Below are 121896 nucleotides of genomic sequence, written 5' to 3'. Positions count from 1 at the left end.
TTTAATATGAACAAGTGCAAAGTGATGCATTTGGGAAAGAGGAATCCAACCTATAGCTATGTGATGCAGGGTGCCACATTAGGAGTCACTGCCAGGAAAAGGATCTAGGTGACATCGTTGAGGATACACTGAAACCCTCAGCTCTGTGTGTGGCGGTGGCTAAGAAAGCAAATGAAGTAGATGAACTGGTCCTTGCCCCGAGTCAGTTGAATTTTCATATTCCTAATAAATATGCATGAGACATTTGCATGTACTGCCTCCAATGGATGCATGTATATCTCATGCACATTCATAAGGGTTATTCTGACAATCCAACTGACTTGGAAGGTAGAGGGGACTAAAGACATCTTTTTTTTGAGAGCCAATAGCACAGAGAATGGGGTTGTCTATCTGTGAAATGATCAAGTCTTGTTCCCAAAGAAAATAGTCCTGCTTGAGATGCAATTCTGGGCATAAGAAAACAAGGGCCAAACAAACTTTATATGGGGGAAAAAGCAACTTGCAATGTTTTCCCAGTGAAGAGCTTAGGCTTCTTAGCTATGATTTATTATTATAAGTTATGGTGTCATTCACAGAATAAAGGAAAAGAATGCTACTAAATAGCTGTCACACAGTTGTGATACAACATCCTTAAATGTGAACATGAAGACCATCTGTTTCCAGCCTGGTCTTGTGCTTGCTTCTTAAAATACTTTACCTTGCAATAGCACCAGAATTTCCTTGAAGATGTGATTTGCTTTTTGTTGTTATGTATTGTAATACAGGCTGACTGCAGTTAAAAATACTTTTTCATCAAATGTTTCTTCTGTGATTTACTGAATAGAATTTAGAAGATACACCACCACATGATAATAAAGTTGATGTGGTGCCTAGGCAGGAAAGGCAAATAAGCACATGAAAAGTGATTTGTATTTTACTCACACTGTTTATTCATAATAGTTCAAGGCAAGTTATACTCAAATACCATAGACGACACATAACTATGTGCCTTTATAAAATTACCCCCCTGAGCTGAGGTAGGTGTGACAGTGTGCATGTACATGCTGCTAAGAATAGGCACATATATCCATATTGCATAAAATAAATGTGACAGTGCCACTCCTATACATATCCAGGACGGGGTGGGGGGATATATTTCTGGTTCATATACCATATAAAACCTAGGTGCTGTTTCTCTGTTCTTATATTTTATACACATTCTCCCAAATTTTATATATGGCCCCTAATGATTCTATACAAGGCACTCGCCATAAATAGAATTACACTTAACAGCCATAAGTGTGACTAACATTTAGGCACATCCATTTAGGCCAATGAACCAGGCCTAAATCCTGCATCTAAGTTGTGCAGAGCTAGGCATGTTCTATAACAGTGTGCCTAACTTAGGAATGCCCATGCTCTTCCCCTGGCCATGCCTCCTTTTAAGATTGGTACACTAGAATTTACATGTACCACTTTATAGAATATGCTTAGAAATTTGTACACAACTTCTAATCAGTGCCAATTACGACATATTAATTGCCACTTATTGGCACTGATTAACATTAATTAAATTGCACTTGCAAATCGGCAGTGCGCACCGATTTGTGTGCACAGCTTTGTTTGCACTATGCAGAATCTGGTCCATTGTGTAAACCTCCATGCAATTTTTTAAATTTCTATTTGTAGTCCCTTGTAAAGTGACCCCATAATAGACTGAGTATGTATGACATATATATTCATGAGATATATGTTGAGCTGTCCTCCATATGAATATTTTCAAAACTAGATTTTTCCACTGCAAATAATTTGAGCATGTCAATCTCCAAAGGATGCAGGATGCCTGTAATAACCATCGAATGTAGTGGGCCACCCATTTCTACAGTAACCATTTGCTGTAAGGTCCCAGCAGCAATCTTCTGGTTGGTGGCACCCACCCTTGCTAGGCCAACACAGATTGTGTTCTCTGATATTGCTGCAAAAGAAAAATGCAAAATAACTTTTTTTCAGTTTTCCAAATGCTTGTTCAATGCTGATGAACTTTTTTGTTGGAGGTTTATTCTTCTTGTTTATGTAAAAAGTTTTAGGAACCTTGTGAGTATGGAGAAACTGGATTTGTTGCAGGTTATGATACAGTACGTTCATTGGCTTAACACAAGGAATTATCTACAATGATGGACATGAGCATTTGAGACATAAGTCCCATGTCTTAAAGCTCATGGTTAGCATCTTTGGACGCTTCCTCTTTTATAATAAAAGCTATCCCAACCTATAAGGAATCCAGTTCTCTTTACTTAAGACATCAAATTCTTGGACTATTTACTAGATAGTGTCTTAAACAGGATCTATCTAGTTAGCAGATATCATTTGCAAGTGGAACTCAAGCATCTCATTATCATATTTCAATTTAGATGTGAAGAAACATTTAAACTCAAGTTTGTCCTAAATTTTCTGCATGAGCTATTTAAACTTCAGAAAGTAAAAAGAAGAGATTGGCACAGAGAGAATAAAAATAAAACTATAGTGAAAAATAATAATTTTGAAGTTAAAAAAAATGTTGGGATTCCCTTTCTTCCTTTCATTTTTTTATTCAGTTTCTTAACTATTCTATTCTGACACCTCCTCCTCCTTGGCCATATCTTTCATTATAAATTTTAGTGAATCAGATGCTGCTATACTGATTCTCCTGCCAACATTCTCCTGCTAAATACAAAGTATGCTAAATGGGTACGAACAATCAGAGGAAAATTTTAAACAGCACAAAAATATAAAAAGAAAACCTAATAGTACAAAAGGGGAAAGCAGGTATAAGACCAAAAACCAATACAAGGAAGCAAGACAGCCATAAACAGATAGCTGATATTTTTAAAGAGTCTACCACGTACTCCTGCTTTAAAATGCCAGTAACTTTGTCTATCAAAAGGATTTAAAATGCTCAACAATTTCCGTTTTGGTGGGCCAGTTTATGTTTACGAAAAGATGAATGCAGATATGTTAGGGAATAGCAAATTAATTAAATTGGTTTGGGGCCCGTTGACATCCTTCGTTAATTCAACATAGTTGTCTTTGTTTAAATTTTTTGTTTATTTTATACATATCCAGGATGGGGTGGGGGGATATATTTCTGGTTCATTTCTTGATCAAATTGTTGGATGGGAGGGATATTTATTATCTGCATTGTTATTGATGGAATCTAAGTGCTTATTTTGTTATTAATGTATATATAATTTGTGGCACTTTGTATTAGTTTTGAAAATTAATAAAGATTAAAAAAAAAAAAAATGCTCAACAATATTACTCAAATTCTTACATTGCTGCCCAGTCAAGGAATTAACTAATTTATCTTTATGCTGAAGAAAAGATGCTACCCTGACAGGAAATGTGTTGCAAATACATCCTGTACAGTTGCAGGGATTCCCATGAAATATTCTAATAACTGTACTCTGATCTGCTTGCAGAGGTTACACACTGAGTGCACCTAGCACACAAGACAAGAAAGCAGGAAACCCAGTTTCAGCAAACTGTTAACATTCTTCTTGTGAGGATGCACATTCTAATGGTTAGTGGAGAGGAAGGGGGAGTGGAATTGAAGAAGCCAGTTCCTTTTCACAACTGTATCCTTCCTTTGGAGGGGTGAAGGGTACATATCAGGAAACTACTGTATTAGCCTAACCTAGTCCAAGACAGTAAATAGGGCCTCAAATAAGATTAAATGGAAAGAGAAATGACACAGTTATCGTCAAATGTTTCCTTTCATTGAGTAGCTGATATTCTTCCACCAAAACCTAAAGGAATTCTAATTAAAATAAGAGAATAATCATATCTGAATATATGTCATGGGTAACAAGCAGCTGTGGAAAGAGCAAAACTGTATACCTAGTTCTTTGCCCTGATTTCTTCTGCTCTGAATAATCTCCAAAAGTTGTTCTGCAGCTCGGTTCACATCCATATAACAGGGTGGTTCATAAATCTTCTTCCCCCTGAAATCATAGATTCAAGTTGCAGAATTATTTACTTAAATGGATGCAGATCAGCTGTGCTTCATGTAGCTTATAAGAACTGGTCATTTCATCATCCACAGTACAATGCCGAGCTTGATTTTTACCACATTCTTCTTTGCCAAATATAATGACAAAAGTATTCAACCATAGGAAAAATAAAATCAGACCATTCCACCTAGATTAAATCTCAATTCTTAGGTTTTAAAAGTTCATATGGTTTTCATCAGACTTTACTGGAAGTATTCAGAAATATACCACTGCTATCTTAAAAAGCCATAAATTCTGAGCTAACATATACAGTATAAAACTTTGGTTGAGAGTTAATTTTCCAATGATACACCAGCAGCACCCTATACTTACATCTGGAAGAAAGGAATTTTCAAGAGGACAGATGTGCAAAACAAATATGGTCTCAAAAATGTTTATTAACTTATGGAACAATTCTTCTATTAAAACATGTAAAATGATTTGCTCCTTGGGGGAATTCTGTGCAATGCAGAATTTGTATAGAATTATTGTCCCGAGCAGAAATTGCACATGGATAAGGAAGTAGCAATGGCAGTGTTGGTTTGCATAGTTCCCTGCCCCCATTGATTAGCAAAAGAGAAGTACTAAGAGTAGAGCAGCTGTACATTGAGCCATATCTTCCTCTGGCATTCTGGCTCTGCCTGCTGATTTCAACTGTATACAGCTGTGTGGTTCAAATTCAGTGATCAGACTCTTGGTGGCAGAAGAGGACACAGACTGATGTAGAGCCATACTCCTTCTCTTGTAGCAATTGGGATGGGGGGACTAGGGATGTACACTGCAGGAGAGGGTATGAATTGAGAAAGACTGCTGGGGCACATGCTGGGGGGGGGGAGGGTTTGATAAAGAGTTGGGGAGTATACTTGTGGGAAGAAGTTTAAGATAGAGCTGGGGCTCAAACAGAGAACTGGGGTTTTGCAGGTAGGAGTAGAAAAAGCACAGGGGATCATAAAGAGGATAGAGCTGGGAATATTGTGGGCAGAATGGAGTAAGGGCAGAAAAGGGAGCAGAGAAAGTGGGTGAAAGAAGAGATGATGGTGGAACCTGTTCTGTCTCCACTTTCATGAATGCAGATTACTTGTGTATAGATAAGAGAGTATTTCTTTGGGAAGGCTACCAGAGTGCTTCCTGGATAGATTTAAAATGCTTTCTTTTCCGAGATGCCTTCGATCTCTAGCCCTGCTAGACAGGCCCCTTTGATTCCATTAGACTTCCCCTTTCTCTGCAGAACCACTATAACTACTATTTCTTACTTTTTCCTTTCTCCCTTTATTCCATCTCTTCATCTTTGTTCTTTTTTTGTCCTGTCTTCTTTTCTGCTAATTCCTACTCATCCTATTGCTCTTCTTTTTTGTGTTCTCTTTACTATTAAATATTGTATTTCCTGCCCTCCTTCCCTTTAGCACTGTAAGTCTTGTAGGTCTATCGTATGTCTGACATATTGTACCCATTGAATGTTGTAAATTTTATTTATGTTCATCGCTTAGAAGTTTGATTAAGTGATTTATCAAATTTTAATAAACTTGAAACTTCTGGATCCTCAGTGGGCTGGGAATCTATTTCTCCTGGTTGCTGCTCTTGTGTGTGGAGATAGCTGACTCCATTTTGGAGCTGCATGTGGCTGTGACAGAGTGCTGTTCCCCTTCTGATTTTTACCTTTGGTTTTGCTGTTTTTGCTAACCAAACTTCTTAGTGAGAGAAGTTGAAGCATAGTATTACCACTTCACAAAGTGTGTGAAAATACATTCCAGGCCTGCCCTATTTCATAGGAGGCGATGGTTGAGTGTGAATTCTGTGGAAGAAAAAATCGTTAAGATCTACTAAACTGTAAGTTTATTTTGTTGTTTTAAGTTTGTATTAAAGAAGGTTGTTTAAGGATCACAAAGTTTAAGTTGCTTGACAATCCTCAGAGTTGATAGTGAAAGGACAGTAAAAATCAGATAACAGAGCTGTGCCTATCAGACAGCTATGATCAGGGGTCATTGAACAACTTCAGGAACAAGTCAGTAAAACAGCCCGTATGTTGAATCAGATTTGTTCCCTCACAGACTGCTTGAAGCTGCATGAATAATTCATAAGGCTCATCTAGTACAGTGTTTGGGGATATGTGGCATGGCCGCCGGAGAATATTCTCTGCCCCCCCCCCCGTCCAAAGCCGCGCTGCAGCCACCGGGGATTAGAGATCTGCATGGGAAAGGGGATTGCAGGGGTACTGCAGGAATCCCCCCTAACCCATGAGGACCCCCCTCTGGCCCACGGGACTCCCACAGGGACCCCCCTCTAGCCAACGGGACTCCCACGGGGATGGAAGGCTTTGGAAGCAGGGTTTGTCCATATAATATAATGGACACGTCAGCCTTAGTAAAAGAGGGGGTTTATAAGTTAATATAATACATGGCGACCTGGTTGTCCGTGTGGATCAGCACCACTCGGTTGCAAAACAAGTGACAAAAAGCCTTCAGAGCGAGGAAAATCGCTCAAAGTTCCAGCAGATTGATGTGACAAAGGCGATCGGCACTGGACCAAAGACCCTGAGTGCGAAGATCGTCCAGATGAGCCCCCCAAGCATAGGTCGACGAGTCCGTCATGAGGACTGTTTGCGGAGGAGGAGCATGAAACAGAAAACCTCTGGAAAGATTGGAAGAGAGCATCCACTAACGGAGAGACTTCTTCAACAAAGGAGTCACAACAATGCATCGAGAGACAGGATCCCGATCTTGGTTCCATTGGGACGCTAGAGTCCATTGAGGAATATGGAGGTGAAGTCTGGCAAAAGGAGTCCTGTGAACCGTGGAGGCCATGTGACCAAGTAGGACCATCAGGAGCTGAGCCGGGGCCGAGGACAGGTGGGCCACCTGCTGGCATAACCAAACAAGGGCCTCCTGACGAGGCCAAGGCAAGAAGGAGCGGAGGCAAACTGTGTCGAGGACCACTCCGATGAACTCTAGAGACTGGGACGGGCAGAGGTGGGACTTGGGGAAGTTCACCTCGAAGCCGAGACTCTGAAGGAGCAAGATGGTCTGATTCGTCGCTCAAGAACGCTTTGATCAACCAGTCATCGAGATAGGGAAACACCTGCAGACCGCGGAGACTCATTGCCTCAGCCACCACAACCAGGCATTTCGTGAAAACCCTCGGAGAGGCCGCTAGGCCGAAGGGAAGAACACGATACTGGAGATGGAGATCCCCCACCCGGAATCTCAGAAACCGGCGAGAGGCTGGGTGTATTGGAATGTGCGTGTACACCTCCTTGAGGTCTAGCGAGAAAGGCCAGTCCCGCTTGTCCAAGAGGGGGTACAATGTCGGAAGGGTGAGTATTCTGAACCGTTCCCTGACCAGAAACTTGTTCAGAGCACGAAGGTCCAGGATCGGACGCAGATCCCCTGTCTTCTTGGGTACCAGAAAGTACTGGGAGTAGAATCCCGTATTCCACTGGTCCGGAGGAACCTCCTCGACCACCCGGAGGCGAAGAAGGGTCCGAGCTTCTCGCAGAAGGAGGGGCAGCTGAGACCAGCCCGAAGGAAACTCTCTTGGAAGAAGGTCCGGGGGTACGTGACTGAAGTGAAGGGAGTACCCCTCCCGGATAATGGAAAGCACCCAACTGTCGGTGATAAGACTTTCCCACTGGGTATAGTAATGATGGAGACGCTCCCCCCCGATTGGAAGGGGAGAAGTCTCCAGAAGGAAGGGAGCCCGAAGGCTCATACCGGAATTGTCAAAAAGACAGCCCAGGCGCTGGACCTTAGCTTGTCGCTGCTGTTGCTATTGTGGCCGCTTCGAAGGAGGCCGAGAGAACGCAGGAGTAGATTTCTGCAGATACCTCCGGAGAGGGATTTTGTACTGCCGAGCCGGAGGGGTCTTCGGCTTAAGCCTCACCAGAGAGGCGAAGGACCGTTCGTGTTCCGAGAGGCGCTTGGTGGCCGCCTCTATGGAATCATCAAATAGCTCATTACCCACGCAAGGGAGATTGGCAAGATGATCCTGGAGATTCGGATCCATATCCACAATTCTGAGCCAAGCGAGGCGACGCATGGCGATCGCAAAGGCCGTGACCCTCGAGGTCAACTCGAAGGCATCATAGGCCGCCTGAAACATATAGAGTCGGAGCTGAGAGAGAGTCTCCTCGAGGAGATGAAACTCCGGACGACGAGAATCCGGCATGTCTGCTCGGAACGAGATAGGACACAGAACCGGAGATAGGACATGAAGATAAAGTTATAGTTGAGGACACGGTTCGCCATCATTGAGTTTTGATAAAGACGGTGACCAAATTTGTCTATTGTACGGCCCTCCCGTCCCGGCTGCGTACACCTTCGAGGGGTTGGATTTCTTCAAGGAAGATTCAACCACCAAGGACTGGTGAGAAAGCTGAGAACTTTCGAACCCCTTGACCGGGATCGTCCGGTAACGGGACTCCAATTTGGAGGGAATAGCCGGGACTGCATAAGGTGTCTCCAGGTTCCGGAGAAAGGTTTGCCAGAGAACCTGGTGCAACGGTAAGCGCAGCGCCTCACGGGGAGGATGAGCCACACCCATCTCCGCCAGGAATTCCTGGGTATAATGGGACTCAGACTGGAGGTCCAGGTTTAAGGCCCTGCCCATGTCAGCAATGAAACGGGTGAAGGAAGAGTTTCGAGAAGACTCATCCTCAGGAGGGGATCCTGAACGAGATCTCGGGGCAGCAGAGAAAGAGGGAGAAATTTCCCTCGAATAGCATGCCGGAGAAAGCAATGTTACTTACCGTAACAGTTGTTATCCAGGGACAGCAGGCAGCTATTCTCACTAGTGGGTGATGTCATCCGACAGAGCCCCGATACGGACATCTTGCAAGCATGTCTTGCTTGAAGAAACTCAGAAGTTTCGAGATGCCCGCACCGCGCATGCGCCAGTGCCTTCCCGCCCGATGTACCGGGCGTGTCTCCTCAGTTCAGGTAGCTAGCCTGAGAAGCCAACCAAGGGGAGGTGGGTGGGACGTGAGAATAGCTGCCTGCTGTCCCTGGATAACAACTGTTACGGTAAGTAACATTGCTTTATCCCAGGACAAGCAGGCAGGTATTCTCACTAGTGGGTGACCTCCAAGCTAACCCCAATGGGATGGTGGGAGAGTTGGCATTTAAGATAACAAATTTTGTAACACTGTTTGGCCAAACTGTCCATCCCGTCTGGAGAAAGTATCCAGACAATAATTAGAGGTGAATGTATGAACCGAGGACCAAGTGGCAGCCTTACAAATCTCCTCAATCGGTGTCGATCTGAGGAAGGCTACAGAGGCTGCCATTGCTCTGACCTTATGGGCTGTGACCTTACAGGGAAGGGATAATCCAGCCTGGGCATAGCAGGAAGAGATACAAGCCGCCATCCAGTTAGAGATGGTGCGTTTCGATACAGGTCGTCCCAACTTGTTTGGATCAAAGGAGACGAAAAGTTGAGGAGCAGTTCTGTGTGGCTTTGTGCGATCCAAGTAGAAAGCTAAAGCACGTTTACAGTCCAAAGTGTGTAAAGCAGATTCCCCAGGGTGAGAATGAGGCTTTGGAAAGAACACTGGAAGCACGATGGATTGGTTGATGTGAAATTCAGAGACCACTTTAGGCAAGAATTTTGGATGAGTACGAAGAACCACCTTGTCATGATGGAACACAGTGAACGGTGGATCCGCCACTAGGGCCTGAAGCTCACTGACCCGGCGAGCTGACGTGAGGGCCACCAGAAAAACCACCTTCCAGGTGAGATACTTAAGTGGAGCCTTGTTGAGAGGTTCAAACGGAGGCTTCATAAGACGAGACAGGACAACATTGAGATCCCAAACCACAGGAGGAGGTTTGATAGGAAGGTTGACATGAAAAAGTCCTTTCATAAATCTGGAAACCACAGGATGAGCAGACAAAGGTTTCCCCTGTAGAGGCTGATGGAAAGCCGCAATAGCACTCAGGTGGACTCGTATAGAGGTAGACTTGAGACCAGACTGAGACAGGTGTAGAAGATAGTCCAATACAGAAGATAGGGAAGCTCGCTGAGGTTCCGTGGCATTGGAAATACACCAGGAAGAGAATCTAGTCCATTTTTGGGAATAGCATTGTCGAGTAGCAGGCTTCCTGGAAGCCTCCAAGACCTCCCTCACTGCTTGAGAAAACTGGTGAGGAGTTATGTTGAAAGGAACCAAGCTGTCAGGTGGAGGGACTGCAGGTTGGGATGAAGTAGAGAACCTTGATGTTGAGTAAGTAGTGAAGGAAACACTGGAAGGAGTACTGGCTCCCTGTTGCTCAGTTGAAGTAGAAGGGAGTACCAAGGTTGTCTGGGCCACCGAGGAGCAATCAGAATCATGGTGGCATGGTCTGATCTCAACTTGACCAGAGTCTTCTGAATGAGAGGAAATGGAGGAAACGCATATAGGAAGCGATTCCCCCAATCCAGTAGAAAAGCGTCTGCCTCGAGGCGGTGAGGAGTGTAGATCCTGGAGCAAAACTGAGGCAGTTTGAAGTTGTGGGGGGCTGCAAAGAGGTCTATCTGAGGCGTTCCCCACTGAGCAAAGATCTGATGCAGGGGTTCGGAATGGAGCGTCCATTCGTGAGGCTGGAGAAGACGACTCAATTTGTCTGCCAAGACGTTGTCTTTCCCCTGAATGTAGACAGCTTTGAGGAAGGTGTTGTGGCGAACCGCCCAATCTCAGACTCGAAGAGCTTCCTGACAAAGAGGGGCCGAGCCCGTGCCCCCTTGTTTGTTGACATAATACATGGCGACCTGATTGTCTGTGCGAATAAGGACCACCATGTCGTGGAGCAGATGCTGAAAGGCTTGGAGAGCATTGAAGATGGCTCTGAGCTCCAGAAGATTGATTTGATGGAGTCGTTCCGCACTGGTCCAGAACCCCTGAGTGCGAAGACCATCCAGATGAGCCCCCCATGCATAGTTCGATGAATCGGTCGTGAGAACTTTCTGGTGGGGAGGAGAGTGAAACAGCAAACCTCTGGATAGATTCGAAGAGGTCATCCACCAGAGTAGAGACTGCCATAGAGCAGGAGTGACTACAATGTGACGGGACAACGGGTCGGATACCTGAGTCCACTGAGATGCCAGGGTCCATTGAGGAATTCTGAGATGTAGTCTGGCAAAAGGCGTCACATGAACTGTAGATGCCATGTGGCCCAAGAGGACCATCATGTGTCTCGCCGAGATGGACAGGCGAGAAGACACCGACTGGCAGAGTAGAAGGAGAGCATCCAAGCGTTGAGGAAGGAATGCTCGAAGTTGAATGGTATCCAGAACAGCCCCGATAAAGGGGAGAGACTGGGTGGGCTGAAGATGTGACTTGGGGAAGTTGATCTCGAAGCCCAAACTCTGCAGGAAACAAATTGTAGTCAAGGTCGCCGAAATGACCCCTGGAGCCTACGGTGCCTTGATGAGCCAGTCGTCGAGGTATGGAAACACCTGAAGACCCATGTTCCGGAGTGCAGCGGCCACCACCACCAGACACTTCGTGAAGACTCTGGGAGACGAGGAAAGGCCGAATGGAAGCACTCGATACTGCAGATGTAGATGTCCCACCCGAAATCTGAGAAACTTGCGGGAGGCCGGATGAATAGGGATGTGAGTGTAGGCCTCCTTGAGGTCCAGAGAGCATAACCAATCGTTCTGCTCGAGGAGGGGATAAAGAGAAGCAAGGGTCAGCATACGGAACCGCTCCTTGACCAAAAACTTGTTGAGGACTCGAAGGTCCAAAATGGGACGCAGATCGCCCGTCTTCTTCGGAACGAGGAAGTACCGGGAGTAAAACCCCTGGTTTTGCTGATCTAATGGAACCGGCTCGACGGCCCGAAGCCGAAGCAGAGCCTAAGCCTCCTGAAGGAGAAGAGCGGTCTGTGTCAAGGTTGAAGGATACTCTCTTGGCGGGTGGTCCGGGGGGACCCGTTGGAAATGAAGAGAGTATCCTTCTCTTACGATGGTAAGGACCCAAAGATCCGTGGTGATTGTCTCCCATCGATGACAAAAATGATGGAGACGACCCCCAATGGGAAAAACGGGGGAAGACAGAACGAGGTCGGTTATGCTCCCTGGAAGAGAGTCAAAAAGGCTGAGTAGCCTTGGGTGCAGCCGGCATCTGAGGCTTCTGAGGAGGCTGTCTCTTCGCAGGCTGTCTCGCAGGAGGAGTCTGCCTCGGCTGATAACGCCGCTGGTAAATCAGAGGCGGCCTAGAGGGACGAGACTGCTGAGGCTTAGGCTTAGGCCGCAGAATAGACTGGAAGGACTTCTCATGGTCCGAAAGCTTCTTAGTAACAGTCTCGATAGACTCATCGAACAGATCCGCTCCCGCACAAGGCACATTTGCAAGTCTGTCTTGGAGGTTCGGATCCATATCAATGGTACGAAGCCATGCCAGGCGACGCATGGCGACCGAACAGGCCGCAGCACGTGCCGAGAGCTCGAAGGCATCGTAGGAGGATTGCATCAGCTGCAGGCATAACTGGGAAAGGGTCGCCACCACCTCTTCAAATTCGAATCTAGCCTGAGCATCGATAAAAGGGATGAACTTGCGGAGCACCGGCAAGAAGAAGTCCAAATATGAAGAGAAGAAGAAATTGTAATTGAGCACTCGAGTCGCCATCATCGAGTTCTGGTAGATACGTCTACCAAACTTGTCCATCGTCCTCCCTTCACGGCCCGGTGGTACTGAGGCGTAAACCTGGGAGGGATGAGAGCGTTTGAGGGAGGACTCGACCAGAAGGGACTGATGAGATAGTTGTGCCCCCTCAAACCCTTTGTGATGGACGATGCGGTATCGAGCATCCAACTTACTGGGGACAGCAGGGATGGAATACGGTGTCTCAAAACAACGCATGAAAGTCTGGTCAAGCAATTTATGCAGAGGAAGGCGAAGCGTCTCCGCCGGAGGGTGAGGCAAATGCATGGTGTCCAGATACTCCTTAGAATATCGAGAACCAGTGTCCAAAGTTACATCCAAGTCATCCGCCATTTGTCGGAGGAAGGAGGAAAAAGATAGTTGGTCCGCCAGCGCCGGCCGGCGAGACGGACTAGAAGAAGTGGAAGCCTCCGGATCCAGAGAGAGCTGGGAGCGGCAAGGAGAATAGGAGGTAGATGGTTCCTCATACTCCGGTCCCTCAGGTGGGGATAAATCCGACGAGGAGTATCCCATACGCTGGATCTTCTTTTGCGGGGACACCTCCGAATGACGTGAGGAGTGTCGAGAGGAGTGTCGAGATCGATGCCCCTCCCGGTGATGGGATGGGGAACGAGATCTTCTGTGCATCGCACGATCCCCCGAAGCCTCCAAGGAATGGATGGGACTCGATGCAGTGGATCGCAGAGGTGGCAAGGATGCGGACTCACGCAGTGCCACCCAGGTCTGGTATGGAGTGCGGAAGAACTCTTCCTGCGATGCAGTATGCCCAGGACTTCGATTATCAGGGGCTGACACAGTACTCTGCTGTCGAGGAGGCGTGATGGGCTCCAAAGGCGGCATATTACTAAATGAAGCCCGCCTGGAGGCACCCGCCGTCCTCCGCCGATCCTCCTCGTCGAGCAGAGAGATCGTACGACGAGGGGGAGGGGGAGGGGGCGGACCGCCCCCCAGGACTGAGACCGGGAGGTCACCCTGAATGGAGGCGATAAGCCGAGGTCCCATAGACTGCATAAGCTCGACAAACTGAGCTTCCAGCAGGGATCGCAGCGAAGCCGATATGGAGGGATCCGCACCGAAAGGGGGTCCTCCAGCACGGTCTTCACGCTCCTTGGTGGCCAAGTGCTTCTGCTTGCTAGCTTTGGGCACTTTGATGACCACCGGAGGGACAGTGGAAGGCGGTACCTGAGCCGAGGAGACGGGGACAGGCACTGATGTCGAACATGAGGCAGAAGTCGGAGTGAACGATGCCGGCTTCACGATGCCAGATGCAGGAGTAGTCGATGCAGGTTTCGAACGAACCGGCGAAACCTCAGCTGAAGTTGAAGCAGACGGCTCTTTGGCAGACTCCATCTTAAACATCGACTCCCAGAGCAAGCAGCGCTGTTTGAACGAGCGCGCAGTGAGCGTGGAACAAGGCCGGCACGATTTCGGAACGTGTTCTGGACCAAGACACTGAAGACAGCGTCGATGCGGGTCCGTCAACGAAATCGCACGCTGGCACTTGCTGCACTTTTTAAAACCGGTGATTGGCCGGGACATAGGCCGGAAAATCGTCGCCGCTAGGTCGAAGGCGCTCGGCCTAAGCCACGAGGCTGGCCCGGCCGAACCGCCGGAAGAAATAATTTTAACTTTTTTTTTTTAGAAAATATAAGTAAAATTGAAATAAATCAAATAAACATAAAACGCGGTAGAAAGAAGGCAAATTTACTGAAATTCAGTCAGCGCAGAATGAAGTGAAACTTCTCAGCTCCGCGGAAAGAAAAGAACTGAGGAGACACGCCCGGTACATCGGGCGGGAAGGCACTGGCGCATGCGCGGTGCGGGCATCTCGAAACTTCTGAGTTTCTTCAAGCAAGACATGCTTGCAAGATGTCCGTATCGGGGCTCTGTCGGATGACATCACCCACTAGTGAGAATACCTGCCTGCTTGTCCTGGGATAATCGGAGTTCTGCGATAGGGAAATTGAGGAGGCTTGACTAAGGCGCCTCGGGGGGCATCAAGGAACGACCTCTCATAAGGTGGGTCGGAGAGGACCCCGGAGTCTGAGTGACCTTATCGCGGAGCCCCGGAGAAGACGAGGCAAAGGAAAATTCCTCCACCGGCTTCGAAGAAGATCCCTTAGAAGCGGACAGCCGCCTTGATGGGGAATACACAGTAGAGTTCAATTCGAGGACAAGGGTGTGCCTGGAAGGTTTCGTGGTAGGAGACCTGCCCCAGAGGGGCAGGGAAGACCGCATCCGCTTAGGAGGGACAAACCTGGCAAAGTAACGGGTGAAAGGCGGGACCCCGTCACGGGTCCCCGGAAAGTCACAGGCCCTGATTCCGGGGACGAAGAATTGCTCGAGGGAATCCTGCGAGTTTTGCGGGTATGGCCCTGAGACACAAGGGAGGGACGCTCAGGCTGGTCAGACAGGGACTGGGTCAAGACCGAGGTCAGAGGCGTCGAGGCCAGGACCAGGTGGTTCACCACCGAGGAAAGCTGCGAGGTAAGGATTGCCTTCAGCATGACCTTGAACATAGGCACCGAGACCAAAGATGTTGGGCCACAGGTGCAGCAGTGCGCTCCTTCAAGGGCGACCTCGAGGAAAAGTATTCCCTATGTGAGGAGGCACGCATAGAATGAGGTCTCAAAGATGCCGACGAGGCGGCACTCACATGAGACTCAGAAGTAGGCTTCTTTGCTGGCACACCTGAGGAGGCAAGAGGAGACTTACCCAAGGCCTGAGTAGCAGGAGAAGCCGAGGCCGGAACCTTGGAGGTCGAGGGGGGACTTCGAGGCCGAAGCACCCAATACCGGTGCCGAGGCCGAGCTCGAGGCCTTTCCCTCAGGATCCACCAGGCCACAAAGTTGAAGGATCTTGGCCACTCTCCGACGAAGAGCACGCGGTTGCAAAGTAGCACAACGCGGACACGACTCAGTGCGGTGCTCCGCATCCAGGCACTCCACACACCAACGATGAGGATCGGTGATGGAGATAACCCGGTTGCACTTAGTGCAGTTCTTAAACCCGGAGGGACATAAGGAAAAATATGGCTGTGGCCCTGCGAGGCCAAGCGGCCAGAGGAAGACCGGAGACCCAGTCAAAAGGACGCGAAAGAAAATAAGAAAACACAAAGATGCAAGCAAAGCGACTCAAACAAAAGGAACAAAGAAAGCCGAGGTACAAGAGAGACAATGAGATCACATGCAGCAAGGGAGCAGTGCTTCTGGCTCCGGAAAACATTGAACTGGGCCACGCTGAGGAGACGCATGCCCTAGGTCAGGCGGGAGGGGCACACGCGCATGCGTGGGCCAATCGCAAACATAAAGGTCTTTAAGCAAATTTGTTTGCGAAAAGTCCGTTAGGGGGCTCCGTCGGTGACGTCACCCACATGTGGAGGATATGCTGCCTGCTTGTCCTGGGATAAATTGGGTTTTTACCTAATAATTTTCTTTCTTTTAGACTCTCCAGACCGGCACAGTTCACTGATGGGATGTACCAAAGCAGTACCCATCATGGGTTGGACCCCTAGAGGGCCACTACCAGAACACACTCACCGAACATTGTGTCCTGACATGCCTGAACGTCCACCCGGTAGTGTTGCACAAAAGAATGTAGAGAAGACCAAACCATAGCTTTACAAATATCCACCGGAGGCACAAGAGAAGACTCAGCCCAAGAAGCTGCTTGACCCTGAGTGGAATGAGCCTTGAGAAATTCTGGAACATGCTTCTTCTGAAGAAGGTATGCGGAAGCGAGAGTCTCCTTGATCCAGCGCACAATGGTAGCCTTGGAAGCACCATCCCCCTTACGAGGACCAGGGCAGGATTAATTTGTTGAGGGCCCCTAGGCACACAAGTCCACTAGGCCCCTGTCCCACCCCGCTCCCTCCCACCATGCCCCACCCCCTGTCCTGCCCCCATTTATTTACCCATTTTCTTATTTACATCTTTATGTCCACTTTATTTCAAACATCTCTGAACAAATCCCCCCTTCCTTCCTAGAGGAAGAGATCTTCAGCTGGCAGGGCTTTGGGAAGCCCATTAATTTATATTTTGCATTTGGGTAGGAGGCATGGCAGGAAGAAAATTTACTGCCTGTCATTTTTAATACATTTCTCAATTAGCTTTCAAAAGTTAAAACCTTTTTCTTCAGGTCAATAAACTATACTGGTTACAGTATCCCTATCCTGACTTGAGGAAAGGAGTTATGGTCTCTGAATTAGTAAAAAAAAATGTATTAAAATTAGTCCAATAAACAGGATCACCTTATTTCCATTTTCCATTAATAAACGATTATCAACACAGCTACAATAATACTTTTTCCTAAAGCAAAAATAAATCAATAAAACAAATAGAAATTTTTTTCTACCTTTGTTATCTGGTTTCTGCTTTCCTCATCTTCTCATCATTCTCTTCTTTCCATCCACTATCTGCCCTCTCTGTGCCTCTTCCATATGGCATCTGCTCTCTTTCTATGCCTCTTCCAGAAACTGTCTGCCTCTCCCTTCCCCCCATTGGTCTGGCATTCACCTATTTCTCTCTGTTCCCCTCCCCCCATGGTGTGGCATCTGTCTTCTTCCCTTCCATTTCTCCCAGCAGATTTAAGCATATCTCTCTCTCCTCAGATCTGATATCTGTCTCCTTCCTCCTCCCAGGTCTGGTATTTGTCCCCTCCCCTTCCCCCCCCTGCTCTGGCATCTCTCTACTCTCCCTTCCTCCTGTTCTTCCTTCTCAATTTATTTTCTGCTTATGTCTAAATTCTTTCTTATTCAGTACTCAATTTCTCCCTTTCATTGTCTACCTACAGCTTGCCACCTCTTTCCCTCACCCCTTCCAGTATCTTCCCCCATCCAGCATGTGCCCCTTTTTTCTTTCGCCTAACTTCCTTCCAGTGTCTGCTCCCCTTCCATTCGATTTCTGTCCCCCCTTTCCCCTACACTTCCATTCAGCGTCTGCCCCCCTCTCACCTCAACACACTTCCATTCATTTCTGTCTCCCCTCTCTCTACCCCTTCCATCTACTGTCCACCCTCTCTCTCTCTGTCCCTTCCATCCAGTGTCTGTCCTCTCTCTCTCTTCCATATGGCATCTTCCCTCTTTCTATGTCCCTTCAATAAACTGTCTGTCCTGTGCCCCTTCTCTCCTTTGTACATGATTCATTTCAGCTTCATCCCCCTTCTCCATTTTTGTCTCTACCTCTTCCCCTATACTCTGGCATCTCTCTCTTCTCCTTTTATTTTCTTCCTTCCTACTCAACCTCAAGGCCTGGCATCTCCCTCCTCTCCTTCTCTCTCTCCCCTCCCCCAAACATACACACACATGCCCAAGAAGTGGAAAGCCTCCGGGACCTCAAGAGAGTGAAGATCACTTTTTCTGAATAACCTTTCTTACCTAGATGTGCCCATTCAAGAGCCAAGCCGCAAGACAAAATGGATCCAGATCAAACATTGGAATGGGGCCCTGAGTCAGAAGGCCGGGCAAGTGGAGCAGCAGAAGAGGATCTGCCATGAGATGACAAACCAGATCCACACACCACTGGCACCTGGGCCAGTCCAGAGCCATCAGGATCACGTAGCCGGGGTGCTGAGCAACGCGAAGAAGGAATCTGCCTACCATTGGCCACTGAGGAAACACGTACAGGAGGCCTGCCGCCAGCCAAGGCTGTACCAGAGCATCCAGCCCCTCAGCCTGAATATCCCTGCGCTGACTGAAGAACCGGGGTGCTTTGGCATTGACACTCATGGCCATCAGGTCCATGACTGGCTAACCCCAGGTCTGCACAATCAACTTGTAGGCTGCGGGACCGAGACCCCACTCTCCAGGATCTAGCACGTGATGACTGAGAAGTCCGCCTGGACATTCTCCACTCCTGCTATGTGGAAAGCTGAGATGTCCAGATGAGTCTCTGCCCAGGTCATGAGATGAGCAGCCTACTGCACCACCAGATGACTCCTGGCTTCCCCCTGACGATTGATGTAAGCCACCACCGTGGCATTGTCCATGAACTTGAACAGACTTGCCTGTCAGCAACAACTGGAACGCTAGCAACGCCAGCCAGATGGCTCTGGTCTCCAGAACACTGATTGACCAAGCCGCCTCATCCGGAGACCAGCTACCCTGCGCTGAACAACCGAGACATTGAGTTCCCCAACCGAGGAGATTGACGTCCATGAGAAGCACCGTCCACTGTGACTAATCCAGACTCACTCCCTGTACCAGATTGGAAGACTGTAGCCACCAACAGAGACTACAATGAACTAACACCAGAAGAGGAATGGGAGAGTCCAAATCGTGCACCTGGGGTGACCACCGCTGAAACACAGCACACTGACGCAGGCGCATGCGAAGCCGGGCCCACCACACCACATCCAGGGAAGTCACCATCAACCCCAAGACCTGGAGAAAATCCTGCGCCAAAGGGCACCAGGAAGCCATCAGAAAGCAAATCTGCGACTGCAACTTGACCACTTGGGCCTCTGGCAGGAAAGACCTTCCCCAAGCTGGTGTCGAAGAGAACCCCAAGGTACTCCAGGTGCTGAAACAGAGCCAACCGGCTCTTGGACAGGTTGACTACCCATCCCAGTGACTGTTTGAACTCCACAATCTGAGCCATAACTCAAGAGCTCTCCTGAAAGGACTTTACTCGGATCAACCAGTTGTCCAGATAGGGGTGAACTAGAATGTCCTCTTTGCGCAAGGCCGCCACCACGACCACAATACTCTTGGTGAACGTCCGCAGAGCCATGGCCAGACCAAAAGGAAGCGCGCAAAACTGATAGTGCCATCCCAAGATCGCAAAGCGAAGGAACTTCTGTTGGGAGGCACAGATCGGAATATACAAGTAGGCCTCCATCAGATTGAGAGAGGTCAGGAATTCCCCCGGCTGAACCGTCAGAATGACAGATCTCAGGGTCTCCATGCAAAAAGAAAAAATTCTGATGGGCCGAAAGGTTCCCTCCTTCTTGGTACTGGCTGGTGCAAAACTCCTGAGGAGGCACTGGAGCTATTGCTTTGAGATCTAGCAACCTTTGAAGCATCTGGCGAAAGGCCCACTTCTTCCATGCCGCCTGACAAGGAGAAGTGAGACAGTGATCTGGCAAGGAGCGGGAAAACTTCAGAGCATAACCATTCTGAATCACCTCCAGGACCAGGACTGAACCGTTGTGATCTCGGCTCACCCCCGAAGCAGGGGATCCACCACACGTGGGGGCTCCTTCACGTCCTCCTCGAAGCGCAACACCGAGGAAACCTGAAGAATAACCTCCTGGAGCTCTTCCTGCTGAAAAATGCGCACCACAGACGCATCTTCGCCAGCTGGCGGAACCGAAAAACCTCCGTTAGCGGCATCCATCCCCCAAGAGGATCCTGGAGGTCCACAAAGGGGTCCAAGTCCTCATCAAGCGAAAACTGCTCTCCATACAAAATATCATAAGAACATAAGAATTGCCGTTGCTGGTCCATCATGCTCAGCAGTCCACTCACCCGGCAGCCCTTAGGTCAAAGACTAGTGCCCTAACTGAGACAAGCCTTACTTGTGTACGTTCTGGTTCAGCAGAACTTGTCTAACTTTGTCTTGAATCCCTGGAGGGTGTTTTCCCCTATAACAGCCTCCAGAAAAGTTTTCTACTATCCCCTTTTAACTTTAGAGAGTGACCTCTTGTTCTCTCTACCTTAGAGAGGGTGAACAACCTGTCTTTATCTACTAAGTCTATTCCCTTCATTATCTTGAATGTTTAGATCATGTCCCCTCTCAGTCTCCTCTTTTCAAGGGAGAAGAGGCCCAGTTTCTCTAATCTATCACTGTTATGGCAACTCCTCCAGCCCCTTAACCATTTTAGTCGCTCTTCTCCGGACCCTTTCGAGTAGTACTGTGTCCTTCTTCATATACGGCGACCACTGCTAGATGCAGTATTCCAGGTGAGGGTGTACCATGGCCCGGTACAGCGGCATGATAACCTTCTTAATCATTCCTAGCATTCTGTTCGCCCTTTTCGCCTCTCGACTGCTTGGATGGAAGAGGAGGGGACAGTGACAAAACTGGCTCTGAGAGGGACAAAACAGGAATGGACACGGAGGAACACCTCCCCCCCCCCCCCCCAGGTGGAAGCAGGATCTCCGGCTGCCTGAAGATAAGCTTTGCACAAAGCGAAAACAAAAATCAGGGGAAAAACCCCCGGTAGCCCAAAGGGACTCACTGCGAAAGCAGTGGACCCAGCAGAAACCTGCCCCTGTGTCTCCAATACAGGGGGAAGATCACCTGATGTTGCAGACAAAATGGAGGAGCTTCCTGCCAAAATTGGCACAAAACCTGCAGAGAAAAATTCCCCTGAGGCCTGTAGCGGCTGAGAGGCCTGAACCGCCCCAGCTGCTAAAGCAGGCATCAGCTGAACGGGAGTCCCCAGCAGCATCGGTGGTAAGAGAAACCTTTGTTCCCTGACCGTCGGCGGTTGAGGGAATCCCTGTGTGGGTGGCGAGGGAAGCACGGGCTTCTCCACCGTCAGCTGCTGGTGTGCAAGGCACTCATGAAGAGGATCCCTGAGTGCAGGAACAGGCCAGCCGCATCGACCTCGCGTCTGGAGCACTTTTTCCCTTTAAAAGTGCTCATTGCGCAATATGCGACCTAGCTAAAAGAAAGGTGCCAGTTAAGAATAAAAACACACGTACAGGAAATAGAGGGCTCCCTTCATACCGGCACTGTCTCAGAATTTTTTCAGAACAGATTCCACTGGCTCTCTAAGCCATATGATATGCCTTGCCAGTATTGGTGGCAAGGCTTACAGCTGAGGCACCTCTACAAAATTTTGGTGAGGTGGAGGAAATGGAGGGAAGGACTCAACCCTGTCGAGTACGACACCCCCCCGAAAGGGTCCTCCCAAGCTCAGCCGGCACCAGACGGAGACAAGAAGGCCACTACACAACTTCCAACAGCCCTACACTAACCAAGGGAAGACTGCAAAGCCTTACCACACCTGCTGGAGATTAAGAACAGACTGGTTATGTTAGGGGGAAACACAGCTACTTTCTACTACAGCTAAAAGTTTGTCTCAGTCTCTACCTGCTGATATGGCGAGCTATTACCCATCAGTGAACTGTGCCGGTCTGGAGAGGCGCTAAAGAAATGGAGGATTTCTGCCTCAGACAAGCAGGAAATGAGTCCAGCGGCTTGTCTCTTCAGACTACAATCACTCAGAAAGCCTGAAACCCTCAACTCTTTTTTTTTTGGTGTGGGGGGGGGGGGATGCAGCCAACCACTGCCTAGCCTTCTGATCAATTATGGGGTCTGATCAGTCTATGCTCAAGTGCCTGAACTCCGCAGGGGCGAGTACTACTCCTAAAGGACCTTCCCTGAGTTCCAAATGTTAGGGCAGACCGGCCAGACAAGTTTCCTTTCAGAAGGGTGGCCCTCCTAGCTACAGACCACAATGTCTGTATCCCCTCCCAGGCAGAGCTGCCCCAGGATTACTGGGAACCTCTGTAGCACAGGGAAACCTCACAAAGGTCAGAATAAAACATGAAAATAATAAATCTAATGCAGAGCAGAGGAAAAGACACCTTCTCAACTCCTAGCAGAAGGTAAAACTGAAGACAGAGGCTCTGCTCAGAAAGACAAGGAAGTGGAGCTGAGAAAAATGATCAATGTCTTCTGCAAGAGACTTGTGAGTTAAGGTGCATAACCCAGCCATAAGGAATCAGATGCTGTTTGCACTGGAAGGGGAATTGAAAGTCACACTGACTATGGTTCTGAGTTTTTGAATAATCATACAAATGGAATAAGAATATGTATTTAGAGAAAGACTCACTTCATCAGGTTTTCCAAAGATTGCTCTTTTACTTTTATGTCTGTGGGAAAAGAAAACAAGATGAAAATGCTGAACACTACTCTGTTTAGATATGTGAAGCAGTAAGAGATTAAGATGGATGTGTCATAATGCAGGATTTGATCAATATATTTATATCCTGAGGCAGCTTGGAAAGTGAAATGCTGGCCACCTTTGGTGTGACTGATGCATTAACATCATAACTTACCCTTGACACTAACAATATTTTGCATTACACAGGGCTGTAAAATTGAGCTTAGTAGAGGAGGTTTTTATGCCAGAAAGATCCTCTTTACCCTACTTTAACCTATCACCTGGTCTCTGTAGGGTGGAGGTGGGATTCCTCCTAATTTTTAAGCTAACATTAGCCTTTGCTGATGCTTTTCTATAGCCCACTATACTGCTTGTGAAGGGGGGGGGGAGTTCTACATACTTGAGACATTGGTTTGCACAGTAGAATTTATATGTGGTGTGTTTCTACTCTCTTAAGTTTCTGAAACTATTAGATATGCACAGGTGCCAGATTGGAAAATTGTATATCAAGTGTATATACTGTATATCTATCTATATCTATACCATTCTACTGTATAACTAACTAACTATCTATCTTTATATATGTATATATCTATCTATATATACTGTATGTCAAGTCCTAAGTACATAGGGCTGAATAGTTTTTCCAGAGGTTGTATTTATAATTTGAATGCAATTAAAATAAAGTGGCCAATATATTATTTATTAAATTTCACTTTTATCAACACAATCTTCCTATGTTTACATATATTTGATTTACACCAAATGCTCCCTGACTAGTGATTTTAAACTCAATCCTGTAGGTATATCAGAGAGAATTGCAAATCTTACCTAGTAAGCAGAGTGTGTGCATGCCATTCTGCCTGTTTCTTTTGATTTTGTCATAAAAGCTTTCTGGTTTCCATGAGTCTGTCCAAAACACGATGGAGACAGTTTCTCCAAAATTGTACAACTGAAAAGAAAACAAAATGGATGTTAATTTATCAAATAACGCTTGTTAAATTGCTACATGACTTTTTCCATACAAAATTTACCAGACTCTACATTTGAACATTTTTTAATCCACTATGTTCAGATATTCCTCAAATCTGGCTTTTGTTTAGGAACTTTTTCTATATAATGCAGTGTTGAGTCACTGATTGTGACATAATTGTTCCCTGGGTTTAAAAATTTTTTTTTTTAATTTTTATTAGTTGTTTCCCGTTTTTAAAGTAGGTTGATAGCAAGCAAATTGGTGCCTACTGAACTGCTGGCCATTAAGTGACCTACAAATAGGTTTTGTGATAACTATTTTGAGGGCCTCTAACCAGTCTTTACATCAGGGGTGTTCAACCTTAACCTTTGTCAGGTCAGGTTTTCCCAAATGAATATGCATGAGATCTATTTGCATGCAATAGAAGAAGTGCATGTAAAGATCTCAAGCAAATTCATTGGGGAAATCTTGGACAGGATTGCAGCCATCGAGGCCTGATGCTGGACCACTGTGCTTTAAATGTAACTTGAGATACTCATAATTCTGAAAGTCTCCGAATCTACTCTTACTCTATAGACCTCCAGAGGCTGCCTATGCCCTGTCTCTTCCAAGTAAAATAGGGGCTTCTGCTTTCCTAGTACCTTGGTTTCTGGACATCTTCTCCAAATAGAAGCAGCCCTCTACAAGATAACCTTTGTAAGGACTGTAGACCTTTCAAACGACTTATCCTTCCCTTTTGTTTTCCATATGAAATGTTGAGCTATGCCATTCCTGCCCCATCTGTCTGTAGTCTTACATCAACCTTATGGCTCTATAAATTTTGCAAATAAGAAGGTGCTAGATGCAACATTTGCTGCTCAACAATGGAGGCATAGGTCTCACCTTGCTACCACTGACATAGCCTTTGCCGAACAAATGCCAAGAGGGCTCCTGCTGGTTCCATCAACACCCCTTCCTCTAAACATGAATTCAGTGCAGAATCTATGCCATATATACACTGCAGACTGCAGTATGGAGAGGGAAGCTTAACTATCTGTCTGAATAATGTGTCTAGTTTCAGATCCTGGGTGTCTTTCAATGCCATCTTCCACTATGGTATCAAGGCATCTGCCTTCAGTTCATGTAGGTAAATCTCTACTTCCTCTCTAAACAAGAAATTCAGCTTGCCTATATCTTCCTAGCTGCTTTCAACTTTGCTTCGTGCATTCTCAGATCTCACATCCTATGTCTGTCTGACTGGATACCAGTGTTCCTACTACTGTGCTGTCTCCCCACCCCCAAAAACAGAAACAGCAAGATGTTTTCCTCTACAGCCTGGCTTCCTTTTTTTTCATCATTAGACTTTGGTAGGTATACCTGTGCCCAAAGAGTACCTTCGTTCTGGAAGGGAGGAAAATCCAACTGGCTTCCCCCTCCAGCCTCATTCAAAAATGGAGGAGATGAAAGACCACTCCTACTGAAGTTCCTTGCCACACCGGCACAGCTGTCTCCTTCCTGTTCAACTTCTCTGGTATAAAAGAATATGTAAGGAAGGTGAAATTTTGCTGTCTCCACTTGCTGGAAGGAGGGATAAAACTCACTTATTTGGATTGTTTTAGTAAGGAAAATGGGGAATTAAGACTTATACTTGAGGTAACAGAGAGTAAAGTAACCTGTCCAAGATTACAAAGACCAGCAGCAGCACTTAAACCTGGCTTTCTGGTTTTCAGCCCACAGCTCTAACTAAGCTACTCTTGCACAAATGGACTAAAAATGGAAAACTGTGAACCATAATAAATAAAAAGCCAAAAAAAAGGAGTATTGAAATTAGGACACAATATTATCTGCAGGCATAGCCGATAATTACCTATGACCTTAGAATTCTTAACATGTAAACAATTATTATTATTAATTTTTTTAATTCAATTTTCTATACCGTTCTCCCACGAGAGTTCAGAATTACATGAATTTATTCAGGTACTCAAACATTTTTCTATCTGTCCTGGCATGCTCACAATCTTTCTAATGTACCTAGAGCACTTAAATTTTTAAATACAGCTTCAATTCTTCAGAATCCACTATAATAAAATTCTTAGCGCGCATGCGCACTTCAATCTCTGTGCCTCCATGATGCCGTGCCACGCATACGCAGTACCTGCCTCAGCTGATTTCCTGCCTTTTGCCCCGATCTCCGACTGACTTCCTGTCTTTCGACAACGCTGCCGCTGCTGGGACGCCTCTTCTTCTCACCCCCCGGACCACAAGCGGTAGCAGCCGCAGTTTCATCAAGCAGCCGTGGGCATTTGTTAGGCCGGCCAATTTGATAATGCAAGGCGGGCTTGGCCTAGCAAAAGCCCTGAAGCTGCCAGGGCTAGCGGATGCTGGACAGGAGGAGCAGGGAAGGGGTGCTGCTGGACAGGTGGGAGGTCAAAGGAAGGGAGAAGGGCTACTGCTGGACAGGGGGAGAAGGGAAGGAGTGCTGCTGGACGGGGGGGGAGGTCAAAGGAAAGGAAAAGGGGTATTGCTGGACAGGGGGAGGTAAAAGGAAGGGAGAAGGGCTACTGCTGGACAGGGGGGAGAGACAGAAAGAAAGAGACAGACAGGGGGCAGGGAGAGAGACAGAAAGAAAGAAAGACAAACAGACAGGGGGCAGGGAGAGAGACAGAAAGAAAGAAAGACAAACAGACAGGGGGCAGGGAGAGAGACAGAAAGAATGAGAAAGAAAGAAAGAAATGCCTAAGTCTACACATCTATTCTAGCACCCGTTAATGTAACAGGCTAAAAAACTAGTTTGCTATAAAAACAAAAAAAAACCCTATAGAACAGCAGACTGAATTCTAGAGTACTATAAATTTATTGAAAACTTCTTTTCCTGTGATGTACAGAAGAAAAACAAAACAGTTAAGATGATAAGGTTTATGTTGATTGAAGTGGAGAAGCCTACTAGTTAGTGCAGAAGGCTGAGAACCAGGGGAACTGGGTTCAATTCCCACTGCAGCTCCTCTACTGCCCCAGAGATAAAACTTAGATTGTGAACCCACTAGGTATATAGGAAGTATCTGTGTGTAATATTTGAAAGGGAAAAACGGATGGGATTTACATACTATACAGAGATTCTTATTTTGTACCTGGAGCAATGGAGGATTAAGTGACTTACTCAGTTCACAAGGAGCTGCAGTGGAAATTAAACATGTACACAGCTTTGGTCTTACTACGGAAAGATGGTATATTAAATGCATTACCCTTACCCTAGTTATAATAATAAAAAACAGGTAACAGAGTCAAGAAAGAAGTAAGGTCTGAACAATCTAGCCAGTTCTGTTGCTTTAACTAGATATGGACATAAAATAGACAAGTATACAATGTATTAGTACAAACTTTCATCTGGTTTTTGTACTTTATTTCTGTGCTAGTCACATCTACTTTGTTAACTAAAGAACACAAATTATTATTTTAGTTTTGATAGTTTAGAGAAAAAGACACTAATAAAAAAAGAAGCATCCTTTTATTGGCAAACCTCATACACTCTCCTATACAGAAACACTTGAAGCTCAAGCATGCATAGCTATTCTCTGCAAATGAACATTGTTCTGCAGGATATAAAGTAAACTTGGGAGACATGGTATTATTGATGCATGACAAGTTCAATGTATTCACCCTTGTAAAGACTGGGTTCACCTTTGAGGCCCCATTCATTACTGTTTCAAGTGTCTGGACACTGGCACTTTCCCATAGCATACAATGGGAAAAATACCATGGCAATTGAAGGAATATGTAGCTAACAAGCCACTCCAATTACTTGCTAAAGTTGCTTATAAATATTTATAAGTTTTTTTTCTTTAAAAAAGAGCGTTAAAATAGGTTCAAAATCTCCTTGCCTTCAGTGAAAAATATTCCACAATAAAAAATTCTTCTGCACTTCAAAGCTAGTATTAAAACATTGCTGTTTATAGTTATTACAAACAGATTCAAATTAATAAAATTTAGGCTTCGTACGGTAAATGTTATATTTTTGCTAAGCAGACTGCTCAAATCTCATTTCAACAGTGAGGGACAATTTGTGCTATTAGCATGAATAAAGACTACTTTAAGAACTTAAAATTCTCTTTAAACGATTAAGACAGCAGATGTGAAAAGCTACAGCAATATCAAGGAAATCTTGACCTATGTAACATTAATACATATAAAATTGGCTTATATTTTATTTTGTATTTTAGCAGATTTATCTTTCTGAAACAATATTTCTTAAAATTTCTTTTACTTCATACATCAGAATTTATCCTTATCATATTATGTTTAATTCTAGTTTAAAAAAAGATTAAACTGACTTTTCAGTTCACCTGTTTGTGCTGTTTATCTGCATTTATAATCCTTTTTTTGCAACATCACAATTTATGCTTGTGCAATGATTTAATGGTGAATGAGGAAGCCTGGGTTATTTGTGCACATAGACTTTCTTGTTTTATTTATAAGCTGCTCTAGGGTCTTAAGGCAGAGTATTAAGTGAAATTTCAAATACATGCAGGCATGGGGCTAACAACATAGCTTAGGAAACTTGAACTTGGGTGGTAGAGGTGATGCATTTGAACCCAGGCAAGGCGACAGCTGTTACAATACAGATGGAACCTACTTCAAGGTCAACAACTGGAACAACAGCCCAACTCCTTGCTATACTGTCCCAACTGGCATGCAACTGAAAGACAATTCTGTTCATATATTTCGGTTCTGAATGCTAGCTTCCCAGGTTTTTACCTGTCAGTGCACACAAGAGGAAGGGGATACTAAGCAAAATGATTTTTTTTTTCTGCATAGATAAAATAAATCAATAAAACCCATGCTTATCAAGATTCCCACTGACAAAATACCAGACACATTTATGCTTCCATAATTTTACAAATTTTAATAATGAGAATTCATTGTAGAGTGAGATCACTTTGAAAACTGTTTTCTCTGTATAGGAACTGCCATATAGCTGTAATCAGGGCATCATAGAAGGTGGTATATATTGATTTCATATATTTGAACTACTATCAGAATAGAATTATTTGGTGCTTTAGGGAGAAATGGAATTTGGCAGGGCCAGTGTTAATTCACAACTACAACTTAAATAAATAGGAAACATTCAGTCCATGGGAATTCTTTAGGTGAATACATTTGAGCTTTTATTCTAAGTCTTCACAATGAAAGACAGTATGAGCAGATATCAGACTTTTTTTCTTCTTCTTTATTTAATTTTAAAGATAATCATCCGTTATACACTTGAATAAGCAAATCGGAAATGCATTTCAATTATCAAAAGGAAAAATGTTATAAAGAAAAATGTTTCTAATCCTTCTTGAACCTCAAATTTAGAGAACAAAGAAATTAAAATGACCCCCCCCCCAACAAGCAACACAGTCTAAGATGGGTTCTTTAACTAATGATCTTCTTCTTTTAATTGTTCTGGTTGATAGAACAATGCTTTTTAATTGTTCTGGTGATAGAACACATAATTTATGCCCAAGTATCTAATCAAACATTTACAAAGAGAGACTAAAAGAAAAGTCACCCCCAATGTCACTACTTCTTGCCTCAAGGCCAGGAAGGCTTTCCTGAGTCTGCCTATTTACATCTGGGATAAATCAATATAGTTTGGAATTCTTATGCTTTCAGGTAGATTTCATGGGGCACCAGGCCGCACAATGCTATAAATTAATATCTGGATTTGTGAATAAAAACCCAAAACTGGTCTTCGGGACATTTTGGAGCATTGAGATTAAGCATCAAATTAATGCGTTTCAATAGCCACGAATTTGGTCTTGGAGGATGAGATTGTACAGTGTCTGCATCTATGAGACAAACTTGGTTCTTTTTTTTTGCATAGAGCTTTTTGGACCCCTGTTCGTTTACAAAAACTAGATAGCTCTAAGTCTAATAAATGTTGGCACTGTCATCTTGAGGCTGGGACATTAGATCACCTTTTATTCTATTGTCCATTTATATTAGTATTTTTGGAAATCAATTTGGCCTCAAATCAATAGGATGTTAGAGAATCGGTAGCCTTGACATATGATACTATTTTATTTGGCATGTCAATGAGAGCGAAGAGTCAGATTTTGTCAAATAATAACAAACTTTTATTTATATTGACTGGGAGTTGCCATTCAACAGATTACATTCAATTGGAAAAATCATAGCAGATTAAATTACAGTTTCTGGTGGAATTCTGTGTGTCATATATATAAAATGGAGTGCACAATAGCAACACAAAGAGGATATTTTGGTAAATTTCAGAAGATTTGGGGACCATTAACAGATTTTTGTAATGAGTAATAACATTTTCCCAAAGTAAGATATTTGACACGGAGGGATGTGGGTGGGTAATAAATATTAAATCCTATAATGTATAAGAGTATTTAACTGTTTTTGATGTATTGGGAATGGAACTTTTGTAAGGGGAGGGAGGGGTTGGGAGGGCTTTCTAACTTGATATCAATTGTTTAGATACTAGGAATAGTTCATAATTATTCAAAATATTATAGAATATAGGGATTGGCTGAAAAGTTATATTTTAATGATATATGAAAGTTAATCAAGTGTATATTTATAAATTCAAATGATTTTTCTTATACACTTGTTGTAATATGTAAAAATGAATAAAGAATTAAAAAAAAAAAAAAAATCCATACTTTTACCACAAAATGAAACTTGAGAATTAGGAAAGTACAACTTCATAACAGCTTTCAAATCCTACTCGAAGACAAATGATACCAACAATGTTGCCCTTTCTGAATCCTCATTCAAAGATATTTCAAGTACAGCTGATACAACAAGTTCCTCAGATCTTTGATTTTGTATATTATACTGAATCACACTCTCCAACTGAGCCCCTAAGCAGTGAAAATGTTCAAAGGAGTAAAAGTGGCAGCCTCACCACTACTGATGGACTTAGACCAGATATACTACCAGATTGACAAACTTAAAAGTGACAAATCCCCTGGACCGGATGGAATTCACCCGAGAGTCTTAAAAGAACTGAAAGTTGAAATCGGAGAACTATTGCAAAAACTTGCCAACCTGTCAATTAGAACTGGACAGATACCGGACGACTGGAAGATAGCGAACGTCACGCCAATTTTCAAAAAAGGATCAAGAGGAGAACCGGGCAACTACAGACCTGTGAGTCTTACATCTGTCCCTGGAAAGATGGTTGAAACACTGATTAAAGATAGCATAGTCCGGCATTTGGATACACACGACCTGATGAGAGCCAGTCAACATGGCTTCATAAAAGGGAAATCATGTATGACGAATTTACTTCAACTTTTTGAGAAAGTGAACAAACAAACTGATAGTGGAGAACCGGTGGACATAATATACCGTATTTTCACGCATATACCGTGCACCCATGTAAAACGCGCACACGGGTATAGCGTGCGGGAAACCTAAATTTATGTAAACCAATTATATAGCGCGCACACGTGTATACCGCGCATGCTGCTCCATGAATTTAAATCTCCTTCTGCCGTCCCGACTCTCCTCTCGCCGCCCTGCCCTCTGCCCCGAGTCTCCTCTCGTCCCGACTCTTTCGTTGCCCTGCCCCGAGTCTCCTCTCATCCCAACTCTCCTTTCGCCGCCCTGCCCCGAGTCTCCTCTCGTCCCGACTCTTTCGTTGCCCTGCCCTGAGTCTCCTCTCGTCCCGACTCTTTCGCTGCCCTGCCCCGAGTCTCCTCTCGTCCTGACTCTCCTTTCGCCGCCCTGCCCGAGTCTCCTCTCGTCCCGAGTCTCCTTTCGCCGCCCTGCCCCGAGTCTCCTCTCGTCCCGACTCTCCTTTCGCCGCCCTGCCCTGCTCCCAGCTCTTTAAGCATGCGCAGACCATCTACAGACAAAGAAGATGGTCTGAGCATGCTTGCCGCTCAGTTTTCTGCGCCGAGTTGTCGGGGCGCGCTTTTGACTTGTCACCAAGGTGGGCCTTTGTCCCAGCGTGCTTTTGACCACGTGGCTGTGTCCCCCCTCTATCTGGCTTTGTAATTTGCCCAGTGAATACTATTTTGCCTATACAACAGCATCTCAGCCTTTGAGTAAGCCTATAAAAGATCATTAATGCTGCATGTAGAGCCCACATTTTAATTTGATCTCTTCAGATTGGTATTCTGCATTTATCTAGTAGAGTTTATCAATTAAATTTAAATTTACCGCCATAATGCCAGGAATAAGACAAAAGTCATATACAGCGGACTTTAAGCTTAAATTCGTTGCGAAAGCTGAGGAAATAGGCAACCGGGCCGCAGTGAGAGAGTTCGATGTTGGAGAAACATTGGTGCGTGAATGGAGAAAAGATAAGAAGGAACTGGAGAAATGCAATCCGCGAAAAAGAGCACGTCGTGGGGCCAAACCAAAATGGCCTCAGCTGGAGGATGAGTTGAAGCAGTGGATTCTGGCGAGAAGGGAGCAAAATCAATCAGTCTCTACCGTTGCGATTCAGATGAAGGCAAAACTACTTGCCAATGGAAGAGGAATACCCGACTTCAAAGCTGGCTTCACATGGATCTCAAAATTTATGAAAAGGAATGGACTATCGGTTCGAATGAGAACAACTGTTGGCCAGCGACTTCCGGATGACTGGCAGCAAAAATTGATCGATTTCCGTGACTTTGTCGCCAAAGAAATATCTGAACTTGTCATCACTGCAAAGGACGTCATCAATATGGATGAAATTCCAATGGCATTCGATATTCCAGCGACAAGAACCATAGCCCCCACAGGTACTAAATCTGTTGCCATCACCACAACTGGGCATGAAAGAACGTGTTTTACAGTCGTTCTTGGTTGCTCAGTTAGCGGGGTTAAGTTAAAGCCCATGGTCATTTTCAAAAGGGTCACTAAGCCCCGTGAAAAACTGCCCACCAGTGTGGTTGTGCACTGCAACAAGAAGGGATGAATGGACTGCGATGTAATGACATTGTGGGTAGATAAATGCTTTAGGGCAAGACAGGGTGGATTTTTTTTCAAAAAAATCCTTGTTAATTTTTGATGCCATGGCTGCCCACAAAGAAAAAAATGTTCAGGCCTACATTGATTCTACTGGTGCCCACATCGCTGTGATACCTGGAGGCCTGACGTGTAAGCTGCAGCCACTTGACATCGCAGTGAATCATCCATTCAAGACTTTTGTTAGAAAGGAGTGGGAGGAGTGGATGCAGAGTGGCACGCACGAGTACACACCCGCGGGGCGGCTGAAGTGGGCAACTTTCATAGAAATCTGCAAGTGGGTGGCTTCAGCATGGGATAAAATAACACCAGATACTATTCGAAATGGATTTAGAAAAGCGGGCATTGTTTATGAAACCAATGATACTGGTAATCATGCAGCGTTAGGAGGCAACAACACGGATATCAGCGATGATGATGACGATGACGATATCACTTCGGAAATAAACAAGGACCGTCTGCAGGCCGTGCTCACTTTATTTAATGACGATGATGACAATTCGGATTTTGATGGATTCAACGATTCAGATGACTGTGATGATGATGACTGAATAAACCAGTAAACTTTGTTTATTTACAACTTTACCGTAATTACGGTAACTGTATTTAGATTATTTTGTCCTCGATACTTCGTTTGATCAATGTTATAGTTTATAAGAATGAACATGTGATTTCTGGTCTTGTTGCTGAATTCATACTCACTAACTCTAGATTAAAAGTTATACGGTAGTTTATAAGAATGAACAGTTTTTTTCTTTTGACGTTTTTGGTTGGAGGGTGTGTGAATGGTGCGTGAGTTCTCCTATGTCTGTTTGAAGTGGATTGAATTATTTAGCTGAAGAGATTAGTTACCCCCTCATCCCACACACATTAATTCTCTTCCATTTTTGTTCCCATTATAAAAAACACTGATAAGTTCCCAGAAAAAAAATACATTAAAATAAGAAGTGAAAACAAAGGCCCCTACAGATGAGAACATAAGAATAGCCTAACTGGTCAGACCAATGGTCCATCATGCCCAGTAGCCCATTCTCATGGTAGTCTATCCAGGTCACTAGTACCTAGTCAAAACCCAAAGAATAGCAACATTCCATGCTACCGATCCAGGGCAAGCAGACGCTTCCCCCATGTCTTAATAACAGACTATGGACTTTTCCTCCAGGAATTTGTCCAAACCTTTTTAAAACCAGCAACGCTATCTGCTTTTACCATAACTTAGATCTTTCCTTCCAAACAGAGACCTTGCTATATGTCAAATACAGAAAGAACAAGGTAACTTCACAAGGACTTAGCTGTGCAGGAAATGTGAATCTCCTCATACACCCACCATATACCTAGTGCAAAAATGTGCAAAGGTCTGTTTTTTTCTTTCGATCACTACATAGCCTAATACCACACAAGCAGCGCTGTTACAAATATATTCTGAAGGTCAATGCTAAGGTTAACAAAGTTTCCTTCCTTGGACCACAAGGAGATACTGACAAACCACTAGAAGAGATCCCAAAACAACTACCCAGGCACAACACCCAAAGACCCACTCAGTGTGTGAACCAGTTGAGTGGAGTGGACTAACTGGGGGGTGGAAATGGGCCCGTAGTTTGCTCAGAATTTCCCAGACCACCTCTTCCTCTCAACACATTGACACGCTGGTGGGTTTATTTTATAGCTTTTTCACCCCCTTCGGCTTCTCCTAACCACACTGCCCCCCCCCCACCCCTTGAAGTCCTGTCCCCCCTTGAAGGTCTGCCTGTCCCCCTTGAAGTCCTGTCCCTCCTTGAAGGTCTGCCTGTCCCCCCTTGAAGGTCTGCCTGTCCCCCTTGAAGTCCTGCCTGTCCCCCCTTGAAGGTCTGCCTGTCCCCCCTTGAAGTCCTGCCCCCACCCTGAAAGCCTGATGCCCCACCCTGAAGGACCGCTGGCCCCCCACCCCAAAGGACCGCTGGCCCCCCACCCCAAAGGACCGCTGGCCCCCCACCCCAAAGGACCGCTGGCCCCCCATCCCAAAGGACCGCTCGCACCCCCACCCCGAAGGACCGCTCGCACCCCCACCCCGACATCCGATTCATCCCCCAGCCCCCCCCCCCCGCAAGGAAAAGAAGCTGTCTACCATTGGTTCCCGATGCCAGTGAGCCCTGCTGCTTCCTCTGCCGGCGGTCCTGCCCCTTCTCTGAGCCCTGCGCTGCTTCCTCTGCCGCGGTCCTGCCCCTTCTCTGACGTCAGACCATAAACACATTTAGTTTTGAAGCATCAAGACAAGTTTTGCAGTTTTGAAAATGCGCTTGTTTGGTACTGGGTTTTTTGTGCATATTCCACAAAGTCTAAACTTGCAATTTAGACATCATATCAAAACATCCCTATTTATCTGATATAATTTCTCCTAAGCAGATCACTGACCTTAAATATGTGGCCCATCTCCTAAGCAGATCACTGACCTTAAATATGGGGCCCATCTGCATGAGCTCCCCAGCCTAAGTTGGATGAATCCTTCATAATGGTCTTTTGAGATTAAGGACTTTGGAATAACAATAGCTTGTCCTAATTGCTGCAAATCAACAACCACCAAGAGAAAGACTCCATGAGAGAAGCAGTGTCACTGATTGCATCCTGGAAGTTCCTTTTTGCCTTGAGATATGACATGGGAGTTAGACCATGTAGCCCAATAACCTCAACATTTGCTAATACCTGCCGACTCTGGCGCACCTCCTTGACCACCAAGATGAAGGCTTCTGTCCTCTGTTGCGGGAGGAATATGCTCATTTATGTCATGTCTAGCAGGACTTATGCACCCCATTCTGTGTAAAGGTGTTGACTACTCCTAGGTACTTGCAAACTGATCTCAGAACTCCAGCTTTGTAGAGAACAGCACTGGGAAATACCATAATAGCACAGAAAAACACACAAAACTTCTCAATGTTCAACACTAATAGCATACAAATTATATGCAAATGTTAGTATTGAGCAACAAAATTTCATCAAAGGAAAACAATGCCTATTCATTACAATATTTAGCCAATGGCCCCCAAATCTTTATAAAATTATTATAATTACCTTTCTGTAAAGCAATTACTCTCTCCATCTTAAAAATATGACACAAGGAATTCCACCAAAATGTATAATTAAGATTGGTATAATTCTTCCAATTATTCATAATATGCTTAATAGTAACTCCCGTCATTATCATTAAAGTTTGATGAAATTTTAGTTATATAAAGGGGAGGGAGGGTGGAGGGGGGTATGTAATGTTTCATGATAATGAAATGGTGGGTAGGGGGAGGGGGTTATTTATTTATTTATGTATTCATGATATTAATGAAAGATATACAAGTGATGTATGATTGTTCTTATGTTGTATTTTTGTGCACTTGTTGTATGATTTAAAATGAATAAAGAATGTTTAAAAAAAAAAAAAATAGTATTGAGCAACGGGAAGTTAAGGGGGAGGAAAGTGCATGGGCACTACAGCTGTGTAGTAAGTACAACTCTTGTGCGCATGCCCAGACAAAATGGGGAGCATGGAGCCTGTTTTCTATGCTTCCAGACTTTGAACTGTAAAGCACAAGAGTCAGGAAAAGGGTTTCTACTCTCATTCTGTGCTTGTGCTCCTCATCTATCCATGACCCTGTATCATGCCCATCTTGAGCAGCAACTCAGTGGTCTGATGTAATAATGAGGGAAGCCAGCTGGTTTTAAATGAAAAATTGCAGGCAGACCTTAGGAAACTGGAAGACTGGGTGTCCAAATGGCAGATGAAATTTAATGTGGACAAATGCAAAGTGATGCACATTGGGAAGAATAACCTGAATCACAGTTATCCGATGCTAGGGTCCACCTTGGGCATTAGTGCCCAAGAAAAGGATCTGGGTAGACAATACGATGAAACCTTTCGCCCAATGTGTGGTGGCGGTCAAAAAAGCAAACAGGATGCTAAGAATTATTTAAAAAGGGATGGTTAACAAGGCTAAGAATGTCATAATGCCTCTGTATTGCTCCATGGTGCAACCTCATCTGGAGTATTGCGTTCAATTCTGGTCTCCTTATCGCAAGAAAGATAGTGGCGTTAGAAAAGGTTCAAAGAACATGGGGGAAGCAACTGCTTGTCCTGGATCAGTAGCATGGAATATTGCTACTCCTTGGGTTTTGATCAGGTACTAGTGACCTGGATTGGCCACCATGAGAACGGGTTACTGGGCTTTAATGGAACATTGGTCTGACCCATTAAAGTTATTCTTATGTTCTTATATCCATTTGCTCTCTTGCTAATTAGTAATTGAAATCACCTATTATACTGTTGCCCAATTTGCCAGCTTTCCTAATCTATGAAAACATTTCATTATCTGTCTGCTCATTCTGTCCTGGGGAACGGTAGTATAACCCTACCTGTATATTTCTTCTCTTCATATATGGAATTTCTATCCATAGGTAACACAGTGTTCCACTGATTGTCCTCCTTCCACCAGGTCTCTGAGATGCCTATTAGATCTACATCATTCAGTGCTATTTTCTCCGACTTAGAGAATGACACGGGGACAAATTTTTCCCTGTCCCAACAGGAACTCAATTTCCCTGTCCTGTCCCATTCCTGTACACTCAGCCTTAACCACACAAATCTCAAAACAATGATTTTAGAGTGGTTGAGGCTTGTGCAGATAAGGACAGAATTTGCGGGAATGGAGCAAGGACAGGATAAGAACTCAACGGAATGGGGAAATGAGTTTACTGCTCTTTTCAATATAGTACCAAAAATAAAGTCCTCAATCCAATCCACAAAGGCAAAGTGGTCCTAAAGCAGCGGTCTCAAACACGCGGCCCCCCAGGGACTATTTTGCGGCCCGCGATCTGTCCTCGCCTAAAGCAGGGGTCCCCAATCTGCTTCCCTTCCCACTGCCCTCCCCCAAGCCACCGCAATCGGGGAATAGGCTGCCGCGGCCACAATCAGGGAACAGGCCAGCGCTGAGGTCTTAACTCTTCCTGCTTATCTTCCCCAGCTCGGAGCCGACCAATTCTCGCCACCCGACGTCAATTCTAATGTCGGGGAGGAAGTTCCGGCCCAGCCAATCGCTGCCTGGCTGGCCCGGAAGTTCCTCCCCGATGTTAGAATTGACATCGGGTGGTGTGAATTGGTCGGCCCCGCGCTGGGGAAGATAAGCAGGGAGAATTAAGACCTCGGTGCTGGCCTGTTCCCCGATTGTGGTGGCAGCAGCCTGTTCCCTGATTGCGGCAGTGGCGGCCTGTTCCCCAATGGTGGTGGCTTGGGGGAGGGCAGGGAGAAGTAAAGAAAGAAAGGGGGGACAGGGAGACAGAAAGAAAGAAGGGAAACGGGACACAAACAGAAAGGGGCATGGAGAGAGAAAGACAGAAAGAAAGAAAGGGCATGGAGAAAGAAAAAAAGAAAGAAAGGGGGCACGGAGAGAGAGAGAAAGACAGACATATAGAAAGAATGGGGGCATGGATAGAGAGAGAAAGAAAGAAGGGGGCAGGGTGAAAGAAATACAAAGTTGGGGGAGGGAAGGAGACAGATGCCAGACCAGGGGAAAGGAAGGAGGGAGGGAGAGAAAGGAAAGAAAGAGATGTCAGACCATGGAAATAGGGACAGAAGAAGAGAGAGATAGAAGGGAAGGGAAGACATGGAAACGTAGATTTTGAAAAGAAAGCAGAAAAATTGAATATTAAGTTAATGCCAAAGATGGATGCAAGGCAGAAAGTGAAGACGGAGAGAAAACCAGTCAAAGGACAAGAAGACCCTGGAAACAGTTAAATGCAGAGAAAAATAAAGTCACCAGCCAACAAAGGTAGGGAAAATGATTTTTTTTTCAATATAGTGATTGAAATGTGTCAGTTTTGAGAAAGGAAAGATATTAAACTTTAAATGTGAGGGCTGCAGAAAAAATAGGGTACTTGGAGGGCCGCAGAAAAAAATAGTTAATGACAATTTTGCATAAAGTAAAACTCTTTATAGTTTATAAATCTTTCCTTTAACTGTTAAAGGAAAGATTTATAAACTATGAAGAGTTTTCCTCATGCAAAGTTGTCATTTCTTTAATAAGACATTACCTATTTTTTCTGCGGCCCTCCAAGTACCTACAAATCCCAAATGTGGCCCCACTAAGGGTTTGAGTTTGAGACCACTGTCCTAAAGCAAGAGCCTTGCCGCTTATAAATCTCATTTCCAAAAGTTCCAATCTTCCCTGAAGCAGCGAATTTGGATTGTGAAACAGGATTACTATTGGGACCTTGATGGCAAAGTTGAATGCAAGAGGACCTTATTAACAGAGGCGATAAGTGGGATGTTTGTTCTTGTATTTTTAGAAATGAACTGATATTTATAAGCGACAAGTTTCTTGGTTTAGGATCACCTTTGTGGACTGGATAGTGGACTTTATTTTTTGGTACTTTATTGAAAAGAGCAGTCACACGCTATAAAGTGCATCTTCAAGACAAAAAGGATTATTCATTGCACAGAGATATCATATGATATATAAAAAGGGATATGTGTTCTAAATAGATGTAAAGACATTCTTTTGGGCGTTCTGTTATTTGTGTTAATGGAGGTTTTTTTAAGTCAATGCCTGATGTTGAGGTGGTCCTTAAGTTTCTGAGGACTGGTCTCATTTTAACTGAGGCTTTTTTCTCCACTAGAATGAAAGTTTGATTTTTTTTTAACGCTTGAAGAAGCGTGTGGAGTTTTTTGTATGGTGGATATTGTGTTTTCTGGTTTATGATTTCAATTACCCCAACATTAACTGGATAAATGTCATATCGGGCAGTGCTAGGGAGGTAAAATACCTAGACGTCATAAATGATTGCCTGCTTCTTGGGACCACCAAAGCCTCCTGAAAATGGAATAAGAACACCTGAAAATAATAAAAAACTGAACAGATCAGATCAGAACACCTCTTCTTGGTTTGCAGGAGGAAAAACTGAAGAGCACTGAAATATGTGATTGACATTCTTCTGCAAGCGTTTCGTGAGCATGGATTGATCACCTAATGTACGGACTCCTGTGTATATGTAAGAATTCCATATTACCAAGCCTCTGTGGTTTTCATGTACTTTGTATTGCTGTTGTTTAAGGAGAAGCTATCAACATGGGCTACCATTAAGACATACTATTTTGCTATTAACTAGGTATCGCTGCATAAAATGGGACCTGTACTAAAATAGCATGAGTTAGAGGTAAAACAACATGTCTTAACAGTATCCCATGTTGATAACTTCCCCCCTTAATTTCAGTGCTGATAAAAAGTGATGTGTATTAAGTTACCTGTAACCCACAGCACCCCACCGCATTCATTATGGAGGCGTTGTGAATAACTCTGTAAGGAATTCCTGCCTTTACTGTTCGCAGAACCAGGTCACTGTGTGTGGTTGCCCTATGGTAAGAAAGAAATAGATTAGACTAGAAAGAGAATCTAGTAAGTGTGACCACTAGCAAGTCAAGTTATATGGGTACTCTAACAGAATTACTACGGCATTCAGGAGTAATGCATCCTTTAGGACAGTGTATCACAAACTGTGTGCCCCGACGAGACGCCGGTAAGGAGGAAAGGCACTGGCGCCAGCTCACTGCTTATAGGATGTGCCTCTTATGGCGAGAGGCACGTCCTGTAGGCAATCAGCCAGTGCTGACGACTCTCCTCCTCGCTGGCATCTCTCCCCATACCTCCCCTCCTGCAGAATCTTCCACCGAAGTCACAGCTTCAGGGTCGCGGCCGGAGGGCCTCCGCACGTGCGTCAACGTGATAATGTCATGCATGTGCGTGACATCATCGCGGTGATATCCGCACACTTCCAGATGCCTTCCAGCCGGGGTAGTGGGTTTAGGGTGCTGCCGGTCGAAAAATTTGCAGGACACTGCTTTAGGGCAGCAACAGCATTATCCTTTGCTGTAGATGGAATCAGGAGAGAAAGTAAAACTACTGAACCCTGTTTAAAAAAAACAGGGGGGGGAGGGAAGGAACAGGACAATGGCACCTACACTTGGCCTATGATTGTAAAAGCCAACAGAATGACCCGAGAGCTTTGTACACAATAACATGCTGCTGCTGCTGCTTCTGAACTCACTCTGGCAGCTCTTAGCAGATGAAAAAGTTTAGGTTTTCCTTTACTCATCTAACACCTGCAAAAACATCTGTAGAATAGTAATTACAGTTTCAGATGGAAAGAAACATAGGACCTGGCTTCAGCATGCCTTTAATGACAGCACTAACAGTTCTTTCCCATTCCTCTTCTACGCTCCAACATAAACAATGTGCATAATAGTAAGAGTAGCACTTACCAGAGATACAAGGAAGGAAAGAGTATACTTGCGAATTATTGCCTGGGACAAGGAAGCTCCAATCTATTACTACTCTGAAGCAGAGATTGGTCTGATTTTCACAATGCAAATACCAGCAATTTAGATAATGACATTGCGTTTGGATAGGCAGCCAGTGCATGGAAGTTAGTGCAGGGGTGATGTGGTCACAGAAGCCCAGGTTTTTTAGGAGTCGGATTGTGGCGTTTTGCACCCCTTGGAGACGGGAAAGTGTTTTTGCTGGTAGATCCACTAGTAACACTTTACAGTAATCTAATCAGGATAATACAAACGCGTATGGTAGCTGAGTAAATCGCTTTCTGAAAAATAGGCATAGATGCACTTTAGTTGGCAGAGGTAATAGAAGGAGGAAGACACTATTTTTGATACATGGTCTGAGAGCAACAGGTTTGAGTCGAGAATCACACCTAGGCAGCAGACGTTGTCTTTGGCTGTGAGGGTGTCATTTCCCCAAGAAAGAGATGGGCGGGGGTAGGTGTAAGTGACCTTGTGTATCCAGAACAGTTCTGTTTTTGATGCGTTTAGCTGAAGTTTATTTGCAGTCATCCAATTTTTTTTATTTGTTAGGCAGCAGTGAAGTTTTTTTAATTGCGCATCTCGGTGTTGACCTAGGGGGAGGTAAAGTTGTGTGTTGTCTGCATACGAGTGGATTTTAATTTAGTATTTTTCTGCAATGTTAAGTACTGGTTTGACATATAGGTTGAAGAGGAGTGGTGATAGTAATGCACCCTGGGGTACTCCTTAGCATAGAGGTTTTGGTTCTGAGAAGGAGGGCTCCAGTAGTACTTTCTGAGATCTTTCATTCAAGGAGGAGAATCATGCCAATGCGACATCATGGAGTCCGATCGAGTGTAGTCTGGATAGGAGGAGCGAGTGATCGATAGTATTGAAGGCTAGTAAGACCAGCTGTGTGTCTTTTCCCTCATCAAGGATTTTCCAACAGTCATCCACAATGTCTAGAAGCACAGTTTCTGAGATCAGTTTATCTGAATACCCCTTCTTACCTAGGCGACTCCTTTCAAGAGCCAAGCTGTAAGACAAAAGGGACCTGGGATCGAACATTGGAATGGGACCCTGAGTTAGAAGATCATCCAAGAGAGGCAGAGGAACTGCCACCAGATCCACGTACCACGGACGTCGAGGCCAATCCGGAGACGCCAGAACCACGAGGCCCAGATGGTGAATTATGTGGAGAAGAACTCTGCTCACTAATGGCCACGGAGGGAACACATACAACAGCCCCTCCATTGGCCATGGTTGAACCAGAGCATCCAGGCCCTCGGCGAAGTGGGGTGTTTTGGCGTTGACACTTGTGGCCATCAGGTCCATGAGGGGCTGACCCCAAGACTGCACTATCAACTGAAAAGCCACCGGGCTGAGACACCACTCTCCAGGATCTAGCATGTGACGACTTAGGAAGTCCATTTGAACATTCTCCACTGTGGCTATGTGGGAAGCTGAGATTTCTTGAAGGTGCGACTCCGCCCAGACCATGAGCAGAGTCGCCACTTGTGCCACCAAAGTGCTCCTGGTGCCCCCGATGATTGACATAGGCCACTGCCATGGCATTGTCCGACAGAACCCTGACTTGCCCATCAGAAAAGACTGGAAGGCTAGCATCACCAGATAGATGGCTCTGGTCTCCAAGACATTGATTGACCAAAAAGCCTCCTCTGTGGACCAGGTGCCCTGAGCTGAGTGACCTAGACACTGAGCTCCCCAACCGAGAAGACTGGCATCCGTGAGCAGTACTGTCTACTGTGGCTGATCCAGACTCGCCCCTTGTACAAGATGAGGGAGTCTGGAGCCACCAACGAAGACTGCTCCGAGCTAAGCCCGGAAGCGGAACAGGGTGATCCAGACTGTGCCTCTAAGGTGATCAACTCCGAAGAGCATACTGAAGAGGACGCATATGGGCCCGCGACCTCACTACATCGAGGGAAGCCATCATCGACCCCAAGACTTAGAGAAAATCCTGCGCCTGAGGACACCAGGACGCCATAAGCAGGCGAATCTGAGATTGCAAATTGCTTACCCGGGCCTCTGGAAGGAAGACTTTCCCCAAGGAGGTGTCGAACAGCACGCCTTGATACTCCAGGCGCTGAAAGGGAGACAGCCGGCTCTTGGCAAGGTTGACTACCCATCCCAGCGACTGCAAAAATGCCATCACCTGAGCAGTGACCCGGGTGCTCTCCTGTAACGACTTCACTCAAATTAACCAGTCGTCCAGGTAGGGATGAACTAGAATGCTCTCTGCGCAACGCCGCCACAACGACCACCATCACCTTGGTGAATGTCCACGAAGCCGTGGCCAGATTAAAAGGAAGTGCACAGAACTGATAATGCTGCCCCAAGATTGCAAAGCGCAGGAAGCGATGATGGGAGGTCCGAATAGGAATGTGCAAGTAGGCCTCGGTCAGAAGCTCCCCCGGCTGAATCGCCAGAATCACAAACCGCAGAGTTTCCATATGGAAAGAAGGCATGTGAAGAGGCCTGTTGACCCCCTTCAAATCCAGGATGGGCCGAAAGGTCCCTTCTTTCTTTGGCATCACAAAGGAAATTGAGTACCAACCTGTGCCCCACTCCTGCGGGGGGAACTGGAACCACCACATGGAGATCCAACAATCTTTGAAGGGTCTGGCGAAAGGCCTGCTGCTTCCACGCCACCTGCGAGGGAGAAGCGAGAAAACGATCTGGCAAGGAACGGGCAAACTCTAGAGCATAACTGTTCTGAATCACCTCCAGAACCCACTGATCGGATGTGATGTCTGCCCACTTTGGATAAAAATCCCTCAGCTGGGCGCCCACCGGAACCAAGATGGGCGCCAGCAAGGAGTCACTGGGAAGGATGGGTGGCAGGGGACCCAGCAGACCCCATGAAAGGACTGCATGCGCTGGAAGAACCTGCCTCTAGAGAGCCCAGGGAACTGAAAAGGGCAGCCTCTCGATCAGGGCAGAAACAGCAGAAATCACATCCACAAGCAGTGCCACCTTGAGCCAGCGGCCTAAGTATATCCTCAGGCAAATGAGGCCCTTTAGAATCATTGAGAGTCTGAACCAACCTGTCCAGGTCTTCATCAAACAAGAAAGATCCCTTAAAAGGAAACTGTCAACTTAGCTTTGGACGCCGAGTCCGCCAACCAAGTGCGAAGCCACAAGGTACGGCGAGCTGCCACTGCAAATGCCAATGACTTGGCAGAAGCTCGCAAGAGATCATAAATGGCATCTGAAAGATAAGAAGCTCCCAATTCAATCTTTGCCACCTCGCGCTTGAGCAATTCCCAGTCCTCAGTTTTACAGTCAAGGACATTCTCGGCCCAGCGAAAACACACCCGAGCCACCAGCTCGCCACATATCGCTGCTTGGACTGCCAGAGCTGTCACATCAAAACTCTGTTTACGGAGGGACTCCAACGTTTGCTCCTCCGGGTCCTTCACAGCCACACTGCCCTCAACAGGCACGGTATGCCTTTTAGAGATGGCCGAGGCCACCGCGTCCACTAAGGCAACTTCAGAGCGTCCCTATCCCCTTCAGGAATGGGATACAGGCATGGACCGCACAAAACGAAAGGGAGCTTCCGGCACCTGCCACTGTGCGAGCATAATATCCCGAATATCCTGATGCATAGGAAAAGAGCGGGAAGCAGAGCGGATCCCCTTAAGCAAGGGGTCCACCGTACGCGGGGGCTCTGACATGGTGTCCTCACAGTGCAAAACCGAGGAGATCTGAAGAATTAACTCATGAAGTTCTTCCCGCTGAAAAATGCGCACCACAGACGCATCTTCGCCAGCTGGGGGGTGCTCGAACCCCTCGCTGGCGAAATCCGACCCCCCAAGGGTATCCTGGAAATCTCCCCAAGGGTCCAGGTCCTCATCAATAACATCTTGCTCCTCTGGGCAAAAATCCTCATCCCAAGAGTCCCTTGGGCGTTTGGATGAGAGAGGAGTAGAGGGGAGCAAAACCGCCGCTGTGTAGGGCCGAATCGGGGAAGATGTCGAGGGCACCCCCCCGCCTCCCCGAGAGGACACGGAGTAATCAGCACATAAGCTTTACAAATGCTAACATAAATTCAGGGGGAAAACTCTCCGGCGGCCCCAAGGGGCTCCCTGCCCCAACAGGGGACCCTGCCATACCTTGCCCCTGTATTTCCAGAACAGGGGGAAGGTCACCTGAGGTAACTGAGATGAAGGAGGAGGTTCCCGTCGAAATTGGACTTAAAACTGCCAAAATCAGAGCTCCTGAGGCCTGCCGTGTCTGAAAAGCCTGGGACTTTCCCGACGCTGAGGCCGAGGAACCGACCAACGCAAAAAGGGAATCCTCAGCCGTTCCGGCAGCAAGGGAATCCTTTTCTCCCTGACCGTGGGCATCAGGGGAAGCCCGGGCTTCCCCGCAATCTGAAGCCGACTCGTGAGGTACATGCGGCGGGGTGCTCTGGCCGCCGGCATCCGCTGCCGATAAGGCTACTCCACTGCTCCAGCCTGCACAACGCTTGCACAGGCTGGCTGTGAGTACCTGGCATCTGGAGCACAATGAGCACTTTCTCCCTATAAAAGTGCTCATTGTACTGAAAAGCACCCTATATGAATCAAAAGTGCCAGTTAGATGAGAAAATATAGTAAAAAGGCAGTAAAAGGCACTTATAAAGGGAAATGAGCCCTTTAGACCGGCACACCTCAGGATTTTGTCTTTTTTTGTTTTTACAGAACAGACTCCAAGGCTCTGAAAAATAGAGGGCTGACCAACCCGGGGGCCAGGCCGCCGGCTGAGGCACCTCTACAAAAATATGGGGAGGTGGAAGAAGGGACCCAGGACGAGACCCACCGGGTTTAACACCCCCAAGGCTGGACGGATCCCCAAACAGGACCCGTCCAAGCTCTATCCGACACAAAAGCGAACCAAGGAGTCTAAAACAAAATCCCAACAGTACTAAGAGGGGAGCCGATCTAGTCTTACCCACCTGCTATGGAGACTGAGACAAACTGAGTTGCTAGACAGATTCTAGCCTGATATACAAGTTTGTGCTCAGTCTCCACCTGCTGGTAGCAGTGAGGCATATAACCTGTTCGTAAGGACTATACCGGTCTACCAAGCGATACAGAAGTATGAAATAAAGCACAGACCATTTTTATGTATAACTACACAGTGTATATCTATGGTACTATAGAAATAAGCGGTAATGGCAGTGAGCAGCTTTTTGTGCATACTAACATACATCTGGATTCAAACATTAAGCAATACCACCAGAAAGATGAGCTAAGCCTCTGAGGTTTGGCTGGGCAGAATACAGCACCACTTTGGTAAATAGTTTTCTTAAATGCTCTCCACAATGCCTGCCAGGGATTTTGCTAGATTTAATTTCTCTTTTGCTGATTTACAGGCAATAAAGACTCCATAGCATCATTTATAACCAATAAAAAAGGCAAATCACTATAATGGGGGATCTAGAGAGTTTGCTGTCAAATATACATGCAAGAAAACAGTTCTCTGAGGAACAAATCAAAACCTAGTAAACCCTGTTAGTAAAATTCTGACTATTCCAAACACTGATCATAAGAACTGTTAAGGCTAGTGGTAATTTAAGTACAATAGAAGCGGCTTTTCAATATTACATGAAGTTAAAAGGTCTAAACAAGGCATTTTATTACAGGTATAAGATTCTTTATCCAAAATTCTAAAAACCAAAAAGCTCAAAAAAAACCAAAAAATCTGTAACATTGACATTACTAAATTTGTACAAAAAAAGACTACTTTTAGCATCATAAGTGAAACCTGGCCCCAAAGTCACTTTAAAGACTTCACTCCACACCGAGAGTAGTTCAGTTTTTGCATCCTACCTCTCACACTGATGTACCTCTGAGGAGTTGCTGGTGGCTGCAGTGATTCATATTTGTTGATTGCTGCGGCCCCACACTCACATCCAGCCAGGAAGGAAAGAGGAAGTGATGTCATCAAGGCAGGAGGTGGCAGACAGAAGCCTACAGGGCTACAGCAGGCAACAAATATGAATCACTACAGCCACTGGCGACATATCATTCCAAAAACAAAAAAATCCAAAAATGTCTCTGGTCCCAAGCTTTTTGGATAAAGGATTGTGAACCTGTACCACAAAAGTAGCTGCTGACATGGAAAAAAATGTGGTTTAATATGCATACATCAATTACATAAGCCTGAACTGTGCCTTAGCCCCTTCCTACAGACAGGTACATTGCAACTCCAGTCAATATCTTGCCCTTTTCTTTTTCAAATCAGGATCATACTGGCAGCTTCCATTACCTGTGCCCATCTCTCTCCATCAACCCAGCAGCTTGACATACAGCACTCCTACTTCAGCAAGTTTGCATCATGCAAAATCTACAGGCCCACTGAATAATGGCCAAGTAATCTGCTTGCTATACTAGCGAAACAAAAGGGATGCATGCAAATAAACTCATTATATACATTGGGGAGAAGAGATTACTAGCAGCTATATAAATTTTGAAACTGAAAATCCAAGACTGAAGACTTCTTTTGAAAGTAGTCTCAAACTGTAAATCCCTATCCTATCTCTTTTCACCGTCACACCTGACTTTTTTTTTTTGTCATGACCTAAACATCTCAATTCAGAATTACTTTTCATATCTTAATTTTTTTTCCATTCTGAAGCAACAGTGCTGATGTTGAAAGGTCACTTGGACACACAATGTCAGAGGCGTGAAGAAAGTACAAGTTTTATTCACAGCATGCATGCTGGACCCCTGAGCTCCAAGCTGGCTCAGAAGTGCCAAAACCAGGAAGTTACAGAGATATTTATTCATTTTTCTGGCTATACAACTGAATTCTAGAAAAAGCTTTTCACGTGTTACTTTTCTTAACACTCATTGGTTCTAAGCTCACACTAGCAGGTCACTAGCAGGACACTTATCTAACTCTTACAGTTAAATGTACAGAAGGGCAGGGTACATCATGGCTCAAACTCTTATCTATTCAGCTTACAATGTGGTAAGGTAGGGACAAACATTTTAGGCAGATGAAGTCAATAGATTATACACTGTTTTCAGCTATGTAGACCAGAGCAATATTTTAAACAACAGTTAACCATTTCATGACCCTACATTCCCCCCTTTCAGGCTGGCGTACCTAAGGAGCCAAGCCTGACAAAATAAAGTTAGGGGTCAGGAAAGTCGGGGTCCCCAGTGGGTAAGGGACGATACTGGGAGAGGGCCAATGCAGCAGTGGAACGTTTGACAGCAGAGTCCATAGTTCAGTGGAGCAGCTTTATGGCTATGGGGACCACACAGGGCAGGCAGCAAAGGAGCAGAGAAGACAGGGCGGCAACCAGCAAGATGATATTCAATGCTGAACCAGAGGGCAACCAGGAGCTGAAGGTACCAGAGATCCAGTCTGCAGTAAGATCACGTCAGGGAACATGAGCCAGTTTGGTGATACGATCCACAACGTCCTCGATCATTTTACTCAAGTTCAAGGCAGCAGTTGGAGAGGTTGAATTTACCACAGACATTACCTTCTGTCTAGAGCTAGGCAGTTCTGATAGAAAGCAGTGTGCATTTTAGCATTCGAAGCTCAGGTGGTCTCATTAGTTATCAGTTTGAATATAGCTTGTAGACAAATAATGCAGTTCAGCATATAGATTGGGGTCCGATAGCCCCAGGTGTCATCCTCAGTCCATGTGGCAGGTCCATAAACAGCAATGATCCGTTCTGCAGGCCAGTCATCACCCCATTCACCTATTTTAAGGGAATTGGTGTAAGTAGACCGCTTTTGGCGACCTCTGGTGTTGAATACAGGGGCTCCCAGGTGTTCACCATCGGGAAGAAGCTGGGACGAATCATGCAAAGCACACATGTACCAGTCTAGTTAGCAGGCAATCAAGAGTAGGCAAACAGATCACAGAGCCAGTATCAACTATCAGGAGCTGACCATCATTCATAGGAAGTTCCATTAAGCAGTGTCTGAAGGGCGCTGAAGACAGTGGGAAGCAACAATGGAGGTTCACAAGGCCCATCGTGAAGGTCGTGGACCTGACGTAAAAGTGAGGGTCTGTGAAGTCAGGTTTAACATGTCCAGCTGCTTTGCCTCCCATAGCCACTGTTCTCCCATACCAGTCCCTCCTCATACAAAATAATTGCTAACATTAAGAGTCTGACCTATAGTTTCAGCAAACTATATAAACAGATTTCTAGTGATTACAGGATATTAGTATCTACTTTCATAATTTCATAAAACTGGGGAAACACCACAGAGTGATAGACAGGAGCACATGAGTGGGATACAATTCGGACATATACATCAGTACCTGAGTCTCACCTTTTACCATCAATATACAATGCCATGCAGTCTCTGGCCTTCTGGACTTGGACATTGGCATTCCAGTTATATGGGTCAGTGATAGTGAAAACCATGGGATTACAGTAGCCTGTAGTACACAAGGGGCCGGAGCTAGGACCTATAGTAAGGGAGGCAGACGGGGTATTAGGAGGATATTTGTGTGGGTTATTGTAGGTGGCCCACAAGACACTTTCTCATAAAGGACAGGCTCCACCATTAGTGAAGGTTTCTTAAAGGCATCAGGTTACAATAACACAGTTAATCTAGGGAGCCACACAAAACTGTATTAGGGGTAGTACCATGACCTTGAGAAACATCAAATAGCACACATGTATCACAATACAAAGACACCGGGTGAGTGGGGTCTACAATAAGAGCCTAGTTGATAAGTGGACCCTCAACATTATAAATGCAGATTTCCGCCCACTTTTAAACTTCATCACCAGTAGGTTGGAAACAGAAAATACCCTCAAATGTTTGACACTGTACTTAACTCCTTCATGCAAACAAACATCAGGCAAAGGGCTAGGGGCACTTGTTAAGTACAAAATACAGAAGAAAGAAACATAAGTGAGGGCAACACAAATATCATATATATATATACTAACATAGGAAACTCATTTTTCTTTCAGGCACAACTTAGAAAACTTCAAACAGTTATACTCAAGACACTTGCTAAAGGCAGTGGTGAACCACAGGCAGTCAATTAAACTCAAACACTTATAAAGAATTATATTCAGAACACCTGCTAAGTACAGTGGTAAATATTCAGAACTTTTGAGGTCTTAGAAAGCTTCAGCTGAAGATCCGTGTTGTAGTGGAACCAAGTTTCATGTCCGGACACCTTTGACAACTGTAAGAGAAGAAATTAGGACAGTAAAAGGACCTATCCACCTAGGTTTCAGGGGGTCTGACTTCCAAGTTTTAGCTATACTGTATTTCCAGGGAATTACCCATGGACTTGTGTAGCTATCGGTAGTGGGGCCCTTTCCAGGACCCATTTATGGAGCTCTTGAAGGGCTTTAGCTAAAGACTGGACCTGACTCTGGAGGATATCTGATCCCAGAGTAGCAAAGGAACCAGGATCTGGGTTCACAATGGGTGGTTGCCGGCCGAACATGAGCTCAAATGGGGCTTAGATGGGATGCATCTAATCTGAAAAAGAACAGAAGGCAGCAGGACAGGTCAGGACAGATTAGTTTTTTCAATTCATTTTGTGAGAAGGGTCTTAAGAGTTCTGTTTATTCTTTCGACCTGACCAGAGCTCTCAGGATAGTAAGCAGCATATAATTTCTATTCAATTTGGAGGGCCTGAGCAATTTGTTGGACAACATTGACAATGAAAGCAGGGCCATTGTCACTGCCTATAAAAACATGGAGACCAAAGCACGGAATTATTCAGGAGGTGCTTGGTTACTTCCCTGGCGCGTTCAGTGCAAGTAAGGAAGGCTTTGACCCATCTAGTCAGGGTGTCTGTGAAGACTAGGAAGTGACTGAGGGAACGGAAATGGGCATGTGGGTAAAATCTACAGACAGAACCTGCATCGGATATGTTCCAATAGGTTGGTATCCAAGTGGTGGCAGTCATCTGATTGGGAATTTTATTCTAGAACCGACAACACACTGTCGGACCATATTCCGGACTAGCTGATCAAGGTGATTGATAAAGAAATGTCTCTTGAGAGTCAATTTTCATAGCGGGTTCTCCAGAGTGTGCCAGATCATGGCATCTTTTGACAATCATGAGGGCCAGGTGTTGAGGAATGAATATGAGGGTACCCGCTGTGCTTGCGTTTGAAGTATCAGTGTGTGGGTCTGGATTGGCACTTGAATTGGCGCATTTTGTATCCACCCCCCTTTCAGGACAGACTGGCCCAAAATAATGCATGCCCAAGTCTGTTCCTGAGAAGCGTACTGGGGTGTAAGGGAATCCAGAAAAGGAATGATTGTATACAGAGGGGCCGAAAGAGGGGGCAGAGACTGGCAGCTCGGGCTGTGCGGTTGGCAAGGGCATTGCCACGAGAGACAAGGTCCGTCACGCGTCTGTAAGCATGGCAGTGCATAACAGAAACACGTGAGGGTAGTTGTACGGCCTCAAGAAGGTCAAGAATGAGGGAAGCATGATGGATCAGTCGGCCGGAAGCTGTAATGAAACCTCGATATTTCCAGATGGCCCTATGGGAATGCAAGTTAAGGAAAGCATATTTGGAGTCAGTATATATATTGCAAGACTGAGAGGCAGAGTGGCGCAGGGCAGAAGTGAGGGCATAAAGCTCAGCTTCTTGGGCAGAAGGGCCAGAAGGCAGGGGCCTGAGTCAGAAGTTTTTGGAGGCAGCGAAAGACCGCTCCTGAAGTTGGGTCCAGACAAAAGGGGCTGAGTCAGCGCCTTTGGTGGAATCATACAGAGGACGAGCAATAGTAGAGAAATCAGGGATCCAGATGGGACAGTATCCTGCAATACTGAGAAAGGTGCTCAGAGCCTTGCAGTTATCAGGGACAGGGAGACTACAGACAGCCTGGACACGGGTGTAGGAAGGGACCTGGTACCCTGGGAGATTTGAAAGCCAAGGTAGGTGACACGAGGAAGGCATACTTGAAATCAATGTAAATATGGCCACAGGAAAATTTAAAAGGCAGACCCACTATCTGAAAGACTCAGATAAATAATAATAAGGAGAAATTAGGTTCTTACCTGCTAATTTACTTTCTTTTAGCTTCTCCAGACCAGTAGAGGTTAACTTTACGAATGGGTATATATCTAATCATGACCAGCAGGTGGAGACTGAAAACAAAACTTTGGGACAGTATATCCTAGCCCCTCCTCTCTATTTCCCTCAGTCTGCCGAATAGCCAAGCAGAACCAAGAACTGGAAAACAACAGAGAGAAAAAACAATACTCCGAAAGGAGTAACAAATAACATACCCAAAATGCTGTTGGAAAATGCAGAGGAGAAATTCCCGAAGGAAGAATGTCCCCACAGCTCGCCAGCTAAGCCAGCCGAGCCACAGCCGCTGTTCTTCAATTCTCCCCGGCCCTAGAAAAATACTAGAACCCGCAGCAAAAACCAAAAACTGCCCGCGCAACAGCCCCAACAACAACAACAACAGACAGGGTGGGGACCTCTACTGGTCTGGAGAAGCTAAAAGAAAGTAAATTAGCAGGTAAGAACCTAATTTCTCCTTCTTTAGCACTCTCCAGACCAGTAGAGGTTAACTTTACGAATGGGACGTACCAAAGCAGTCCCTCTCACGGGCGGGACCCCCGAAGGGCCGATACCAGCACACGCTCACCGAACACCGCGTCCCGACGCGCCTGCACATCAACCCGATAATGCTGAACAAATGAATACAAGGAGGACCAAACCGCAGCCTTACAAATATCCACCGGAGGCACGAGCGACGACTCAGCCCAAGAAGCCGCCTGACCCCTAGTGGAATGAGCCTTGAGAAACTCCGGAACCGGCTTCTGACTCAGAAGATAAGCGGAAGCAATCGTCTCCTTGATCCAGCGCGCAATAGTAGCCTTAGAAGCGCCAGCCCCCCGACGAGGACCCGCCAGAAGCACAAAGAGATGATCGGAGCTCCGAAAATCCCGGGTCCGCTGCACATAAGCATGGAGGACCCGACCGACATCCAACTTGCGCAGCTGCCGTTGCTCAGAAGAACCCTCCCGACTACCCAAGACCGGGAGGACCACCGATTGATTGACATGAAAAGGAGAAACTACCTTCGGCAGAAAGGAAGGAACAGGCCGCAAAACAACCCGCTCCTTCGAAAACTCCAGGAAGGGAGCCCTACAAGAGAAAGCCTGTAGCTCAGACACCCGTCTAGCAGAAGTAATGGCCACCAAAAAGACCGACTTCAGCGTAAGGTCCTTCAACGAACAGCCATCCACCGGCTCGAAAGGAGGGCGCACTAGAACAGAGAGAACCAGATTGAGATCCCAAGAGGGAATCGAGGGCCTTATGGGAGGCCTGATCAACTTGGCCGCCCTAAGAAAGCGAATCACATCAGGAATGGCTGACAAACGCTTACCTGTCACCAGCCCCCGAAAAGCCGACAGGGCTGCCAGATGAACCCGGAGAGAAGACCAGGCCAGGCCCCTATCCAGGCCATCCTGCAAAAACTCTAGAATGTTAGGCAGAGAAGCGCGAAAAGAGACCACTCCCCGCGCTCGGCACCATTCCTCAAAAAGACGCCAAACCCGTACATAAGCCCGAGAGGTAGAAAGCCTCCGGGACCCCAAAAGTGTAGAGATCACCTTGTCGGAATATCCCTTCTTACTCAGGCGGCCCCTGTCAAGAGCCAAGCCGTAAGACAAAAGGGAAACGGGTCGAACATGGGAATGGGACCCTGCGTCAGAAGATCGCACCCGAGAGGCAGAGGAAGAGGATCCGCCACCAGATGCCTCACCAGATCCGCATACCACGGACGACGAGGCCAATCCGGAGCCACCAAAACCACCAGCCCCGGATGGCGAACAATGCGAAGCAGTACTCTGCCCACTAATGGCCAAGGAGGGAACACATACAACAGCCCCTCCGTTGGCCACGGTTGGACCAGAGCATCCAGACCCTCGGCCAGACCGTCCCTGCGACGACTGAAGAAGCAGGGTACTTTGGCGTTGCAACTTGTAGCCATCAGATCCATCAGGGGCTGCCCCCAAGCACGCACTATCAACTGAAACGCCTCGGCGCCGAGACACCACTCTCCCGGATCCAAGAAGTGACGACTGAGGAAGTCCGCCTGAACGTTTTCTACCCCGGCAATGTGAGAGGCCGAGAGGTCCAGAAGATGCGACTCCGCCCAAACCATGAGCCGAGCCGCTTCCTGCGCCACCAGAGTGCTCTTGGTGCCCCCCTGACGATTGACATAAGCCACCGCCGTGGCATTGTCCGACAGGACTCTGACCGACTTGCCCAACAAAAGGGAGTGGAAAGCCAACAGCGCCAGCCGGACCGCCCTGGTCTCCAACACGTTGATCGACCAGGAGGCCTCCTCCGTGGACCAGGTTCCCTGAGCTGAGTGACCCAGGCACTGGGCCCCCCAACCCAGGAGACTCGCATCCGTAAGGAGCACCGTCCACCGCGGAAGATCCAGACCCACCCCCTGAACTAGGTGAGGGGTCCGGAGCCACCAACGCAGACTGCAGCGCGCCAAGCCTCGCAGGGGAACCGGAACATCCAACCCGTGCCTCTGGGGAGACCACCTCCGGAGCAGAGCATACTGGAGAGGACGCATGTGGGCCCGCGCCCACCTCACCACGTCCAGGGACGCCGCCATCGACCCCAGGACCTGGAGGAAATCTCGCGCCCGAGGACACCGGGACGCCAAAAGCAGGCGAATCTGAGATTGCAATTTGCTCACCCGGGCCTCTGGGAGGAAGACCTTCCCCAAGGAGGTGTCGAACAGCACCCCGAGGTACTCCAGACGCTGAGCCGGAACCAACCGACTCTTGGAAAGGTTGACCACCCAGCCCAGCGACCGGAGAAACTCCACCACCCGAGCCGTAACCCGGGAGCTTTCCTGCAACGACTTGGCCCGAATTAACCAGTCGTCCAGGTAGGGGTGTACCAGGATGCCCTCCAACCGCAAGGCTGCCGCGACGACCACCATCACCTTGGTGAACGTCCGGGGAGCCGTGGCCAGCCCAAAGGGAAGCGCACAGAACTGATAGTGCCGACCCAAGATCGCAAAGCGCAGGAAACGCTGATGAGAGGCCCGAATGGGAACATGCAAGTAGGCCTCCGTCAGATCGAGAGAAGTGAGAAACTCCCCCGGCTGAACCGCCAGAATGACCGACCGCAGCGTTTCCATACGGAAAGAGAAAACCTTGAGAGCCCTGTTGACCCCTTTCAAATCGAGGATGGGCCGAAAAGTCCCCTCCTTCTTGGGCACCACAAAGTAAATGGAGTACCTGCCCGTGCCCCACTCCGGGGGGGGCACTGGAACAACTGCCCTGAGATCTAGCAAGCGCTGAAGGGTCTGGCGAAACGCCAGCGTCTTCCCAGGAGTCTGACATGGAGAAGCGAGGAAAAAATCCGGCAGAGAGCGGGCGAACTCCAGGGCATAACCGTCCCGCACCACCTCCAGGACCCACTGATCGGACGTGATCTCGGCCCATTTGGGGAAAAAATCGCGCAGCCGGGCCCCCACCGGAACCAAGGGGGGCGCCGGCAAGGCGTCATTGTGCAGGACGGGAAGCGGGGGAACCGGCGGAGGGATTCCCTGCCCCCCGACGGGCCCCCCGAAAGGGCTGCATGCGCTGGAAGAACCGACCCCGGGAAAACCCCGGAGACTGGAAAGAAGCAGCCCCACGCCCAGGGCGATACTTGCGAAATTCCCGCAAACGCCCCCGGGCCGCACCACCCTGAGACGCCGGGCGGGCACGGTCCTCCGGCAGACGGGGAACTTTCGAGTCCGACAGAGTCTGAATCAACTTATCCAAGTCCTCTCCAAATAAAAACGACCCCCGAAAGGGAAATTTAGTAAGCTTAGCTTTGGACGCAGCATCCGCCGCCCAAGCGCGCAGCCACAACACACGCCTTGCGGCCACGCCAAAAGCCATAGACTTAGCCGAGATCCGCACCAAGTCATACAGAGCATCAGAGAGGAATGAGGCAGCCATCTCAATCTTCGCCACCTCCTGATCCACCAGAGACCAGTCATCAGACTCTCGATCCAAGACCCGCTCCGCCCACCGAAACACGGCGCGAGCGACCAGTCCCCCACAAATAGCCGCCTGGACCCCAAAGGCAGAGACTTGAAAATTTTGCTTAAGGATGTTCTCCAATTTGCGCTCCTCAGAGTCCCGCAAGGCAGAACCGCCCTCAACAGGCACGGTATGCCGCTTGGAAATAGCCGAGACCACCGCATCCACGACTGGCGAAGCTAACGTAGCCCGATCCCCTTCAGGAATGGGATACAGGCGAGCCATGCTGCGCGCCAGCCGAAACGGCGTCTCCGGCGTTTTCCACTGCTCAAGAATAATATCCCGAATATCCTGATGCATAGGAAAAGAGCGGGAAACGGAACGGATCCCTCGTAACAGAGGGTCCCCCACACGCGGAGTCTCCGGCGGCGCGTCCTCAAAACGCAAAACCGAAGAAACCTGTTGAATAAGGTCAGGCAGCTCATCTCTCTGAAAAAGGCGCACCACGGACGCCTCGTCACTGGAGAACGGGAAACCCGACAACCCGCCGCCAGCTTCCGTCCCCTCCAGAGGGTCCTGGAATTCCTCAGAAGGGTCCAGGTCCTCCTCCAGACCGACACGTTCCTCCGACCACAAATCCTCGTCCCACGACACCCGCGGACGCTTGGACAAGAGAGGCGGCGGAGGGGACGTCACGTCAGACGAGAGAGGCAAAGCCGCAGGGAGCGCGGAGGAAACCCCACCCCCCGAAACCCCCTGGGCGCAACCGGGACCCCCAGCCGCCTGAAAATAGGCTTTGCATAAAGAAAAGAAAAAATCAGGGGAAAACCCCCCCGAGGGTCCCAAGGGACTCCCTGCCACAGCAGGGGACCCAGCAGAAACCTGCCCCTGCTTAGACAAAACAGGGGGAAGGTCACCTGAGGTGGAAGACAAAATGGAGGGGCCAGACAGAGAAGATGGCGTCTTTCCCGCCAAAACAGCTCCCTCCATAGCCTGCAGCGGCTGAGAGACCTGAACAGTCTCAGCCGCTAAAGCAGGCAAGCCGGCATCAGCTGTCAAAATATCAGCTGAGAGGGAATCCTCTAAAACCCGACCGTCGGCGGCTCGGGGAATCCCTCCGTGGGCGGACGGAGAAGACCGGGCTTCTCCACCGTTCCCTGCCGACTCGCGAGGCACCATCGGCGGGGAGCTCTGGGCGCCTGCAGCCGCTGCCGACGGAGCTCCTCCACCGCACCGGCCTGAACACCGCTTGCACAGGCCGGCCGCGAGTGCCTCGCGTCTGGAGCACAATGAGCACTTTTTCCCTTTAGAAGTGCTCATTGCTCCATACGCGACCTAGCTGTAAAAAAGTGCCGGTTAGTTGAAAAATACAGTAAAATACAGTGTTCTTAAAGGGATACAACCCTCCAGACCAGCACTACCTCAGGATTTTTTTTTTTTTTTTTTTTTTACAGAACAGACTCCACAGGCTCTCTAAGCAATATGCCTTGCTTGATTTAGGGGGCAAGGCTTACTGCTGAGGCTCCTCTAAAAAAATATGGGGAGGTGGAGGAAGTGGGGGGAGGGACCCCGCTCGAGACCCGCCGGGTTTGACACCCCCGAGGTCGGACGAACCCCCAAACAGAGTCCGTCCAAGCTCCGTCCGGCCAAAAACAGGGACAGAAACCCCCTAAACAAATTCCAACAGCCCTACCAAGGGAGATGGGTACAGATCACATCAACACTTGCTGGAGACTGAAAGAAGACTGAGGGAAATAGAGAGGAGGGGCTAGGATATACTGTCCCAAAGTTTTGTTTTCAGTCTCCACCTGCTGGTCATGATTAGATATATACCCATTCGTAAAGTTAACCTCTACTGGTCTGGAGAGTGCTAAAGAATAACAGTTTATATACCGCAATACCGTGAAGAGCTATGTGGTTTACAAAAGATTAGAGAGGGTACAAAATAATTGAACTTAAGATGTCTACTAACACATAGGAATTGTTCTCAATCCCTATTCTATATCAGGTTCCTATCCCAAAGAGCTGACTTGTAAAAATTAAGTAAAATGCAGTTCTGGATCCACCCACTAAGCAGGGTAGTCTGACACAAGCGCTCTCTAAAGCAGCAGTCCCTTCACTATCAGCTGACTGGCAAAAATATTTACTTCCTTATAAAAGCATTCCTAAAAATTACATTCTTACCTAAACTTACATGATTTATAAACAGAAATACAAAACAAAGATTGGAATATACAGTAAAACTTTGGATTGCAAATAACTTGGTTTGCAAGTGTTCTATAAGACAAGCAATGATTAAATTTTAACTTGCTATACCAGTAACGTCTTGCAATACACATACATACAGTATAGAAGCATCACATTTTCACAACTGAGCCAATGGGTCCTCTCTATATGATGCTGCAGGAATGCAGTGACTGTTCCAAACGAGCAAGGGCTTGCAATACAAGTATGTATATTTTTGTACACGAGTGCCCTGGACTACAAGCATGCTTCTGGAACAAATTATGCTCCCAAACCAAGGTTTTACTGTACTCACAAGTTTAAACACTGTTCATTTTTTTCTTTTTTTGTTACAATCAACATGGGTCTCAGTAGAGACTTACTCCCCCTTCCTACAGAATTTCACAAAGGAGAGAGAGAAGTGCATAAAGATCAAAGAGATCAAATTACAGATGTAGTCCTTTTCAGAATTTTTAAATTTAGACAAATAACATCTAAATTTAGACAAAGAACTTCTTTTTAGCATGGAATATAAGTTCCAGAAATCATATTTTTCGTTTACATACATTTCTAAATATATATAAACATTTTATAACATAGCCAAAAACTTTAAATCTAAAACTACTTATCTGTTTCAGGAGAAACCGCATTTGAAGTGCTAAACACTTCATGGCCCTTATCAGCACAAAAGGAAAAGTACTCTCCTCTCATGCTGTGAACAACTGACAGTTTAAACTTCACTAATACATTTGGACAGACAGAACTCATAAAAAACCCGGGATACTGCAGGACTTGGGAATCAGATGAAGGGAAGAATTTGGCAAGGTCTGAAGCAAGGACGGTGAAGGATTTTCCAATTGGAATGCAAAATAGGCTGACTGGAAGAGGAACCGACAGCAAACGAATGCATAAAAACTTGACGGGTTATGTCCTCTTCCAGGGAGCCAGAGGGGGCTAGCCCACACCAAATATCGGCCATTCTAACTGGCACAGACAAATAAGGGTTGATTTATTAAGTATAATCAAAGACAAATTCCTTTTTTAAAATTAGCTAACATATCAAGGGATCCCCACAGGTAGACAGACATCCCCCCATTGTGCAATGGAGGACAAAAACACTTCCCTGAATTCCTGGCCCCACCCATCTCTGGACTAGGGAAACGCAGTACTAACAGGTCCACACTCGCTTCGTCCTCAAGGACGTCTCAGACACTCTCAAACACACAAAACACAACAGATTTCAGTTCAGTTACTCAACCAGAAAATAACAGTTCCTAGAATCCTTCCCCACAACTTTTCAGCGACAGATCACGTGGCTTACTAGGCAGGAGACGAGAGACAGGATAGGGATGATCAATCCCCACTTACCAGATAGTGGCCACTCCAGGACAGAATTAAACTGATACAGATTCTTGTACTTTAAACTGAGACTAGATAAGTCAGTTGAAGCGGTCCAACGTCCTGAGGTCTGCCAACCCCCCAAAAGGAAGGCAGCCGGCTAAGCAGACACATCAGCCGTAGGACCAGAAACAAGTGACCAATCGAGTAACCAGTGGTCAAGAGACCTTCAAGTCCCTGTTCGGGCGCCAAATGAAAGGTCACTTGGACACACAATGTCAGAGGCGTGAAGAAAGTACAAGTTTTATTCACAGCATGCATGCTGGACCCCTGAGCTCCAAGCTGGCTCAGAAGTGCCAAAACCAGGAAGTTACAGAGATATTTATTCATTTTTCTGGCTATACAACTGAATTCTAGAAAAAGCTTTTCACGTGTTACTTTTCTTAACACTCATTGGTTCTAAGCTCACACTAGCAGGTCACTAGCAGGACACTTATCTAACTCTTACAGTTAAATGTACAGAAGGGCAGGGTACATCATGGCTCAAACTCTTATCTATTCAGCTTACAATGTGGTAAGGTAGGGACATACATTTTAGGCAGATGAAGTCAATAGATTATACACTGTTTTCAGCTATGTAGACCAGAGCAATATTTTAAACAACAGTTAACCATTTCATGACCCTACATTCCCCCCTTTCAGGCTGGCGTACCTAAGGAGCCAAGCCTGACAAAATAAAGTTAGGGGTCAGGAAGTCGGGGTCCCCAGTGGGTAAGGGACGATACTGGGAGAGGGCCAATGCAGCAGTGGAACGTTTGACAGCAGAGTCCATAGTTCAGTGGAGCAGCTTTATGGCTATGGGGACCACACAGGGCAGGCAGCAAAGGAGCAGAGAAGACAGGGCGGCAACCAGCAAGATGATATTCAATGCTGAACCAGAGGGCAACCAGGAGCTGAAGGTACCAGAGATCCAGTCTGCAGTAAGATCACGTCAGGGAACATGAGCCAGTTTGGTGATACGATCCACAACGTCCTCGATCATTTTACTCAAGTTCAAGGCAGCAGTTGGAGAGGTTGAATTTACCACAGACATTACCTTCTGTCTAGAGCTAGGCAGTTCTGATAGAAAGCAGTGTGCATTTTAGCATTCGAAGCTCAGGTGGTCTCATTAGTTATCAGTTTGAATATAGCTTGTAGACAAATAATGCAGTTCAGCATATAGATTGGGGTCCGATAGCCCCAGGTGTCATCCTCAGTCCATGTGGCAGGTCCATAAACAGCAATGATCCGTTCTGCAGGCCAGTCATCACCCCATTCACCTATTTTAAGGGAATTGGTGTAAGTAGACCAGAGCAATATTTTAAACAACAGTTAACCATTTCATGACCCTACAATGTCACTCTGTTTTTTTCTGCTTTTCTTTTCCATGCCACTGCTGGTTCAATGCAATTTTCCATGGTGTCTCAGAGACCTGAATTCCCAAGTATTCAGTATGTCCAATGCTGCAACATCTCTTCTCACAGAGCAAAAGAAATCTCTACTGACTTGATCCTATGACACCTGTCATCATCTATGGACTATTTCTATTAATAAACGTCCATTTCTCTCACTATCTTTTTAACTTTTTCCCTCCCATCTAAAAATTTTTCTGCCCTTTACCAGTGAGCTTGAATTTTAGCTTGATCTATTTCAAATGTACAGTATTATGGTATGCGTTAAATTCATACTTTTATGTTTATTAAAATTATTTGCACCAGATTTGCCTGAAAAACAGCAATAAAACCACATGGTCTTAACATACACTGCAACATCAGTTTCTTTGTTAGCTAACATATTTTCATGTAGATACAAACTTTTCACTAACTGCTTTAGGCAAAGCATATTCTGGCACTGCTTAAATGAATTAAAGGTGCTTTTTTAAGTCTTTTGTTTTGCGTTTAAAATAGCAAATCAGCTAGCACAGTGGATGGTTTTAAAATTATTTGTAATTAGCTAGCACAAACTGCAGCTGAGCATAGCTTCTATGATTATAAATGATGCCTCTCAGAAGACTTCTCTGATGGCCATTTGCATAAACTGTGCTTTTCCAGTGCCCTTCTTGTGTACACACCTTAATTTTATAACTAGCAGAATGATAATTCAGCAGGACTCCATTGTCCTGATGTCCTTTGATGTTCCTAAGAGCTGTGATAGATATCCTGGATCAATGGCCTAAAACAAAGAGTTGTGGCCTGGCTGGCGTGACATTAGAGATTGATGGATTTTTGACTGTACAACCAGAAGGGAATCTGTCCAGTGATGGAAAAGACCAAGGCTCCCACTGGGAATAAGAAAACCAAATAAGGGTCTTTATATACCAAACTCTAATGAGATATTCACAATGAGTTACAATCAAAGATTATACAGACGGGCAAAGAAACAGATTATTAAAGTTCAGTTGATCGCAATACAAAGCTCAGGCATAGCATCTTCATAGCAAACAAAACTTTAAACCACAATTTTCTCTTAGGTAATAACTTACTGGCTAAAAATTCAAAGTACACAGGAAGATCAAGATTTTAAAGTATATTTACAAAAACTTCATTTATAAAAGGTTATTAAAAATAGAATAAGGCAAAGATAAAAACATCAACTAAAGACAAAATTGAGGAAATAGTCTGCAGATCCTATAATATAATATACTAGAGCAATTTGTTTGAGTACTATTGATTCTATTTGCCTTGTTCCCATTTAAGCGGCAGAGGAAAGACCCCGGCGGGGCAGGCCAGCAACAGCCTCTTCAGAACGCTACCTCTACTGGCCAGTCATCACCACCACTTTAAAAGGCCCAGAGATATGTCAGGTCTCATCAGGAGCATCGGGAGGGGGGGGAGGGGGGTTGTCACTGAATCAGTGAGTCCGATTTTTTGGGAAATCAAACCAAAGTCAATTGGTGAATTGATTTGATCGGCGAATCGAGCAGCACTATTTGCTACTTTATGCATGTGATGTACAGAATACTGTACATTATGCATACCTTGCCATATTTAACTGTCTGCAGGTCTATAGGTGGTGTTAAGAGAGGGTGTTGAAAGTTCTCAGCCCAACCAACTTCCTAAATTCTGAACATTTAGCTGAAAGAGTGTTATTTTATTTTGCAAAGTGCCAACTTGCAGAATGCTATGTTTTGACATTAAGATCACTGATTGAACGTCAACAAAAACTGTGGAATTTTCAAGTGTGAAGCGCCAAGCAGCCATGAAGTTCCTATTCCTGCAGAAGAAAACTCTACAGGAAATACATGAATGTATGATGCAAACATTGAGTGACAAATGCCTATCATACTCCACAATGAAGAAGTGGTGTGCAAACTTTCAGCATGAAGATTTCAAAACCGAAGATATAGCAATGTCCAAGAGGTCTCAAACGGCGTCAACTCCTGAAATTGTTAACCATGTCTATGATTTGATTTTAGCAGATCGGTAAATATCAGCTAAAACAATTGAGACACCACAGATATCCACAGAACATATTGGGTGTATAATCCATGAGTAGCTGGGTATGCAGAAGCTGTCAGCCAAGTGGGTGCTGATGAGAAACAACATCAAGTGGACACTTCCATGTTGATTTTGCATTACTTTCAACAAGCTGGCGCCAACTTTTTGGAACGACTAATTAATATTGATAAATGAAAGATTAGGATCCTGGATAATCTCCTGTTAACCCTATCAGAAGTCTGTACGTATAGTGATCAATCTGTTCCTGTGAAGAAGAATTGTAGAAATGTGAATACTTACAGTTTTTAGCACCTCCCATATGAAGGCAGAGCAGTGTCCCCTTCCAGTTATGTCATACAGCAACCGAGCTCCACTGAACAGAGTACAAAGAAGAAGGGGAACGAGGAATGACCTCACATATACTGTACAATTCTGTTCTGCTCTGTAATTTAGAAACGCGAATTAGAATAATATGAACAGGAATTTAACAACCTTTGAGAAACAACCAGCGGTGTGCAACTAGCGCCAACAATAAGGGAGCCAGAGGCTGAAGAACACACTTACATACACAAAATTTATTGACATACAGTCATTTGACTGACAGGAAAAGAGGTCCAAGCCTGGAGTCTAGAAATATCTGAGGCAGAAAAGCAGGCAGAACAGAATACACCAAGGGTGGTCCATATAGACACTGAGAGGATTAACAGAAAGATTATCCAGGTAAAAACCTAATCTTTCATTCTGTTACATCCACTCAAGAGTCCGTACGTATGGTGATGTACCAAAGCAATGGCTAACATCTAGGGAGGGTCAGAAGAGCTTGCGATCGAGGATCCAAAAATGATGTCCTTTCAAGCTGCCACATCCACTCTGTAAAATCTGGAAAAAAGTATGCAGAGTAGACCAAGTAGCTGCTCTACAAATCTCTGCGGGAAGAGCTGCCCAAGACTCTGTCCATGAAGAGATGACACTCCTGGTGGAATGCACCTTGAAAGAAACTGGCGGTTGTTTACCACATGTATGTCAAAGAGATGGCCATGCAAATCCATCAATCTACAGAGGCCTTAGATGCCAGCTTGCCACGCTGGGACTGGCTGGTTAGCACAAACAGATGGTCTGAAAGGCAAAAGTCATCGGTCCTTTCCCAATACTGGAGCAAACCTCTTTGCAAATCAAGCTTCCTCAAAATTCTATTCTGCTTGTCTGAGCATGTAGATTGAAAAGCAGGAAGAAGAACCTCTTGGTTGACATGGAAATCTGACACAACCTTCGGAAGAAAGGAGGGAATAGCTTGGAGAGTGACACCCGCTTCCATAATTCTAAGGAAGGGCTCTCTACAGTTCTGAGATACACTGTGCCAAAAACAATAACTACCAGAAACACAATCTTGATTGTGAGATTCAAAAGAGAAATGTCTCCAAGAGGCTCATATGGGGCCTTAGTGAGGTCCTTTAGAACAATTTTAAGATTCCATGAAGGGAAAGGATGTAACAGCAGGGGCTTTAGCTGGAGCGCACCTCCCAGTAATCTAATCATGTCTGGATGAGCCATCAGCAAAACCTTATGCCAGGAAACAGGAAAGCCCTGCCACCTGCACTTTCAGGGGGGGGCTACTGCAAGGCCTTTCTCCAGTCCGGCCTGAAGGAAAGCCAGGATGACTGCAATGGGAGCCTGTAACAGCTCCACCTGGTCCTTTTCACACCACTGTTGAAAAGTCTTCCAAGCTTTAGACTGCCATAATAGCTTCTTAGCCTGGAGGAGAGTAGCAATAATCACGTCTGAATATCCCTTGCAGATTAGAGCCTTGTGCTCAAGAGCTATGCCGTAAGACCAAAGCTCTGTGGATTCTTCATCGGGACTGGCCTCTGACTCAAAAGCACGGGATGAAGAGGCAACTTGACGCTTCTATCCCATTGAAGATGTACTAGGTCCGCATACCATGTTTGGCAAGGCCATGCTGGGGCCACTAGGATCACGAGACCCAGCAGAGTCACAATCTTGCGAATGACAAGGCTCACCATGGGCCAAGGAGGGAAGACATAAAGAAGACCTTCATGCGGCCAGGGCTGGACCCAACACGTCCAACCCCAAGCTTCCCGGTTCCTCTCTGACTAAAAAAGCACTGCACTTTCAAGTTTTGGGCAGAAGCCATCAAATCCATCACCAGACTGCTCCATCAGCATACAACGAGATTGAACTCCCTTTGGGAGAGCATTCCCCTGGTTCCAGGAACTGTTGGACTTAGGAAGTCAGCCTGAACGTTTTCCACTCCGGCCACAGAAAGAGCCTGAAGGTGGGCTTCTGCTCTTCAGAAGAGAATCTGAGCATCTAGGCATAAGGGGGAGCTTCTTGTGTCAGCAAATCTGGCTGAAAAACCATATAAACGAACCCAATACGACTTATAATGCATTCCGCAAATCGATCAAAACCGCCCTATTCGCAAAATTCATTGACTAAAACAGTCCCCTCCCCCACTAGGACTCCCCTCCCCAACAAACGCCTTTCTCTCTCTCAAGAAGCCCCTCTTTTTCAGATCTCCTCTACCCTTAGAACTCCAACTTATGGATGTCCTAAATCTCTCAGATACTCTTTGCCCATAGATCTCCAATTTAACACGTAAGTTTCCCATTTAGACTATCGTACTGCATTAAGACTCCTTGTACGGTATTATATTTAGACTTATTATATGTTATTGTATTTAGACTCCCTGTATTATATACTATTGAATTTAGACTGTATTATATGTTATTGTATTTAGACTCACTGTATTGTATTGTAAGTGGATCTATGATATCGTATTGTATTAAGATTTTTGCTATTCGCTGAATGTCCAGCCTTCTTATAATGTAAACCGCCTAGAAGTCGCCTGACTATGGTGGTATAGAAAAATAAAGTTATTATTATTATTATTATTCTCTATTCACATATAGCACCACTGTGGCGTTGTCAGAGAACACCCTTATGGTGTTTCCCTCGATGATCTTTTCCAGCGTCAAGACCAGCTGGATGGCTCAGAGCTCCAGATGATTTATGAACCACCCCTTCTGATAGTGATCCCAATGGTCCTGAATTTAGCAGACCCCACAATGAGCTCTCCAGCCGAAAAGGCTTACATTGGTTGTGAGAGTCGCCCACTCTGAAATTCAGAGAGGTATGCCCCTCAACAAGGAGGTTTCCAGAAGCCACCAGCAGAAGCTATTCCTCAATGTTCCTGTCCATAGGAGCTGCACCTGGAGCAAAAGCCTCTGAAGAGACCACTGAGTCAGAAGAGAGCCCTGGAGAGGTCACATGTGTGCTCTGGGCCAGGGGACAACTTCCAGGGACGATGCCATGGAGCCCAACACTGAAGATAATGCCATGCAGTGGGAATCTGATTTGCCAAGAGAGATAGGATCTGTCGTTGCATCTTGTTTGCTTGGCTCTGGAAGAAAAACGTGGTTCCTAGCCATGTTGAAAAGAACGCCCAGATACTCCAGAGTCTGGGTCAGTTCCAGATGGCTCTTCTTGAAGGTGACAATCCAGCTCAACCACTGGAGCAAATCTAATCTAATCTAATCTAATCCTTAGGTTTGTATACCGCATCATCTCCACTCATCTAACACTCGTTGCACTACCATCTCATACTCCTGCCTGGATGGGACTCTGATCAGCTAATTGTCTAGGCAGGGATGCATTTGAATCTCCATCTTCTGGAGATGAGCCATAACTACCACCTTGGTGAAAGTGCAGGGAGCTGTCGCCAATCTGAACGGAAGGGCTGCAAACTGGAAATGCTAAAGTATGTGAAGTATATTTTCTGTGGCCTAGAAAGATGGGAATATGCAAATATGCCTCCATGAGGTCCAGGGAGGCCAAAAATTCTCCAGAAGCCTCAGCTGCGAAGACGGACCATAAGAAGTGCCTCTGCTGCAGACCAGAGGTCCATCGTACCCAACAGTCCGCTTGTGCGGCGACCCATCAGGCTGTTTCCATTTGAGATCCAAGATATACCTCCAGTTCTCTGTGCTTTCCTTGGGCACGATGAAGTATCGAGTATCTGCCTGAACTTGAGTCGATGTCGGGTACAGGTTATATGGCCCAAATGTCCTGAAGGTTGGCCCTGACCTTTTCTGGCCAGAGAGTCAATAAGTAAATCCAGAGGAGGGTGATAAAACTCGATATTGTGATCCGTTCCGTTGATAGCCAATACCCATTAGTCCGAAGAAATTCTCCCACTTCCCATGAAATTCCAATAGCTGTCCCCCAATATGCAGTGAGGCGCGACCGCCAACCTCGAATCATTGGGGCTTCTTGGAGGGAGGGTTGCCGGTGTCTGGAGCTGCTGAATTGCTGTCTATAACCCTGGTAGGACTTCTGGACAGAGGCTCCTTGGGTATACTGCTGAGAATGATGGGAAGGATGAAAATTGCTCCTAATCCCGCCTGCAGGTTGGTGTGGTCTATTTTCTGGCAGAGACTTAAGGCGGTGATCTGCTACACTAGCCATAAGGTCATCAAGGCCCTTACCAAAAAGCATCTGTCCCTTAAAGGGCAGTCTGTTCAAAGTCACCTTGGAGGCCCGAGTCGCCCGCCCACTGCCTGATCCAATGCATTCTGCGAGCCAAGACAGCTTAAGTCGACGTCTTGCTCATGACCCTGATAAGATCATATAAGGCATCTGCCACATAATTCACCCCTTCCATCACAAGCTGAGGCAGGCATCCTCTTCCGTGGATGTTTACTGTCACAGTCTAGTGTAGCAGGCCCGAGCAGCAAGTGAAGCAGCAGCAGTAGCCTTGACCCTCAGAGTGAGAGCTTCAAACTGCTTTTTCAAAATCATGTCCACCTTGCAGTCCTGAGTATCTTTTAGCACAACACCACCCTCACTCGGGAAAGCCGTACATTTGGTGACCTGAGCCGCCACTGAATCCATCTTCGGCTGGTTAAATAGCTGCTAGAACTTCAGTCCCATTGGATAAAGCCCAGACATGTCAATCCTCAGGGACCATCTCCTACTATTCTGTAACCAGTGAAGTAATATTCAGATGCGCAGGAGAAAAGGAAAAATGAACATTAGAGTCACTCATGACTGTACACTGGAAGTGGAGGTTGGAGCCTCCAGCTTCAGTTCTTTAATAGTATCGGCAATAAAGTGGTGGCAGAGACTGTCTTGAAGAGGCAGCGGATCTGCAGGTTATACCCCTGGTCAAGAGCCAGGGAGGCCTAGGACTGCCAGAAACAAACAGAGTCAGAGTCATCCAGGACTGAATCCAAGTCCTAAGACAAAAATGACATGGAGTCTGACCTCCAATCCGGTCAGTCTGGCTCTGAAAGGTCATTGAAGCTAAGGCCCAAGGACTCATGAGAGGATGTAACAGAAAAGGAGATTATGTACTTACCCTGGTAAGCTCTTTTCCAGTAGATAGGCGAGACATTCTAGATAGATGGGTTATGTTACTATGGCTACGTGCCTGTGAAGAAGGAATACAACCTGGATTTTCTCTACAAGTGTCTCCTGTACTTCACTGGGCTCATTAGCTCCACCTACAGTTTAGTATATAAGCACCAAGCCACCAAAGAAATGTGAAGTAGGGACACTCAGGATAAAGAAACAACGAAACAAGCGTTCTGCTCAAACACAAAATGAAAATATCAACTTCAAACAGCCAACAAACGCCACAAAGGAGCTGAGAAACTACTCCTATTGAAAAATGCAACGCATATACAGAATTTTTCCCAGTCCTCAAGGGCCGACAGACATCCAAGAAACAACTTGGAGAAGCAGAAACAGATTGAGACAGTAGGCAGGCGGAGGAAGGACAGGGCAGAAGTCTAGAATGTCTCACCTATCTACTGGAAAAGAGCTTACCAGGGTAATTACATAATCTCCTTTTCCAGTGCAATAGGTGAGACATTCTAGACAGTTGGGACGTATAAAAGCAGTCCCCAAAAGCCTAGGGTGGGCAAGCTGCGCCGGCCCCTAAGACCAAGGACCCAAAAGCAGAGTCTTGTATTGCCACCACAAAGCAGCCATATATCTGGTAGAATGCACCTCGACAGAAACAGGAGACTGTTTACCAGAAAGAATGCAGGCTGACGAAATGGCCCTATGGATCCTTCTGGAAATTTGGCCTTGGAAGTGGGAGCAGCCCACTTAACAGAATTCATCAGCACAAAGAGAAAGAGGCGAAACTCATTTATGCCTCTAAATAGTGAAAAAGCACTCTGCGCACATCAAGATTCTTCAGAAGATGATCTCATGTCTTGGAACCAGAAGGTTGAAACCCAGGTAACACATTTTCTGATTGACATGGAAAGCCGAAACCACCTTCGGCAGAAAGGAAGGAACCATCCACAAAGAAACACAAGTCACCATCTCCTAGAAACAGAGAAATGGTTCCCTACAAGAAAGAGCCTGGAGTTCTGAAACATGCTGCGCTGAGGTAATTGCGATCAGAAACACGGTCTTGATCATCAAATCCAAGAGGGAAGCATCCTGAAGGGGCTCAAAGGGAGCCTTGGTGAGGCTAGACAGCAGCAGGTTGAGGTCCCAGGAAGGAAATGGCTGCTTAATTGTCGGTCGAACACAAAGAGCTCATTTCAGAAAATGAGCGACATCAGGATGAGCCACTAAAAAGAAATGACAATCCAGGGCTCCAAACAAGAGATCCCGGCCACTTGGACTCGAAGGGACGCTACAGTAAAGCCTTTATCGAGACCAGTCTGAAGAAAGGCGAGAACACTGATATCAGAACCGAAGCAGGCTTCACCTTATCCTGAACATGAAATCGACATGTGGCATGACTATATAAATCAATGTAAGTGCATGAACTTTAGTACTGCATGATAGAGAATTGATTAGTTTCTAAAATATTTAAAGAAGATGAAAAGATGATAAATGTTTTTAGTATTTGTGAATATGATAGCAATTTCAGGAAAATATAGAATGTATTTTTTTTTGTCAATGATCCGACTAGGAACACTGAGATTTATCACACTCTGACACCAGATGGTGCTAAGCTCCATTTCTGAGTCATATACTAATATTGCTATTAGCAAGTGGCCATTAAAAACAATTACCACGTGAGCATTTACTGCCACCGATTTTGTAGGTGGTAAGGGCTCATACTGTAATCCTGCCCTAATCAGCACAAAGATATGTAGATGTGCTAGCTCATTAGTGCAGAAATGCCCACTCTGCCCCCTCCACAGAAATAAATATATTTTTAGCACATGGTTTGAGTATGCAGATTGGGATCTTACCACAGGACACCGGAGCACATCCTGCGGTAAGCTCTTTTAAGTGCTGTATGCGTAAATGCTTACTGCAACTTAGTAAAAGGACCCTTTAAATTGGTTAGTCAAATATTTACTCCACTTGTTACTTGTCTTGTTAAAATGTTTATTTTATTTTTATTTTTCCTCTAACTCTACTTTTCACTTCTCTATTACCCTCCAGGTACTTTAGTTAGATTGTGAGCCTTCGGGACAGTAAGGGAATTTTTCAAGTACCTTTCTTATTTCTAATCTTAATGTATATTTTCTGTAAACCGCTTAGAACCTAACGGATGTAGCGGTATATAAGAAATAAATTACATTACATTACACTACCTGAAGAAATTTAAACTACAGTATTAAAGGGAACAGTAAATACATCTGTTAGTGCATGTTCATATACAACCTCCAAGCTCTGTGAATCACCAGATGCAAAAGCAGAAGAGTCAGTTTCAGTAGTAAAATACTTTGTAAAATCATCTACGACCAATGCTGATCTTCTCAAACATGAGGCATCACAAATCACTCACAAACATACAAATCAGAACTCTAACATAAAGAGCTATATAACATATTTCCCAAGGACATGATAAAACCACTAGTATGGAAAATTTCAAAGGCATTTATAAAGAGGAAATCATTAAATACTATGGTTTCTATGAGCATGAACACTTTTTTTCTTGCACTGCAACACAAACAGCATGGAAACTGGAAATCTGTTGCACACGCTTACCCAAATGGATCACCAACAACAAGGAATGCAACATCTGTAACATCAGCATCCTTCAAAATTTCATCAGCTTCTTGTTCTACCGTTTCTCGGTCAGCAAGAATCAATTTGGTGCCATAAAATTCTTCCTGCACACAAAAGTAGAAGATAATGATTAGATTTGTTGTTATCTGCCAATTTCCTTTTCTTGAGTCCTGCTAGACCAGTTAGACTATTCCAGAAAGAATGAAAGATTAGCTTCTTACCTTCAGTAATCTTCTTTCTGGTAGTCCCTGGAGGATTCTATGCTCGAGGTATTCAATCCAAATCGTCGCCCTGTAAATTTTGTCTGGCGGAACAGCTCGAGTCTCCGCCCATAATGCTGCAACACTCCTAGTTAAGTGGGCTTTGAGAGAAACTAGTGGATGCTTGCCGTGGGTGATTAAGTAAATGAAATGGTCATATGGACCCAAAAGAAGCCTTAGATGCTATCCTATCTCGACGAGTCTGGGCCAACAGGACAAAAAGATGACGTGAATGGCAAAAATCAGTTTTTTCCAAATAGTGGTGCAGTGAACTGTAAATGGTGTTGAAGAACATGAAAACGCAGAAACCTGTGATGATCCAGGCAGAATGGAATATCCAAGCACACCAGTAATTCCCTCAGAGCAATGGCAGCTATGATCGTACACAAGTTTCAAAGGAAAAAAATTAGATAAAGCAACAGAGTAGATCAAAAAGACTTCTGCATGGATCACTTGCAGAAACTGAAACTGTAGGTGGCTCTTCTCTCTCAGTATTAAGATGATGAGCACATGGTGAGAAAAGTGTTGGATTTCTACAAACATTGGATTTCGGCTAAAGATTGAACACCTCGAGTACAGAATCTGGAAGGGACATACCAGAATCGAACTTGCCAGTACGTTAAAGTCAAAACTCATAACTAAAGTGTATTACAACAAACAAATGTAGAAAGCATGTGAAACATGGCTCACAGAATTCTTTCCCAACCCCTCATGTATACTCATATGTATGTTATGGAGGGGTTAATGGGCATCTGACTATGTGCCTTGGTATATGTGCGTGTATGTGTGGTGGTGGTGGGTTATATTTATGTGTATGTGTCTTCTATGCGTCTGTAATTAGGAGGAAATGAGAGAGAAAGATAGTTTGAAAGAACAAGCGATCAAAGGACCCGGTTTGGATATCAACTGAAGTAAAGAGGGCAATAAATGACAAAAAAGTATCCTTCCGGAGATGGAAAAAGGACCCAACGGAGGAAAATCACCAGGCGCACAGGAAATGCCAAAAGGAATGCCACCAAGAGGTTAGAAAAGCGAAAGGGGAATACGAAGAGGGGCTGGCCAGGGAGGCGAAAAACTTCAAGGCATTCTTCAGTTACGTAAAGGGGAAGCGACCAGCGAGAGAGGAGGTGGGGCCGTTGGACGATGGGGATAGGAAGGGAGTGATTAAGGAGGATAAAGAGGTAGCTGAGAGGTTGAACACGTTCTTCTCGTCGGTTTTCACGAGCGAAGACACATCTAATATACCGGACTCAGAGGAGTTCATGAGTGGGGAACAGGCCGAAAAATTGGAGCACATAGAGGTAAATAAGGAGGATGTCCTCAAACAGATAGACAGGTTAAAATGCGGTAAATCACCGGGCCCGGACGGGATCCACCCAAGGGTTCTGAAGGAACTAAGACAAGAAATAGCGGGCACAATCCAGCATGTTTGCAACCTATCCTTGAAAACTGGTGAGGTACCATAGGACTGGAAATTGGCGAATGTCACACCTATCTTCAAGAAGGGATCGAGGGGTGACCCCGGGAACTACAGGCCGGTGAGCCTGACTTCAATTATAGGGAAGATGGTGGAAGCTATGATCAAGGACGGCATTTGCGAGCACATCGAGAGGAATGGCCTACTGAGAACAAGCCAGCACGGATTCTGTAAGGGAAGGTCGTGCCTAACGAACCTTCTGTACTTCTTTGAGGGAATAAGCAGTCGGGTGGACAATGGGGAACCCATAGACATCATTTACCTCGATTTTCAAAAGGCTTTCGACAAGGTGCCACATGAAAGGCTGCTTAGGAAGCTGTGGAACCACGGGGTGGGAGGGGATGTGCACAGATGGATCAAGCACTGGTTGTCGGGTAGACTGCAGAGGGTCGGAGTGAAGGGCCAATATTCTGACTGGTGGGGAGTCACGAGCGGTGTGCCACAGGGATCGGTGCTGGGGCCGTTACTCTTCAACATATTTATCAATGACCTGGAAAAGGAGGCAAAGTGCGAGGTTATAAAATTTGCAGACGATACCAAACTGTGCGGCAGAGTTAGGTCCAGGGAGGAGTGTGAGGACCTGCAAAGGGACCTGGACAAGCTGGAAGACTGGGCAAACAAATGGCAAATGCGCTTTAACGTGGAAAAATGCAAGGTCATGCATATAGGGAAAAAGAACCCGTTGTTCAACTACAAATTGGGGGGGGCATTGTTGGGAGACAGCAGACTTGAGAGAGACTTGGGTGTGCTGGTGGATTCATCACTGAAGCCATCTGCACAGTGCGCAGCAGCCTCGAAAAAAGCCAACAGGATGCTGGGCATCATAAAGAGGGGCATAACAACCAGGACGCGGGAAGTCATCATGCCATTGTATCGAGCGATGGTGCGTCCACATCTGGAATACTGCGTTCAGTATTGGTCGCCACACCTCAAGAAGGACATGGCGGTACTTGAGAGAGTCCAAAGGAGAGCAACGAAACTGGTAAAAGGGCTGGAGCACTGCCCATATGCCGAGAGGTTGGATAGGCTGGGGCTCTTCTCTCTGGAAAAAAGGAGGCTCAGGGGAGATATGATAGAGACCTTCAAGATCATGAGGGGCATAGAGAGGGTGGATAGGGACAGATTCTTCAGACTGAAGGGGACAACAAGTACGAGGGGGCATTCGGAGAAACTGAAGGGAGATAGGTTCAAAACAAATGCAAGGAAGTTTGTTTTCACCCATAGGGTCGTGGACACTTGGAATGCGCTACCGGAGGAAGTGATCAGGCAGAGTACGGTACAGGGATTCAAACAGGGATTGGACGGATTCCTGAGGGATAAAGGGATCGTGGGATACTGAGAGAGGTGCTGGGATGTAACACAGGTATAGAAATCTAACCAGGTAATAAGTATAGAAACCCAACAGGTCGTGCATGTGCAAGACCAGAGGGTTAGGACTACGATGGGAAGATAGGACTTCAATGAGAAACCAAGGTGGCAAGGGAGCCCCTTCTGGTGATTCAGACAGGTCGTGACCTGTTTGGGCCGCCGCGGGAGCAGACTGCCGGGCAGGATGGACCTATGGTCTGACCCGGCGGAGGCACTGCTTATGTTCTTATGAAAGGTGTAATTCACTAATCAGTATGTTACATTGAATCACACTGCTTCTTCAATATATATTATAGCAATTTTTTGGAGGGTTCATTTATATATTCCATCTCACGTCACTTTTATAGCACACAAACCTTCTCCAGCTCTATGACTTCTCCCTATCTCTGATTAGAGTTGTCTACCATTGGTTGAATCCTACTTATAGTCTCTGCTGCTAATTACAATCAATGCAACCAGGGAAGGCACACTCACATGGGGAAGGGCAACTATATAACTTCAGATGGAGTCTGTAAACTCAGAAAACATCCATATGTGTTACTTATAATTTTACCTTCTGCACATTAAAATAAAATTCTGATGATTTCTGAGAAACTCCTCCTGAGCACATGTAACAATGTCCATCAAAACATAGGACTAGATGGGCCATTTGGCCTTTATCTGCCATCATGTTTCTATGTTTCAAAAGAATGTGCAAAAGTTTGCTACTAGCTTAATGCAGCTCTGCCAACAGCAGCAGATATTACTTGGGAACAGATATAGGGATGGTTGTGGCAGTTGCAGGTGATTATTTTTTGAGGGTGGTGTGGGGGGGGGGCAGTTTTTGGGGATAGGGCAGATTGTGGGATGGAGTAATAGATGTGGGGTAATATTTTTTAGGATGTGAGGGCAATTGCAAGGGGTAGTTTTTTGGGAGTGGGGCAGTGATTTCCTCTCCTGCCCGGTCATTCGAAGTCGGAAAATACCGCAAATTCGTGGACTGCAAATTCACGGGTCAGCACTGTATGTGTAGCAAACCCGGGGGGGGGGGGGGGGAAATTATAAGTTATAATGAGATAGCCAAGCTCCCTACCAAACAGGACTGGAGGAGAGGCAAGTCCTCACAACACAATCAAATTCTGCTGAATTCTAATTTTTCCCCTTTACAGCCAAAAATCTCTAATATATATATATATATATATATAGCAAGTTTCTGCCCAATAAACCAGATGCAAGACTAAATCTGCTACCTATCCAAGCTCTGGCAATGAAAAATAAACCTTAAAAGAGCTAGTCTACAGTTCAAGAAACCAACCCTCCCTTTTACTAAACCGTGATAGCAGTTTTTAGCACAGGGAGCTATCCTGAATGCTCCGCGCTGCTCCCGACGCTCATAGAGTTAATATGAGAATTATAAACAGCCGCAGCTCCCTGCGCTAAAAAACGATATCATGGTTTAGTAAAAGGAAGGAGGGCAAGTTAGGAAAGTTTAGAAAAATTAGCAGCATGAAAAGACTACAGTTAATTTGAAAAGGCCCTCTTGTATCAGAGTTAGCCAGAAAGGGAAAGCTTTTTTTAAAAAAAAGTGCCAAACTTATGGCTGCTGAAACCTGACGTAAGTGTTGGCACCCAAGTTAGGTGCACCGAGGCAGTATCGTCTGATATACCCATGGCCACACCCCCTTTTGAGTTTTACACTAGTAGATTTAGGCGCTATGCCATACAGAATAGTGCGCAGCCAGATGTGTGTGCAAAGCTTAAGTGGTATCCATTAACTTCAATAATTGGTTCTTAGCACTCAATTATTGGTAGGTAAGGGCTCCTTATAAGAACATAAGAACTGCCATCTCCGGATCAGACCTTCGGTCCATCAAGTCCGGCGATCTACACACGCGGAGGCCCAGCCAGGTGTACACCTGGCGTAATTTTAGTCACCCATTTCCCTCTTTGCCTCTCGTAAGGAGATGTGCATCTAGTTTGCTTTTAAATCCTAGAACGGTGGATTCCACAATAACCTCCTCTGGGAGAGCATTCCAGGTGTCCATCACTCGTTGCGTGAAGCAGAACTTCCTGATATTTGTCCTAGACTTGTCCCCCCCCTAGTTTCAGTCCATGTCCTTATTTAGTTTGGATATGCAAATCTGGGTGCCATATATAGAATCAGGGGGATAACATTTACATCACCTCTCTGGCTGGCATAAGTGGTGGCGCCTAATTTTTACAAGCATATTTAAGCATTGCACTAGTATTCTAAAGAAGAAAGTAGGTGCCTATGTTCCTTTGTAGAATAAGCTCCTCCCAGGCATCCAGTTATAGTGTTAACCATCTTATTTACACATTACAATTCTGTTAGCAACACTGCAAAGAAACAGCATAACTAGAAAAGGTGCAGAAAAGGGCAACCATAATAATAAAAGGGATAGAACTGCTCCTCTACGAGGAAAACTATGTACAAGGGCTCTTTAGGCTGGAAAGACAGCTATGATACTCCCAAAAGGAGTCAAAAGGGTAGTCTTATAAGAGCACCTAGGCTGTAAGGCTCAACTTATTTTATAAAGGCAATATAAGCACCTTCTAGAAGATAGCCTTCGTCAAAACTCTCAAACAAAGCAGAGCTTTGCTTGTAACATAAGAATCAGCTCATACGCACTTCTTATACAATACATATCTAAATATTGATCCTATCCTTCTTTCCCAGAAAGTACTGTACTATGTTTTGAGTGCCTACTTTTTACTTGGGTATACCAAAGATTTGATATGCGCCTTACTTGTAAGATGCTGTTCTTCTACATGTTCGCCACTAAAAATAATCTCCAAAATTATTGAGTAAGCGCAATAAAAGATTATTTTTTGTTTACTTTTATTTATTAGTCCTTATTTCTGCCCTTTGGCCATGGACCAACATCGTATCAAGCTCTGGAGTCAAAGCGTTATTTTGAGAGAAAAAGGATATAAAAATTCGAAGTTGTTTAACTCTTCACCAGTAACAGTAATAATTTTTCACGTAAAATGTCGACCTGCTGAAGGTCCCTGAAATAACTCTGCTGATGTCCTACTGCATTCAGAACTTTTTTTACAAGTTCGGTTATCTGTGCAAGCTGATCTGTGGTTTAAAGCATACGTTTTATTGTATATGACATAAAGAAAACATTCTCCGTACAAAAAAAAACCAATACAAAAACCCAACAACCTACCAGCGCATCTTTTCCTACAGTAAGTACCGAGGTATACGCTTCCAAGTACACTCGACTGCATTGCCTTACAATTTCTAGTCCTTTAACTGTAATATCCTTGGCGTCTCCTAACCCTAACCCTATTAAATAAAGCATTTTCACAACTTTATCAGGAGCGCTGCTTCTAAAAGCTGGCAAGTCCGCTCTATCCCTGATCTTGCCGCACTAAGACTACCAAATTAACGTGAGGATATTAAGCGAACCCTCTTCCTTTCAATTTAGACCCCTTTTCTCTTTCATGTCCCCTGTACCTCTCTCCCACCACTGCTCCCTTCAGGCAGAAGCGATCACGCGTGACGTCACTGCCGCTTCCGGTTCTGTAGTTGTACTATTGCGCATGCTCTGTGCTGGCGTCTTCCAGAAAAAAAAAAAGCGCGGGGTTTGTGGGTTTTTGTGTATTTTTTTATAGTAGGCTAGAATGACGGTTGAAGATTAACCTTTGTAAAATGAGATTTCTTTTTTTTTTTTTTGCCTCCATCTCTCTTGTGCTGCAGGTTCATGGAAATACTGTGTGGGCATTACAGGTGGTGGGTTTAGGAAGTAAACGGGGGAGAGCCAGGTAGGTTAGTGATCAGTTTCCACACATGGGGAATCTGTCTTTTATCCAGAACACTATTCATTTTATATTAGGGACTGAGGGTCCAAACGGTGCATCCTTGATATTATGGTTACTATAGGCTCTATTGTCTGTTGTGATGCTTGAGAGGCTTTTGGAAGTAGGTATAGCTCTTCTAAACTGAGTGGATATACTTCAAAATATACTTGGGAGAGCAGGGCTGAATTAACACTATATTAAGCCCTAGGCAAGAACCTGGGAAATGTGCAGATTATGGGGAATCGCCCCACCCACCAAATCCTCTGTTCTAAAATCTGCATAAACAGGTTAAACATGGTCATTAAAAATCAAATCAAACATTTTTATGTGGTACAATTATAAACCAAAATTCAATGAGCCTCAAAATTTTTTTTCACAGGTTATAAATTAAGGATTACAATAGAAAAACCTGCTCTTGAGTCTTGATATCACAAAGGCCATTTCTTAATAAGTCTTACAGTATTTGATATATATATATATGGATATATACAGTATTTGAGATATATATATATATATATATATATATGAAGCCTATGTAAGGTGCGTACTTATAAGTACTTATACTATACTTGCTCTAAGTGGACAAAATCAATCATGGGGAAATTCATGAAGTAAACATTAAGAATCCACCCATAAATCATAAGCACCCTGTAAGTTCGCACTTGTAAGTAAGTGTCTAATCTAGGCATCTATTAAGTAGAAGCCTAGATTGGAGCCTATGTAAGGTGCGTACTTGTAAGTACTTATACTATACTTGCTCTAAGTGGACAAAATCAATCATGGGGAAACTCATGAAGTAAACATTAAGAATCCACCCATAAATCATAAGCACCCTGTAAGTACGCATTGTAAGTAAGTGTCTAATCTAGGCATCTATTAAGTAAAAGCCTAGATTGGAGCCTATGTAAGGTGCGTACTTACAAGTTCAGTTACACACTTATAAGTAAGTACAAGTACGTACTTACAAGTGCATACTTATAAGTACTGTATAAGTGTGTACCTGAAATGTAATTAAGTAACTAGTATTAGTAACTAACTAGTATTAGTAATTATGCAAGTAATTAGTAATTAAGTAACTAAGTAATTAACTAAGTAATTAGTAATTAACTAAGTAATTAGTAATACTAAGTAACGCAACAAAAAACCTAATTACTTAATTACCTAATTACTAGTTACTTAATCACTTAATTACTAGTTAATTATGTAGTTACTTAATTACTAGTTATGTAATTACTAATTACTAATACTGGTATTGTAACTATTGATAAAAGTTTATAAATAGAAAATGGAAATAAGGCAATTTTTTGGAGGGTAGAAATGCTGTGCAGGGAAGGGGGAGGGTAGAAATGCTTAGCATTACTAATTACTTAGTTACATAATTACTAGTTACTGGTTACTTAATTACTAGTTACTTAATCACATATTAGTTACTTAATTACTAATATTAGTTACTTAATTAATTACTTAATTACTAGTTACTAATTACTAATACCAGTAGTTAACTAGTATTTAATTAGTATTACAAGTAGTATTGTAACTGTATTGATAAAAGTTTATAAATAGGAAATGTTACCTAGTTACTTAATTACTAGTTACTTAATTACTATTACTAATACTAAGTTGCTTTACTTAGTATTACTAGTAGTATTGTAACTGTATTGATAAAAGTTTATAAATAGGAAATGGAAAAAAGGCAAAATTTTGGAGGGTAGAAATGCTGCGCAGGGAAGGGGGAGGGTAGAAATGCTGCACAGGGACGGGGAGGATAGAAATGCTGCAAAGGCAAGGGGGAGACATGCTGCTGCACATGGAAGGGGGAGGGTAGAAATACTGCACAGGCAAGGGGGAGACATGCTGCTGCACAGGGAAGGGGGGTGAGGGTAGAAATATTGCACAGGGAAGGGGGAAGGTAGAAATGCTGGGCAGGGAAAGGGGAGAGTAGAAATACTGCACAGGCAAGGGGGGGAGAAATGCTGCTGCTGCACAGACAAGGGGGAGAAATGCTGCAAAGGCAAGGGGGGAGATATGCTGCCGCTGCACAGGGAAGGGGGGAGGGTAGAAATACTGCACAGGCAAGGGGGGGAGACATGCTGCTGCACAGGGAAGGGGGAGGGTAGAAATGGCTGGGCAGGGAAGGGGGAGGGTAGAAATGCTGGGCAGGGAAGGGGGAGGGTAGAAATGCTGCACAGGGAAGGGGCAGGGGAGAGATGCTGCATAGGGAAGGGGAGGAGGGTAGAAATACTGCACAGGCAAAGGAGGAGAAATTCTGCTGCTGCACAAGCAAGGGGGAGGATAGAAATGCTGCACAGGGAAGGGGGAGAAATGCTGCTGCTGCACAGGGAAGGGGGAAATGCTGCACAGGGAAGAGGGAGGGTAGAAATACTGCATAGGGAAGGGGAGGAGGGTAGAAATGCTGCACAGGGAAGGGGGGGAGAAATGCTGCTGCTGCACAGGGAAGGGGGAAATGCTGTTGCACAGGGAAGGGGGGAGAAATGCTGCTGCACAGGGAAGGGGGATAGAAATGCTGCTGCAGCACCCAATTGGGGAGAGAGAGGGAAGGAGGGAGAAGGAAGACAAGGGAGAGGAACCAGAGATGCCAAGTCCATGGGAGGGAAAGGAAAAAAGGAAAGGAGATACCAGACCATGGAGGGGGAGGAAGAGATGCCATGGCATGATGGAAGGGAAGGAGATAGAGATACCACACCATGGTGTGGAGTTGGAAGGAAAGGAGAAGAGAAAGAGAGATGCCAAAGCATATGGGAGGGGGTGGAGACAGAAAAATGGAAATGGGGTGAAGCTGAAATGAATCATGTGCAAAGGAGAGAAGGGACCCCAGATATACAGTTTATTGAAGGGACATAGAGAGAAGATGCCATATGGAAGAGAGAGAGGGTAGACAGTAGATGGAAAGGGAAGAGAGTGTGTGGGCAGTAGATGGAAGGGGTAGGGGCAAAGAGAGGGCAGATTTTGCATGGGAGGGAGAGAGGACAAACGCTGTATAGAAAGAAGAGAGCAAAGAGAAGATGATTAAAGCAGAAACGACAAAAGGAAGAAAGATTTTTTTGTTGCTTTAATTAGTGTTACTAGTAATATTGCTTTACTTAGTATTACTAACTATTTAGCATTACTAATTACTTAGTATTACTAAGGGGGGATAGGAGGAGTCTACTACAAAGGGAAGGCAAAAAGGAACAAGAGGAAGTGAATAAACACAAAGCAGAAACATACCACGTACCACAAGGGGAAGACAAGAGAGACAAAAAACAAGAGTCTGCAGAAGGGGACAGAAAGAATAATGAATCACATGGAAGAATAACAAGAAAACAAAAATATAGAGACTTATATTGTATGTACACTAACGCAAGAAGCCTGAAGAACAAAATGGGGGAACTAGAAATCATGGCCAAAGATGAGAACCTAGACATCATAGCAATCATGGAAACATGGTGGAACGAGGAAAACAAATGGGACACAGTACTGCCAGGGTACAAGCTATACAGGAGAGACAGGACACATCAGAGAGGAGGAGGAATAGCACTTTACGTAAGGGATACCATTCAATCGACCGGAGTAGACACAGCAATGACAAATGACCAACTGGAATCAATATGGATTAAAATACCAGGAAGACAGGGAACTGAGATAAAGAAGGGACTGTACTACCGCCCACCTGAAGAACTGAGAGCCGAGTTAAGGCGAGAATGTAAAAACGCAAATACCTTAGTTATGGGAGATTTCAACTATCCCGGGATAGACTGGAGCCATGGAGTTTCTAAATGCTCAGAGGAATCAGAGTTCCTAGAGGCTGTACGGGACTGCTACTTGGAACAGCTTGACAAGGAACCAACGAGAGGGACAGCTACTCTGGATTTAATCCTCAACGGGCTGAGAGGACCTGCCCAAGATGTGAAAGTAGTGGGACCATTAGGAAACAGTGATCACAACATGATCCAATTCAAAGTGGAAATAGGTAGGTCAAAGGGGAGGAGAACCATTGCAACAGCTTTCAGCTTCAGGAAAGGGAACTATGATGCCATGAGACAAATGGTAAAAAGAAAACTCAGGAGCAGCTCCAGAAAGGCACAGACGGTGGAGCAAGCCTGGACCCTATTCAAGGACACGGTAAACGAAGCACAAAACCTGTATATACCCTGGTTCAGAAAAGGGTGCAGAAAGAATCAAGCAAAAGACCCAGCATAGTTAACCAATGAAGTTAAGAAGGTGATAGGAGACAAGAAAAAATCTTTCAGGATGTGGAAGAAGGATAAAACCGAGGAAAATTGGAAAGAGCACAGGAAGCATCAAAAAGAATGTCACCGCGTGGTCAGAGCAGCAAAAAAGAGTATGAAGAGAGACTTGCCAAGGAGGCACGGAATTTTAAACCATTCTTTCGATATGTGACAGGGAAACAACCGGCGAGGGAGGAGGTTCTTCTCGTCGGTATTCACAATAGAAGACACATCCAACGTGCTGGAACCGGAAAAATCTTCAAGGGGGATCAAGAGGAAAAATTATCGTGCCTCGAAGACGTACTCAAACAGATAGACTAAAAACTGACAAATCTCCGGGCCCACCCGATAATACTAAAAGAGCTTAGAGACGAAATAGCGGAGTTACTACAGCAGATTTGTAACCTATCCTTGAAAACAGGGGTAATCCCGGAAGACTGGAGGATAGCGAACATTACACCAATCTTCAAGAAAGGATCCAGAGGCGACCCAGGGAATTATAGACTGGTCAGCTTAACCTCAGTTCTGGGGAAGATGGCCGAATCATTAATCAAAGACAGTATTAATGGCATATAGAAAAAAATAAGCTGATGAGAACAAGCCAGCATGGTTTCTTTAATGGACGATCATGCTAAATGAACCTACTGCACTTCTTTGAGGGGATAAGCGAACAATTGGACAAAGGTGATCCCATAGACACAGTATACCTGGACTTCCAGAAAGCCTTCGACAAGGTACCTCACGAGCGCCTACTAAGGAAACTGTGGAACCACAGATGCATCAGAAACTGGCTGGCGAACAGGAAATAGAGGGTAGGAGTGAAAGGTCACTATTCTGACTGGAAAGTTTATTTTTCTTTTGGAACTGTGAAAGCAAATTGTAGATTTTGAAAGCTGAAGTTCCTAATGGAATAAAGAATTTTGTTTTGAACGCAGAACTGGGTGTTTTTCATTTGATCCACCAACTCCAATCAGTACTGATAATTCGCTCGGTCAGCACCGTGTGCCCTGGGCTCTTTCGGTCACTCCCGCTTGGGCGCGGCCCGGCCTAGGTGATACACGGTGACAATATTTGGCTGGATGCCTGAGTACATCCCATAGGTACCCCATTTTAAACTGCATTAAGCATGTGTTAACTCCTAATGCAGGTTAGTAAAAATGCCTCTTTATCTGTTTTCCTTACTGTCACATTTTCTGCTCTGTATGTCCGCTTTGCTGTCATGTCTACCTTTTCTCCCTTTCTGTCCCCAGGTGTGCGAACACAGGCCTAGAAAGTGAGTCTTGACTTTGGACATTAGTGTGCTGTCCTATGATTAGTAAAAGACTGTATGATAACAAGTTTGTTTAGAGACTGTCTTTTTCAAATATGATCAGGTAAAAGGTACAGGTAAATTTTGGGCTCCTTTTACTAAGCTGCGTTAGGGCTTTAACGCGCGGAATAGCACGCGCACTAGACCTTAATGCCAGCATTGAGCTGGCATTAGTTCTAGAAGCGTAGCGCGCGGTAATTTCCTGCGTGCGCTAAAAATGCTAGCGCACCTTAGTAAAAGGAATCCTTTGTATACAAGTACATATTGTAAAATAGGTAAAAATTTGCCAACTTTTGAAACTTCATTTTGAGTGTCGGGTATAATTTATTTGCTATGATATATATTGTTTATTGATAAAGTATTTGATAACGATATAGGAATGAACGTTTAGCCACTAAATGAGCACAACAATGATTTACTCAAGATCCTAATACAATAGACTCTTTATTAAACCAGAACTCAAGCAACCAACAACAACAACAAAAAAAATCAAAGAAATACTGTAATACTTTAAATAAAAATAAAATCAATTTCTGGTGGAAATTTAAGGGCCTCTTTTACAAAGCTGCGCTAGTGGCTGCCGTGTGGCAACAGCCCTGAAGCCCTTAAAATCTCTATGGGCTTCGGGGCCTTTATCGCAGCAGCCCATGTTAGACGGCTTCGTAAAAGAGGCCCTAAGTGTAAACTTGGCATGCCACACCTGAGTATGCCCATGCTTTGCCTACCACATGTCCGGTAGTTTTTCTGGAACAGTTTATGATATGGCATAGTATGAGGTATAGCAGTGGTTCCCAACCCTGTCCTGGAGGACCACCAGCCAGTCAGGTTTTTTGGATAGCCCTGATGAATATGCATGAGAGAGATTTGTATATAATAGAGGTGACAGGTGTGCATCTCTGCTCCATACATATTTATTAGGGCTATCCTGAAAACCTGACCGGCTGGTGGTGCTCCAGGACAGAGTTGGGAACCACTGGGGTATAGTATTAGTTAGGCTTATTTTTAATAGTAATTCTCAAGCAACCAGAAACTACATTTATCTGGCATCTATCAATCTCCATGGATGCCAGTTAACTTGAAAGTCTACTGTAGAATATTTTGCTGCTGAGACATTAGATGGGAAAGGCATGTTTGGGAAGTAACTAGTAACACAAAACATTGCTTTTTATTTTAATTTTTTTTTTTTTATTATTTTTTTATAAAATTTTACAATATTTTCAAGCGTATACATCTTGTACAGTAAAGTGAGATCAAACAACATATTAAACTAAAATTGCAAAATTAATATTACTACAAGGAAATACTAATCTAGCTGATCTCACACTAGTCCTCAATATTATTGGATCCGTAATTAAGAGTAGAACATATATAATTCAAATTAATTAAATAAGAAAAATCCTTATCTGACTAAAGTGCAGGAAGCTAACTTTCCATGGATGTTGTTATTCCTTTTTATCCCAGGACAAGCAGGCAGCATATTCTTAACACATGGGTGACGTCACCGACGGAGCCCTCGGTACGGACCTTTTTAACTAGAAGTTTCTAGTTGGCCGCACCGCGCGTGCGCGAGTGCCTTCCCGCCCGACGGAGGAGTGCGTGGTCCCCAGTTTCTTCGTTTCCGCGGAGCGAAGAAGACGCGTGTGTTTTTTCAACGGCCGTTGAAACCACTTTTTGCCTTCCCGCTCGCGCTTTTTTCCATTTTTTTACTTCCTTTGCCTTCGGGTTTCTTTTTTCTTTGCTTTGTAAAAAAAAAAAAAAAAAAAAAAACTTTGCTTTTTTTCCCCTTTTTTCGTTTTGCCCCGGCGGGGCCTGTTGCCATTATACAGGCCTCGGGGTTCGATTTTGCGGAGGCCGTTTTCCCCTTCATGCCCCCGCAGGTCGGTTTTAAAAAGTGCCAGCGGTGTGCACACCCGATCTCCCTCACTGACCCACACAATTGGTGTTTGCAGTGTTTGGGTCCGGAGCATCGGGCGGACTCCTGCACCCGCTGTGCCACTCTTCAAAAGAGAACCCTTAAAAACCAAAGAATTCAGCAAACTCTCCTCTTCGGCACCGGGTCGGCGATGGACTCCTCGACATCGACAACGGTACCTCAGAAATCGGCACCGTCTACCTCGACACCGCCCGACCCCACATCGGCGTCTCTGGCGCCAGGTAAGCCGGCTAAGAAGCCTTCCTCTTCCCTTGAGCGCCCTCCAACTACGGTGGCGACACCGACCTTGCCGGCATCACACCGGTCCCGCAAGCGCTCCGCCCCGATCTCGGTGAGTGCCTCGTCATCGGCCTCCTCATCGCCGGGGCGTGGAGCGGCATCTAAGGAACCGAAGAAAAAGAAAGCGGTTCCGATGCCACCCCTAGATGACCGTATCTCGGCCATCTTAAAGGCTCAACTCCAGGAACAATTGCAGCAACAGCTCAAAAACCTGTTGCCCACTATCCTGGCACCGCTCCTTCCGGTACCAGACCGGCCCGAGCCCCGTACCGAGCCCCCGGTATCCACCCCTGCGGTACCCATCAATACTTCCATGCCGATTCTTTCGTCTGAGCAGCTTCATGCCCATCCAGTGGTGCACTCCCATACCACATCGGATCCTCCTCGGCACCAAGCAGTGCGTCATTCTTCCCGGGACCGGGATCGACGCCGGTCTTCCTCTCCTGGTACCGTTTCGGTGCGTTCGGGAAAATCTTTATCCAAGACCCGTCATACCTCACCTTCCACCCCGGTGTCTCGACATGCACCAGAGGTCCGGGACCCTGACTTATGGGAGGAAACCCCTCTCGGTACCGAGGAGGATCCCTCCTCATCTGAAGAGGACCCGTCGGCACCCGATGCCACCTCCAAACCGGAGCAGTCCTCGTTTTCTAAATTTCTGAGGGAAATGTCTGCAGCCCTGTCCCTTCCTTTAGAATCTGACTCAAAGAAGTCTCAAGCCTTCCTGGAGGCTTTAGATTTCGAACAGCCTCCTAAGGAGTTCCTCAAGCTCCCCGTGCATGACATCCTACGGGAGACCTTTTACAAAAACTTAGAGAATCCCCTTACGGTACCGGGGGCTCCACGTAAGCTGGACAACCTTTATCGAGTCATCCCTATTCCGGGGTTCGACAAATCTCAATTGCCCCATGAGTCCCTTCTTGTTGAATCCACCTTGAAAAAGACTCAGGGCTCCAGTGTCTATGCATCTACCCCTCCTGGCAGAGAGGGTAAGACCATGGACAAGTTTGGCAAGAGGCTCTACCAGAATGCCATGCTGGCCAACAGGGCGAACAACTATTCGTTTCATTTTTCGTTCTATATGAAACATTTAGTTCAACAGCTGTCTGCCCTTCAAAAGTACCTGCCGGAGCGCAAGGTTCCACTGTTCCAACAGCACATCTCTGGCCTTCTTCAGCTGCGCAAGTTTATGGTCCGCTCGATATACGACTCCTTCGAGCTCACCTCCCGTGCCTCTGCCATGGCCGTTGCCATGCGCCGCTTGGCCTGGCTGAGAGTCTCCGACCTGGACATCAACCACCAGGACCGTCTAGCCAATGCCCCCTGTCTCGGGGATGAACTTTTTGGAGAGTCACTGGATTCCACCACCCAGAAACTCTCCGCCCATGAAACAAGGTGGGACACCCTGATCAAACCAAAAAAGAAGGCTCCGCCTGCCCGACCTTATCGACCTCAGTCATCTTATCAGCGCAGGTTCTCAGCCAGGCCACTCAATCCGCCTCCTCAACAACCTCGGCGGCCCCGTCAACAGCAACACCATGCACAGGCTCGTTCTCAGGCCACTCAACCCTCCAAGCCTCTTCAGCCTGCTAAGCAATCCCAGCCCTTTTGACTCTTCTCTCCAGGGCATAGCCAGTCATCCACCTTCGCTACCTCTTCCACAACCAATCGGAGGTCGTCTCACCATATTCTCCAGCCGTTGGGAGGTCATCACATCGGACCAGTGGGTCCTCAACATCATCCGCCACGGCTACTCTCTCAACTTCCAGACTCTTCCACCGGACAACCTTCCCGTAGAGTCTGCTTCACACTCATCTCAAACCCCCCTCCTCCTGAGGGAGGTTCAATCCCTCCTTCTTCTCAATGCCATCGAAGAAGTACCTCCAGATCAAAGGGGTCAGGGATTCTACTCCCGCTACTTCCTGGTTCCCAAAAAGACGGGAGACCTCCGTCCCATTCTCGATCTCAGGGACCTCAACAAGTGCCTGGTCAAGGAGAAGTTCAGAATGCTCTCCCTTGCCACGCTCTACCCTCTTCTTGCTCAACACGACTGGCTATGTTCCCTGGACCTCAAAGAGGCCTACACTCACATCTCCATCAATCAGAATTCTCGCCGCTACCTGCGGTTCCAGGTGCTGCACCACCACTATCAGTACAAGGTGCTACCGTTCGGCCTCGCTTCCTCACCCAGGGTCTTCACCAAGTGCCTTATAGTAGTGGCGGCCTTTCTCAGGTCTCACAACCTCCAGGTATTCCCCTATTTGGACGATTGGTTGGTGAAAGCACCTACGTCTCAACTTGTGCTACAGGCTACTCATCACACCATCTCTCTCCTCCACCTCCTGGGGTTCGAGATCAATTACCCCAAGTCGCATCTGATTCCCACCCAGCGACTTCAGTTCATTGGAGCAGTTCTGGACACCACACTAATGAGGGCTTTTCTCCCCTCCGATCGTCAGCAAACCCTGCTCCACCTCTGTCGTCAGGTGCTTCTGCATCCCTCCATTCCTGCCCGTCAGATGATGGTCCTCCTGGGTCACATGGCCTCGACGGTGCATGTCCTTCCTCTGGCACATCTCCACCTTCGCACACCTCAGTGGACCCTCGCCAACCAATGGTCACAGACTACGGATCTTCTTTCTCATCCCATCTCTGTGACATCATCTCTTCAGCAATCTCTCCAATGGTGGTTGAACTCCTCAAATCTTTCCAGGGGTCTTCTTTTTCATCTACCCCCTCACTCTATGATCATCACCACGGATGCATCCCCCTATGCGTGGGGAGCTCACCTGGGAGATCTACGCACCCAGGGACTTTGGACCCCACAGGAGCGTCGTCATCACATAAATTTCCTGGAACTCAGAGCCATGTTCTACGCCCTCAAGGCTTTCCAACATCTTCTCTGCCCTCAGGTTCTCCTCCTGTGCACAGACAATCAGGTCGCCATGTACTACATCAACAAGCAAGGCGGCACCGGATCTCGCCCCCTTTGTTTGGAGGCTCTACGCATCTGGACCTGGGCCACGGACCGCAATCTCTTCCTCAAAGCGGTCTATATCCAGGGCGAACAGAACTCCCTGGCCGACAATCTCAGCCGCATCCTTCAACCTCACGAGTGGACGTTGGATCCTCCGACTCTACTCTCCATCTTTGCTCGATGGGGCACTCCGCAGGTGGACCTCTTTGCAGCACCTCACAATCATCAGCTGCCCCTCTTCTGCTCCAGACTCTTCTCTCCTCACCGTCTGGCCCCGGATGCATTCCTACTCGATTGGAGGGATCGATTCCTGTATGCCTTCCCTCCACTTCCTCTGATGTTGCGGACCCTGTCCAAGCTCCGCAAGGACAACGCCACCATGATTCTCATTGCCCCTCGGTGGCCTCGTCAACACTGGTTCTCCCTCCTGCTCCAACTCAGCTCCAGGGAGCCCATTCCTCTTCCTGTGTTTCCTACTCTACTTACACAGCAGCATCAATCTCTACTGCATCCCAATCTGTCTTCACTCCACCTGACAGCTTGGTTTCTCTCGGGCTGACCTCTCCGGAGAATCTATCTCAACCGGTCCGCCTCATTTTGGACGCCTCCAGGAAACCGGCCACTCTCCAATGTTACCATCAGAAGTGGACCAGATTCTCCTCGTGGTGTCTCCGGCATCATCAGGAACCCACCTCTCTAGCGGTGGAACTTGTATTGGATTATCTGCTCTCGCTGTCCAATGCTGGCCTCAAGTCTACCTCCATCAGAGTCCACCTCAGTGCCATCACTGCGTTTCATGAGCCTATTCTCGGAAAACCCCTCACGGCTCATCCTCTGGTTTCCAGATTTATGAGAGGTCTCTTCAATATCAAACCGCCTCTCAAGCCTCCTCCTGTCGTCTGGGACCTGAATGTGGTTCTCTCAGCACTCATGAAACCTCCGTTTGAGCCTCTTGCCACAACTTCGCTCAGGCTTCTTACCTGGAAGGTGCTTTTCCTAATTGCCATCACCTCTGCCAGGAGGGTTAGCGAACTGCATGCACTGGTTGCTGACCCACCGTTCACTGTTTTTCACCATGACAAGGTTGTTCTGCGTACCCACCCTAAATTCCTTCCCAAGGTGGTCTCGGCTTTTCACCTCAACCAGTCCATTGTGTTGCCCGTCTTCTTCCCTAAGCCTCACTCGCATCCTGGGGAACAGGCGTTGCACACGCTGGATTGTAAGCGTGCCCTTGCTTACTACCTTGATCGTACCAGAGCTCACAGAACGTCCCCTCAGCTATTTTTGTCTTTCGATCCCAATCGTTTGGGTCGTCCTGTCTCCAAACGGACACTTTCAAATTGGCTTGCTGCCTGTATTGCATTCTGCTATGCTCGGGCCGGTCTCTCACTGGAAGGAGCTGTCACGGCCCACAGAGTCCGAGCTATGGCTGCTTCTGTAGCTTTTCTCCGTTCCACGCCCATCGAGGAAATCTGCAAAGCAGCCACTTGGTCCTCAGTTCACACGTTCACTACTCACTACTGTCTGGATGCGTTCTCCAGACGGGATGGACACTTCGGCCAATCTGTGTTACAAAATTTATTTTCCTAATGGCCAACCATCCCCCCTCCCTCTTTGTTAGCTTGGAGGTCACCCATGTGTTAAGAATATGCTGCCTGCTTGTCCTGGGATAAAGCACAGTTACTTACCGTAACAGGTGTTATCCAGGGACAGCAGGCAGATATTCTTACGTCCCACCCACCTCCCCGGGTTGGCTTCTTAGCTGGCTTATCCTAACTGGGAACACGCACTCCTCCGTCGGGCGGGAAGGCACTCGCGCACGCGCGGTGCGGCCAACTAGAAACTTCTAGTTAAAAAGGTCCGTACCGAGGGCTCCGTCGGTGACGTCACCCATGTGTTAAGAATATCTGCCTGCTGTCCCTGGATAACACCTGTTACGGTAAGTAACTGTGCTTTCTAGACGTTTCATTGAGAGAAAGCTAATCAGTTGAGATGGCTCTGTAAATATATACTTCAATGATAAATATCTAACTACACATTTACATAGATATCTCAAAAAGAAAATACCCCCTATTTGAGTCACTCCAGGTTTTAGAATTAAAAATTCTTTCCTTCTTTTTTGAGTCTCTCTAGAGACATCAGGAAAAATCTGAATATGCTGTCCCAGGAAGTCTTTGGATCTATTTTTAAAGAAAAGTTTTAATATCCAATCCCTGTCTGGAGCCAAAGCAACAGACAACAAGAGAGTAGCTGGAACAGCCAATTCTCTATCTGATTGTTCCAGTATAGCCGAAATGTCCAATGACCTCTCCCGGGGTTCCTCAATTTTTTCTTCTTCTTTGAATTGGGGCTTAGCAGGTAGGTAATACACTCTTGTAAGAGGAGGTAAGGAGTTTTCAGGAATTTCCAAAATTTCCATAAAATATCTTTTCACCATTTCTCTAGGAGAAGTTGACAGGATTCTTGGGAAATTTATAAATCTCAAGTTATTTATTCGACCATTATTCTCCTGCACTTCCAACTTCTTCCTGAGTAATATATTATCTTTAACCAGCATATCTTGATTTTGTTTCAGTAGCATTAGCTCCTTATTTATTTTGTGTCTCTGTTTTAAATTGTGACATGTCCTGCTTTAAAACTTTTATTTCTTCCTTTTGTTCTTTTAATTCTTTATCCAAACTTTTTATTTGAGGATTTAAGGAATTCCCCAGATTCACTACCAAGTCCCATAATGCTTCGAGTGTGACTGTAGGAGGTTTTGTAGGTGAGAAAAGTTGTAATGGTGTAGTATCTAAATGTTCTGAAATTAGCTTTACCTCAGTGACGTCTTGTATTCCTCCAACCTCTGTTGTCCCGGTCGCAAGTCCCGTTGTCATATTCGGCGAGCCCTCCATACTAGCCTCTGTGGACAAAGAAGAAACCACCTCCTCAGGTGGATTCTGGTCCCGTGGGGAGCTGGCAGCTTGCGGTGTCGGTTGGAGGGGTGGCGTCCTAACGTCGGGGCTAAGAGTGACATCATGCTCAAGGGAACCCACCGCACTACTCTCCGGCGGTGTCCCCAACGAGCTAGCACCCGACCCTTCTTGTTCCTGTTGTAGGCGTCGGAGAAAATCATCAATAGTAACCACTGGGGTTAAGGGTCGCCGGGAGGCTCCTCCGGTGTTCCTTCCTCGTCTTTTCGGCATTATTAAAGAAAGAAAAACTTCAACGACGTCCTCACTACAGCAGATATGGAATAAACATCTTAGATCCAATAATAGGGAGCAGGATCCGATCCGGGTCTATGTACCCCAAATATAATTGCCCACTGCCGGCTCCCGGACTCCACGTGGCTCCTAAGGGGCTCCCAAGGGGCCTTGCGTGCCCCTTAGGGCACGCCCCTTCGGCCACGCCCTGCGGCCGCGCAGCTGCGGCCGCAACCGCAGCAGCGGGTGCTTTTACGCTGTCGGAGATGGACCCAGTGACGTCAGGGGTCCGTCTCTGTAATTGCCTGTCAGCGCCGCCGACCAGGAAGAGGAAACCGCCGCTGTACACCCGGGACCAGCAACGGGACACCCCTCAGCTCTCCTCCAGTCCGGTAAACTGCTCCCAGTGTGGCTACAGCAGCGGGTGCTTTTACGCTGTCGGAGACGGACCCAGTGACGTCAGGGGTCCGTCTCTGTAATTGCCTGTCAGCGCCGCCGACCAGGAAGAGGAAGCTGCCGCTGTACACCCGGGACCAGCAACGGGACACCCCTCAGCTCTCCTCCAGTCCGGTAAACTGCTCCCAAAACATTGCTTAAAATTATCTTTTGCTGCAATGATGAGACAATTAAATGAAGTAGACTTTCTGGCCCCATTTGTACTCAGTGAAGCCTAACTTTAATGATTTTTCCATTTTGCAAAAGTCAACAGCAAACATTATTCCAATAAAAATAAATACTGTAGTTCTGTAACATTTCCATCTACTCTTTGTCCTTTCCTCTTACCATTAACAAACATTAGATATTCAAGGTTAATGGTGCAGTGGAAATGGTGTTACAGAAGATATATATAACTGGTAGCATTTACATAAATATTTATTACTCTACAGTGGCTGCCATAAGATGTTTTCATCTATTACTCTACAATGGCTGCCATAAGATGTTACCCATAAGATGGGTAACAGCATAAACAGCAACATTGCTAATGCGGCTTATTCCCAGTTGTTATGGAACTGTTGGGAATTAGGCATTGTTTCTATTTAACTAACAGAGGGCAGCCTAGTTCAGCTCATTGTGGACTGTGCTAGTGAGATCTTTCTAGTCCACCTTTAGTCTTTATCTCTGTCTCTCAGATCTAAGTGAAGGAATGACTTATAAGTTACTTTTATTCTGTTAGATGATGTGGCATGAATATTATTAAAGTTACATGTAAGGAGGTCATGTGATAGAGTTGAGCTGAGCAATCAGGTAGACTTAGTTCCCATTCCTTCTCTTTTCAAACTCACCTTGTGCTGTGGCCCCTCTCTTGGAAATTGCTGGGAATTGGCGGGGAATTGTGCTGGGGATACTTCAGGCTATTCCTGTGTGCAGGCTGGGGAGAGCAAGATTGCGGATATGGCAGGCTCTTCACCACCAGCGGGAGCAACTTTGGTTGCAGAAGTATGTGCAGTGGTGGAATCATCATTAAGTGGACACTTGCACCTGTCATGGAGACACTGACTGGAATTAATAATCGGATGGAGAGCGTGAGTCAGGCATTTCATATGTGGCAAATCGGATGTCACAGATTGAATTGGACCTGGAGAGTATGGCAAAGGAGAATAAAAAGTTAAAAGTGTAGGCAACAGCTTTGGAGGATAAAATTGATGGCATTGAAAATATACACCAGTGGAATAATTTAAGGCTAATGGGCCTCCCAGAAAATATTCTAGATGTAGAGCTTCAGGGGTTTTAGAATCGCGGCTTCCTCAGAATCTTCAACTTCAGAGCTCTGCCGGATCTTTTTTCATTGAGCGGGCCCATAGACTAGGTCCAAAAAGGGAAGCCAGCCAGAAGTCCTGGGTTGTTATTTTCCATCTGCTTAATTATGTTCATAAAGAAGAAATCCTCAAAGCTTTATGGAATGGACGCACACTTCTATATCAAGAGAAGAAGAGTCTGTGTTTTCAGGGCTATTCCAGTAAAATCTCAGGTCAGCGCAAATAATTTACACCTTTCTGCTTGAAGTTAGTAAAGGCTAATATTAAATTTGTGCTTTTCTATCCTGTAAAGTTAAGGAGTTTCTATAAGGGGACTTCTAAAATTTATAACTCAGCTCCAGAGGTGCAGGTGTTCCTTCAGAACTAGGACCTATGGGATGTGGTGCCTTCAACCAGCAGACTACCGGGCGATCCTTTTTTTCCTTTTTTTTTTTTTTTTTTTCCTCCGGAGCTAAAAAATTTTTTTTTTCTGGTACATTGATTCTCTATGAATCACGTTCATGTATGGAGAATTGGATCTCCTAAAGGAGTTGTTCCAGATGGAGTTGCTAGAAAGTCTGAGAAACAAATTGGGAGAATTAGAGACAATAGCAAGATATGATGAACTGGTAATCATTGGCATAACAGAAACATGATGGAATGATGAAAACGAATGGGACACAGTACTGCAGGGACACAAACTATACAGAAGAGATAGAGTAGGGCAGAAAGGTGGAGGCATTGCCCTTTATGTTCACGAAGGAGTAGAATCTGTTACAGAGGCTACGACGGAAAGGAGAGAGAAGCTGGAGTCCCTCTGGATCAAGATTCCTAGACACAATGGTGCGGACACAAAGATTGGCCTTTACTATCGACCCCCAGGACAGATGGAGGAGACAGACTCAGAAATGATAGAGGAAATTAAACAAGAATGTAAGACAGGTAATGTAGTAATCATGGGAGACTTCAATTTCCTGGGGATAGACTGGAACCTGGGAACCTCGAACTGCGGCAAGGAGGCCAAGTTCCTGGAGGCGCTAGGGGACTGCTTCCTGGAACAAATGGGAGAACTGACGAGAGGAAATGCCACCTTAGGCTTGGTCCTAAATGGCATTACGGGATCGACGAAAGAAGTAGAAGTCACGGTCCCGCTGGGGAAGAGTGATCACAACATGATCAACTTTAAGCTTGACATCGGGAAAGGGAAACGTACCAGAACCTTAACCACGACCTTAAACTTTAAGAAGGGAAGATACGATAGTATGAGAGCCATGGTGAAACAACGGCTCAAGAAAAAGATGGACAAAGTTAAAACGGTAGATCAGGCATGATCCCTACTGAAAAATACTATCATGGAAACATTGTGACTTAGACCATGTTTTAAAGGGTCTAAGTCATAACGTCCAAGTTCCATCTAGGTTCTGTTGTAAAACTTTCGGTTATACATGCTGTACGACTAAGTCTAAGCCTGCCCACATCCCGCACAAATCCCGCCCTCGACACTTCTCCTGAAACACTCCTCCTCGACACTCCTCCTCCTTAGCTATGGTCGTTCAACGGCACTATGAAGGCCTAGGTCATTTAGAAATACGTCCAAAACCTGGTTTGATTATCGGCACTTGCACGTCTTTCATTTTTGATCATCCAAGTGCCGACTTAGGCCGGTTTTTGGACGTTTTTCTCTTTCGATTATGAGCCCCATTGTGTCTTGTCTAGTATTTAAAATTCTTAGGGACGGGACCACGAGCAAGTTTTTCTTCAGATCTTAGGGTTCTAGTTGGAGTTTGAATATCATATTGCTGACCCTTAGCAAAGCCCCAGATGAACCCTTGTCACTGATGGATCTTACCGTCAAATGTTTTCTCTGATGGTCATCATTTTGGCCAGAAGAGTATCAGAACTTTAGGCCTTTCCTGAGATTTACAGAGGCTGGAGTCTTTCTCCACATAGTTTCATCCTTTCTACCAAAAGTAGTTTTAGCATTTAATGTTTATCAGGACGCCTGACTCCTAGTGTTCTTTCTGACAACAACATAATAAGGTTCTATCATTGCTGGACATTTGGAGAATTCTTTGATACTTAGAGGTGACAAATGAATTTTGTCTATCAGATCAACTCTTTTTTTTTTTTTATCTTTATTGATTTTTTAAGATTTGAAGTGCAATACAATTAGTTAACTCTTTATTTTGACAAATTTGAACCGTCTGGGAAGGTCAGCCTCTAAGTCTGCTATACCCAGGTGGATCCGCATGGCCTTTATTTTAGTATACATTAGCTGTGGTAAACAGCCACCAATTGCATTGAAAGCATATTCTACAAGAGGAGTGGCTTCTTCATGGGTGGAGTCCTGGGTGGTGCTGCTGGAGGAGATAGTTAGAGCAGCTACATGGTCCTCCCTCAATTCTTTTACTAAATTTTATAGAGTGGACGTGGCAGCACAAAAAGATGGTTCTCTTGGAGCTTTAGGACTGGAAGCAGGTGCATCTGGCCCACCCTAGGTTTTGGGGATTGCTTTGTTACATCCCTACTGTCCAGACTGTTATGCCCTTTGCAAGAAGATTAGGTTCTTACCTCAATAATCTTCTTTCTAGTAGAAGGGCATAGTAGTCAGGATTTTCTGCCCTGACAATTTTTCAAGTATTCCTGCCTCAGATCTCATGTGTTTTCAGATGCTTGTCTTTGGGCAGCCGAGTAATAAGACTGGTATAGCATTATAAGAATGCAATGATGCTACTCAATTGCGAGGAAGCATATGAGAGCTATAGAAATGTTAGTGCCAGTTGCTCTCAGGTAGGTGGGTTAATACCTTCCATCTGGATATTTTTGTTTATGCTATGTTTTCATTGTTCATTGTTCCACTTGCAGAGCAGAATGACTTTAATTTGATCGGGGAATTCCCCGTTTCCTCCTTGTTAATTCTATTTTAGGCCAATCAGGGACTTCCTTAGGCTCAACCCAAGGGAGGAGCCTGGGACGTCTGAGCCAGTCAGGACCTTAGGCCCCTCTCTGTGCATCACATGATGCACCAGGGTGGGGCCTAAGGCCAGCATTGCATCGTGGGTTGGACGGAGGAGCAGGAGCAGGAGGACTTTGCAGTTCCTCCTGCTCCCGAAGACTGGAGGCCTACGGAGCAGGAGGAACTGATCACCCCTCCTGCTCCCAACGTTTACAGGTACGGGGGGAGGGGGTCAGGGCGTTCGCCCACATCCGGTGGCAGGAGGGGGGTCGGCATCCCTCCTACCATTTATTTTTTGGGGGAGGGAAGTCAGGAGTCAGCACGATGGCAAGAGGGAATCTGCATCCCTCCTGCTATTTTTTTTATCGCGGTGTTCAGGTTTGGGGAGCGCCAATGGCATCCCTCCTTCCATTTATGGGTCACGGGGGAGACACATTTGTTGGGGGTAGCATTTGTCGGGGGGGGGCGTGGTGTTTTTTAAGGGGCAGATATTTTGTGTGTGTAACACATGCCTTCAGGTCTGCAGCAGTCAGGTTTTAGGATAGTAAACCCCGATTCAAAATAGCCAAGCAATTGTTAGTGAATCAATCGCTTGGCTATTTTGCATGCGGTTTTACTAATTTGCATTTGCATGGGTTGGATAGGAGATTGATCGGTGAGAAGTATAGTGAATGGGGTTGGGGTCGGGGAACGATTACAAAACCAGTGTCAGAAGGTATAGTGAATCTAGCTCTCTAATGTAATTTTGAAAGTAGATGTATATATACTATATACTTTGTTTTCAAAATCTCATGTCACCTACACAGAGAAAAATGTGTACCCCCTCAGGGCATGTCTTTCTTCTCTATTAGCTTCCCATTCTGAAATTGAGCAGTGTGAATATTTCAAGTATAAATTTTGCTTAGCCATTTTTGCTGGGTTTATGCCTCCTAAATGTTTTCTACTCAATGCCAAATATATTTAACAGTGGCACAGTTTGGGACACATTACTTCCTATCCCCACTCATTCTTCACCATGTGGTTGGGCAGCTTTCTTTTTGTTAATCATGCTTTGAATATTTACAAAGCCTTATTAAAAAACAAAAACAAAAAAAACCCTTTGGAAGCCGATTTATTGAAGTAAAGAGCGATGGAGCTCTATTATGCCAAAAGTAGATAACATGCTGACTGAAAATAGGATTCTAGTGAAAAGTAATGATATTTCCTATTCAGGATGCTAATTCACAGCCTGGAATAGCTCTGTGGAGAAGCAGACTCATTTTATAACTGCAAACCACTTCTGAATGAAATACCTTTTTATTTTCCTTTGCACTTGGACTCTCCTCATCTATGAGTCTTATTTTTGTCATATATTCTGCGTACTATAGATGATCAACACAGTTTTGCTCTCTAGAAAGAAGTCAAATCAAATCAGAACTATAGGCAAAAGAATGATGTGGGTCACCAGAGCCATGATCCAACCAGCTTTGTGCCTTATTTAGTATCAACAACTAGGGAGTTTGGAGGACCGCAATAAAGGTTGGTTGGATTGCCACACCCTTGCATGGGAAAATATTTGGTGGCTCACTTTCAGCTCATTTGGATCCAAAGTAAAGAACACTGTACTATGGAATATTATCATTTTATTGTGTGCTCTAACAGTTTAGATGCAAATATTTACACAAATTCTATAGTTGATGTAAGTGTTTGAACCTAAAATACAGGCACGTGTTTAACCTGTAAAGAAAAGTATCTCCATATTAAGGGGGGGGAGGGTATTAATTCTATAACAGGGCGCCTATGTGGCACCTGTTCTATAAAGGAAAATAGGTGAGTAAATTTTAAAGTGCTTAGTAGAAGAGTAAATTTTAAATTGGTTATACTTATACATAAATTGTTGCAGGGAATGGGACCAGAAAGTTTAATGAAGTATATAACTTTCCCAATAAATAGAACTACATCCCAGTATAAACAGTCGTTGAGGCTTGGCTATTCTATAAGTTCATATGGTCTTTTGAAATCTTTGATGAACAAACCTTATGAGTTTATAGGAAGAAATGATCTTCCAACTGCACTAAGAAAAGTTTCTTCTTATTATACAAGAAAATCTATATAATAAAACCGTAGGCGGCGCATGCGCAGTCTTATCAGCGTGCTTCCATGATCCGTATGTCCGTGGCCGCCAAGACTGCAGCATGCCCCGCGCTTACTACGGCCCCACCGCAGCTCAGTTCGGCACGGCGGTTTCCCCAGATAGGGGAAGCCGAAAAACTCAATCCCGCCTCATGGTCCTGCCGCCGCTCAAGAATCCCCCCCCCCCAAATCCTCCTGCAACAGCAGAAGCAGCAGCGGTTTTCCCTTCCCCTCCAGGTCCCTGCTGAGTAGTTGAAACATTTTCCCCCACCCCCCATTCCCTTCTTACCTTGAGCTGCCCTGCTCCGTTCGGCCCCTCCCCCTTCCCTTCCCGTGTGCTGGCCTGCTGCGGCTGAAGGTTTTTTTCGGCGACTCCTCCTGTTAAAACTCCCCCCCCCCTCCCGCAACCGCTCCTGTTCAAAGCGGCCTGCTGAGGTTCGCGGCCGCTGTAACGAACCTCGCAGGCCGCTCTCCACATGGTAGCACGTTCCCTCTGACGCAATCGCGTCAGAGGGAACATGCTACCGAGTTGGAGAGCGGCCTGCGAGGTTCGTTACAGCGGCCGCGAACCTCAGCAGGCCGCTTTGAACAGGAGCGGTTGCGGGAGGGGGTTGGGGAGTTTTAACAGGAGGAGTCGCCGAAAAAAACCTTCAGCCGCAGCAGGCCAGCACACGGGAAGGGAAGGGGGAGGGGCCGAACGGAGCAGGGCAGCTCAAGGTAAGAAGGGAATGGGGGGTGGGGGAAAATGTTTCAACTACTCAGCAGGGACCTGGAGGGGAAGGGAAAACCGCTGCTGCTTCTGCAAAGGAAAGTGGTGGTAGGGGAGAGAAGGGAATGGGGGGTGGGTGGGGGAAAATGCTGCTACTGCTTCAGCAAGGACCTGGAGGGAAAGAGAAATACCGCTGCTGCTTCTGCAAAGGAAAGTGGGGGGGGGGAGAGAAGGGAATGGGGGGGTGGGTGGGGGGAAATGCTGCTACTACTTCTCAGAGATCTGGAGGGGAAGGGAAATATCACAGCTGCTTCTGCAAAATAAAGTGGGGGGGAGAGAAGGGAATGGGGGGGGGGGGGGAAAATGCTGCTACTGCTTCAGCAAGGACCTGGAGGGAAAGAGAAATACCGCTGCTGCTTCTGCAAAGGAAAGTGGGGGGGGGGAGAGAAGGGAATGGGGGGTGGGTGGGGGGAAATGCTGCTACTACTTCACAGGGATCTGGAGGGGAAGGGAAATAGCACTGCTGCTTCTGCAAAGGAAAGTGGGGGGGGGGGGGAGACACAGAAAGAAATACAGACAGACAAAGGAGGCTAGGGAGAGAGACAGACAGAAATAAAGACAGACAGGGGACCAGAGAGACAAAGAAATAAAGACAGACAGGCAAAGGGTGCCAGGGAGAGAGAGAAAAAAATTGCAGGAGGGAGAAAGACAGAAAGAAAGGAAGAAAGAAACAGGAGCAGGGAGAGAGACATAAAGAAAGAAAGACAGACAGCCATATATTCTAGCACCCGTTAATGTAACGGGCTTAAACACTAGTTGTTAATAAATTTTTTACAGGGAAAATGCTTGAGTACCTGAATAAACTCATGTAAACCATTCTGAGCTCTCCTGGGAGAACGGTATAGAAAACTAACTAACTAAATAAATATTTATAATGATTGTTAAATGAATAATTTTATATGAATGCAATATGATTTTGTTATCCGCCTAGAATCTATTATGAGGGGGATGTCCTAAACAACCGAGATAAGTCTTTATTTAAAAACAGTGAATCCCAACAAGGATCCTAGTTTCAGCATTTGGAAGATGCCTTCTTCAGGGGACACTTTGCTGAAGGCAATGCAAATGGAATGTAACCGTGTGAGCAGAAAAATCCGAAACTAGGATCCTTGTTGGAATTCACTGTTTTTGAATAAAGACTTATCTCAGTTGTTTAAGAAATCCCCCTTGTCTTTCCTTGTCATTTTCAGCCTACCAAGCTACCATATCCTCTTGCTTTTACTATCCCCCAGTCCAGTATCTCCTTTTTTTCCCCCACTTCCCTGGTCCAGCATCTCCCTTCCAACCCCTCTCCTGCCAAACCATGCATATACCAGTATTCTAATCTTTTATGTGCATAAATGTTAGCATCTATTCTTTAGGATTACTATCTTAAAGCTATAGTTACTCTACTAATATGCACCACCACATTAGTATGTGTTAACATCATTAAATGTTTTTATAGGATTTTGAATTTAATTAGCATTCGTATGCTCTTTTTATATTTGCAGTAGTTCCAGATGATAAAGTACTAATTTCTTGAAGAAGCCCAATGTAATGTCTTTTGGGCGAAATGGAGATCTTCCGTCGATTGAGTTGGCTGGGTAGAGAATCTTCACCCAAGCTAAGTATTGCTTCAATTTAATATTAATGGATGATGAATAACAAATAACAAATCTAAATAGGGCAACAGTTAAAATTGCTTACAGTCCCCCTGAGATAAATACGATCAATGACAGTCTGCATATGAGTTATTCCTTATGACTAGCTCTGAGGTCTGACTGCAGCCACTGGAGATCGGTTGTCTTTGTGAAGGGAATCTTGACTGTTACCATCCTTAAACAAAGCGTGTCAACATTAGGTGGTCTAGTGTGATTCACATAGTATTTGAAGGGTTAACATCATTAACACATGTTAGTATCTAGGTCTCATTGCATAACACACATTAGCTTGTGTTAACACACTATTGTGCTTAGCCTTTTGAAATAATGTCATCTATAGTTTATTATATTCTGCTTTTATTCAAAGCAGATTGAGAGTTTATACATAATAAAAACAATATAAACTTATCATTCATACATTACATACACCAATACTTCATCACACATAACTTATCAAAACTTGTCATAAACCTGTCTAAATTACACATTAGAAGCCTATCCTATCTGCCAGAGCAGCATATTAGGGTGCATATTTCATGCTGAGGTCCCGACAATCCCTGTATATTTTCCCCTTCTGTTCTCCTCCTCCTGTAGCCTGACTAGTTAGTTCAGTGAACTTGTCAGCTCAAAGGTGAGAGGGACATCTGCTCCAAGATGAGATTGTATGTTTTGGGGTGTGTGTGGTGCAGTGGTTAGAGCTACAGTCTCAGCATCTTGAGGTTGTGGGTTCAAATCCCACACTGCTCCTTGTGACCCTGCGCAAGTCACTTAATCCCCAATTGCCCCAAGCACATTAGGTAGTGTATGAGCCCACCAGGTCAGACAATGAAAAATGCTCAAATACTTGAATGTAAACCACTTAGGCTATAAGCGGTACTTAAATACTAAAATAAAAATAAGATAGCAGGGATAGCTAATGGAAACAGCACCTTCCCTCTTTCAGAGATACTAAATTACCCATTTTCAGACTGGCAATGTGGGATTTGTAGTTCCTGATCCTTCCCATTGAAATCAATGCTTCAAGTTCCATAATGCACCATGAATGGGGTGTGGTCAGAAATCCAGGACTGTCCCAAAATCTCCATCTTGGAACTGGGTAACTTGACATCTTGGCTCTTTTCCCTGTCTGATCCACAGAATATCTGTTCTAGTGAACAAGTTATCTGAACAGAGAATTGTACCCCAGAGCTTATACCTAATGTATTTTTCTCTACACATTCTCTTGAATAATCTCTCCCCCCCCCCTTAATTTAGACTGTTTTGTATGTTTTTTGTTTATTTTAGACTTTAATGTACAACGCTTTGAAATTGTATGTTAACCGTTTAATCAAATTTTTATAAATTATAGGGAAATCAATTCTATCTAAGGTATCTCTATGACTTGTTTCATCTTATACTGAGTTTCATTTTTGCATACTTTTGAGGTGATGCTTTGCATTGCAAGCAGTTGATGAAATTAAAACTTGTTCTATTTAGATTTGTCTTGCTTTCATAGAAGCCAACTTTTTTCAAAATTATTGGAGATTCCCAATATCCTCCCTACCCAGACTACCACCATTAATAAAGTAGTCTTACATTTTGTGGAACTTGAAGGTGTAGAGTGCTCATCTCAAACTAGAATGATACCACAAAAATCCAGTGCACTGAGAAGCAACAAACTCTTACACTAACAGCCACAGTAACCTTCAAAAACACAGTTAGAACCTATAAATCAAGCTTGTCATGCTATTACAGAACTGAAAGAACTCAAACAGCAACCCTGTCTATGAAAAGGCAGCACTTCAATAATTTTCACACTGAGGTCTAGAATACCAATACACCATCACCTCCTATGGGGAAAACAGCATAAGCTGCACTGCTACCAAAACAGATTCTCATCAAATGCAGAATAAGTAAAAATTAGATATACAAAGATGCAGATAAAACCTAAAGCCCAGGAAGAGAAATGTTCTATGTAGTAGAACACTGGACAAATAGAAAGCAGAAATACATTTCCTTTGTACTGTGTAAAATATGAGAAGGGATGAACATTTCCAATTACAATTTAGAAAAAATAAAAATAAAAAAGGCTTTGTATCTATTCTTGTCTTAACATTAATTATACATTTTTTTCCAAATTCAATAAGACTATCAATGGCATACCTAGTATATTTTATACCCAGGGCCAATCATTTTTTTTTTTATATATATATATAATATTTCTTTATTGAGCAAACCAGTACACACATAACATACACCCCCTTTATATGAAAAAATTATTTTTAGTAATAATCTACAATTCACACAACAAGGGTGTAACTAGAAAAAGGCAGCATCTAAAACACTGCAGCCAGCACTAAAACATCAATAAGCCCATTATAAAACTAAACAAGCCAGATTAGTACAGATCGATCCTGCACAGTCAATGCTAACAGAAAACCATGTCTTTTTCATCCACACAGAACACAGATACACCCTCTTTCAGAATGGAATAAGTAATCACAAGAATTCTAGGTATAATCAAGAAGAGTATTACAACCAGGACGAAAGAAGTCATCCTGCCGTTGTATCGGGCGATGGTGCGTCCACATTTGGAGTACTGCATCCAATATTGGTCGCCGTACCTTAAGAAGGACATGGCGTTACTCGAGAGAGTTCAGAGGAGAGCGACACGTCTGATTAAAGGGATGGAAAACCTTTCATACCCTGAGAGATTGGAGAAACTGGGTCTCTTTTCCCTGGAGAAGAGGAGACTTAGAGGGGATATGATAGAGACTTACAAGATCATCAAGGGCATAGAGAGAGTAGAGAGGGACAGATTCTTCAAACTTTCAAATAATAAAAGTACAAGAGGGCATTCAGAAAAATTGAAAGGGGACAGATTCAAAACAAATGCTAGGAAGTTCTTCTTTACCCAACGTTTGGTGGACACCTGGAATGCGCTTCCAGAAGATGTAATAGGACAGAGTACGGTACCGGGGTTTAAGAAAGGATTAGACAATTTCCTGCTGAAAAAGGGGATAGAAGGGTATAGATAGAGGATTACTACACAGGTCCTGGACCTGTTGGGCCACCGCGTGAGCGGACTGCTGGGCACGATGGACCTCAGGTCTGACCCAGCGGAGGCATTGCTTATGTTCTTATATTCTTAAAATTAGAAATATGTAGACAAAGGTTAAACTGAACTGCCAAGAAGCCAGACTCTGCATATAGTGCAACACCACAGAAACAGAAAGAGTGATGCATGCCCCCTAATACTGTACAAAATATAAACATAGCAGATGTAAATTTGAAAAAAAATTTGACAAATTAACAAACAGAAATAAAACAAAAGATGGAAATTGGACTAGTATATTTTACAATTAGCTTTTAGATACCAAAATCACCTTGAGGTCAGTACAGTATACTGCAGTTATGGTATCTTGTCCTGACCTGAGGAAGGGGGTTTTGGTCTCTGAGAGATAGTAAAAAAAAATATGAGGGGCCGCTGAATAGTTCTCAGTCCAACCAACAAAATTGGAGCAGTCTCCATCAAGGGCTAAACACTTAGGGCTCCTTTTACAAAGGTGCGCTAGCATTTTTAATGCATGCACCGGATTAGCGCTACTGCCTGCTCAAAAGGAGGCAGTAGCGGCTAGCACACGTTGCAATTTAGCACACGCTATTCCGCGCGTTAAGGCCCTTGCGAGCTTTTGTAAAAGGAGCCCTTAGTCCAGTGATTTTCTACTTTTTTTTGTTCTATTGGAAAAATGTGGAACAAAAAAAGTGGAAAATTGCTGGACTAAGTGTATAGCCCTCGATGGGGACTGTCCCAACTTTGATGCTTGGGCTGAGAACTTTTCAGCAACCCCTCGTATTAAAATTAGTCTAATTAAAAGATCAGCTTATTTCCATTTTCTATTTAGAAATGTTTAACACAGCTACAATACTATTTTATCCTAAAGCAACAACAAAAAAATAAATGTTTTTCTACCTTTTGTTGTTTCTGGTCTCTGCTTTCCTCATTTTCTCTTCCCTCTCTTCCTTCCATCCAGCATTTGCCCTCATTCACTGCCCCTTCCATTCTCTGTCTGCCCTCTCTCCCCCTTCCATATGGCATCTGCCCTCTTTGTCCTTTCCATAAACTGTTTACCCTCTCCCTCTTCCATCCAGCCTGAACTCCCTTTCTCCTTTTTTACATGATTCATTCCAGCTTCACCCCTCTGTCCATTTTTCTGTCTACTTTCTCTGTCTCCCCCTCCTTCCATACTCCGGCATGTCTCTCCTTTCCTTCCTTCCTCATCTCTCCCTCCCTTCTTCCCCCAATAGTTTGGCATCTCTCTACTTTCCTCCCCCCAGGTCTGGTATCTCAATCTTCCCTTCCATCTCTCTCTCCCTCCCCACCCTATGGTCTGGTATCTCTATTTCTTTTCCTCCTCTTCCCTCCATGGTTGCATGTCTGTCTCCTCTTCCATATCTCCTCCCACCCTTCATGCACTGGCATTTCTCTGCTCTCCATCTGTTCCCTCTCCCTGTCGTCTGGCATCTTTCCTCTTCTCTTTTCTTCCCTGCTCCTACCCCATGGTCTGGTATCCCTGTCTCCTTCCATCTCTTCCTCCCCTCTCCATGCTCTGGCATCTCTCTCCTCTGCTTTCTTTACTTCCCAACCCCATCCCACCCCATGCTCTTATATCTCTCTCCTCTACTTCCCTTCCCTCCCCCATGGTCTTGCATCTTTTTCTCCTCACCCTTCCCTTCCCTGTCTCAGCCCCCACCCCATGGTGTGGCATCTCTGTCTCCTTCCCTTCCATCTCTCTGCTCTGCTTCCCTTCCCCATGGTCTGGCATCTCTCCTCTCCCTTCCCTGGTGGTCCTTTCTTCCTTCTTTCCTCCCAATTTGGTGACTTTTTCCTTTATCCCTCCCTCCAACCAGGTGTGACATTTCTTGTACCTCTTTGCCGCTTGTAAACTTTGGGCCACCATCAGCATTAATGAGCTGAACATGCTGCCTCTGGCAGCCCTGGAAACATTTCCTTTGCTTCAACTTCCTGACACTGCAGAGGCAGAATGTTGCAGCAGAGGGAAAGCTTCTGGGGCCAACAAAGGTAGTGTGTCCAGCTCATTAACGCTGCTGGCGGCCCAAAGCATGCAGGCTGCAGCATGGAGAGACTGGATTCTGGACTGGAGCACCCCCAATGAGCTGCACCTGGGGCAGACCACTCCCCCCCCTGTTACTGATCCTGACTTGTTCAAGCAGCGCTGCAGCATGCAAGTCTGTGAAATATAGAGCAGCATTGAAAAGATAATGCATGCATATGCAGTCACGTGAGGTCCAAAAAATATTAGGGGTGCTTGGGCACCCACAGAGTGGATGCCTATGCTTACTTTAGAAATGGAACTGCTCGCCCTCCTGTTCTTGTGTCTGCTAATGAAGCAGAAACATTTTCCAGTCATAGAATTCAAGTGGAACATGAATGCAGGCAAGCATGCACTGTAAATTAATCTCAGACATAGAAGGTTGTTTCTGAATTGGATGCTCTGTCTGAGAGGAAACTGTATAGGTTTTTAAATCTAATAATAACATGTGTAGCACATTTCTTGTGAGAACCTCTATAAAAGTAAAAAAAAAACAATAAAAAGTACCCATGTCAAATTAAATCAGGAAATGTTTTGGCATAATTTTTGCTAAAATATAAAACATTTAAAGGAAACTGAAATCTTAAAATGCAGGTCTGATTTGTTTTGAATAGGAAAAGAGTGTTGAAAGCAAGGCACTTTTTTTTTTTTAAAGACATTGCAACCTTCTAGTTCAAACATTTCCATTAGCTATGCAGCTTGCATTGCTGTAAGGTACTGTGGAAGTCATTTCAACAGAGTGACAAAAGCAGAAGAATGGAAATCATTTAAAACTGGTTCACACCAGCAATTCTTTGTGCACTATTAACTACTAAGATCTCGACACAAAACATTATTCCAAAGAGAAAAGGTTTATTGAACCCCCCCAAAATTGGATTTGATTGGTGCCAGAAAATCTGCCTTTTCACAGCTTGCGATTTCTATGGAAGAAAGCCACAGTCTTTTACCAAATGGTTTCTAAGGAAACATCTTATAGCATAGCATCTGAAAACAATTTGGTTGTTGATGAGAAATGGTTCTCACATCTGTGGGAAAGTGTTGACTGGGAAAAAAAAAAGGCTCCGGGATTTGACAATGTGTCCTGCAAAGGCACTTTACTGAGTGTGTTTTGCTGCCCCTTATGAAAATTCCACACAGATAATGCAATCACAAATTGCACTGTAGAATCACAGTTCTAGTGAAACGCTTTTCCTATCTTCCCCTACTCATTCTCTACCACATAAAAGCAAGAAAAAAATGGAAAGTACAGAAAGAAAATTTATTTGCCATTAATGTACTTGAACTTGTTAGGGAAAGTTTTACTGTGTACTATAAGTAGAAAATAGAGCATAGCTATTCTTTCTAATGTTCACATTGTATTTTTATTTTGACCACATTTAAAATATGCAAAATAGACAATTACAATGCATTCTTTAGGTCCCACCCCTTTAAATGAAAATTACTGAAGGCCAGCCTCACCCTTTCCCTCTGGGACTCCAACCAATATTCCTTATAAACTCCATGGGAGTCCTTAAATGTGTCAAAGCAGTAACTCTGTTGAGATGTCTATGTGGCCAATCCATTACTATGTTGGCCCCTCCCACATCTAAATGGTCTGGATTAGAACGTTATGCGTTATGAACATGGATGTTTTGGTATATGAAAATGGCCCAAAACATTAGACGTATTTAGGGGCAAGATGTCCCAATAGGCTATTTTTGCCCCTAAAATTTGGATGTCTAGCGGTTTCAAAAGTGGATGTTTTCCTGCCCCGATATTTGGATGTCTTGCAGGATATGTCCAAAATCAGACTTAGATACACTATCGAAAATGCTCCTCCATGTGTCTTTTATAAAGGACCTGCTTGCCTGGCGTGTTTCTATCTGGTGTTCCAGCGATGTGATTTTTCATTTTCAGTTAAGTACATTGTTTTTTGGTTTTGCATTTTGTATTTTGATTCATTTGGTTGATTATTTTTGGGGTTTCGGCTGGCAGGGTTCATTTGTTTACTCACCTGTTTTGATTTATGGTTTTTGATTGGTGGATATTTTCACTTTGATTTACAGCATACTCAGGGTGCTCAATGATGGTGTGCGGGTGGGGGTATATTACCTCTACCTAATTCGTGAAGTGTTGGAGCTTGACTCCTATCGCTGCCTGTTCACATTGAGAGCACCCTTTATCTCGGTAATATTCTCGATAGCCGGCACACGGCTTGTGCGGTGTGCATAGCTTTTGACCCTGGGCGCCCCCTTAATGAACCTTGATGAGACCTAGTCTGCCTTTTTGTTGTTTCTAGCTTAGGTTTTTGGCAGTTTTTTGGAGTGTATTTTTTGTGTTTTATAAAGGACCAGCACAAAAGTAGCTATAATCATGGCTGCAATGTGGGCTATGTACAGTTACAGCAACTCAGAAACTGGTGTAAATATACTCGAGTGAAATACCTACATCAGTGGTCTCCAACCCTTTTCATATAAAGGGCCGCAGTGTGAATGCGAGAAAACTCTGAAGCACGCAGGATTTCACCCTTAGTCATACTACTAATTTTGTAAACCGCCTTGACTTGCTTGTTCTGACTGGGTATTAACATTAAAAATTAATACTAATATTGATTCTACAACTCTTCAAGGATATAATTTTAAAAACACACTTTATTTTGGATTGTCAACAATAGCAAATTCCATAAACGAAACACCTGAGTAACGCACTTAAGAAATTGTTTCCAGTTATTAATCAAGTGGGCAAAATTGAAATTAATGCTTCTACAGGATTTGAAGAACATTTTAGTCAACAGTTTGAAGGACTTCAGGGGCCATGCATTGAAGACCATTGACTTACATCAATACGGATTTTATAACTTATGTTCGTACTTCATGATTCTATCTGCAGTCTACCCAGACTCCTCCCTCAAACGTGACTATACTAGCACATGTACAAATACATGCCTACTTGTCATAGAATGTGCTTTATGTGTGTGCTGGTTTTGTAACAAGAATGTAAATATGGCACTGTAGTCTCTGATTGCAATAGAATTCAAAGGAACTATCATATAGTTATGCAATCATATTCAGCTTAAACTCTTTAGTTAATCATTTTACTTTTTTTCAGGATCTTCAGAGTCGAGCGCAGTAATCTTTCATATTTTCTTAAGAGAACTGCTCAAATCGTCATTGATCCCTTAGGTTTCTTTTTTATACTTTTTAATTCTCATAATCTCATAATCTTAGTATAGATATAAATATTCTTTTGTTATCCTTTAAATATTATTTAAAATGCCCACACTAAGGCACTTATCTTTTTTGTTACAGTTGGCTCGGGACCTGCTGACATGTTTCGCCTCCTCGGCTCTGTCATGGCTGTCCCCTAAGCACAAGAAAAACGGAATTACTACACTTTGTCCCTGTTTATTCTCGTTACTATATCCTGCTGGTTTTGTAAGGCATATATAATGGGTACAAAAAATTATTTTATAAAACTAGACACAATTTTTTAAGTTTGCTGAGGATGAAGGGAAGGCTGGACAGAAACTTCTGCAATTCATTTTAAGTTTATGGAATAAAGTATGTAATCAAATAAATGGGGGGGGAGGGGGAACCTGCATAAACATTTGTAGTGGCCCAAGTAGGAGAAAAATCTCTAGAATGAACAAACAGGAATGTTTGTAAGTACAACTAGGAATTATTTGGTAAGCCTGAGCTACAACACCAAATGCTGGATATATGAAATAGCTGAGATGTAATGGGATGGAGAGGCTTTGAGAATCCTTGCTCCAATGATATAAGTAGGAATAACAGTATATCAGAACTCATGATGGATGGCAGAAATTTGTCAAAGGAAGAAGGTGGAGGAGAAGATCAGAGAGAGTATGGAAATGTCACTGAAAAGAGGGGTAGAGAGAGGCTGGTTAGACATAAGTGAGCTGATAAGCTTGGTATAAGAAATACATTTTGATATGGTTTGATTATGTTACAAGAGAGTGATAGTAGCATGTGTAAAGTCTTGTCTTTATTGTAATGAAAATACATTCGTGGAGGGGCATAATAAAAAGAAACGTCTAAGTCCGTTTTGGGCCTAAGTCGCAGGTCACCCAAAGTCAGACATGGGAAAAGGTCCATTTTCGAAAAATATGTCCAACATATTTTTTTTTCCAAAAATTGTCCAACTATATGTCCTGCCGTTTGATCGTCCAGACCGCTAAGTCCATCTTTATACCCCATTTTTGTCGCAAAATTTATCCAAGTCACAAATGCCTAGAAAAAGACCTTTTGGGTGTGGGACGGGCCAGAAAAGTGATGGACTGGACACCCAGACATGGCACCAGAGTAGTGGGGTACCTTACAGGGCACTACTGTAAACTTCACAAAAAAGGTCCCACATAAACATCTCACTACAGCTCCCTTATAGGTCATGGTGAGCCCCCCAAAACACCCCCAGAATCTACTAGACCCACCTATCTACCACTCCAATAGCCCTTATGTCTGCAGGAGCCACTTATATGGCAGTACAAAAGGGTTTGGGGTTTTTTTGGGGGGTGCAAATGTTTCACCATGAATGCAGTGATTAGAGTGGCTTATAGGCCTGTGTCCTCCTCTCCATGGTTCACTAACCCACCCCCAAGACCACTTAAGCCACCTTTGTGGAGCTCTACTAGGCTTTCCTATGCCAGGCTGCCAGGTGCTGATGTTCTGGAGGCAGATATGTAAAGTTGTTATTACGATTTTTATGGGGGTGGGGTCAGCGATGACTAGGGTAGTGTGTAGGGGTCTGTACTTTGTGTCTGCAGTGCTTATCTGATCACTGTGGATACCTTCTTGTGACTTAGATCTGGTTTTAGATGGCCTAAGTCACAACGTTCAGGTTCCGTCTAGGCAGTGTTGTAAAACTTTCGGTTATACATGCAGTACAACTAAGTCTAGGACGGCCCACATCCTGCCCAATTCCCACCCTCAACACTCCTCCTGACATGCCCCTTGTAGCTCTGGTAGTTCAGCAGCACTGTGAAGGCTTAGCTTGTTTTTAAATAGTCTAAAACCCGGTTCGATTATTGGCACTTGGATGACCTGTCTCACTGATCGTCTAAGTGCCGATTTAGGCCTGTTTTTAGACATATTTCCGTTTTGATTATGACCCTCTTAGCTTTTAAATCCAGTTCTAAGCCAGTGCAATAGTTCAATTGTGGGAGGCTAACATTTTCTGGGCCATGTATTTTATTAGCTGTTTTATACAATGCGTTGTAAAAGACTTCATGTTTTTGTTCACTTTTCATATTTTGCTATCTGAAAAATACACATTAAGGGCTCCTTTTATCAAGCCACGCTAGCGGGGTTAATGCGTGTGACTTTTCATCATGCGCTAACCCCCGCGATGGCCTAAAAACTACCGCCTGCTCAAGAGGAGGCGTTAGCGGCTAGCACGGCCAGCTGTTTAACGCGCGCTATTACGCGCGTTAAACCGCTAGCGCGGCTTGATAAAAGGAGCCCTAAAGTGTAATAAAGTAGGAATATATTTCACTGAAACATAGTATATAACAAACTCTATACTTTAAACAATTATAGAAATATTCAAAAAATAATTAAAAATAAGAAACAACAAAAAAACTCTAAGTTGCAAAATTCTTCACACCCTGAGTCATAGCAAAGCCAAATTAGCTGTGTTTCCAAAAATTGCCTTAACAAGCTCCATATTAAGTTAAATAGAGCCCACCTGTGTTCAGTCACAGTGGATGAGCTAACTCAAATAGACGTGGATGAAGAATCAAGCTGTTCCTGATGTATTAAATAAATTTGATGCAAAGGTCTACAGCTGCCAAAGCAATTCTGGGATAAAGTTATTCAAAGGTACAGATTAGGATAACGGTATAAAATTTGAATGAATTTGGTTGGAGCATCATTGTAAAATGGAAACAGTTTGACACTGCATAGTGATATTTCGACTAACAATAGTGCCCCTTTCATTCAAAATACAATTTTCTTATGTTAAATATTCAATTCATGACCAAATAACTACTTTGCCAATATAAATAAATAATCATAAGGGGCTCCTTTTACGAAGGTGCGCTAGCGTCTTTAGCGCACGCACAAGATTAGCGCGCGCTAGCCGAAAAACTACCGCCTGCCTAAAAGGAGGCGGTAGCAGCTAGCGCGCACGGCATTTTAGCGCACGCTAATCGTGTGCTAAAACCGCTAACGCACCTTTGTAAAAGGAGCCCAAAGTGCTCAGTGCCACCACCAGGTCATTGCTAATGCAGTTCAAGCCATGCTAGTTTCGGAACCATCATTGCACTTTATTGCTCCCTGCCTTCCATAAAGCATAGTGTGCAATAGCTTGGATGTTAGTCAAAAAAGTCGCTGGTATTGGAGAATGATACGGTGGTTGTTACCTGCAGTTAGCCGCAGGTAACCCCCCAAAACGGTGACCAAAAAAAAGGTCACCGCGAGATCGGGGACAAGACCATTCACCACCCCGTGGAGCGGTGAATGGTAAGACGGGGCAGTGAACAAGCGTGAATGCGCGGTGAACGAGCGTTTAATCCGGCAGCCCACTCTCTCCCGCCGGCCGGCCGGCCATGCATCTCCCTCCCTCCCTCCTTTTCCCTTACCTTTTCTTGTTGAAACTGGCAATTTCCATAAGGCTATGAGCTGTATTACAGCCGGAGCCTTGAAGTTACGTCGCGTTGTTTGCTGGAAAAGTCTCCTCTGACGCAACTTCCTGTTTCCGGTTGCATCGGAGGAGACTTTTCTAGCAGGCAACCCAACGTGACTTCAAGGCTCCGGCTGTAATACAGCTCATAGCCTTATGAAAATCACCAGTTTCAACAAGAAAAGGTAAGGGAAAAGGAGGGAGGGAGGGAAATGCACAGCTGGCCGGCAGGAGGGAGCTGCTGGACCGCGTGAAGGGTGCTGGGGGTGGGGGGATGGAGAGGAGAAGACGCTGAAGACGGGGACGGGGCGGTGAAAGGGACAGCGGGGCGGTGAAGGGGACAGCAGAGACGGGGATGGGGCGGTGAAGAGGATGGTGGTCCGGGGACGGGGCAGTGACAGGGACAGAATTTTTTCCCTTGTCATTCTCTAGCTGGTATTCCAATTACCTATATAGTTGTTTTAAAGTGCTGTCAGAAGAAACATGTTTAGAACTGTACTTATCTTGTTCTTGTTGCCATCCTGTCCAGCGTATAACTATCATGTATCATGAATTGTATGAAATTAATCCATATAAAGTGCTGTCCAGTGTTGTTTTAAAATAACATAGTCATGCTTGCAATCAAGTCTAATCTTTCAATGCCCTTTCACTACCATAGTGATGCCAAGTTACCCAATTCCAGACTGGAGATTTTGGTGCAATCCTGGTTTTGAACTTTACATCACAAAGCACTGTGGGATTCAAAGTGCTTGATCCCACCCTTTGAAATCAGTGCTGCAAGTCCCATAATACACCAGGATGAGGTGGTCAGAAATCCAGAACTGTCCCAAAATCTCCAGTTTGGAACTGGGTTAACTTGACATCTCTTCTACCGTGACACTGCCTCATCCTAGCATTTTCTCCAAAATCAGTAACTGTGGTTTAAAGAAAGTGCTGAGGACAGGTGAGACCAAAGATTATTCTAAAATAGTGGTTCCCAACTCTGTCCTGGAGGACCACCATCCAGTCAGGTTTTCAGGATAGCCCTAATGAATATGCACGGAGCAGATTTGCATGCCTGCCACCTCCATTATATGGAAATCTTTCTCATATATATTCATTAGGGCTATCCCCAAAACCCAGTTAGCTAGTGGTCCTCCAGAACAGGGTTTGGAAGTTTTCTCTCTTGAAAATGAGCATCTTTTTTATTTTATTTTAAATGTTTTATTAATTTTATAAGATTAGTGAACAAAATGTACAAGTATTAAGTAAAACAAAAACAAATCATATGTAGAAAGCAATAAATACAAATACAAATATTAAATAAGACAAGAAGTAGATCATATGTACAAATCGTTGTGTGCATATAAAATGTAAATAGCAAATAAATATGGGGGGACGGGATCATCACATGTATTGTTGGCACATGGTAAGAAGCAATCATATTAAAACGTAGTGAAACTTTCAAGAGGCATCACCAGCTAAATAAGTTAAGGATAGCAATATATTCTGAAACTCTGTGTGAAAATGAGCCTCTTGATGGAATTCTGTATTTTCAATATTTTGAGCCAGCACAAATAGTTTTATAGCCCAGAAGATGGATTTAAGAATCATTATTGTGTCAAAGCACTCCTTCAGTGAGGTTATATGGTCCCATGATTCACATTTATGTTTTTATCTTTATTTGTTTTTTTTTTTTTTTGGGGGGGGGGGTTTACTTGATGACCTTTAACCCTTGTGACTACTGACACATAAAAAAAATCACCTACTGAGCATGTGCAGATTCATCAAAACCACAAGCTGTTTGCTGTATTGAGAGCTGGTAAGTAACCTCTTTCAGATTTTGTTTTTTTAAAGTAATTTGTTGTTTAAGTACTATGTTGTAAGTATTCTGGCCTTTTTACTGCCCATATGCATTCTTAATGAATTGCTCATTTGCTTTATTCATTGTTTTCTAGTTTTTGACTGAGTAGGTGACACCTGTGAAAAACACCTCTTGGGTATGCTGGTTTTTCATTTCACTTCTATTTATGATTGTTATATATGTAAGTTTTAAGTCCATATGATTTTATTATGTCATTACAGACTTACATAATGGATATACAGTATTTTAACTAATTTATTATTTTGTGTTTTTACTGTCTTTGTAATTGTCATTTCACCATTTCTCTAATGATTTTACTAACATTATGTTGCAATTTTCCCTGACACAGTTCTTAGGAGGGTGAAACATGGCTGTTTTGGGATTTTTAATGTTTTAATAATATTGTGGTGAATAAACTTATGGTGATGCTGGGTGACACATATCTTGTATCCATCTGCTTTCTATCACTGCCATTCTGGATCTTGGGGATCATTTGCCTTGCTGCTTCTTGGGACCACAAATGATCACCAGTCAACTTGGAAGTGTTTGAGCTCTTCTGCCAAGAAAAATGGGGAAAGACTCCACCATCCTTCCTGGGCAATGTTGGAAGACATTTAAGCCCTGATTTTGTAAGCGGCGTCTGCTGTGGCAGGTGCCTACGAAACGGGCACCTGCTGTGTGCCAATCATCGACAGGTGCCACTTCTAGAACTGCGGCTCCCAATGACCCTGGAAATGTAGGCCAGGATTTTACAGGCCTAGATTTCCAGCACCCAGGATCCTTTCTGAGTTGTGGCCAGCAGCGCATAGGGATGCCAAACTCCGGTGCCGCCCCTAACCACGCTCATTAGGCTCCGGTCTTGGAGGCCTGTGCAGGATCGATCCGGGCTGATCTGCCCACCACAGCGTTTGATCCTCTCTTCAGCCCTTGAGGGCCGCCAAAAGACTCTCCCCCCCAGCGACTACACAAAGCAGATGAAAGAGGAAGCTATCCTCCATCTTGTTCCTCCTCCCCCCTTCATTGTTCTAAGTTTCTCTTGCCCTCTCCCAATCTGAAATTTGTTAGATACTAATCTGTTAGACTTAAATTGTTAGCTGCTAAATCGCATCCATTACCAGGATCTTGCCCATTTCCTTCACGGTAATAGTTAGACGCTATACTGTACTCATTCCTAGGATCTTGCCTAAGCGCACCCTTTGTTACCCTGTTAGATACTATATTGTCAGCTGCCAAATTGTATTTCAATGTAAGACCCCTGCCTGTATTCATTACATGGAAACTGTTAGATGCTAAACTGTACTCTTTCCGAGGACCGTGCCTGAACTCACTCTCTGTCTCCCTGCTCCCCACTAGCCCATCTAATTCCTTGCCCTGGCTTCCTGACAGTGCAGCCTTCCCTTGCTAAATCCCTCTGATTTAAGTCCTCCCTGCATATGACTCTGCATGGAAAATTTTATGGTTCTCCTTGCTTAAGTTTCTACAGGAAAATAGTTTTAGATGCTAATTTGTACTCATCGCTGGGATTTGGGCTTAATGCTCACTCCCTCCTGCGTTGTCCTCTAATCGCTTAGTTCCATTTCTGATAAACGTTTAAAAAAAAAAAAAAATCCCTGACACCCATTTCACACCCTGCTCCTGTTTTATTAGCCTCTACTTGACACTGTGCTGTCCTTCTGTTCAATCCACATCCCAGTCATTAAACTAGTACCCAGACCTCTCCCCAATTGACGCTAAGCCTCTCCCCTGCTTAGTAAATTGCTCACACGCGATCCAAACAAGTCCTGCCTCCCAGCTTAAAAGGCTCCCCAAGTCTCACCATGAAGCCTCCCCTCTGGCTCCTTTTTCTCCTTCTCTGCTCTTCTCTTAAGACCACCCTCTGCTTGAAACCTCCCTCCCCCAATCTACTAGATTCCCCAAATGTCACTAATATCTGCCCCGGTCTCAAAATCCCCACGCTGATGCGCACCAGAAGTCACCCCTACAAACAAAAACCCCACAAAGTCAACCTCGCCTCTTTAAAGCCTGTGCCCCCCGCCAATCTTCCCAACCACGCCCCTGACTCTCTTACTCCAGTCCCGACACTTTACTGCAACGCCAGATCCGTATGCAACAAGACTCAAATTTTGAAGGACCTTCTTGCAGATTCTGATCCTGGATTCTTCTGCATCACGGAGTCCTGGATCACTAAAGACGATCTATTTACATAAAACGAGCTATGCCCCCAGGGCTACCAAGGCCTCTTTTCTCCTAGATTAAACCGAAAAGGAGGCGGCCTGGCACTCCTCTACAAATCTTTCTTTGATGTCCAGCTTCTCGAAAAGGGCAGCCACTACTCACTAGAATATATGTTAGCCTCAGTCAACGATGAGCTCCATCTACACCCACTGGGTATCTTATTACTATATCGCCCACCCACCCCCTGGAGCAACTCCTCCGAACTTGTCTTCGAGACCATAACTAACGCGTTCCTTAAGTTCCAAAGACTACTGATCATTGGAGATATCAATCTCCACCTTGACTACACCACCAGCAAAGATGTATCCGAATTCAATAACTTCCTTACCTCTCTTGGTTTCTCCCCCCCTGCCTCCTCTCCAACCCATGAAAAAGGCCACACACTAGACTTCATCAGCTTCCTCGATCTTACGGCTTACAAAACTTCAACCGACAACACCCGTTGGGACCACGTTCCCTGGTCCGACCACTTCTTAGGAGCCTTCTGTCTCCCCATTTTCATGTCGCACCTTGGAACCTCACCCCATACCTCTAAGTCCATTACTTTCCGCAAGAAAATTTCAAGCGATCAGTTCTGGACCAAATTTCTCGACAATTTCTCCTCCAAGCCTAAGCCTGCAGATTCAGTAACCAACTGGCACAACTGGATTACACTCTCAGAATCCACCTACCACTCTCTCGCCCCACTTTCCACCAAAACCATCTCCTACTCCCGTAAGGCCCCCTGGTACCTTCCACACCACAGGGTACTAAAACAGAAATGTCGATCTCTGGAACTCATCTGGAAAAAATCTAAATCCCCCACAGACAAACAAACCTGGAGGGTCAACATTAAACTCTACAATAATATACTCAAAAAAGCAAGGAAAAACTTCTATGGTGACAAGATCTCTAGATCAAACAACCAGAATAGTATGCTGTTCAACATCTGGCGCTCCTTAACTCCCAATAACAACCCTTCCATACTTTCCTCCTCTCCATCAGCCGATGTCCTAGCAAACTTCTTCAATGGAAAGGTCACCACCTTAAGAAGCTCCTTTCCACCCGCAGTCTCCTACAACTCTCTGGTGTCCACTACTCCCAACCCTACCCTAAATTTCTCCACCCCTATCCCAGTCAACAGATCCTGGACTGCCTTTGAGCAAGTATCTGAATCGCAGGTCCTTAAACTCTGCCTGAAACTGAAATCCTGTAACTGCACCTTGGACCCATTCCCATCCTATCTATTTGAGAAAATACCCGCACAGGCCATCTCATCTCTCACCAAACTCATAAACTCTGCCCTATTATCGGGCCTCTTCTCTCCAGAAATGGGACACATTGCGTTGACCCCCCTACTGAAAAAAGCTGACCTAGATCCCTCCATTCCATCCAATTACTGCCCGATAGCAAATATTCCTCTCCTAACCAAACTGCTAGAGTCCATCGTTTCCTCCCAACTCTCATCCTACCTGGAAAGATTCTCCATTCTCCTACCCTATCAATATGGCTTCAGACCCAACTTCAGCACTGAATCCCTCCTGGCATCCCTAATCTCTAAGGTTCAACAACTTCACTCTCATAAAAAATTTGCCGTTCTCCTTCAATTCGACCTCTCTGCAGCTTTTGACGTTGTCCATCATGACATTCTAATCTTCCAACTCTCCGAGATAGGCATTAGCTCCACAGTCCTTGACTGGTTCTCGAACTTCTTACGTTCTCGTTCTTACACCGTTACCAAGAATGGCACCTCATCCTCCCCATGGAAACCGACATGTGGAGTCACACAAGGTTAACCCCTATCTCCTATTCTCTTCAACATTTATATGTCCTCCCTGAATCTCCTCCACCTATCCCCCCTAGAAATACTTTACACTTATGCCGACGATATCCTGGTCCTCCTCGAGACCGATGCGAACCTCACTAATCTCGCAGCGAATATCTCCTCATGCATAACTAACCTTCAATCCTGGGCCCTCACAGTACAAATGAAACTGAATGAGTCCAAAATGAAACTACTTTGGCTTGGCCCTAAACTAGACCAACTACCCACCTCCATCCCATTGTCCACAGGCTCCTCACTACAGTTGGAGTTCTCTAGCAAAGTTCTGGGCATCACCATTGACTCCTCACTATCCTTCAACAACCACCTCAATTCCTTGATAAAAAAAATGCTTTTGTAGCCTTCACATGCTGAGGAAAGTGAGGTCCTGCTTCCATCAAAAACACTTTGCCGTCCTCGTACAATCCATCATCCTCTCCAGATTGGATAATTGCAATTCTATTTACCTAAGCTTAACAAAAAAAAGCCTCCATAGACTCCAATTAATCCAGAACACCGCGGCTAAGCTTATCTTCTCAAAAAGTAAATTTGACCATGTCTCACCACTCCTGTCCAAGCTCCACTGGCTTCCTGTTATCTCCAGGGTCCACTTTAAATGTGCCTGCCTAACCTTCAAGATCCTTCACGGCATCCTTCCTCCTCTTATTCCTCTATCCTGGAATTCCTCAAATCCATTTTCCACTAGATCCAAGCAAAAACTAAAATTATCCTTCCCCTCCTTAAAAGGCATCTCCCATGTTGGTAAACTAGGGTCCTCCCTCCCCTTCAGAATCACTCAGTTCTGGAATAGTCTCACTTCCCCGCTTCGTAACTTGAGCTCCCTTCAACTATTCCGTAAGCATCTGAAAACTTGGCTCTTCTCCAAAATGTAACATCTCCCCCTCTCTGGTACTTTAAGCCCTAACCTCTCTTCATACTTACTTCTATAATTCCATTGGAGATCCGTTCTATCCCAACTCCTGTAAACCGTGTCGAGCTCCACTTTGTGGAGATGATGCGATATATAAACCCAAGATTTAGTTTAGTTTAGTTTAGTTTAGGCCACATAGCAGTGCCTACTTTTTAAAATAAGGGTTTAATTAGGCTTTAATGGTGCAACTAATTATTGTGCCATTTAAACTTAATTAAACCAATTAAGTTAGGTGGCGGTAAGGCAACTGTTTTAGAATCTGGTCTTTATTCTTTAAACCAGTGAAAGCTCCTGCAAAAGGGGCTTCCTCCAAGTTTTAGGGCAAAGGAATATATTTACAATAAAACTTTCTGTGTTCCTATTCTTTTTACTTTTTTAATTTCTCAATTGTTCTTTCATGTTGAACATGTTGAGTATATTATGTTGATCAATGAAACGAATGTCTACTTTTTTAATTATATTTTTTTAGACAGCAGCATGTAAAAAATGTTTCAAGGATGTGAAGACTTGTACAAGGGACTGTGCCGCCTATTACAGTTCCTGACAACTCAACCCAAGGTTGAGATAGATACATGATGCATGCTATAGTTTCTGTTTATAAGGTTTACTTCAGCTGGATAGGAGGAGGGTAGTTATAGCTACATCAAAAACTGCTGGACAAAGAACTCCCAACAGCTTGTAGGGAATGTTCCTTCTAAGCTGCGTGGCTGCATATGTTGTTTCAAACTGCAGAACACCAGTTGCTGATTGTCACTCACCAGTTTGAACATGGGAGAGCTCTGCACATCCACCAATCAAGGAGACAGCGCTAGAGTTTGGTGGCCAATCAGAATTTCCTTGTGTATCCATCCAACTCCTCATCTGTTTTCCGGTAGTGAGCCTTGGCCATGACCTCCCCTCAAGAATCCCAGGTTGGACTGTCCCTGCCTGATAGCCGAGCCCAGATAATAAAACAAACCACATGCAGCCAACTTTCTTCCTGCCTTCCTCCCCCCTCCCCCCACCCCCCCCCCCTCCTCGTGGTTCAGTGCACATCAATTTCCCTTAAGCTAGTCTTCAGCCCTACAGCCAGCAACAACCCTACTGGAAAACTGCCTGCGGCCTGCACCGGGCCTTTTCCCCCTGCCCCTTTCTGAGGGAAAGGCCCGATGCAGGCCACAGACAGCTTTTCAGCAGGCTGCCGCTGGCTGCAGGGCCAAAGACTGGCTTAATGGTAAGCCTCGATGGGTGAGGAGGGAAGAAGTGATGCTGAACTGTGAAAGGAAAGGAAGAAAGTTCTATCAGAGTAAAGGAGAGACATAAACACAGTACAGCATTGTTAATCTTTTTGCCAGCATTAATATAAACCAGACCTTCATTAAAATCAGTTCTATAAGAAGCTGCCTAACTATAAACCATGCTGATGCCTATCTCTGTGGGCACCTGGTTTTTGTTAGGCCACCTAGAAATTTATAGTCAGTCTTTTATAGAATCACGTTCTGCTTATTGGCGCCTAATTTTCAAATATTGCTCATTAACAGGCCTCATTATTCAATTAATAGAGGTGTCTATGCTGGTAGGCATCTCCAATAAAGGCACCTATCAATTGGTGGCCACTTATAGAATTTGGCCCTATATGTTTACTCAGATTGCCTTTATCTAATATTACATTTTTTTTTTTGTAAAGATCAAAAACCATTCAGTGCAGTGTGACACTGACATCTTATGTACATGATTTATATTTTCTTTTCAGTTCAATAGAAATCATTTAACTTCTCAAATTTTTATATAATTTGACATAATTCTCAAAAATTGCTTGTCTTTGCAACCTCCCCCCCCCCCCCCCGACCATGCACCAGCCTAGCCCAGCCCGAACCAATTGTTTCTCAGAACACATCATGACTTGCACATCTGCTTCCCTGGCTTAGAGGGGAGCATTGTTTGTAGGGTAGATAGCCAAATAATTTTATGTTCAAGTAAACCCTTTGGGAGATAATAGGCAAATCTAGCCTATTGACTGAGACCACTGTTAGCCCTCAAAATATTTATGAAAATGAAACTTTGTGATGGGTGCCAGGTTTTTTTTATTTTTAGTATTTAGAAATTTATTGCATTTACATATCTGGCACACAAAAAGATCTATCTATCTAAACATGTTCTGGCATTACAGTTTATTTGTTATGCATATTTAAAGTATAGAATTAACTGATGATAGAATATTTGGCAAACTCCTGCGTATCTGGTTATTTTAATTTAGTTTATTAGAAAAGAGACGTAGCAAAGTAATTTACAATATAAACAACAGAAGGCAATTGGAAAGCAGAATTACAATTGGTGGATAGGGACGGAAGAAAGGATAGTGTAGACGAGAGTGTTGGTGTTCCTAGGTAATCCTGAGTCCACAGCAACCACTCATTTCCACGCGCAAGGGTAAAGAAGTGGTTTTCAAAGCTGCTTTGAAGCAGGTTTAATTTAACTCTCAGGCAGAGAATGACACTAGGACACATTTTCCCCCATCCCCGCAGGAATTCAATTTCCCCGCCCCATCCCCACAAGTTTTGTCACTGTCCCTGCCCCATTCCTGTAAGCTCTGCATTAACCACACAAACCTCAAACACTTATGATTTTA

General features: G+C 45.0%; 1 protein-coding gene across 1 annotated transcript; it reads right to left on the bottom strand.

Annotated features, from left to right (window-relative positions):
* Positions 1-911: 911 nt before the first annotated feature.
* Positions 912-77351, bottom strand: DPH5 (diphthamide biosynthesis 5). The gene is made up of 7 exons (XM_033916894.1): positions 77009-77351; positions 70710-70834; positions 39657-39765; positions 23308-23428; positions 22426-22465; positions 3856-3959; positions 912-1954 (listed from the first exon to the last, which is right to left on the bottom strand). Exons 1-7 carry the CDS (start codon positions 77141-77143, stop codon positions 1719-1721), a joined length of 870 nt encoding a protein of 289 aa, XP_033772785.1. The 5' UTR covers positions 77144-77351; the 3' UTR covers positions 912-1718.
* Positions 77352-121896: the final 44545 nt, after the last annotated feature.

The sequence above is a fragment of the Geotrypetes seraphini genome, chromosome 12 (assembly GCF_902459505.1).
Source record: "Geotrypetes seraphini chromosome 12, aGeoSer1.1, whole genome shotgun sequence".
Classification (NCBI taxonomy): domain Eukaryota; kingdom Metazoa; phylum Chordata; class Amphibia; order Gymnophiona; family Dermophiidae; genus Geotrypetes; species Geotrypetes seraphini.
Note: the sequence above shows the minus strand (reverse complement) of the source record. Positions and strands in the feature narration are given on the sequence as shown.

What these genes read in the sequence shown, in the direction of transcription:
- DPH5 (XM_033916894.1), bottom strand. Translation starts at nt 77,143, where the DNA reads ATGCTTTATTTAATAGGGTTAGGGTTAGGAGACGCCAAGGATATTACA. An exon ending in CTGTAGGAAAAGATGCGCTG is followed by an intron (nt 70,835 to 77,008) that starts GTAGGTTGTTGG and finishes TTTTGTGTGCAG; the next exon opens with GAAGAATTTTATGGCACCAA. An exon ending in TCTTTGGAAAACCTGATGAA is followed by an intron (nt 3,960 to 22,425) that starts GTGAGTCTTTCT and finishes CTATGATTTCAG; the next exon opens with GGGGAAGAAGATTTATGAAC.